Here is a 121,896-nt window from a genome sequence, read left to right on the forward strand (position 1 = left end):
TCTGCCTAAACGGATATGGATATGCCAGTAGATGTTATAAAGATAAAAAAAAATTGTATAATACGGTAATATTATGAGCATTGTGTTAGTAAAACGAACCGATGAAAAAGATAATTGAAAAAAAAAATGAAGATCTCCTACTGTGTCTATCATGACAAGCTCAAATTTTTAGCGACATATTATATAATAGCATAACAGCTAGTCGTACAAATTAAGCTATTGTTAAGGTTAAGGACAGAAGTTAAGAACCCTACGTTAAACTACTAAACCGATTATATTATATACTGTTGTTGTACGACAAAGAAACTAGGAAGAGAAAGACTTCCTCTATTAACACACACACATAATAATAATAATAATAATATACACAACACCTCAGCCGTCGATTACAAACGCTCGTTTTATTGTGTGTAAGAATACATATATTTATTCCTTGTTTTTCCGGCGTACCGAGTAAACTTCAAGGAACAAAATAACTGTATTAACTTGATCGTTGTAAAAAAAAAATGTATGCACTTGTATGGCGCAATTTAAGGACTTAACAGCTAAAAATCATTCTGAAGTCTAACATAAACCTATAATGTGTGTTTAAAAAAAAACTGTAGTCAACATTTTTTTTTGTAATGAAAAACCGAAAAACTGACTCAAACGCTATAAATGTGGATTTGCAAACTTGAAATTTAGATATGTGAAAGCAAAATAAGTTTAACAAATCAAAACAATAATTAAACATTGAAAAAAATTGTTTTGGCCCAACTTTGTTAACTTCTATATTCATCTTTATTGTACTTGGTTTGGACTGTGCTGGTTTAAGCTGTAAGTACTGATTTTTTTTTATGTCAGACTATATTACATAACCGTTAAACGTTAAGAATTTCGTTTTTTGTCTCCCAAATTTCATAGTATCTACAATAAATGGTTGTTGAATAATATATTAGAATATTCTAAAACTCAAAACGTTTCACAATAGTTAATTATTTTTTACTTAAATTACTCCATCCAAGTAACCCTGTAACGGGTTTAAAATATATTTGAATAAGTATATAGAAGCGATGCACACAGTTTATAGTGTAAAACCTGGTCAACGACTAACAAGTTTCGTCAAGGTAATTGTTTTAAATATAAATAATATTATACAGAAGATGCACATGAAAAAAAAACTATTATACAATCAGTAACGTTTATGTATTAATAAATATATTTATTTAATGATTGTACTTAAATAGGTAATAAGGTATGGAATAATACACAAATATTACTATTTATTATAACTATTTACTACAGAAACCCATATTTTTTTAATGAATGTATTCAAATTTAAAACAAATAATTAAAACTCTAGTGAACAACGTGTAAATTACTCAAATTAGATACAACTCGAGGGGGAAGGAAAAATTATTTATAACAAACAAATTTAAATGTAACAGACTGAGATCAAACGATACAAAGAGAAATAGACAAACAAAAGGATAAATACAGGGTTAACAAAAAAAAAACCACAACAAAAACATACTTATATAATATGTCTATACCGAAAGACCTCGGAAGTTCACGGCTCTTGTTTTTAATCCGTAGGCGATGTTTGGAGGGTACATTGTCCCTCGGGTCAAAAACTATATTTTCTTAATCTTATTTTCACTAAACCGCATATTATTAACCGTCTTCGATTGGATGAACGTAGTAGGTGTAGTCATATAGAAAAGTAGAAATTATTTTAAGTTATAGCCAAGAGTTATGAAACTCGTTGTTAAGACATTGGTTTATTTAAAAATGTAAATGTACATTTAAGGCGGATACGATTAGGGTTGATCTTCTGTCTACAATTAATTGTTGATGTTATGTTACTCTAATATTGGCGGGCTTGGATCCAATAAGATTCTATGTGAGTTTTTTTTATAAAATTTAATTTTCATTATTATGTATAAGCTATACATTTTAGTAAGGAGCTCAAATACGTTAAGAATTAAAGAATTATTCAGTGCAAAAAAAGTCTAGATAACTTAAATAACATTATCGCAATCCATAGATAGAACTTTTTTTAACTGATTTACTTTTAGAACTTCAACGGTAACTATCTAAGTCAAAAACTATTTTATTAGACACAAAAAGTTCTATGTGTATTAAAAAAAAAATAATACAATTAGGTGGTGTTATTAAATAAAATAATTTGAGTTTTTTTATGTGGTCAATATTATACATTTTATTGTTTACAGTTAGGTTGGTATTACTACTGCAAAAAAATTCTTACCTCTTTGTGGTACAATATTTTTATATATATATTTTTTTATAATGCAAAAAGGTTCTATTTAATATTTTATTTTTAGTTTTTGTGCCAAAAGGTTCATGTCCAGTTAAATAGTTCTATCTCTAGAACTATTTTATACGAAGTTTAGTTTTAAACAATATCATTAAACTACCAAGTTCTTAACACTTTCGTTCCTGGGATTTTTTTTTTTCGAAAAAAAATCAACAATTTTTTCACGTATTGGACAGATATTGATTATCAATATAGCTATGTCGATTTTTTTATCATTAATCTATACTAGAACTTGTGTTTAAAGACATTTTTGATAATGATAGTAGGTACGTTGTTAATAATTTATTCGATTTTTAAAGTTAAATCCTCGTACGAGGATGTCAGTAACGAAAGGGTTAATTAACAGTTGAGATATAACTTCTGATATAATTTCAAATTTTAATATTCCTTACAAATTTGGAACCCATTCGATTATTTTCTAAAATGTTATGGCGCACCGAAGTTTTAATTTAAAGCAAATGTACTTTTTTAGGATATTTTTCTAGATTTTGAAGGAGAAGGGGTTAACTTATTAAATTTGTCTTGCAAGTACTTTATAGAGCCATAGACTTGCTACTAGAAGAAATCGCTTAAGAGGCTTAGGAAATACCGTTGTTTGAGACATGAAAATAAAAAAAAATACTTTCTTGGCTACGCATCTAAATGTACGGGATTTTTTTATTCAAATGTTTTGCAGAAAAATAAAATAAAAACCTGTTACTTTTGGTAGAAAAAAATGTATGTTTAGTCGTTTACATTAATGGTAAAAAATTAGTTTTTTATGGATAACAATTTAATACGGAGAAATTGTTTTTGTTTCTAAACGCTGTCAGCGAGTCGTTTGTAAAAAAAAAAAATTGAATGCCAACCGACTTGACTTATCCTTATATGCCATTATATAATACAACGTCCTTACAATATTTGCGATGTCCAGGGTCAAACATTTTGTCTGGCTCACGCCCGCACATAATTGTACTAATAACAAATGAGCATTAAGTAGTACATTTGAAATGACATTCCTTTTTTATAATTAAGCTGTTCGGCGGTTTAGAATACAAAAATGCATATTATATTATTAAACATCATTGTAAAAACAATAGCTTCTCAGCTAAAATGGCGAAATTGCCGACAACAAATTACCGTAGACAGTCGTTTAACCACAGATTAAATAAAATCAGATAATGTATTTCTTCATAGTAAAACAATACATTTTCAAATAACGATTTTTGATCGAGTTAAACTTAATACAGTAAGGAGAAATTATAGTACCGGAAACTATCGTACACGTTATTTACATTAATAACTTCGTAAACTGATAAGAAGTACTGATAACTAGTGGTTGATGGTAATAACACATTTACAGATGGTTCATAAAATTTCTTAAATTATTAAAAGTTTATTAAAAGTTTGTTTACATTTTGCGATTTTTTTAAAGTGCACTATTTAGTATTTAGTTTTATTTAATTAGGTTTAACACTTTAACCCCAATCGTAGCCAATACTGTACTAGAAACATAATTTTGATTGTGAAAGCTAGCAGCTAGACTAAAAATTACAAGCCTTAGAATGCATGAAAGGTGAGTATTTGGTACAAATTTAAATTTTATTACTTACACGTTATGTATAATCCAGGTGTAAAATTTGTTTTATGAACAAATTCCAAATTATAAGTGTCAGTCGTTGTGTTTATTTTTTCAAACGGAATTGGTGTACATTAAAAAATTATTATCGTTGGGCGATGGAGAGGGGAAACATAGCCGTATTTCGCCAAGGGTTATTGAGTGGCCATCGGGGGGGCCAAGGTCCGTAAATAGAATACTAAAATTTATCACCGATCACGGTGTGTGGATAATACTGCAATATAGATTGCTTGCATTTATATCATATTATACACACTCGATGTCAGCACAAAAATCTCGTTAATATACTACCATAAGCATTACAGTCTCATCGGACGTGACCTTTTTATTTTTTTTTTATTTGCTCGGTTCTAGGCAATCTGGTCCAGTTTCCATATATATATACATACAACCGACTTAAAATAATATAATATGTATACAGGGTGATCAATTTAACGTACGCATAACACTGATTCTCTTTGAAACTAAAATTTTACACTAACCTTAAAGTATAACCTAATCGCTCTAGAAATAAAACTTACCCGTCTTGCACTTGCAGATCTGAAGTAGAGGTTAAATGTTATTTATGTTTTTTTAATTAGTATTTTCTGTTTTTGCTGTTGAATCTTTTCAATATTGGACATTATTATTATTTTTAAAACTATAATATTGGCAATCTCTCTCTCTTTCTCTATGCCTCGCATTGACCTGTAGAGTGAATCCATTCATAGGGATCCCCTTTTCCAGCCCCCCTCATCTATCCACCGGCCACTTCCCTCTTGTTCTAAAAGCATATGCGGTGAATGTTTGATGTACGTGGCCGGAAGACCTCGTCCTAGTTCCGGATTAACCGACTAAATAAATAAGAGAAAATAAAAACGACAAGTGTTCGCGTTAATAATATCTTATGAATAATAAAATATATTCTTCTGATCAGTCAAGTTGTGCATCATTCGAATAAAACCTTATTTAAATAACCATCTAGACAAGTGACAACATGTCGTTATTCAAGTAAAAGTTATTGGAATAATTTCAAAATGAATAATTCGAATAATTTGTAAACATATTATTTCTTATAAACTATTAATATATGCTTAGTACTACATTTGCAAAATAATATAAGACGGGTACATATATGTAATGGGTATATACAGGGTGGTTTTTTTTAAAGTGATCCAATCAATATATACTAGGGTTTAATTAGTAATTTAGTTTTATCTATCATAGTTTTCATGTAATAAGGTTCTAATTGCCTCAAAGAAGGCGGAAAATGGTTTAATTCAATTATCTCTAATGGCGGCATGTGTGATACATTTGTGATTTAACCAAGGTAATTTTTGATTCTCATAACGTTTTATTTGAATAAGAATTTGCACAACTCTGCTTCTGATGGACTGACTACAACTTATATCAATACCGCTGCCCTTTTGTGTGACGATCGTGTCGGCGAAACCGTCTTATAAAACATGATCGTGGTATACATTCGTCTTGAGTCATGCATAGCTTTTTCCACTGTCATAATTAAGTGTATTATTAAGTCTGAACTGCCGTTGATAGATATACACAATAATAATAATAATAATTGATATTTAAGTCATCTCCGACACGGCTCGAGCCCGTTCACTTTTAATATCTACTGTTTATTCTACAACGCTTAAAAAACACAATGCTGGGTCCCTATTATTTCTTCGAATATTCAAGGTCAATTCATACATCATTATGCAATTGATTGATCGTATGCAGGATACAGAGTGATCGATTTTACACGCTGAACACTCAAAAATTGTCTCTAAAAGATCTAATAAATTGTTGTTACTTGAAACCCTTTCAATGTCATAACTTTCGAAACATTATTTAACATTTATTACCTTTAAAGTGTCAATAGCTTATCAGGAATTCATTACAATTTTAATACTGTTTAATACTATAAAGTAACATTATGACTCGTTTGCAAAAAAATATTTCCATAGAAAGCGAGCTTCCTGAATCGATCACTCTGTACATATCGAAGGAGGATTTAATATAGAGGTTACTTTATCCTAAAATATACTTTTACCGTGTCAACGTTTTTTTGCACACACGCACACACACACACCAACTCTTAAGTCATACTTATGTATTATAATATTTTATTGACACCGCCACATGGAATGACCTCAAGCTCGTTTTAAAAAGCCATACGGCTGTGATACTCACATTCATAGCTTCTGGCAACAATAATAATAATAATATAACAACTATCGGTTGTGTTCATTGTACGAAGTAATAGCTGTATTATTATATTATTCTATAGACCTCCAACAGTTAATGGTTCGATTTTTATAAAAAAAATTTTTTTTCAAAAAAACCCTACAAAAATATTCAAAAGGAAGAAATAAGAAAACGGCGTACTCGTTTATTGTAAATCTTCTAACGCGATTTAATAAAATATTATTGCCCGAAGCTGCACGAGAAGGATAATCATTTTCAGAGTATGATTTAAAAAAAAAACCATAATGGCAATAAGACAAGGACATGGTATACAGTATTATAAGTCAATTCGTCGAATGTATACACATTGACAATAGACGGTTTCTGGCCGGCGGGGTATGTAGTCTATGTAATAATAATAATATATATATGTATATATACTATACAAAAATATCACAGATCAAATAAAACCAAATAGTGCACTTTAAATAACTCGAAAAATGTTAACAATCTTTTAATAATCTCAAGTAAGTGTGACCAAAAATTGAAAAAACAATCCTTCTGTCACACAGTGTGATCAAAGATATTTTATTTACCATCCGTACCTAGTGATATCACCATTAATTACTAGTTATCAATATTTCTTATCAGCTCACGTTATTATTGTAAATAACGTGTACAATATTTTCGACACTATACTTTGACCCTACTGCATTGAGTTTCACCCAATCAAAAATCGTTGTTTGAAAATATGGTTTTATTCAATCTGTGATATTATTTTAGATTTTTAATAGTCCGTTCAACGAGCTACGTTCATACGGGACTTTTTACCGATTAGTTATTTTATTTTATATAATATTATGGTCGTCTACTGAAATACCAAACCGACAATGACGTGTTTTTAGCCATGTTGATCGAATGGAAATATTTAACTGATAAATAATGATTCGCTTTCCGAGTAACCTTAATGGTTTTCTGAACTGAATTTCAAGTTTCAGCCGTCCTACCGTTCGCCTTGGCACGGACGTTACCGCTCACTGCAGTAATAATAATTGAATAAAAATATAATTTTTAACGTTTTTTTAATCGTTTGGAATTTATATAAATAATAATAATAATACATTACCCATAATGTTAAAACTTAAATCGATAGTGAAACAATAACCACATGCAATCGTAGGAGTCTATATATATAGTGGTTACATTTAATAAGTTAATTAATGTCAATGAGTATTCAACTATGAAATTACTTTTAAAAAACTGATGTATCTATGTAATTAGTTATTAAATTTCCCTTTATTCGTGCACAATATTTTAAAATTATCATAACACATTAAGATATTGAAAATCATTGATACGTTGTTTGGATATTGATTTAAATCATAAATTACAATTTTCAAAAAAAATATGTACTTACACCGCTTGCTTTTAAATAAATAAGTATATAAATAAGTATTAAAAAACAATGTGTTTTTGTACTACCAGCATGGAACCGACCACTAGCAAATTAACTTAGCTTTGAACAATCTATACAGTTTGCAATTTTTCAGAGGAAGGGGTAAACGTTTAAAACTGTTTGAGGGAAGATGTCTGATCTATAGACTTTCTGTAGTACCTAAACGAGCCCCTATTTCTTTTAACACCACCAGTGTATACCAATATACCACCAAATAGCGATTCATCTCATTTCCGAGAGTGCCTTGTTGTCCTCGATGTAACGATCGTCTCCAAGGAAAGATACACAGAGACAATAATATTATAATATAATATAATCAATCATTTTGGTGTTCTCATGATTTCGTGTTAATACTATTAAGCACGCGTATATACTAATATATATTATCTTTGGTAGGATACCGTTTATTAGCTGTATATATTATATACAGGGTGATCAATTTAACGTAAAACACCCATGTTCTCAAAAAAAAAAAAAAACAATTTTATAGTTTTCCTTTTAGGTTTAAGGTTAGTTAACAGTATTTAATTAGTTATCTTTCTGGGTAAATCCTTGAGCTCTATCAATTTGTACTTTTAAAAATTAAAAGTATAATAAATGATTTTATTAGGAAACGGGTGAGAACATAAAAATTTGTGGAAAATTGAGATCAAATTATTTGAAAACGCTATGGAAAAAAAAAAATTAATTTTTAACTAAACCCAGTGAGATATTGAGTAGCAGAGTGCTAAAAAAAATCGCCCTGTATATAATAATTAACAAATCAAGTCTTTTTTGGTTACCGAAGGAAAGTGTCGGCGGTATAGGTATATTTTTAGAGGGATATGACCTCGCCAGTGCCAAGGCTTTACACCAGTGTACACTTCTTAAAATAATACAAATACTAAGACAACTCGAGTGGGCAAATCGACATTCCAAACAGGACCGACGAGTGGCGCCGTTTAATTTGGTTGCCATCGAGTAGTTCACGGGCCTTTCTGGCATTTAAATCGACTACTTAAGATGCACTATGGGGCTACTTAACGTTTGTTAAGGTCACACAATATTACAATAGCAATTACCTAATAAAAATCCACTATAGTACCTATCTGTGATGGGACGGTGTACAAGTCAATGTCACGTTTTCCGACTCTCTTAGAAAATACCGTTAAAGTTTTTCTAACTGATTGTTAAATACAAACAAGTATAATAAATTGTACATTTTATAAAAAAAAAAAACATTTTTATTACCTCCCTTCAAACGGCGGTAATCTATTCAAAATATAATAAGAAATCTCTAAAATTTCCGATCCCCAGCTAAACTCCTAAGTACCTCCTCGTGATTTTTTTTTTTTTTGCATTTGATTAACATTGGAAATTTTAGTTTTTAATCTAAACAAATATTCTAAGAGCTAAAATTTGACACTCTTATGTGATTTTATTATTTTAAAACTGAATTTAAAGAGCTGTAACTTGACAAAAAAAAAAAATATCATCATATATTATCAAGAGAGGGATTTTAAAGTGTCAGAATTGAGCTCTAAGATTCAGTTTTTAAGTTGGAATTTTTTAAATTGCCCACGTTGATTAAATGCAAAAAAATAAAACCAGCTTAGGTATCAAAAAATGTAGGAATTTCTTATATTAGTAAGCGATATCATCGACGGGGGGGAGGGGAGGGCAAGATGTAGAAACAACAATAGAAAATTAAAAAAAAAAAACAATCTAATATATTTAATATGTACCTATAAATAGTTCTACCAGTCCACCAAAATTATACATAAGTCATTATCAATGTTCCTTACCTAATTCCTCGGGGGAAGCGATAAGTGCTAGTATAGAGACCATTATGCAATTACTTAAAAAAAACATAATTATACTATAAGGTTTAATTCATTCAAGAAAATGCACTTTAAAAAAAATCGCACTGTCGATTATAGTGAACAAACGACATACAGGGTGATCAATTTAACACAAGACGCTCTAAAAAAAAAATGCAATTGCAATTTTACAATTGTATAAACCTATTAAATATTTACCTTTTTTGTTTTTTCCAAAGCTTAAATTACTTTTTTTTTAATTAAATGATAACGCAGGTTTTGTATTCAACTTTTTACTATGCGAATCATTTGCTAAACATTTTTACCGGCCGATAACCCGTTTTGAGCAATTATTGTTTTTAAAGTTATTTAAGTTCAAAGTTTAGGACGGGAGTTGGTACATTGTTGAGTTATGCGGGCAGTTAAAAACAATACTTCAATTAAGTAATGCATATACGATTAAAATACAAAAATAATTTGTTTCCTTGTAATACATTTATTTGCTGTTTAATTTAAAACAAAATTCAACATAGGATGTTGATTACACGATTATCGCCATTTCACTACGATTGCCAAAATAAGTAGGTGCCTATCCACGTTTATTGTAAAATTATATTAGTTTTGCAGACAAACCCTATGAAGTGTAATCCGTATTAAATTTAATAATTTAAATTTATAATTCCAAGTCCTCCTTGCTCAAAGGGTGTGTGTATCCTATCTGATTTCCCAGCTCCTTTAGCTAAAAATTGTAATTGCCCTTTTGCCACCCTTTCTTCTAGTTCAAAATTTCAGACTTAAATAATTTAGGGCCTTACGTTAAATCGATCACCCTGTATAATATATGTATATATATTGTGTGTGTGTTATAATATTTCCTTTCAACCGCGGTATAGGTAAGGTCACCGGGTTGACGATTGAGTATGTGTATGTGTGTGTATACCTGTTAACGAATTGGGTGGGCGGATGAATCATTTGGTGAAAAGACCTCGACCCACTTAATCCAGTCGACATTAAATCAGCCAGGAAAACCCGTTTATATTGTTTTTTTTTTAATTTTATTTTTTCGCCAACTCCATTACCGCCGTTGTGGACTTCCTTCGGATTACGCGTTCGCCATGTTAAATAGGTAGGTATCATTACGGTTATTATTTATTTCGTTTTTTTTTTGTTTGTCCAAAATCATTATATTATATTATCAATCGAGGATGCGCCGAATTTTGCACGTTTAATATATTATGCACACTAAAACGGCGGGTACTCGATGGCAGGTCAGAAATGTAAAATATCGATGAAAACAAACCTAGTCGTTTTCACCGGTCCACCGAAAAACATATTTGAACCATGGATATGTTATCTCTTATCACTTGTCTCTTATCTCTAACTGAAAGTGAGTGTAACGCAAAATTGGCAACATGAATTTTTTTTTAGTTTCCAGCTCAATAACATATTCAAATAAATTGACCTTTAGTATGCAAAAAATTACTACTTCGAGAAATGTAATACCGTCAAATTGTGTTTTTCTTTTTGGGGGAGGTTTTCTTAACATGATTGCATGCGGTTTTTTTTTTGACGTTTAATAGACCAAAAAGCCTAACAAAAATATCGACATTTTTAATGTAAAAAATATGGGTTTTAATATTGATAAAATTGCAAATTTAATTTATTAAATTTACAAAAAACTGAAATTTTTAAACAAAGCTTTCTCCATAATATATTAAAGTTAGTAGCCAAAGAAGTAAGAACTCGACATTTTGTCTGGCTTTTTGGCCCAAAATAAACCAAATTGGCTTTCACTAGTAGAAAAAATTATTCAAATTAAAAATAATACCTTGAATCTTATACAAGTTTACCGGTAAATTAATTGACATGGTCGAAATTTATTAAACTGTCTTTTTTCTTAAATATTGCCTATACAAAACTCCTTAAAACAGACTGCATGCAATCCCTTATGAGGATGTCAGCGCAGCCCATTTTAAGGAGTAAAGTATAGGCAATTTTTTGCCAAAATTTTAATTAAATGTTTGAACTATAATGTAAACTTATCAATACAGTAATAAGGGTATTTATTGAATGGCATTTTTTTTTATTTTTATAAAGATTATCACAGTCCTTTTTTTTAGGATAAATTACATTTTTTTTTACATTGTGCCACGATCTGATGTCTTGAAAATATCCTGAAAAGTTCAAATGTTTTTTTTAAAACTTAAATCAGAGTAATTTTTAGGTAAGTCCTGTTTGAAGTAGTAACATAATATTTTGAAAGCCGTGTAACCAAGATGTAAAATGTTTCGATGAAAATGTAAAATGCTATTTTTATTATTATTACATTTTTGTCGAAAATATTTTACTTCGGTACACGGCTTTATACGTTATAAGAATATTTAATACACTAGATGAAGTTGATTAAATGGCTAGTGTAAACACAGAGTTTGTTCGAATGAACTCTGCTGTAGAGGAACTGTGATAGTTAAAAATATTCAGTAATAATCCCTATAAATCACACCACTCGACAGGATCTCACACGCCATCTTTGCACCAGCTACAGCCCTCTTCTTATTTCGGTCTTCCTATTTCATATAGGAAATAGGACTTATGATCGGTATTTTTTTTTATTTTTACTGTTTATATGGATTTAATTATCGCGTTATTGTAATTTATTATTATTATTTTTTTTTTATCGAATCCAGCCCAATGTAAATTTGTGTGTTTAAAGTAGTAGGTATAAAATATATTATGTACTATGCTATGATTTAAGGTCATGCGGGTTTTGGAGGTTACTTTCCACATACACAACTATTATAATCATACAGCTGAAACAATTATTGTTTTTATAATTTAATAATGAATAATCTGGTAGAACGTTTCTATAATATATGTTAATAAAAAAGTACACGTTATGTGCATGAAAAAATTCTTCCGGCATACAACAACAATAATATAAACGAGCGGGTTGTCTTCAGAGTTAAAAGTTGGGTTTAGAATTTTCACAAACTACAACTACTAGTATATGTATAAGTAGGTAAAATCATCTTTATGAGCGGTCAAATATTGTGTAGATTATATTTTAAATGCCATCAGTGTCTCGAAACAATTATTTAAAAAAAAAAAACCCTCCAAGGACTTTGAATCTGCTACTGGAATAATATATCATGAAATGACCTTTAGATATTAATTATTATTAACATGTATGTTTTTTTTACTATAGATAATGCTGATAATTACTGTTAAAGCACGTGCTTAAGGGTGCTAAGGATGTTCCTATGTACCTAAATAGCTGAGAAACCAGTTTCGCAAATAACGCCATTTGGTCGATTTGACAGGCGTTCGAATTCATATACCTAGTTAAAGCTTGAAAACTATTTTTAAAAACCGTTATACAACACAGGCGCAGATTGGGGAGGTGAGGGCGCTCAGGTGTACTTAGAGCACTCTTTAAGTTTTTAAAATTAACACCTCCCCCTCCTGTTATTTGTTTGTATAATTTTTTTATTTATTATGGTAAGGACATTGGGAAAATGATGATGTTTTCAGTTTCTTAGACTCAAGAGTATTGACTTCTTTTAAGGATTTTTTATTGGTAATTAACGGCTTCGACGTCTTAGGCCGTACAATTATTATACAATTTTGTAATAATAAAATTAGTTTGCAAAAGATTAATTACGATGAATTTTTTTTTATAGCTTACATCAGTGGGTTAATTAAATTTTGATGTTGATGAGGTAGTCGACAAAAGGTTGGTTTCGAAAGGTTGAATTTTAATCTGAGATTCCTAAAGTTTCTTAATTGGTAAACCAATCCTCCTAATCGTATAGTTTGTAAACTAAACAAAAATGTTACATTAAAAAAAAAACAGTATTACAGATTTTCAAGACAACTTTGGGTTAACAAACTTGAAATTTTTTAATTGGCCAATTATACAAATACTAAATAAGTAGGTAGATATATCAAAGCCCAAATTTAAACAAAAATATCAAAATTCAGTATTTTGGTACTTACTCCAAAGAGTTACATATACAAGCCGTAAAGATATGAAAATTTAACTTTCAACACAACACAATATTTAGCGAAAAAAAAAAAAATAACAGTATTGTTAAAAAAGTTAAAAGCTTTGTTTTGACTTGGTCATTATTGGTGAATTATAAACGGGTTTCTAGCTAAGTATGCATTATAAAAGTCCTAAATTAATAAACCGCGTTAAAACGATATTAACCTAGGTCATTTTTTTATGTAATACACACGGTAATAGAAAGATTTGTAGGACTATTGTTAGTATTGTAAGTTCACTAACATATAAATAGCGTTTTCGCTCTCTAAAAAAACCGTGATAATCTTGACCTTTTAACGAAGACAACAAATCATAGAAATATTAATTTGATATATGCCATTTACAAAAAAAAAAAATTAATTGTTTAGTCTTAGACATACACCTAATAACGGTGTACTGGTGCTTTGTACATTTGCCAGCGCTAAAAAGTTTTATTCCATTTAATTTTATAGCTGTGAACTTTTACAAAAAAGTCCGTCCAAGTCAGACTTTGTGCACACTTTTTGACTTGTATATTTTTCCTCCAATGTACGTTAGGTCTACCGTTCAAAAGTATAAGTAAGAAAAATTGTGCACCCCCATTCGTTAACGTTAAGATAACAGTAAGTGGTAGTTGAACTGAAGTTGACTATTGTTGGCAGCATGACTAAATAAACAGGTATGACATTGGCGGATATCATGAAGAAGGCTTGGGGTTTTAAAAACCTCAAAAAAAAAAAAAATAATAATTTACAACTTAAAATTTATGCTACATTTTTTTTTTATCAATCATGCCAGTTCTATTTATTTAATGTGAGAATAACGTACTAACAATTTTGATTGGTCGACAACCAGTTTTGAACAACTAATCGTTATAATAGTTTAAAAGTTAGAACGGGAGGAGGGGAAGTGTAAGCAGATAGACTTGAAACTTGAATAACTTCAAAAATATCTCTTCTTCACAATTCCACAATTTGAAAATGAATGTGCTCCAATTACATTTATTTTTTATTTATTTTTTACGCTATACAATTTCAGAAAATTCGCTTTCCGCTTAAAAGGAGAGAGGAGGGTAGGGTCTTGAAAAAATAAAATAACAAAATGTCAAAAATAACAACTGCAGTGAAAAATACTTGTTACAATCACTATATTTTTGTTGTTTTTTTTGTCACAAGTTGAATATTTAAATTTGGTACGATAACACGAAGAACACAAAACTTGACAAAACTTGTTTATCTAATTATATAATATAAATGCTAAAACATTACTATCGAAATAATAAATTTATATGTTAATGGTAGTGCCAGAAAGTCAAAAATATAAACTCAATGACGATTATTCTCAAACGTGCAAAATTACAATATATATAAATAATTAAATTTATATACAAAAAGCAAACACAAAAAAAAAAAAAGAATTCAGAAATAATTATAAATTAATAATTTAGAATATTTTTATGTAAATATATACATATATATATATATATATGTATTATACATAATATATGTATATATCAATGTACATTTCAAATATCATCGTTGAAAGAATTTTTATAGGTACAAAGAAAAAATCAGTGTTTTTGTTTTCGGTCACTAAATGAAATTCCATTTAAAATTATAAAAATAAAATAAAAAAGAAATTATAACAATATATTTATGTGGATAGACCAAAACAGAGAAAGAACACGAGATGATAATAAGAATATTATAAAAGAAAAAAACTCACTCTTATTGAATATATAAAAAAAAAAAAGTATTATCCATTATAACTACTAGCATAATACTCGTTATTAATTTTTAGACACACGGATGGTAAGACAAAAGGGATAAAATGAAAAATAAACATCTATATATAAGTATAACTAAAATGTCAGTTGTCTGGGTTTGAACCCGGCCGTTTTGCTGCCGTGGTTTTTGTGCGGAGTCTTCATTTGAAGGCATTGGTACGCCAAAGCAGTCATTTCTTGTTGATCCGTTGTTTTGCCGCACGTTATTTTCCACCTCACGTCGTCCTGTTTGTCGAGACAATGAATAAATTAGATTTAGTTTTTACAAATTATATTGTTAACACGAAAAGAAAGAAATACAAATTTTACACAAAACGTTAGTAAACACATTATATTATGATAATACAACAAAGTAGTGTATAATATTATAACCGACGACCGACATTACCTTGGAAACGAGACCCGACCACTTTTGTCCGTGTGGACTTCCAATGTGAAGACGCTTGAGGACACTGCTGTTGTCTGACGGCTGTGGTAACTGTCGGCGGATAGCTGTAGCTTGCGGTACGCCTGGTGAGGCGGTAGGGCCATTCTGGTCATCACAAAACAACAATACATACAACCACCGTTTACTACACCGTCACCGTAATAATAACGAATAGCAGCAACTACTATTACTTATTATTATTATTATTATTATTATTATTTATCAAACAAACGAAATCCAAAGGAATAGGAAGAATAGATAAGCTTGATTTTGTGAATAATCATTTAAAATTGGTAAAACATACATTTGAGGACTGGACCGATACACCGAAGAAAAAATAAATTTAAACTGATTTTCTTTTTTCACGCTTTCAAAAGGAATGGGAGGAACAATGGACATTTTTCGTTAGCATATAAATGTATATATAAAAAAAAAAAATTTGTTTAACAAAAAGTATTTCTCAATAGTTGTTATACTATTTTAGTATGTGTAAACTTTAGAAGTAAAATATAAGTAATATAAATAATTAAAAATTGAAGAGATATACAAAATGCACTTTAAACAAGTTTTGAGAAATACTTTTTTTTCTTTTAAAACATGCAACAAATTAAAGGTTTTTTAACTTAAACGAGTATAAACAATGTTTTACGAGAAAAACCATTTTTTAATTTACTATTTTAATACGAAAAGTCACCCGTTAAAGGTAAAAATATAAAAATGTTCATTTCTCGTTACAACATTATTTATACACATAGTAGTTATCGACCATTTCTAAAATAAAATCATAAACCAAAATAATACATTCAAACCGTTCTATGTGCACTACTAAACAACTACATTGTGTGTTCTAAATCAAACTACAATACTGTGGAACAAACAAAAAACACAAAACCGGGAGGATCAGAAACCGGTTTCAAAATCCGGTTAAAACTTTTAGGAAATCAGAAAGGTAATATTGACAGTATCGTCTTGTTGTCGTAACCAAAATGGATAAAATTTAGAAACGGCGTGGTAAACCAAAGCCGGAAAGAGTTAAGTAACGGTATTGTAAATAAAAAATATAAATTAATGGTGTTGTGTTAAATCGAAATGTAAATCGGTATTGTAAATTTAAATCACAAAAGCCCTGCGCAAAACACCGGTACATAAAAACAAACATTCAAGTATTATTCGAAGAGACATTGAAGTTTTAAAATGTAAATTTTAAGCAATAATTCAAATTTAACCGATACAAATATGCTTTATAAAAAATATTTTACTATGGTCTATGTCACATGGGCCTTGAATAAATTCATTCCGACTGTTAAATTACAACATCCAAGTGTGTTAAAAATTCACCTATTTAAAAAAAAATAAGACCCACAAGTCTTACACGAACAACTACTGCCCGCCGACAGACAAAATTTTCGATAGACACAGACTACATAGAAACACATAAATTTTACCTCTCTTGTTGGAATTTTCAACGTGTCTTTCATGCATTCGATATATATTGTGTTTTTTTATTGTGTAACTAAAGTGACTCGATTCCAACAGTGCGCAAAACTAAAGTACTTGACGGGCACTCAAATCGCTCTAAACGGTGCATATATAATTTAATAATAATTAAGAATGAATAAGAAAAACTACTTTTTTTTTTTTTTTTTAATGACCTACTCACCCAAATACCTGAAAAATATTAACAAAACAAAAAAAAAAAGGTCTAAGTTACAAGGAACAATAATAATATTAATGTAATAAAAAAAAAAAATATCAAAACTAAACACACACACACACACACAATGAAAAAAATTGGCAGGTTCGGTGTATGATATAAAAAAATATAATATATTACGTATTCACTCTTCAAACCAGATTAGTGTAAAAGAAAAAAAAACATCTATTAAATCTTAACGCTCCGTTTTTTAAATTTTGTGTTTACCTTTGATGCTGAATATTCTTCCGACGTGAACCTCGACTCGTCGATTACGTTGGCTGACGAATAAACTTCTCCGGCGTTTGAATTTCGAATTACTCTCGGCTATAAAAATAATACGGTACAATTGTTCAACAATTTTTTTTATACGTAATTAATAGTGAGGATAACCTAACAACAGTTGTATACTATTAGTTGTCATCAAACGAGGTGACGGTTGAAAATAAAATAATTTTCAAGTGTTTGCTTTTAACAATAATTTATCGTCAAATCAACGATAGCACTCTCGACGGAGTACGATATTATTTAAAACTGTATAATTTTTTAAACGCAACGTACGGATGTGTCTAAAGGTTGATTCCACGAGGCAGTAGGTGAAGCCCACACTGGCGCTAGACATTTTCTGGCCTTTTTTTGTGGTGTAGGCATTAAGGGTTCGGCGTTCTCTTTTCCACACGCGACCGTATCGTTTGTATCCTGTGGACAAATTGGATTTTCGATCAATACACACAAATATGACGCGCAACACACGTTTTGTTTGAAACTTACACAAAACATATTCGAACTGTCGGTTTCATATTGGGAATCTGAAAGTTCACATTCCTTTTTGACTCGATCTTCTTGTTTTATGTAATCAGTTATGTCTTCAATCAACGCCGATGGAGACTGAGACTAAAAAAAAACAAAAAACAATACATAAATATTACACAAATATGTGTACAAAATATGGATTGTTAACGATAATTATTATTGAAACAACAACATACTAAATGTTTTACGCCCATCTTGCGACCAGCTTCGGCCAGTGCTATTTTAAACGGAGTCGGCGTATGAGGTGTGTTCGTTTTACTCATTTCCGGCGTCTTGACGTCATCGTGACTTCTTCCGGCAAACTTGTAAGTGAAATTTGGCGTCACTAAAGTCTCAGATTTCATTCTGTCGTCGACCAATTCTTCGTTTATCGCTCTGGTACTACAACCGGCTAATAGCCGTTTGACTGGTGTCGAAGACGAATTAACAACAAATGACATTGAAGGACTATTTAAGAACTAAACGGAAAAATTATCATTATTATACATTACAAAAGGTTTGAATATTTAATATTATACAATGTACAAAAAAATAGAAATTATTTTTAAATAGGAAACTTTAAACGAAACACCTCTTTGTGGCGTTAACCATCCACAATGTTTAGCATCAACTTACGTACGAAGAACCGTAACCTAAAAGCTTACCCTGGCGCACATCGTATTATATTATCATAATTAATAACAATAATATAATAAGAAAAAATAATAATTTTCTTTTAAAAAAAATACTTCTAAATAAAAGCAGTTAAACAAATAAAATATAATTAATTATTTTATGTTAACCAAAAGCATGCAATGCTAAAAAAAAAGTATACGATGCGTGCAAAATATTGTTTTTTAGTAGTCTACGAAGCAAAAGACAAATTAACACAAATAAGAAGCTTAAAAACCCTTTAGATAAAGTAACAACTAATCATTCGTTTTTAATTTTTTTGAAATTAAAATACAAATAATTGTAAAACGACAACCACAAATACTGGCATTATTATATCATTTACATGCACTATTTCTAGTGATAATAATTATTGATCATAGAAAAACAAACACTACGAAGGCATAACAAAACATATTTACATACTTGTGAGGGACTGAACGGAAGTTGTTTAATTGGAGTCCGTTTCTCAGGCGTTCCAGGTATACTCAAGCCTGACAAAATGGTCTATACCACAAACACACACACACATCTCAGTTTTTTTTTTTAGCAAAAAACAACACAACAAGTGGACCGAGCAAAAAAGGGAGATACATTTTAGGAGGATTACCTTACTCTGATTAGAATAGAATACCACAATAAAAACGAAAACACGCGCTCAGGATAAAAAAAAAAACTGAAAACGTCGCAGAAAAAAAAAAATTGGCACTATGCATACAAATATTAAATTTTCAATACAAGAAAAACCGATCACACAAAATCATTTCCATGCACGATTACGGCCAACCGCGTAATAGTTTTGCGGGTCTCGTATGTTGTGTAACGCTTTTGAATTTCGGAATGGTGTAAAAAATGAGTTGATATTTTTAAATGTTAAAATATAGTACACAACGATAAGCTTAATATCTACTACACGATGAATGTATATAAATAATGTATAGTTCTAATTAATGTTTAAATGTTTGATATAGAAAAAAAAAAAAAAAAATCCACAACCGTAACCAAAAAAAAAAAACCTCTAAACGCACCCTCCAAAATGAATCGCATAATATTTGTAGCGTGGTGGAATTGTGATATAACGAAAAAAATAAATCCGTATAATTATTGATAAAACCTGACAAAAAACTATAAACAAAGAATAGTGTATTGTTTAAATCCTTTTTTTTTAACAGTTTTGTGTCGGGTTTTAAAAACAATTACAATATTTGAACGCATTATAATATGTGCCACGGAAAGACGATAAAGAAACCACAGAATAAATTTACCGCTATAAGATCATAGTAACGTATCGACCAAAAATGTTCTTAACTTGTTTATAACGTTTTAATAAGCAGTTTCCGCGATAACACAATACGATGGAAATATTTATACAAAACTTTAGTATTAAACAATGTATCGGCCATTACGTTTAAATAAAATTCAGTTAGGTAGGACTAGCCATCAAAATACTACAATTTGTGTTAAAATTATAATGTAATAAGTATAATATAATAAACTAAATTTATGGTCAAAGCGGATAAACCGTTTCCCCAAGACAAGAACATTACAATTGTTTTTACACTTGTTACACTAAACACTAACTTGAACAAGGAATTCAATTTTTTCTAATTTAATTTCACCTCTTCTGAAATATACGCATTTGGTCGATTTGGTCACTACGATCCTAAGACGACAAATTATAATACAATTAGAAGCGCCCATAAAATATTTTATTTAAATTAATTAAACCGGTTTTCTTACCTTTGATAAATAAAATATACTGAGCAAAATTAGCGACATTTATTGAAAATTAAACGAAAAGCTTTATTTTTTTGGAAAATGATAATATTGTGATACACTAAATACACCCCATTTGTGGATTTAATAAATCTCCCTGCCCATGAGTACACACCCTTACACCTAGTGTACAGCGTAATCGCGTCGTTCAGGCGAGTATACGTACGGACTGCGTGTATATATTTGTCAAAACGACACGACCGAGACGACTGTAGACAGAGTTCCTAGTAAAATCAGTTTTATATACTTACATTGCACTGTATATTCATGCCGATTTCGGGGTAATCCGAAAAACTCCTTCGTCTTTTATTAAGTTTACTGTTGGGTGAAAATTGACTTTGTTTATTTGGTGTGGCAACGTCGTATTGGTAATCTGGAAAAAAAAAATTTTTATCGTATTTTCATTGAGATCAGATCATTACTTTTTTTCACAGAGACGATACATCGGAATGACCGACATCGAAACATACTGAAGTCGTTAAATACGGGTTAGGGTTTATTAGGGGTTATTTTTATTTATTTAATATAAAATAAAAATTATTTTGTCATAATATTAAATGCCTAGCAATTTCACAATCACTATTTTGAAAATATAAATATGTTACTTTTGTTTGTCCATAACTCTACAGGAAGCTTTGGATTTTTGCTCTCTTTTGCTACCTCTTATGATTTTATTGTTTGATAGTCACTTATAATATCTAACACTTACAAAGCTCGGGGCAGTCTTCTTTTTTTGGTGATTTAGTCGGGGTAACGAGATGTAGTTCGGCGTAACCTTCGTCCGGGGAACTACCGACCACACTGTTATTAGTTTGCTGAGTCTCAACATAACCTCCAGTTTCGAACAATCTAAAATCAATTAGTTAATATGTTTTACGTGCAGTATAATATCTACATCGGTAAAAGTAATATTTATTTTCTGCATACCGATACGGTGAATAGCACGATGGAGAGTTGGTTTGCAACGGAACAGTGGCAGGTCTTGGCGGAGACTCTAGTTTATAATTGACTTTAAAGACGTCTTTAGCTATATCGTCAGCTTTTTTTTGAGGGGTCGACATTAAAGAGTTTAAGACTTCCGCAGCCGCAACTACTTCATCCTTGTCGCGTACGTCTTGTTCGAGGTCTTGTTTTATAGGATTGTCCGGTATATATTTAGGAGGCATCCAACCAATATACTGAAAAATAGAATTTACAAAATTAATAATCATTTAGCCATCGAGATAAACAAAATATAAATAAATGTTAGCCGCCTTAATTTAACATAAATGGTTATCGTAACGCAATACGATTATTTTACTAATATTAATTTAACTTCAATACCTGAGTCGGCATGTCAACCGTAATATACTCGGACCGGTTAATTTGTACTGCGTTTGGACGACCACTCGTCGAATCGTTTTTGTTATCCATGGGAGCCCTAATACTCTTAGATTTTGGTTTCAACATGCTTTTACCGTAAAGTTCGCCTTTTTCGTCAATTTCGTATTTTCGACGCATAGTCGAATTCCAATGATTTTTTATCGCATTGTCAGTCCTGTAAATATGATAGAAGTCTCGGTTTATTTAATGTCTTTTAATTTTCAATAATAAAAATATATTAATCAATGTTAAACATTTTTTTTGTGATGTAAATATAATATAATCAATTTTACCTTCCAGGCAACAGTTTAGCGATTTTGGCCCATTGGTTTCCCCATTGACTGTGTGCCCTAAATATAATTCTATCTTCTTCGTCAGTCCAGGCACTTTTCTTGATATTGGGATTTAAATGATTGTGCCATCGCTCGCGGCATTGTTTACCTATCCGACCTTTCAAATGTCGCGCTATAAGAGTCCATTTTTTGGGACCGTATTTTTCTACCAACTCTAAGACGGTTTCATCTTCCTAAAACAATAAAAGAAAACACACAAAAGTTAAAGTAATGGTAATGTATAACTAATATGACACTATGGTATAAATATGATGGAACGTGATCGTCGCATACTTCTTTCGTCCAAGGTCCTTTGACCAAATCGGGATTTACAACTTTGTGCCATCTCTGCTGGCATTGAATATCAGACCGATCATTGAAATGTTGAGCAATAATATCCCATCTTTCTTGATATTCATCGACCAACTGTTTCAGTCGTATGTCCTGTATGGAGAATTAAAAAATTAAAATTATGCATAATAATATCATGTTAAATTTTTTCTTTTAATAAACTCTATAAGACAAAAAAACAAACCTCGTCTTTGGTCCAGCGACCTTTATTGATGGAGTTGTGCGACGACTTGTATTCGACCAACCGTCGGCCATCATCGCTCGACAACAATGGGACACCGAGCGGCGTCGCATAATCGTCCGAGTCATCTCCATCGTCGGTTTCGCTGTCATACGCTGATCTTGACCTGAAACATATTTTTAAGGGGATTTATTAATATTAAAGTCAACTAATTAGAAATAACACTACTGCAATACTGTCATTGCTCTAGTCATAGTTTTATTATATTCACACCGAAAAACTGAGATTGAATCACTAATCTATAACAATAGACAAACCCTTTAAAATTGTATTTATAAAAACCAAGGACACATTCAAGGAACATTAAGTCTCCTTATTGGTATAGTAAGCACAGAGTGTACAGTTCATTCAAATGAAGCTCCTACACAATGCAAAGCCACAGACCGTGAATCCTGTTTCCTGGACCCTTAATAAATTGTACATTTCTTGCTCGATTATATCTACATATTTTAAATTAGTTTAAGCTGTTGGTATCCAAAATTATGAAAACACAAAGCATACAACTGACGCCGTACACTAGTATTCCATTTTTCAAAGCAAGTAAAACAATTTCAGCAATTTTAATTTTCGAGTTTTTTTTTTATTCTTTGAACGATGTTCTTTTTTTTTTGTCCAAAACAAATCATGCTCTATCGAATTTATTTACTCGGCACGTTTAGTTTCGAAAATTATCATCTACAGTGATACACATAATGCGAATAATACACTAATCGTTTATTGAGCCAATACGTATTATCTACATTTTATCAACACAACCGTGTTCATATAATAATAATATATTATTGTAACAAATTAAAAGTAATTTAATTTACGAAAATACCAAATGATTATCGTTTACCGAATTCAACTACTGCCGTTGTTAACAAGATAATTTCTTTTCTTTTTTTTTTCAGGAATAACCTGATTAAAGTTATTAAAACTAATTGTGTCGAATAATGTTTGTTAAATATTTTTCCATTTGGTTTAAAATGAGGTAAAACGCAGTTGAAAAACTAACTTAAGACAATTATATATAATTTTTTTAAACTAATTATAAAAATAATTCTCGGTTCGCGACTTACTCATCGTTGGAAGGTATCAAAAGCATTCGCTTGTTGCAATGATAGTCTTGGCCGGTGTTGACGACACAGCTAAAAGGTCGTTTAGACATTGACACAATAAGTGGAAACTATATTTTTTTATTTAATAAAACTATTTTGAATTTCGGTAACAGACGTTTTTTTTTTTTTTTTTGAAAACTGATCTAGGACGGACCACGATGTGACAGCAAGCCCGCGTTATACGGGTGGAAAAAAAACCTTGAAAGAATGAAACACTGAACCCACCACCACCATTTACACACGGTCTAATATATAGTGTATATAATATTATTATGGCGGGAGCACACCACTGCGGAGGCCAGGTGGTAGGTATAAGACAGCTGGGATTACTTGGTTAGGGGATCGACTAAACACACAGCAATACGACCCCTCCTCCTCCGGTTGGCCATTATAGACACATACATACATACTTGATAGGAAAAAAAAAGAGGAAGCTGATTTCCTAACATGAGAATAAAAGGGCTGTGACTCGAAATAAAAACTACTACTAAGTGATGCAACAACATATAATATAATATGTATACATATATACATATATAAAATGATATTACAATAAATTGAGAGAACCGGAAAGCACTTGCGTTATAATAGTTACACATATGGCTATATAGAAAAACACCTTTGGCGATGTCGCAATTTTGTTTCAAGTACAAACGAGTTGAAATTATATTATATTATGCTAATATATAATATTGTCATTTAAAATAATATTATATAAAATCAACACGAGAGGAGCGGAGGAAAACTTTTCCAAGTTTATTCGGTTAATTGGGTCAGGTTTGGTTGGAAACAATAGACAATAAGTTAACCTAACCTAATCCTAACCTGTAAAAGAGGTTGTTTTTGGACTGGGATGGTAGATCCAAGGGGTGAAAATTTAACACGGTGTATAATAATATACTTAAATCGCTATAAAAAAACGTGGCGACCATCTTTTCATTTATTACATAATGATAGCATAATTTTGTATATAGACATTATTATAATTATTAGTATCGTATAGCTGGTACAATTTAATACGAATATAATTATAAATGAGAAGATTGCGGCCTCCATCCCAAAAATCATTATTTACACATCAAGTGTCCTGTCTGATTTATTCTACTTTGTGGTAGATGTGGGTTGGGTTTATTAGATTTATTTTTTTAAGGGAATGGTATTAACTATAATATAATATATATTACACTTACAAATTACAACATTTACAATAGCTCATAGTAATGAATGATGATAATAATAAATTATAATTGAAAGGTCTGCGAGGAAAACCACCAAACGAATTTTTAAATTTTCCAACATGCAAATGTATGAAAGGACTATCTAAAAACTTCGCTCAAACTGTATTTATATAATACAAGTCGTTTATTTTATATGCAAGTATGGAAAAAATATGTTTTACATAAAAAAAAAAAATAATAGAAAAATGTCTATAACATAATATACCTATATTCTAATCTATGCTTATTGGCTGTAACTTAGCAGTAAATATTTAAAACGCCTATCCATTAAGTCTTGATCAACAGAATTGCTAAGATATTTGTTATAATTGTTTTTTAATGTAGATTAACTACTTACTTTCGGACTCTCAAAGATGTACCAACAGGCAGCAGTGTCGGAAAAATTTGAAAATATTTGGAAACCGGTCTTTATTGCACTAAACGAGAGCGCCTCCAAGAACACAACCAAGTAACTCAATTTTTCGAAATATGTATGCGATAACAAATTCACTTCTGTTTCAAAAACTACTTGATCATTTTAAAAAGTTACGATAAAAAAATATACATATTTAATACACACATACCTAACCGGTGTGATAAAACCCCACAGGGAGGGTCATAAACCCCAAACACCCCCTTGTATACGCCTTGTACGACACTGGTTTGTAAAAACATCCAATGAAAACACAGAAGTCAGTGCGATAAAAAATGTATCAGTCGTTATCTTTTAATTATCCATCTGACAAGTAATACGTTAAGTTCAAAGGCCTTCATTTGGTCGGACGGATGTAAACTATTTTACCTTGTTATTGATGTACAAATTATTCTTCACTTTGTTACATAAATCAGGTGTCGTATGATACAAAAATAAAACCTAAAATAATAAATGCCTCATTTAAATCATAGCATAATTCTTTAATTGCTTAAAACGTTGGAAATACCTAAAAAAAAAAAGGTTGGTTACCTGTAGGGCAATAAATTTAACCTCTGGACTTGACAATTTGTAATCAATGTATTTTTTTTTTTTAGCATTTTCAGCATTTTATACAATAATGGGATTACACGAGCTTTCTAAGAGTCATTTATTATTTGAGATATTTTTTTTTTATAGCGGTTCAATTTTTAATTTTTTTTACTCAGAAACTTAACCTGCTAAGGTAATTTCAAGGTTCATCGGATATTGTCATCTTTTGGACAAAACTCACCCAAAATGTTCTAAAACCGTGTAATTAATTTATAATTTTTTTAATAAAAAGTCCCAACACGCTATAATGCTACTTTTGATCACAACGATTTTAAACCCATCCTTTGTACGAAATTGTGTGATACAAATTTAATTGCAACACTTTATTTTTTTTTATACGTTGATTCCCAATTGTAAAGCTACAATTTTCCGGTTTAATTCTTAAATAAGGTTATAGCCATTTAAAAAGCCATTTTTTTTCTTATTCCAAGCCATGTCCGTTTTATTTATATATGCACACTTATTTCAATTCCCGAGTATTTAATTTATTACCACGGGCAAGAATAATACAACGATTAGCAATATGACGGCTAAAATGGTGTACTAAAGATAAGAAAACAATAATTTACGATCAATGTCCACTACAGTTGCAGACCGCAATAGGTATATTCGCTAAATCGGTATTATTTTTATTAGCGGGAGTTCTACACTAAAAGCACAACCCTCGTCTACAACAGAGTGGTGCACCACGACTATTATCATTTTTTTTTTGTATATATAAATGGTAACAGTTTAAATCAGTTTTCAAACAAATTTTATACTTATTGAACACTAGACAGCAGGCATTTCTACAAAAATCGAATTCAATTTTATTTTAGATGATTATACAATGCAGTAGTTTTATTGCAATAAAAAACCCTATCTACATATATATTGTATATTTTATCATCTAAATATTCGCATCGAAGAGCTTAATATTTGATTGTGACTGTTATCACTTTCAGAGAACTCCTAAAAACCTGTGACCTCTCCGGCGGCCCCAACTGTGATGGCTTTTGTTTGATATAAGACATAAAAAAACCGTTTTTTTTTTTTCCAATATTATAATATGTTTGTTACACAACTGAAAATGTACACGTTTTATTGGTGTTGTCATTAAAAAATCTTAAGTCGGTGTTCTATTTTCGTAACAAGGAAAAGCGTGAAAAAATAGTATTATGCATGCATGCATTAACATTAAAATAAAATGAGTTATCTCTTAACTGTTAAGATTTCCAGAAAACGAGTATTGCACAATAGAACAAGCAACAAGTACAATACAATATTAATGACATATCCCAACAGAACAAATTTACCGTTAATATGAGTAAAATATTTCCATAAATAAAAACTAAACTAAAGAAATAAGAAAAAACTGTTTAAATTCTATTCAAACAATTTGAAATAATAATATAATATGGGATATATAATTCGCTATTTTTTTTTTTAATTGTTCTAAATAAACAACAATTAATTATTTAATAGTTTTGATTACTAGATTAAAATGTTTTTTTTTTTTAATTTTTAGAGATTAAAATATTGAGAATTTGTTACCTATTATAATATATTATTAGATAAACACGAAAACCGTTATGTTGAGAAAGTGTGGATAACAACGAGAGAATATTGAGATTAGGAAATAGTATATCAATACAAAATTATTAAGACAATAATATGATAGAACATAACTTCAAAAATCATAATATCATCAATTATTAATTTCATGAAACAAACAAAATTGGAAAAAGGCTACTACTGTGTTTATACGTTCCCATCAACTATAAATAGAGTAAAATATACACTTTAAACACGTCTTGTAAATCAACGGTCAATAAATAGATGTTTTTTTTTTTTATAATAGAAAAATAAATAATAGCCCACTAGTCGTCTTATAATGACTATTGTTTATGACAGGTTTAAAAACATATTTTAATAATGTGCTAGTAGAAATAACAATAGAAATCTCTATCGCATAATTTACTTTAACCGGATCATTACCGTCAAATGATTACAACAATATAATAATAATAATACACCAATACATTTTTGTAATGAACGATAACAAATAAACTAGGGGGGACACGTTTTTTTTTTATTTGCAGCAAAACCAATATTATCATGACAAATTAAAGTGTACACAGATGTACTTTTGGGCTGTTTGGACGACTCTTTATCAGCCTTTTATCGGTGGGGGTGGGGGGGCTAGGGGTAATTTATTTCCCTCCTTAATGTTAAAAAATTCCCATCTATTTAAACTTGAGCGACAGAAAAATTCTGGGGAAAAAAATATACTACAGCCCAAATGAATCGACTGTAACTTGCTTGACAATAATCAGTTGAATTAGTTAATAAACACCAGAAAAAAAAATGTCAGGTACAAACAACAAAAAAAAATATATTTATAATAAATGCTGCGGGTATGTGATAATATAATATTATTGTAATGGAAAAAATATTTACTTTACCTAAACCTTTAAGATATATTATGTAATTAACCTCTTTAAAAGGGAAGAGACCTTTGGAAGAACTTTGTCGAAACGATGACCAGTTTACAGAAAACGGAAGAGCACAGACAAGTGACATACAATAAGGTCTACCTGGTAACAACCTAATAAAGGACAGAGCATAATAGCATATTTTAAAGGTAGCTATAGTAGGTAAAAAAGTCACATGGTTACCCAGGGTCCACCATGACAACAATGGTGGATAATTTAGAAATGGATGTCGAAAAAATATAGCCAAAAATCGATATTTGGTGAAAGTGAAGACTGGAAAACAACTTGGCACAAATTACATTTTAACAAATAAAAATTACCATTATTTTAGTATTGAAAAAAATACTAATTTATAAACATAAATTGTTTTTGATAGTAAATGTATAATTTTTAGTATTTTCAGCAAAACATTTTTTTAATAGCTAGTAACGTTTACGCAGTTCAAGATTATTGCGATACAACCAAGAAAACTGCGGTTATGATTTTAGTAATTTAATAACTACAATTAATACACAAACATATCAACCATTACATTTATACAACATTAAATATTATCGACTACAAAATTATATTTTTGTATATCTTTCTTTTTAGTGTTTAAATTATTAAGCGATTTACAGATATGTTTTAAATGTAAAATTACCTTCTGATACTCTTAGAGTTACGACGTTATACTCGTACCACTAAATTCTACAAAAATTAGCTGATATAAGATTAAATGTTTTGGTGGAAACTAGAGCAAATAAATCTCCTTAATAATAAGTACTTAATAAAAGTTCCAAAATTGAGTTCGGTCTTGATTGTTCCGTAATTATATTTACAACAAGACACGAATACAGGAATATGAATGAAAGGTATTTTTAAGTAGTCCATATCAAAACTATTTTTTGAGTTTTTAACTTAACACACAGTTAACGTAGTGTAATGTTTTGTTTTTTTATTTTTATACAAGTGATCTAAATTATTAAACCTAGGAACCAACCAAGTTACTTGGTAGTTTTTAAAAATGTCAACATTTATTAACTTGTATAAATAAGTATAAACATTTTATGTAAAATCTTATTTTATTAAACCCTTAAATAGTGATGTGCAGAATCCAGTACCGTTCTGATAATTTGTAAGTTGATAACGTCGTTATCAGTTGAAATAAAACATTGTAATACAATGTTATAAAATACCACATCATTGCAAAAACTTGTAGGATAATATTAGTCTACAGTATATAGACTACAATTTAACAGTAATTTTTAACATTTCCTCAAAAATAATCATATCTCAACGTCTCCGCAGACAACATATATTTCACATTTAGGCAGGAATCCTCTGGTAACAAGTTTGACGCCTTTAACTACTGTGACATACGCGTTGGTGTTTATAATAAACAAATGTTTGCTATATTTTTTTAAAAGCGCAATTTACACCAATTTCTCAGCCGTTATTAGGACCAAAACATTCTTAAAACAATATCGCTGTAGGAACATAAACAAACACATAGTATTGTTTTTTTTAACTCATATCAAACTATTTTCTGTAGAATGTAATAGTATAACTACATAACTATTGGAGTATCGCAAGGTAATCTTACGTTTAAAATTTATCAGTAATTGCTTTTTTCATAAAAATATGTTAAAAACAAAAAAGATAGAAACGAGTAATATTTTTTAAAGCAATGCCTTTAGGTATAGTAGATATATCTAAACCGATGCTGATAACCAATATTCACTTAACTATAAATATAATTTTAAAAAAATAACAATATTCAAATTATGAATAAACTACATTTAATACCTATAATAAAATAAAAATTAGTTAAAGATAATCTCATTTGTATAGATTACAATGATATTTGTAGATTTAATAAAGCATATTTTTTTTTTTCATTTAAATGTCTTGGCTAATTTTAATTTGATGGGACGTCAACAGTTTTTTACAATTTCAGCTAGCCGAGGGGGGGAGGGCAGAAAATCCTTTAGCATATGTTACGTTGTTTCTAAGAAAATTAATAATAGTAATTTCGTAGTTTTTTATTTTTTTTTATTGTAGTTTTGTTTGGATTTTAACAACGCTGTAAAGTTTTTAAACAATTACCGTTTGAGCGTTATTTACTCAGAAATTTTAATTTAAAAAAAACATATTTGGAAATGTTGTATAATAATATATTCCAGAGGTATTTAAACTGTGCGTCGCAGCTCCCATGGGCGTCGCGTGAGCTGTTGGTTAAAGGAGCCCAGGAGATTTATGGATTTCCGTATGCCATAGGGGGGAATTAATAGTTAAGGAGTCGTCAAAATACTGTCAGGGCACAGAGGAGCCGTGAGATGAAAATGCTTGAATACCACAGATATATTTTGAAGGGTTTGATGTATGAAGATATCGATTTTACTTTCCGATAATGCATCAAAGCTAAAAAATCCATATCGGATATATTTTCCGTCCCTTTCGGGCGTTTGTTCGACGATTCATAAATTGAACGAAAAATAGTTGATAAGAAAAATTCCTACAAATTTGGCACTGATAAGACAAATAAACAAATAAACAGAATTTCATGGAAATTTTTTTTTTTTTTCGGTAGTAGAGGCCAAAGTGACTTGGGTATAGGTAGTTATTTTGCTAAAACTGTGACAAAAAGAGTGACCAGAGTCGATTGCCTAGTTGGCGACCGTAGAATAGGTGTATGTTGTTTTGTACCTAACGGTATTAAAATAATATTATGATTGTCGATCCGTGTGCAATCGGATTGGGGGAAAAAAATTTAAACGCACAACCGACAATAACCGTCGGCCAAGGTCACTGCGATTTTAATTCAAATTAATCAAAACCAACAAAATTATCGTTCCCCTCGGTGGGAGGGAAGGCCGAGCCCACGACGATTGGCGTGTAAACGCCATATTCAAAAACGACCTACCAAATATCGAAAACGGTAATTGGAAAATTATATATACCTACATACAACATACTATTATTGTTAAAATAATAAAAAAACTCACCTATTCATTTATCGGCCGGGACTGATCAAACAACCGTTATGACTACGACGAAACGACCATCAACCGACATTCCATAACAATATCAACGATAATTTTTTTTGAATATCACACACACTCAACCGCGGCTGTGCGCTTCCGGCCGACCGTGTTGTTGTTGTTGTCCGTCCGCTGTCCGCTCGGTGGCCGTCGGCAGCAAACGCATCGTAGGTACGTAGGACAGAGACACCAGACGACGGGACGACGGGCCAACGTACACACCACAATGATCAGAGCTGTGCTGGCTGCTGCTGGCGGTGGCCGCTTTCGACGGGGGGGTTCGGCCTGGGCGAGAGACGAGACACACGGACCGACGGCGGCGTCAACGACCAAAACGACAATACGAAACGGATAAAAACAACATTCGAATTTCAATATTATTGTGATTCTGCGCGTGTGTGTGTGTGCGTGCGTGTGTGCACGTCAGTGTGCGTCCGTGTGAGTGCGGCCAAGGCGCTGCGGAAGATTACGGTTACGTTTGTATTTGCCCGTCGCAGTGCAGCCAACCGTGCCGGCGTTGAATTTCCCGAAATCTACCTCCACAACGCGTAACGGGCGCGCGGTGCACACACGCGCACGTCGTCCGACACGCGACGGAGATAACCGCGTACAAATAATAATTATGATAATAAATAATAATTAATAATACAGAGGTCACGGCCCACGGGTCTAGGGTAAAATTTTCCATTAATTGACCGGTGTTTCCTCGATTTTGGAAAGAAGGGAAGAGGTTGATTTGATTTTAAGCCCAAAAAAACGCCCTTCACGCACGATTTCTCATCTACACGATACATATATATAGTTGCTACACGAAGAAATCTTTTCAGCGGTTTAGAACATATCATGGTCCAGGAACAAAAAAAAGAAATTAATAAGAACACATCCCTGGCTGTAAAAAATATTTTTTAAAAAACCGACTTCAAAAAAATAAGTGGTCTGTCACTAAAAAAAGTATAAAATAATTGTTTTTCATTTCCAATTAACACAATGAACGACACGATATTTGAATATACCTATATATAATTTATATATAAAGGGGGGGGGGATCATTTTGGAGTTTCGGTTGCAAAATTGAATAATAAAGTTCTGATATTCGTGTTAACAGTTATTATTCGACCTAACCTAACCATCTATCTATAATAAAAGTATTTATCATAACATTATGATCTAACGTTACAAAAAAAAAAAAAAAAATATTTATTCGGATTAATTCATTTAATTGTTATTAGGTAACGCATCATCAAATGCAAATTCCACTTCCAAAGCAAAAGATTAAAAATTTCTCTGAAAAACCCAATTGTTTTCCTATTTCAATATTATTGTATTTCTTCGAGTACCTAATTACCTATAGACTTTTAACAACAAACTTATTGTAGCTGAAAAAATGATAGGTTTCATTTATATTTTGTTGAAAATTGATCGTGGATAAAACATACATACAAATTACAAAATAAATAAAAAGCCTAATATGGAGAATTAAAAAAAGGTCCCAATTCGTTTGAAAATTCATTCATAATACATTATTATACTGTTTTATACATAATTTATTTCCAGTAAAACGTAGCTCCAAAAATTGTTCACTGTAGCTTCATGTGACTTTCTTTAGGAAATTCTCATTGTATGGTTTTTTATTTCTATAAATGTGATACACCTAAGTCCTAACTTCTAACCCAACAATAGTTTAGATAGGCTATTTAAGGTAATTTTGAGAGCTGTTCTCAGGTAAAATATTAAGTAAGTACTAGACAGGTATACCATACTATGTAGGTAGATATTACCCACTAGTTATAAGTGGACAGTCCACAGTGGGCTATCTACTCTCTGTAGAACATTAGAGAAATTTAGTTTTTATTAGGTAGATTTTCTATTTAGCTAACCTAACCTAACCTTTGTAGGTAAACCACACTATCCATAACTATGGACTAAAGCAGTGGTTTTCAACCTTTTTAACAACATGGCACAATTAATCTTCTACAAAATTCTTGTAGCACATCAAACCATAGATTTGATTATTTATTTCTTATACCATCTTGATTCTAGAATCTAGAATATTAGGCTTAAGAGTTAATGATTGTAAAATAAATTAATGCAATGATGAATAGAGTTTTATACGATGATCATGTACATCACCCGACCAAGAAAATCCTATACTTAAATAATTTTCATGATACTGACGTCTGATAATATTTTTTGTTGGTTCACTCATGACTCACTTAAGTGTTGTTAGCAGAACGAGGTATAAATTTATCCATAATAATAATTATTATTGAATACAAATAAGTAATTAAATTTAAAAAAACACATATACTGTTACATAAAATAAACTAAATATTATGCGACGTGTAACGATCAGATCATTTGCGACGAGTATAATAATAACATAATATAACTACAGTTGTGTCCCATGCACTATATATTAGCATACAAACACAGACAAAAATAATAAAAAAACTAACTATAAACATTAGAACCACTGAGGTGTAGATAAAAAAGAACTAATCAAAACTAAATAAAACAAACCGGTCCAGACGTCTGGTATACTTCAGAAAAATGGGATTGAAGAAAAAATGATTTTTTAAAATAATATAAAAAAATTGTACATTTTATTTTCGGTTTTTCCATTGTTTTTTTGTAAATACGTATAATACGAGGAAATACTACACACTTATACAACTTTTAAGATTTAACGCGGCACACCTCAAAGACGCTCACGGTGCACCAATGTGCCGCGGCACACCGGTTGAAAACCACTGGACTAAAGGTACTAATAACTAAATATAAATTGATGTGACCTAAAAATTTTAAAAAATCGTACCTACATCTCTCTTTGTGTGAAAAAACGGTATAAACTAGAAATCCTTAGGTCATGTGCTTAAAAACTACCAACAAGTTACATAATAGTATTCGGTGTGCAGCTGTAGGTAATTTAATATAATATTATATTATGATAATATTCTTAAATAAAATACATACGAGTGATTATGTATAACTATCAAATAAAATTAATACTGATATAAGATATTACTATTTAAAAGTTTCGTGATAATACATTGCCTTAAGTTTGTCTTTGATTCCATTATTCATTATTTTCCTGCTAAAAATAAAAATTTTAATGTTGCTTTTTTCCAAAACTTTTATACTCCACAGCATTTGGAGGGTATTTATTTCTTATAACTGATTATTTACAAAAAATATTACCCGTTTTTTTTGGAAAATTGTTAGCAGTTTTTTTCCCTTCTAGAAATTCAAAAAAAAGGGTAGAGTATTCTCTACACTGTAGAGAATCGGAATCAGTTTGATTCCGACTCTTCAAATAAATCGGATAATCAACAACTTAGGTTAGGTACAATATTATTTGTCTGCAACGGAAATTCTCAAGATGTTGTGTTCTTACAAACTTGCATCTTATAGCTGTAGCATTCCTAATGTTGTTTTTTAGTATACACACATGTTTATAACTAAAAAAGTGTTCATATACATTGGAAATGGGTTATTTTTAACAATATTATTATATTATGTGAATAACTAAAGACTATAGTGGATAATTAAAAATTGTAAACACTTCAAATATTATATTGTTGATGTTTTATGAAAGGTGACTATGATGACCTTTACAATATAGGTATGATTTTATTTTTAACTTAACATTTTTTAAAATAACTCAACTATTTTAAAGCTTGTTAATAACTGTTGTGGGCAATGTTATTGATTTTTATTGGTATATTAGCAATCACCAAAAAAGGATTTTTTTTTAATTTAATTTTTATTCAAAACATTTCGTATCATCTTTGTTTGTATACAATGATTTTTGTATTATTCAAAATGTACTAAACATGTCTATACGATAATGGTAGGTACTACAACCGGCATCTACAAAATATTCCTAAGATTACCTTTATGTTCCATATTATATGTTACTAATTTTTTTTTTTATCTATTTATAGAAAAACCTTAATAATAAAAAAAAATAACAAAATTATACAAACCGTTATTTCTCTGCTATATGTTTTTATAATGTAATAAAAATGATGACGATCGGTCTTTGAAACGGAAACTAATTAAGAGCGAAACGGTTTATTTTTATTTTTCACGAAGACTTGTTTACAGTGTACATACTATATAGGTCCCTTTTTAGATTATTTATTTTCATGGACCATTCGACGATGCGAAGCGGGTAACCGACATTCTCGGTCTCGTCCTAAGAAAATCAAAACACTAAGTAGGTAGTAGTATATTACGTCTCTAAGCGACCTTGAATTCCAAATCGATTATTATCTCTCATCGTGTGTTGTAATAAAAATAATAATATATATTATATTATGTTCACCTCTTGGCTCATCCGTAACTCTATTTCATAAGAAAACCACATCCGACATCACTTCGGTTATAATAAGTAGGTATAATACACCTAAAGCCTGCTTGTTCCATGCTGTTTACTTCTGAAATCTTAAAACGCTCAGAGTTCTGAGTTCGTTCACTCTTCGAACAGATGATACAGATAAACAATGCCCAGCGTGTGTACACTGTCTAGAATAAATACACGGACCACGTGCTGCAGTCTTCAATAGCTGGTGTACTATGTACATTTTTTTCAAGTGATAATTTGTTCTGTTATAATTGCACAATTTTTAAAAAAAAGTTGTGGGGGGGGGGGGGTTAGGCACTTAAAATACAGTGTGATTAGGGTTGCCAGATTAAAAAAAAAATGAATTGGTTGTCGATGAGCACGGTGTGTTATATATTTTGTTAGAAGAACGGATCTCATTTAATAGCGATTGATTTCCTATTAAAAAAAAGACATGAAATACTTTCTAATTTCTTCACTACCAACTCAGCTTTTAAAGTTTGGAAAATCACCGTCGTCAAACATATGTTCCGTTTTAAAAAACACATGTCCATAAAGTTTTAAAGGATTGAATTTTTTCACTGTGTGTGTAAACATCCTTCAATAATTGTGAATTTTTGTTATATATACATATATGTTATATGTATATATATATATTCATAATATAATATATATGGTTGAGTTTCTATTAGATCATGTAAAGCCCCCTCAAGTGGTTTTCTTAAATTTTTTTTTGTAATTTACGATTCCGTCAATTCGGTTTTGTATCAATGTTAACGCTATATTTATTTAAAAGGGTTAAAATTAAATATTTTGATTTATATTTTTTTAAAAAAATATTTACCATTTTCTGATACCATAATTAGAAAATCAGAAAATAAACTTATACTTTTCCCTAAGCTAAGTATTGTTCACGTTATTGCCCTACCCACCCCCCCTTTTTTTTGAAACCTAACAAGTAACAAATGATTTCTGAATGTTCTATCGGGTTCGGCTAAAAAGGCAGAAATTTACTCAGGTTGCAAGTCACACATTCTGCAAGAGCGGCCTGGTAGGCGCAATAGGTGTTTTTGATATCGTAATTATTATTGCGACACATGATCGTTTATACTTTTTTTTATTTTAAATGATTTAAAACATAATGTAACAACGACTATTTTTCGTATAATTGTATTATAATGACGTGCTATATGATATTAATAAAATAAGTTAATAATATAGTCAATGTCGAATTAATACTTCAACACAGACGATCTTATACATACATAGTTTAGTTAAAAATAGTTTGATAATGATTATTTTTTAAATTAACTCTACTAATGAGGAAACACATAATATACATTCAATAGTACAATCTGATTGAGAAAAATAAAATATTTTTCAAAAAGGTAGAAATCACGTTTAAAAATATAACCACAAATATGAACCAATTCGATTAAATGTAATAAAAAAAGTAAATTACATTTTACCTTTTTCAATAGTACAAGCAAAAATATATACATCTTCATATTATTATATTATATAATATTATTATCGAATCAAATTAACATTTTTTTTTTAAAGAAATTAATATAAATTAACGAGTTAAAAAAAAAGGAAAATGTATAATCACAGAAACAAAACAAAAATTTATATTAATATAAATTGTGTAATTATCTAAACTAAAATACCTCTTACATAGCGTCAAAATGGAATTTATGAGCTTCCATACGTTTCTCAATGCGATCTTCCTGTCGCTCTTTAAGGTACAAAACACCGATGATGACCAATATTAATAAACATGTTCCGGCCAAGGCGAAAGCGCTTTGCAATATCAGCCGACTCGGCGTAACGAATAGTTTGGCGTTCCATTCACTGGGATTGTTGATAGGCTTCGGGATCACTACCATTTGGGAATTGGGAATGATTTGCGTCCACGAACGTGTTTCGTTTAACACGGACACCGTCAGCTCGTCGACAAAGTTGGGTGTACGACCCAGTCCGAATATGGTGTACGGCAAGTAGAGAGAATAATGGGCCGATTGGGGCAGTTGAGTGGCGGTACCCTGACGTGGGTCGCCGTCTTGAGTGGTTGTCAGGTAACTGACTTTTGGTCCAGGTAAATTTGTACCGAACGTACGCGATTTTTTGCCAAGGCGACTAGGTACCATTTCGTTCTTGCTATTCCTCAAGCCCGTAACGACCATTACCTGAAAACAAAAATGTTTTACTATCAATTAAAAAAAAAAAAAAATTTCAATTATTTCCGCACTCACTTTTAGGAAATTAGCGTCATAGTCTAAGCTGTTCCTGAACGCAGACATGTTGTATTGTGCATTCGAACCGCTCACCAGTAAAACATCGAGTATACCATTTTGGTAGAAATCATAAAAGGCTCCCATTACCGTGTTCTTGTTTATATGCTGAAGACTGTCCCAGCGGACGGCAAAAGTACGGTCGAACCCTTCACATACCCCCGGGCAAGGTATATTTTCCAACAAAAATACTTTGGACTTTTTAGGGTCGCCTCCCAGACACAGTGTGGCCAACAAATCTGGATATCCGTCCATGTTAAAATCTCCGGGTCGTAAGGTTATGGTTTCCAAATACTGCATGTTGGCCTGTGGCGGTACGAAACCCCAAACGCTATTTCCGTTGTGGAAATTTATTCCCAGATTATACCAACGGGTCAAATTGTAAAAATAAATTGTACTGTTGGTACATTTTTTGTCGAAGCACACTGGTACTATGTGATCCATGCGTCCGGTCAGTTGTAAATCCATAAACGCAGTTTGACCGACATTTACTACCGATAAGTTGTCCGGAAATGGAATGGTTAGATTGAAAACAAACGCTCCGCTTTCTGAATCAAACAGCCAAACTTCGTATCCGTCCTCAGTCGTTAAATACAAGTCTGGTGAAATATCTAAAAATAAAATCGTCTGCAGTTAACAAAAGCTAGATTGTCGTGGAATTGAACATTTTGTTTTTACTTACCTCCGCCTATATCAACAAAACCGTGTGATTGCGGCACTCTAATCGTGGAATTCGATTGACTCTTATCCATAAGAATTTCTTTGTAGTTGCCGTCAGTATCAAAAACCCAAAATTTCCTTTGGAGCGTACCGTCATCAGCTTTTTGAACACCAAATAAATCTACTATCATGTTTCTGTCATAGTCGATGACTAAGGGTTGATCGTGAATTGTAAATAGTGGTTTAGTTTCATCTGAACAGTTTAACTGATACAATCCACCCCACAAAATATGTACGTCCAACTCGTCTGAAGGAGATTCTGTGGTGAACCAACCCTTAGAACGTGTGATATTCTTAACGGTAACAAGTATGTCCATGAGAGCATCACCATTAAAATCTCCTGGTACCACTGATGTGATTTGATGGTCCTTGAATTTACACTTGGTTTTAGCGTCACCTGGTTTCAAAAGTGGCTCTAAATTGGATCCGAACCAAATCTCAACTGATTGACCTTGATCTTTAAGAATAAACATGTCGGTGAGTTCATCTGAGTCAAAGTCTCCAAATGCTGCTGGTTGCCCACGAGCATCATAACCAAACACGGGACTTGTGATATCGCTCGCCACACAGAAATGACTAAGAGTCAATAATAACAACTGTAAAAAAAAAAAAATTAAAATATCTCTTAAAGAGTTAGTTAGTACATTATCAATATACTCACAATGTAACAGTGTATCATGTTTGTACGTTAAGTATTTGTCTTTGACATCCGATTCCAAATTTCACATTACTGTCAGTTGTTTTATTTAGGACTGTGAGCAGCTCACATGCTGCAACAGCACGGCTGTAGAAGAAATTACAATTTTTCTACACAAAAAGCTGGCAGCACAATTTAACTGTGTAGGTATATGATATTAAACAAATATTCGAACAAACGACCTATGTGTGTAATACAATATTATTATGACTAAACTTTAACGCATTACGCACAGCAATATCAATAGCAAAAGGTTGTCCACAGATCACAAAACAATAGTCTGACATAAAGATCAATACAGTATCATTTATCAAATAGCGCATCACAGTTTTTTTTTATAATCAGCCGTCGTGTTATCGCACATCGGCGCAACACTGCCAACGTGCCAAAACCAATAGGTACGCCGGCAACTCGAGATAAACTCAACATGGCCGCCGGTTTTGTGTGGGCGGCCGTGCGTTTATTACTCGGCTGCCATCTTGCAAAAATCGATAACGCCAGTTGCCGACATACCTTTGGCTATTTTACCACAGTTGTCGATTAGCTCGAAATAAAAATTCGGTAAAATAAATAAGAATTCTGTAACGAATTTTACAGAACACACTACACATTTTAACTAATGAGTTTGTTGTGAGTTTTTTTAAAGATTTTTAATTGCCCATTAATAAGCTTTCCCTATGGAGTATATTATTATTATTTACCCGTTTAATGTAAGTAGGTCAACACTCAACAGGCGGAAGCTCCGTCCAATAATCATTCAATACTATTTCATGTTAAAATGTGGTAGCCCACTTGGAATAACGATTAACAATATTTAGTAATTTGTTGCCTAATTAAGAGACGCAAAACAGGCATAACTCGTGACGAAATGTATAATGAACTTTATCTAATCTTTTGTGTTTGAACATTTTTTATTGTTATTGTTAATAGGCAATAGCTATCTATTAGTATTAAGTGCATTACACTATGATCTCTTGGTGGCTTGTGTAGGAGATTGCACCATATACATTGAGTAAAAATCAGCTTAGCGTTACACCTTATCTTATAAAATAATAACATATATTGTTTAAAGTAAATACATGGAATCTATAAAACTGTAAAAAAAAAACATTATTATCCATGAAAGGTTTGAACGAGACACTAATAAATGTATTTATATATTGTTTAGACTGAGTGACAAATAACCTGCAGCCGTTTGTTCCAAATAAATTATTTAAAAAAATATCTATATTTAAAATTTCAACATAACTGCATATTACTCAAATGTTAATACATTTAAAATGTTTTTAATTAAAATTAATCATATATTAAATTATTGTAATATTTAAATTAAATCTAATGTAGAAACTTTTAATATTACATTACTTACTGGTGTTAAAACAATTTATTTTAGTTTTCAATGAATAAAACTATTGGCTTATAGCAAGTACTTATTATGGATTATTAAAATCATAAGAAATTGCTTAATTTATTGACGAAAAATTCAGAATACTCCATTCTATTCAATTAATATAGACCCTCTATAAATAAAAACATTAAAATGTGTGACACTAAAAATATAATTTGTTCCTCCTCTGGAAAAAAAAGGCAATGACGGTTTTAGAAGAAACTGAATCGTTGATTTTGCTGGGTCTTACACTACAATCGATTTCAACACTAAATACAAGAATGAAGATAATGTTAATTCCGTTAAGAATAGGTACAAAAATGTTATTTATAACGGTTAATAATTAATTTGAATGTGAACATAATATTTTAAGAGGGTTATAAATAATACACAGAGTATATTTAGCTAATATTTAAACAAATAGTGTTTTTTTTATTTATTATAAAACCATGGCGTGATACATAATATATATATTAAAAGTACAAATAATATTTATATAATAAACAATTCAATAAATAGATACTTATGAAAATATAATATTATTTAAAAAAAAACATGTAATATGTATTGTTATTAATGATGAACAATGATAATAATAAATAATTAAAGATTAATAGTTTACTTACTATGCATTACTTTGCAATTTTTATACACTATACATAGTTTTTTTTTTTTTTCGTCATGTCATAATATTATAATTTATAAGTAATCATCACAGATCATATTTCACATTATTAGAAACGACAAAATAAATTAACGTGCGTTACAATAATTGTTAAAAAAAAAAAAAAGGAAATTATCATTAAGTACACGCTTTAAATTTATGTTAATTTTCATAATATATACAATATAAATACAAACTAAACTTTTACAATAGGCGAATACAATTTTTCTTTTCTTATTTTCTAAAATACTCCTACGGCATTGTATTTATAAAAATAAATTACTTGTTTTATTCGAACAAGATTTTGACAATGAGTGATAGCCATTAATATTAGAGTGATTAAGTTTCCTATGAAAACAATGGAAATTTAATTACTCAAAATACCCCATTTATGAGATTCATTAATTAATTCTAAACGGGATTATACAATCCCCGAAACCACTTCGGCGGTAATAGCCAATGATGAAAAGGAAATAACGTATTCAAACTGGAGTGGTTTTTTCATAAGCTGCGAGTAACAAACGAGAAGAACCGACCGACGTATAGCTCTCGCCGCTGGAACGTTGACTCACAGTACTCATGGGGGTTCCGGGTAACGATACTCGTTCCTGAAATTTTCAAAATATATCTGTTATGCACGTATGAATATTTTATAAACTCAACTACAGCCTAGGCCCTAGACGTTGACATATTATGAATATAAAAAAATGTACACACATTTGTAATATTTACATATTGAATTTATTTTAAACAAAACTAACGCAAACACAATGGGGGGACCCCTTATGACTCATCCCTAAATCTCTTCCTTTTTATGACCCATCCCCTTTTTACAAGTAATTGTAATAGGGATAGAAAGGATAAGTCATAAGGAATGGAAATTTGTGGCTTCTCTCGTTGGGTTTGCGTTAGTTTTATTTAAAATAATTATGATACTAATATTTGTAAAGGACGAGTGCAAATGTATTGTTCTGAGCATACCGTCTTATAAAATACAAATATGATACACAAATTTGATATTTATATATTACATAATTTATCAAATAATGTTTTTATAGGACTTGCGGAGACGTCGCATTGATGGGAATTCGGTAAAATTAGGTGAGGCCTTAAAATAAAATTAATATATGACACCATATATTTTGCATACTTTGATGTTTACTAAATACAAGTCATTAGGCTGCCTTTATTCTATAACTATTGTCGTAGTGGTCCGAAAACTAATTTTAGGTGGACGACATTAACACATTTAAGGGTGTAAAATATATTGAGTGCTCGAACACAACAAATTAAGTGAGATTTTTCCAAATATGAATTTTAACTTGGACTTTAATTCATATTATTAATTGTTTTCCTATTATTTGATCCGGATGGATTAATAATTGAAACATAAAAAAGATTGAAGTCGTATTTTGTAGCAAACCGAAACGAGCCAAGTCCACAAAAATCATAATAATATTACTTAAGATATTGCATTTTTAACCATTATTTTAATTAATATTCCAACTATAATAAAAATAAATTCACTTACTTAAAAAAAATATTTTAAAATGGAGCTACAATGCATTTTTGAACTTTTATTCTTTCTGAAATGTTTATGTGTATTTCGAAGAAATAAAACCAATTCAAGTAGTAGTTTTAGTAGAAGTCATAAAAAGCCAATTTATTTAAATACATATAAATATTTTTAATTTACCTGAGAAACCGTTAATTGAGGTTTTTCTTTTTGATGAGCGACTAACATTCGTGCTGCACATTCTCCGTAGCAGTCAGCGTCGTCTGCACCATGGTTTAGTATTACGTTGATTTCTTTTTCTGTAAAATAAATATTTCTAATTGTTAATAAAACAAGTTACGAATTACACATAACAACAACGTCATACTTTCTGTCGGGGCAGCTGCGTGATGTTGTTCTAAAGTTTTTCCACAATCCAACAGAGGAGACATTTTTTCAGCCTCGCTGTCTTCGTCTTGAGTCTGAAATTAAATTCAATAATGTAATAATCGGTAAATAGAAAAAAAAAAAACCTAATTATACATGAAATGTTTGTACCTCTTCTTCTAGATCTCCTTTTTCGTTGACCACTTTAACTTGGTCTTTACATTTTATAGAAAGTTTGGGTTTGGTTTCTTCTTTGCTTGAACTTTTTGACGATTTATCACTGATTGATGTTCCGCCTATTGCCTAAAATGTCAAGGTGTTTATCGTTTCAGTAAAAATATAAGATTTTATAAATGTATAAACAAAAAAAATGCATTTACAATCACAACTCATCACTTGTCAGTTTAAACATTGAAATACTTACATTAGAACTTATGGAATTGTCGCTCGGGCTTAGCGATTCACCGTGCGAGTCGATACTGCTAGACTTCTTTCTAGACAGACGATCCAAACTCATTCTAAATTATTTTAATTATAATTATTTCCTATATTTATTAATGTAAAACTTAGGACGCAGCGTTGAGAGTAATCAACTTTCTGTGTTTTACTCTGTGTTTATCGCCAGATCTATAGTTACTTTGCTTCGATAAATTGAATAATAAGGTTATGTAATAAAATAATATTTAACAATCTTGGGTCCCAATTAGTATTAATAAATTAAAAATAAATAAATGAATTTAAACGCGACTATAACTTACTTAGACATATTAAGACCTGCACATTGGCTGTCCGGTGAAGATTCCAACAATGGATCGCCGGTCATTTTAGTAGCGTTACTATACCGTCGGAAATTCGGACCATTTAGAGCTTCGATTAGAGGAACTGTTTCGTATCCGTACGGTGTACGCAAATCAATCTAAAATAAAAAGCTAATAGTTATTAATTTAAATTTAAACTTTGTTCAGGGTCAGACAGACCCTGAACTTGTAACACATTTTTGTTATTAACCTAAATCAATGTTGATATCAACTTTTTTGTTTTTGTGTAATTTATGAAGAAATTTAGTTAAAAACAAATAATTGCATTTTCCTAATTACACTAAATTTTCATAAAATAGTACTAAGAGATTAAATAAATTGGTAAATTTTTATTACTCTCTGATTGTTGTCCAATGTTTTTTGCAACGCTTTGATCTGCAAGAGTGCACGGAATGGTGCACGACATATTGGACAATTGTTCGCTTGATATCGTAAAGAATCGGCGCACGATTGGCACAAACATAAATGGCGACAGGGCAAAATCAACGTATCTCGCATGTCGCTCATACAAATCACACACTCAGAACTACCGTCTTCTAGTTCTTCGTCGCCGGCGTCCTTCGATTGTAATTTATGTAATTAAAAACTATGATGCTATTTTTAAGAGTAGAATAACACAAAACAAACTTTTAATTCAGTCGATTTATTTTCGATACCATAAATCTCTTGCAATAAATAACACAGGCCGTCCACGAATAATTTTTGTTTTAATGCTTTCAAAATGTACGAACCGTCTGAATATTGTTCGACTACCGCAATCGTGGTGTGAGATTGTCGAGTTTCTAAAAGAAAGGTTTGAAAAATAAATTCCCAAGAAAACGCGTCAATATAACGCAAATACTACCTTCGGTGGTGTCGTGAGCCACACAATGTATCGCGATAGGTATGATTTCTTTGTTAAAGATATACGTGAGATCTTCAGTATTATACAGACTTGGATCGATCATATGTTGGGGTTGATTGAATAGCTGGTTTGAGCCTCGTTTATAATGATATACTTCAGATGTCATTGACGGATCGCGACAACTGAACCTAAAAGAAAAATTACCAAAATATATCAGTATGAAATGATTTAGTATGTTTTAAAAAAATCTGTAATCTTACGAGACCCCACTCGGGGTGAATTCTTCGGTGCAGAAATAGTAAATAGTAATCGAACAAGGGGCGTCACAATCGAACATGAATTCAATGTTGAAAACCGTTTTCCCTTCTTCGGTGCGCACAAAGCGTAATGATTCCTTTCTGATATTCACTAAACTTTTTAAAGGTTTCGTCGGCTCTCCGGGTTCAGGCGGCGGATACGGAAACTGCATTTTGTAATAAACAGAAAAAATACGTATATTAAATAAGATAAGATTTAGTTTTAAAAATTGCTACTTTTGGCCCAATCTACTGTAATATAATATAGTATTGATTGTAACATAGAAAAAAAAGTTGTTTTAAAACTTATAACAAAACATTAATTGAAGAGTGAAAGTGTCAAACTTTCCAAGTGCCAAAGTATAAAAATTGTACTTTATAATTTGATTTGTATTTTATTCATTACTGGAAACAATTTTTTTAATTTTTCAAGAAAACAATAGTTATTAATAAAAAAAAACAATCATATTTAAAACTCAAAAATATGTTAAAGTGTTTCCGGTAATGAATAAAATACAAATCAAATTATAAAGTTCAATTTTTATACTTTGGCACTTGGAACGTTTGACACTTTCACTCTTCAATTATTCATTTGTGAAAATTATCGTTTTAAATAATGGTGAAAAAATAAAAAATATTATGAGCGGTCAATCATGTTTGGACCATCGGTTCTAGGTAAAAAAAAAATACCATATATTAATTACATTAAGACATTTATACCAAGATTTTTGTGTCTTAAGTTTAGCAACAAAAAAATGTATGTAATTAATTATTCTTCAATTATTTCATAGGAATTATTTGTTTAAAAATGAATGCAAGTTTATTCTTTGCAAAGCTGTAGGTATTAAAATAGAGTAAAATTATTCATTAACTAACCGTGGTGGGACATTTGCTGAAAAAATTTAAATCCATGTTTTCTCCAAATAAATATGCTTCGGGTTGTGGAGTGTCGAATTTTTCACCACCCATAATGAAGTGAGTACTGAAATAATTTCCTGTAACAGACAATTAAAAAATAAAAAATAAATTTTTTTTATTAAAATTATTGCCTGCCTACTTATCTTAATAGAATTATTATCAATGTAAGGGTTCAGTATTTAAAGAATCAGTTGGGAAAGTTGCTTTATAAAAGGAACACGTTCAGTTCCTGGTTGTTATTTCCAAAAATTCAAAACAATTCATTATTTTTTCAAAGAAGGAACTCGTTCCAGATCTAGTCCTCTTAAATAAAGAACTTGTTTCATTTGTTATTATTGAACAAAGCTGTTTAGAAAATTGCAGTTTCATAAATTATAAATTTTTTTGACATATTTAGATATACAATATTATAAATAAACAATATTATTATTAGAAAATAGTTAAGTAAAATATATAAATGAAAATTTACATTTTTTATATCTATTTTATTTTGTTTAAAAAGTATTAATTTTTCAAATAGTAAATCAGTTAATAATCACTTAAGAGTTACACCAACCATGACTTTTATATTTTACCATCGAGCAGTTGAAAAATAAACAAAAATTGTGGTAACGTTTTTATTAAGTACACTTAGACGGATAATCAATATTAGACGGCTAATTTTAGTAATAAAATTTAAAATCATGTTGACTATTATTTATTTATAAAAAGTAGGTAGATACAAAGAAAACAATTTTATTTTTTAAAGGAACTGTTTTTCATTTGAATTCCTCAAACAAAAACAAATTTTTCCACGATCCTTTATTTTAACACAAAGCAATTCCAAGCATCATTCCTATAAAAGCTACTCTCTCCAGGAATCCGTTCATTTTGCAACGAGTTCCTTTTCAACATTATTTGTTAAATAATCCTTTTCACATAATAATTGCTTACAAACTATATTGTTACAGTGCGTTTAAAAAAAAAATCGTTTTCATTTAAAATCAATTTGTTATTGAATGTGAAACTTTTAAATAAATAGTCGACCGAATTTTAAACTTACCAGACTTTGGAGGGTACTTGTACGCATTATTTGAACTATTGTCAACTTCTTCAACTCTAGTATTTTGTCGGCTGGAAAATATTCCCATATTAGCAAATCCAGTGTTGAAGAAATCGTCAGAAAAACATTGACCAGACGACTAAATAATTTATTAGACGTGCCACCAGAATTTCGCTATTATCTGTACAATATGTGTTATCAAATAAGGTCAGATCATAAAATAATGTAAACGTTCACAATGCCATGCTCCAGACTTCATTTGTTTACTTTAATAACTGTAAATTCAAAATCGTATCTAACTTCAAACCTATTATCAGAGATTCTTATCAATCTCGTGTTATCACAAAATACAACAAAATTCAAAAAAACGAACGCCATACAAATTGATTTAGTATTTACGAGATTATTATATTTGATTAAAATTTGGCTCTCTAGTCTTTTGTGTTTATTATTCTTTGTTTTTTGAATTTATTCCTTTACAGTGTGTTCGAAATGCCGAATTTTTATTTGACGTGTCTTATTCGGTTTTAGAAATAAAACTGTCGATACAACGTAATTAGAAAAAACATAAGCAACACTTGTGGTTATATATTATAAAATAATATATAAAATAATATAATATTATTTACAATTTATTATTTGATAAAATCGTTAAATTTTGTCGGTTTTTTTTCCCGGTGTCGTTAATTTGTCTACTTCATAAGTAAATTCATTAAACTACTTGGGGATATAATTACAAATAATTTTATAAATTTTTTGCTTCTACAATTTTTAAAACGACTATTTTAACGCTTTATACCGTGTCTTTTAGGTGATTGAAGTTTATTAATTTTATTTAGAATACGTATTTAAATAATTTTGAATCATTTATAATAGTATTCGAATAAAACATAATATGTTCCTATCTCATATTATGGATAAATATACATTTTGTTTTTATATATCCAGATAGTTTGATTAGAGGATTCGACAATGCACAAAGTTATACCACACATCAAACATTAAATCACAATTTTAAAAAATGTCTATAAATTATCTTATTGTTAATTAAATCGTGGAAATCACGGTCTCGGTGGAAAGTTTCAGTTTTCACTTTTCACTTAAACTATTATCTGTGGTTGGACAACTCACAACAGTTGATAAGCTAATTATCAAACCATAAACATAACCTAAAAAGAAGTAATCAATATTTTTGTTTATCGTTCCCAAAAAGATGTAATGTGGTATGTCGGAAATTTGTGATAAAATCAATATGGCCTCCGCCGTGTATTATTCTTACGGGAGAACGTTAGTAGCCATTTTTGAAAATGGACAACCCAAGTTACTGCTGGCTTACCTGTTTATTTGTTCACGAATTCTTTGCAATATTATAATAAATAACATTATAAAAGCGATACCAAGCTGCGTCTACATGTCTATCTGTAATTACTAATTTGTAATTTTTATGCTTTTTGCGATACATAGTTTTTGAATTTTGCTTAAACGTTGGTTTGCCGGTCTTTAACGGTTTAAAGTATGCACGTTTTGTGAAAACATGGAAAACACAGCTGTTACAGTCAACGATGTAGATACGGACTTTTTGCCTTTAATTCACGATATTATAAAAAGGTATGACGTTCAGATTAATATATTAAAATTATTATATTGATAGGTACCTCTTTCGTAATACCTTATCGGATGTGATTTGAAATGAAATTTTCAGTGGCGAAAGAGAAAATCACGAACCGCAAAAATCGGCCCAAGAGGTAACGCAAAAAATACAAGATCTTCAAAAGAAAATCGATCAAGCTCGAGATCAGGTAAGCTTTGGCGTTGTTATAGTTTGCTAATTGTTCAAAAAAAAAAAATCAATAGAAGACAGATCGGCAGTAAAAAAAAAAAAAAAACGACAATGTTTAAGAAACGTAAGGTTTTACAAAATCAGCGTAGGAGGGCTGCTTCTGAAAGCGAAAGTAGCGAAGACGAATCTGCTGTAATTTCAAACGAGAAGCGGCAAAGGAGACCAAACCCATTAATTCAAAGTACGTCTTGTAAAAAAATCAAAACTAACGACGCTACAAATTATTCTTCTGAAAGTGATCACGACACTGTTGGTGTTTCGTATCGTTCTAAAATGGACTCGGAAATGAGCGGGCCTAAAGATATGGGGGCAACGGCTACTGTTGAAATTGATACGGAACTCGACAAGGATGCACAAGCAATTTACGAACGTTCGTTACAAGTAAACAAAGAACTTAAAGGTAAAGAAGACGATAAAGTGTACAGAGGAATGGCCAACTACACGCAGTATTACGAAAAGAAAGACACGGCTCTTGGTAATGCGTCCAGCGGAATGGTACGTAAAGGGCCGATCCGCGCTCCTGCCAATTTACGATCGACTGTCCGCTGGGATTATCAACCGGATATTTGTAAAGATTACAAAGAGACTGGATTTTGTGGTTTTGGAGACAGTTGTAAATTCTTGCACGATCGATCGGATTACAAATTCGGCTGGCAATTGGAAATGGAAACTACTCAGCAGGGCGACTCTGACGGAGATGACAATCCAACAAAATATGAAATTAAAGACGACGATGATGATTACATACCGTTTAAATGTTTGATTTGTCGTGGGTCTTATGTTGAACCGGTAATGACTAAATGCAAGCATTACTTTTGTGAAAAATGTGCACTGGCGCATTTCAAGAAAAGTACTAAATGTTTTGTATGTCAAAAACAGACCGGAGGCTTTTTTGATCCGGCCAAAGTCATTATAGACAAATTAAACGCCTCAAATTCGGACGAAATACATCAATGCCACTCGGGCGAAGAATCAGATTAATGAACTTAGTTAAAGCTGAACAATTTTGCTACCTATAACTTGATTTTGTTTTTGGCATTAAACCATAATATGTATAAATAAACCAATTAATCGTATAATATATAAACTAATTATTATGTGTATATTATGTATTACTTGACAAAAGTCATATTATAATAATATAATATGAATAAAAAAATTGTATATGTTTTTAATGACTTATATTTTGATATTTCAATATTGTTGTACAATCACTAATGTCTCTTACAATACAAAAAAAGAGTAATTTTGGTATTCTAGATTCGCAAACTACCCGGTGTCCAGTACAATAGTGAACAACAGCTAAAAGCCATGGACGACCTTCGGCAATCTCTACAGATGAAAAGACAACTGTTGTTAAAATACAGACACTTGTATTCGTTTGATGTTCCAAAGTATTAGAACTCATAATGGTTTTTTTTTTTTTTTACATTTGAGGTGAATTTTTTTTCTTTTCTTTTTTATGTTTTGTAATGAGAATAAAATAAGTAATATGAACACCGAGGAGAAAATCATAAAAAAAATATATATATTCTGGTTACGATTAACTATTGTGTTGTAAATTGATTTTTTTTTTAGCAATAAAAAAGTGATATATAATAATGTATGTAAATTTTAGTTTTAATTCAAAATACTTAAGTCCCTATTAAGACCAACTCCATTGTCAACAGTTGCCAAAAATCTATTTTTAAAACATTAAAATTTTTGTGTTGAATGGAAGGGTAGTAGCTCTGATGTAAAAACAAAAAGAAGGAACACCTCTCCAGCTATATAAAAGGCCAAAAAACTTAGCCAGGTAGTTCTTGGTGAAGTGCTAAACCCAGAAGCCAAAAATAATTATATTTTACTCAACTTACTAATAATTTTCATTAAAATCGTTCTAACTATGTCAAAACTAATAATATTTTTTAAGCAAAAAAAAAAAATTCTGAAAGCTGTCACCTTCAAAATGTTTTTACATTTACATTACACTACTGATCTTGTTAATTCTCAATGATAGAAACAATGATTTAAAGATACCAATACATTTTTATTGTTGTACTGAATAATTTTAAGTCATAACGTAATTGTTAATATATTTTTATAATTGTTTTAAGTTTACAGTTCGCCTATATTTTACGCATTAGTTGGCCTTAATGGTTGTTTTATAATTACGTTTATTTTATTGGTATCAAATACTAATATATTATAAAATACTCATAAATTCATTAAAATTTTATTTGTGAACATTCTGTTTTACTTTTTTTATAAATAATTTGTAAATATGTGTTAAAAGATAGTTTTTCTTTACAAAATAATCTGGTAGGAAGCATTTTTTAATTTCTTGGCTTGCGTTTGAAACAAATTATATTAACGTTAAAAAGTATATAAGATAATATTATACAAGTCGATAAAGTCTCAACTTGACCATGCATGATAATCTTTTTATTGCAAGAGTGGATGACACATTGATTTACCGTGTTTGAAACAATTAAAATACTAGTTACTAATTACTATCATAGGCGCAGCAAGACCAACATTTTAGGGTGGTGCTAAAATTACGTGTACACATGATTAAACAAAATTCTTATCTTCAAACCATTAGATATAAAATATTTGAAAACAAAAATATTCTAAAATAAAAAACTTGAATAGAGTATGTACATATTTTCAAATTTTATGTGTAAAAATCAAGGATTAGTGTTTGAATTTTTGGGGGTTCTTTAATTTTCAGTCTGGGGGTGCTAGAGCCCCCCTCCCTTCGCCAGTTGCGCCAGTGGTTATTACAACAAGTACATAAAAATTAAATTTAACGTTTTTTTTTTTTAATTCAAGGTGGATCAATCCACCTTGTTGAAATTGAAACATTTCATAGGGATATCATATTCTTATTATTCCATGAAATACTCACCAAATCGCTCCATCTCTTTTTAACGATATTGACTCTTATAACTCTCTCTCTACAATTGGTCGATATTTTCTTTTTAGGTCTAGTACACTCCCATGCTACCACAACGACGGTCCATACCGTATTGCTAGTATCACGCATGTGCCATGTGGTATCGCTGGAATCAATATAGTAGCATATATTATATTATGTTCATGGCTGGAATCAATAGCAGCTCATTTTTTGTTTACATCTCGAGGAAGCAATATATGTATCCCATGGTAAAATTATACAGTTAATTTTGAATTTTCACAACTCAAAAAATCAAACAAGTAACCGGTTGTGGAGTTTTATTAATTTGTAAGTACCAAGTATTAACTGTGGAGTTAAAAAAAAAATATTCATACATTTTTTCGTTTTGAACAAACTACACAAAGAACAAAGCATTTGAAATATGCTTTGTTTATATTAAATAACAAATTAAATATTACATAGCAAATTTTCGACGGGTAGTGTGGACATAATATTATATACTATTATGTATTTATGGGATATTCAAAGCCAAATCGTACTTCTTTTGATTTTCGCATCCCATATTTTATGTAATTTGGCATAAATTTACTTTACCGGACAACCTTTTCCTCATTTTTTTGTCATTTAGTGTTTTTTACGCTAATTACTAATCAGAATTAGTCGGACTCCTCTAGTTTGCATATTTTCTCGTGTATAATAATAGGTGGCGGTAGGCTCTCAGCAACATACATTTGTGAGGATAGGTTAGGTCCGGTTAAGTGGCTAACGCTTCCAGAGCGGGATTAGGTGAGTTAAGTCTTTTAGGCAAGCTTTTATTCCTCTGGGGTTTCACCGACTTGATATTTGAAAATAGAGAATTTTTTTGTTAATTAGCTATAATAATTTAATTAAAAAAATTTAGTGACTAATATAATATATAATTTAGAATGTCTGATTATGTGTTTAGTTATATTTTTAATTTGGCAATTATAAATTCAGCCAAATCGCTGGTAATAGCAACTAGGGCTGACTAAGAAATAAGTTAACTTTAACGTCAACAAAATTGTACCTATAAGTATAAATTTACATTCTACAGCAATGTATGTACTATATAATCTTATCGATTGGCAAACTCATCTGTTAAGTTATATGACGTGTTTTCCTTATCATAAAATATTGTACTCGCACATTAAACAAATTGGTCGGTGAATGAGGCAAAATTTTATTATGTTTTAATAATCATAAATTTTATAAGTAAAGTGATTAAAAATCTAGTTTTTAAGAAGTGGCATTGCGATTAATTGGTTGCAGGCTTCATCTTACCCAAAATTGGTGGAGATCAGTTCAAAAATTGTATTTTACTGGTGTTTACTGATTATAAAACAAAAAACTGAAGTCTTTAATAGGCTCAGAATTAGATATATCTAATATTATTTGTTATAGAATTTATGTCAATAAAACCAGATAGTTCATATGTCACGTAATTTGTCGAGCAATTGACCCTTATGTATAGAATTAATTTCACCATAGATATGATCCCAATGTAGTGGCGCTCTAAATAAAACTATAAATGCATGCTAGTGTTTCCATTCACATCTATCTCAGTCATTATGTAATACACAACCAAACATGATACTTACCAAATTAACAATTAATATACATTAAAAAATATACACCATAAGAGTTGAGGGTTTCTTTGCCATATAATTTTAACTCGACAGTGGATTTTATAAAAAAAAGATCACTACTGGTAGAGTTAACATGCGCCCGTTCTAAATATTTCAGTTCTTATCATTTGGTGTAGTAATTTAGATATTAATAATTCATATTTTATATTTCCTGTTTTAGTAATTCAAATATATTTATTTCTCAATTATTAAAAAAAAAACCTTTTATTTCACCACGTTTTTTTTTGGAATATTAATTTTATTTGTTAGCTTGAATATTTAGAGAAAACAAGTAAAATAACAACAGTGGAACTGATAACTTATTATGGATCAACACATTATTATTGCCCAGATCAATCGATTCTTTCGGTAAGTCTTAAATGAATTTGTTATTAATTAAGCTCTGTGAAATTATTATTTATCACCAATTTATATATCTAAATGCCTCGGTCCTCGTGGTGTACACACTTTTTTTCTTAACTATACAAATTACACCAATTTATTGTTTAGTAAAGGGTGTCTCGGAATATAACGCCGGATAGCCAGGTACAAAAATTGTCATTGCTTGCTCAGAATTATCTGACAAAGAGTTAGTCTTTCTAGCACAACATTTCTAGAAGTTACGATGGTTACGATTTTTGTTCCTGGCTATCCGGCGTTATTTATGAGGCACTCTTTATTATAAAATCAATATTATAGTAATAATAAATAATGATTACAAGTTTAATACCTCATTAAGTAAAACAAGAGTAATTGTAAATTATTATTTTTGTTGAATATTTTATTTGTATATAATCCATCAACAAGCATTTATCCATTTTTTTTTTTTTTAAACATATTTTGATAAAAGTTTTGTTTTAACAGTTTAAACTTATTAAATAATTATTTATTATTACTGATGCAAGTAAATACTAAAGTAGATTTATTATTCTAGGGAAAAAATGTTTTGCGACATAACTTTGATAAGCAATGAAGGCTTAGAAATTTTAGCACACAAAGTTGTATTAGCTTCAGTGAGCTGTGTATTTCACACAATGTTTACCAGCCAATTCAAAGAAAGTGATGAAAATAAAGTTACTTTACATGATATGGACTCTGAAGTTTTAGAATCGATAGTCAAATTTGCATATACGGATAATGTTTATATTAAAAGTACAAATGTCGAGGTATTACATACGCAATAGTGTATACAATTGATGAGATATATTATAATTACTCTATTGTTAATTATTTATCAATTTTTTTTTTTTATAGAAAATGTGGATGGCTGCAGATATGTATGGTCTAAACTATATAAAAGAAGTGTGTTGCAAGTTTGTTAAAAATAACCTAAATAGTAAAAATTGTATTAGTTTTATGAAGACTTCAGAGTTATTATCGAACAAAGAAATTTACAGTATATGTTGGTCGTATTTTTTAAATAATTTCACGTAAGTTATCAGGTTTTACATATGAGACTCGCAAAAGTTTTTAAAATAATAAAACATAACCTTCTTTTTTTTTGTAGCAAGGTTTTGAAATCCAAATTTGCACTAAAAAAACTGTTTGAATTTTCAATTGATGATGTCCTTAAGTTTATTAAACTAGATGATTTAGTAGTTGACACTGAGGAAAAGGTATAATATTGTATTTTAAGTGTAAATTGGTTGTCAAACAAAGTATTTTTAATGTAACACGATAATGAATTATTCGAATGTTGGTTTTTATTATTGTTACAATTGACTATTGGTAATAAAAGAATTTATTTTAGATATTTGATTTTATAATTGGTTGGATAAGATATAACAAAATTGAACGAAATCACATGTTACTGGATTTAATGAAATGTGTACGTTTGTATTTACTTTCAAAAGAAGGACTTCAACGGATTTGTAGTGAACCGTACGTGACAAATAACAAAGATAGTAAGTATACAACCATTGTATCGGGAACTGTATTTACTCTACATTGTTGCTTTTCATTTGAAAATACAATAGCCTATCAGTCATTTATATATTACTGTTGTGTTAAAAAAAAAACATAAGCAGTTTTATGTATTTTCGTATCAATCTCTATTAACAACTGTTTTTTTTTTATTATTAAAAAAATGATTTATTATTTTCAGCTATGGATCATTTGTTAAAAGAAATTACCAAAATTAACTTTGATAAATTAGCAAGTAATTCTACAGTTGGGACAAGTGTAAGCAAACAAATTTTTTAAACAAGTTTTGAACACAATGTGATTAAAATTTGTATGAATGTATTCTGTTCAGATTATTTTCGGGATTGGTAGCCATTTGAAATACGATGAAAGCCGTGTGTGGTATATGGATTTTAGAAGCAACGATAATTTAAAATGGAAACCGAGCAAACATTTATTTTTTTGTCCTCGTCATAAAGACACAAAGATTGTACTCTGTGGAAATGGAATAATACTTGCAATTGGAGGTTTGAGTGTTGATGGTAAATACATGAATATTGTAGAAGAACTAGATCTGAAATCGAAGTCAAAACATTGGGTTCCGACAGCACCACTAAATCGACCCCGAAGATTTTTCACTGTCTGCACTCACGAGCAATATGTATATGTGGTACGTATTAATTTGATTGTAATTTACATAATGAAAACACTTTTATAACAATAACATTTTTTTTATTTCTATGTTGTAGATCGGGGGTTTAAGTCTTAATATACGGCGTTGTGATTTTGAGAATGTGATAGAATATTACGATACAAATTCAAAAGTATGGACAGAAATTATCAAACCGTTGCCCACTCCTCGTAACTTGTGCAGTGCCACAATTTATAATAATCATTTGTATGTTGTAAGTAAATACTGTTTCACCGTAAAAACCATGTCTGACCACTTAACAAATTGTCTACCTATATTTTGTTAATTTTTATAACAATAATAATTAAAAAATAATTATTAAAGTTGCAATAATGTTTTGTACAAATTTAATTGAAAATTTTTATTGCTTAATGTAGTTTGGTGGAAAAAATACAAACGTTCTTGCAAACGTGGACTACTATGATTTTGAAAAAAAAAACTGGAAACAACTGGATCCAATGCCGATAGCTAATTGGCTTATGGGTATAACAAGAATAAAGAACATCGTTTATCTCGTTGGTGGTCTCGAGGGATGTCAACGAGTTTTTAAATTTGATTTAGAAAATTTAAAGTGGGAAGAAATGCCTAATTTGCACTACGGAACAAATGATGCAAACTCAAGTCTGTATATTATATTTACTTAAGTGTTTTATACATTATTTTAAAATTGTCATTATTTTAAAATGCAGGCGTTTTTGTCAAGAAACACGACTTATTCGTGTGTGTGAATGAATGTGCAGAACTTTGGTGTGAGAGACTCGACACAAAAGCAAGAAAATGGCAAATGGTCGACTGGGTAAAAACAAAATTGAGGTTTAGTTCAATTATTCATTTAAATGAAATTGATTTGAAATCGTATGGTGTTCACTTGAACCGATGATTGCAGAAACGACACGGGTCAATTTTTTTTTAACTTTTGAAAATTGTATAATTTAAACAATTTTGAAATAAATTTTAATTTAATAATGATTACTTATTGAGACCATACCATATACTGAATATTTATAATTTGTGTGTGAAGTGTTTTATTTTAGAAATAGTTCCATAAGATGCTGATTTATTATTATCGTCTTTTCATAATATTTATTCCTTCAACAATTAAAATAAAAAATATCCGAATGTGTTGTAAGTTGAACTTGTTCTTACTGACAGTAGACAGTATTATTTGGTAATATGACGTATCATAAGTGCAAGCATAATTTTTTCTGGCTTTCAGTTCGGTTTTTTGTTGGAACAAAATAGCTTTTGCTATTAATAATGACAATAAAAAACTGTATAAGTCAGAAATGATATCTTTAGGCTTATACAAATTAACCTTAAAATAAACTTACATGGTCGTAATATTTTATTAAAACCACTTTTTTCTTAAATATTGCCTGTATAAAACGGTATTGATATTAGGAATGAAAACCAAAAAGAACAGATTGACTAATGGAATATCGAAATTGATGGTTTTTATCTTAAAAATGAAAAATTTCATTTACCTAGAAATTAATTGGTCATCATTTGGTCTAGTTTGCGCTTTAGGAAAGCGGGTGTAAACTTTGAAAAAGTTCACTTCTTCGCTCTTAAAAATAGACCACCAAAAATAAAAAATTATTGCAAATTTTTGATCTTTTAGTTTTTTTTTATATTTCTTAATAAACTCGAGCAATTTTCTTCCTGATAAAAGCCAACATAACGAATACAGCGTCTTTGAATTCTCACAAGTTATTCTGTCGGACCTACATGAGATGGATTCCAAATTAGACACCCATACTCAAGGACAGGTCTGACAAGAGAACAGTGGAGGGATCTTGAGCATGTTTCATTTGTGAAATCTTTAGTGCTGCGGATAATAAAGCCAAAGGATCTCAATGCTTTAGAACACTTAACGCTATATGAGCATTTAAAGATAAATCTGATTGGAAAATTACTCCTAAATCACGAATATAAGGAAACTTCATTGATTATTTGATCTGAAATTTTATAATAGAAATTTATTTTACTTTTAGACCGATAAAAATATATTTGTTGACATTGACATCAAATCCGAAAGCAATTGATCTTTTTGGTGTTGTGTTTTATTAAAGAACACAATTAAAAATGTCAAAAAATGAATAGCTCAGATGGGATTTGAACTCTGAAATTTAATTTAAAAAAAAATCACTTAAGAAACGGGGATATTCGACAAAGACTGTTATTTTAATTTATTATCCTAATTTGCACATATTTATTAAATAGGTAAATACATTTATGTTAATTATTACAACTTTTACCTATTCGTTATAACTCATAGAATGAGTAGAAATTAATTATTTTATTCTTTTCAATTTAACGGGCATGTTAATTTAATTAAATCAATAACAAAAAATACCATAAATTTCCAATTTTTTATAATTTTTTACTGTTATGTATTATTGGGTACAAATTAATTTTATTTAACAACGCGAAACAAGTATATATTTTATACTAAGCTAAAGATCTCCAATTAAACAAATAGGTCTAAGAATTTAACATTTTTGTAGTTAAGATGGTATCACTGATTTTGAATTAAATAGTATTTATAAACATTGGTAAAAGTATTTATGATAACAATTTTTAATAGATTACATTAAACATTATAATTGTAATGGGTTGGCTGTTGTACGTTGTCATACTTTAAACCTTTAGAATTTATTCGTATTTAATCAACTTTAACGCATCCTTACGGTGCAGGTTCATCCTCTGGCATTTTATAAATATTTAATAGTTATGTAAACTTTCCCATCTTCGCCAATGACATTCTGATCATTACTATTCTCGTTAATATTCTCATAGCCACAGTCCTTATGGTCAACTTTTATGAATTTAAGATCATGTGGTGAACTATGACCCCAATATATATAATTGATCAACTGTAAGAAAAAACAAAGCATTTTTGAAACAGCAAAAAATCAGATTCAATTAATTATTTTTTTTTATTATTCCAACACGATAAATATCGCAATAATACGAAGCAATTGTTATTTTGTATTTACATCGTTTATGATTTCTTTGTCTAACGTCACTGATCTGGACATAATGGTTATATAATGTATGAAGCCAGTCATTTGGCCATCATTCGTCATATGTATGCACATGTATACAAGCGCAAAGGATACATAGTCAGTGTAGAGCACAATAAAAGACGGATCCTCCACATGATCATCTGGAAAGTGTATTATAAAAATTACCAATTAGATATCTGCTATATAATATAAACTGGTTGACGATCGGTAAGTAAATTGAATAAAACACTTGAATCATTAATTTTTAGATAACAAGGAATTGTTGGTAATTGGTATATCTATTGTAACACGATGAACAAATTCACAAAAATATTTATAGAAATCTGTCAAAACAAACTATCAAATCGCACGTACTTGAATAATCATTAAGAAGATCGGTATAAGTCATTTCTGATGGTAATTTTGATGATTTGGCTTTCAATACTCCAAAATAAAAACTGTAATTGGATTTTTCTGCATATTCTATCATATTTTCGATTTTCTGTGTGTAAAAATCATACACTAAACATCGATTTTCTGGAAACGTCGTTTTAACGACGTACCATTTTCCTAAAAACTATAGAAAAGGGACCGATTTTCATATAGGTAACAATTATAAGCTTAAGTTAAAAAAAAGTAACTATATTTACAAATACAGTTAAGCTTTTAGAAGCTCAACCAATGATAATTATGGTTAACGAACATATTATGGTACTCAATTGTTTTATTTTGTTGTTATGTATCCTGTAAAGTATCAAATGCATTATTTGAACTTACCATTTCCATTTCGAAATCTTCCATAGGATCTAAATTAAGACACTGATGCCCCGAAACGACATTCAAAGAACTAACTAGCAACACAGATAAAATACGCAAGCCATTGAACTTCATTGTATGACGGTGTATATAACAACATAAATTGAATACTTTTAAAATCTAAAAAAAAACATTGAAATAATATACAACTTGAGTGATATTATTGCTGGTATCATGTACGGTGAGCTTAACGACGGCCTAAATAATTGTTGATGGATAAAGCGGAGGAGAGTATTTTGTGTGACAGAAGGATGGCTATAAGATTGAAAGGTACATTTTTATAGGACGGTAGTGAGTCCAGAAATGTTATATGAGTCGGAATGTTAGGCAGTAGACAAGAGGAGGGATGATAGAATAAGAAATAAATAAACAAGGGGAGTCTAGGAGTGGCATCAATTGTGGGGAAAATGAAAAAGAATACGTTGAAATGGTTCGGACATGTTATGCGAAGAGATGAAGCAAAAGTATACTTACAAATTTCGAAGTTTGATAGTGCAGCTTACTAAACGATGTACTGAATTTTGACGCAGAGTTCAAACTTATGTGATTTTTAACTATACATCGATCGTCATGGCGTATAATATTTGGCATGCTAGTCTATGTGAATTTTTGTGAATTTGCATAGCTGGTCGAGTACGACAATTTATCGATAAAAATAATCTAAATATAAATTTATACTCGATAGGTGTTTATCATTTTTCTTCGTGGTAGAAATGTAATTTAAATAATAGTTTATACATTTTTTTTTTAAAATGCTCTTTAACTATAGGCGATTTTTTGGCCTCGATGTGATCGAAAGAAGCTATTGATTTTACAATGACAAAAAGTATCTGTGGAAAAAATAACTTTTTCCTGTGGACCGAATTACTCTTGACACACTATCTATACAGATCCGATATCGTATAAAGATTGTACTTTTGTAGTTCTTAAGTAGAAATAGTCAACTCCTTCATCCTAAAATAGGGAAAACCCGAAACAACCGGTTTTTTTAACCATAAACTTTAATTTGCAACATTTTCGCGAAAAACGATTTTTATTAACTGATTAGGCATGCCTATTTATACATAAAGTGGAACTAAGGGGGTGCTGAGGGGACTTTAGGGTCCCTAAAATTGAAACCTAAATCCTTGATGTGCACGCATAAAACTGTAATAATGTAGGTACATACTCTGTTTAATTTTTTTATTTTAGAATAACTTTGTTTTACAATTTTTTTATTTATATTTAATGGTTTGAAGATAAGAATTATAATTAACCAGGTACCTATACATAATTTTATCACCCCATAAAATGTAAGTCTAGTTGCGCCTATGGCCATGAGCCCGTTAAGGGTTAACTACTTTCTAACGTCATTTATTACTTTTAGTTTAACGTAAATTTTTTCTACGTTTTACTATCGGTTGATATTTCAAAGTTCGATGATAAAATAGATCTAAATTCTAGAGTAAGACACAGTTGTGGTATATTGAATAATGTTTATTTTTATCAATATAGTAATTATATATAAATATGAAATGTATTATACAGTTACACCAAGTTATTTAAATTCAAAAATTGTTTTATTAAAATGAGACATAATTTTATACATGGTTGTAGTCAAAAACTAAACCACTAAAATCTTGGCTAGAATACATAAAGTTAGGCCTTTTTACTAACTACGAAATATATTCAAATATTACTAATTTCTAATTTATGAAAAATTTGTTGAATTTTAGCAGAATTTAAAAATAACTTCACAAAGCTAACAATAAGGTAAAGGTAATAATGTAAAGGAACATAAATAATAATCAGGTAATTTCTTTATTAATTCATTTAATGGGGGTTAGCGACAAGGTTAGCTTTACATTGTCGAACTATTAATCTTTTGAATTTATTCGTATTTAATCAACATAAATGCCTCCTTATGGTGTAGGTTCTATCATCCATTCGATAGAAACGTAAGGTCGTCGATCGTCATCGTCGTCAATGGCATTCTGATCATCACCATCTTGTTATTATATGTTGAATTTTAGCAGAATTTAAACATAACTTCACAAAGCTAACAATAAGGTTAATAATGTAAAGAAATATAAATATTATTCAGGTAATTTCTTTATTAATTAATTTATAGATTAATAAATTATTTTAAATATTCCTTAGGGGCACTGACCACTATATACAAATGTGAAGTATGAGCTAGTTTTGTATAATTAAATATCTGATATTTGATTACAATCTTGAGCTGGTTATTATTGTCACATAAAACTTTTCATGTTCTTTTACTCCTCGCAATAACTGCATAACTGCATGACAGCGTTAAAAATTGGTAAAATTGTTATAGACATAAATGAAAAGCTTCTGAGTTCAACATTTAAAGCACCTCACCGGCGAGTTGCTGACATATCTTGGCTCTAAATTAAAACAAAAAACTTCTCAGAAATATCCAATTTTATAATGTTTTTTTATTTTTGAATAATAACTGATATAGTTTAATTTTATTTAACAATGCTTAATAAATACATTTATACTAATTGTAAGCAAAAGATTTTCAATTAAACAAATAGACCTTAGAATTTAAAATGTTTGTAGTTATCGTTGATTTCCAATTAAATATAAATTATAATCAATAGTAAAAGGTTTTATGATAAATGTTTTTATATATTACATTAAAAATTATAATTTGAATGGGGGTTAGCGACAGGGTTAGCTTTACATTGTCGAACTGTTAATCTTTTGAATTTATTCGTATTTAACCAACATAAATGCCTCCTTATGGTGTAGGTTGTATCATCCATTCGATAGAAAAGTAAGGTCGTCGATCGTCATCGTCGTCAATGACATTCTGATCATCACCATCTTCAACAAGAGTCCCATAGTTACAGTTCTTGTGGTCAACGTGAATGAGATTTAGAGGAGCTCGAGCTACCGATAATATATTTACGATCAACTGTAAATTAAAGAACAAACAATTACATTTTTTTAACTGCAAAAATTCAGGTCCAATTAATTTCTTTTTCTTTTTATTCTAAAACGATAAATATCAATAAAACATAACATTTTTTTAATTTGTATTTACTTCATTTAGGAATTCACTGTCTAAGACCACTGATCTGTATAAAATAGTTACAAAATGTAAGAAGCCTTCGTCATCTGGCAATTTTACGCACATGAACACACTCGCATAGGATACATAGTCAGTGTCGAGTACAATAAAATACGGTTTCTGCGCTTTAGGATCTGCAAAGTGCATTTTTAAAACTACCAATTAGGTATCTACATAATATATAAATCGGTTGTCTATCGGTAAGTAAATAAGTCTAATTAAACACTTAAACCAGTAGTGTTCAAATAATAATAAGGAATTTTTGGTGTATCACGATGGACGAATTTAAAAAAAAACATTATATAAATCAGTCTAATCATAAGAAATACCCGGTTTAAATTGCGCATTGGAATGTTTTTGGAGTAGGCGAATATTGAAAATTAAATGTTGAAATTTCACGTACTTGAATAATCCTGTCTAGTATCAACAACATTCATTTCTGATGGTAAACTCTTGACTTCCAATGCTCCATAGTAAAATTGGTAATTGGTATTAAATTTTTTGACTTTCTGTGGGTAAAAATCATACCTTACGCATCGAGTAAATGGTAACATCGTTTTAGTGGCGTACCATCGTCCATAAAACTATAGAAAAAATGACGGATTAGTACGAGTACACAGGACTAAATTAAAACGATATTTTTATTATAGCTGTATTTAAAATTAAAGTTAAGCTCATATCCGATAACTATTATAGTTATGGTCTAGGAATATCACAATTTGGAACTCAATTGTTTTATTTTGTTATTATATATACTGTCAAGTATCAAATGCATTACTTGAACTTACATTTTCCATTTCGAAATCCTCCATAGGCTTAAAATCAAGACATTCATGACCCGAAACGACATTCAATGAAATAACTAGCAACACGGATACAAGACATAAGCCATTGAACTTCATTGTACGACAGTGTATACAGACGCGTAAATTGAATACTATTGAAATCTAAACAAAAAAAACATTGCAATTATATTACTTAAGTCATCATCATGTACGGTAAGTATAACGTCGGCTATTTGAGGTCAAACCCTGCTATCATTAGATGGTTTCTAGAAGGGACGGGTCGTTAAGCTATAGCCAGAGAGGACTCGCCCAGCAAACGAAGCACCTGTGAGCGCTAAACCCACTGCCGTCTTATCGACTTGGCCACACGTCCTCTACGTAGTAATGTGAGGTTGTGAGGTACAGTGCCCAGAGATTGGCATCAAAGCGTTTATTTAAATGTGATTTTATCACTATAACTAATTGAAAATTAGCTAGGCAAGAGTTCTCCTCTACAAAAGTCATTTTTTATCAAACTTTTGCCATAATACGGAGAAAAAATAACATTAAAAGTTAAAAACTAGAAAAACTTAATATTGTCCCATTTTTAAATTAATCCACAAATTTTGCGGCAATGTTGCTGTTCGAAGACCACGACAGTATTGATAATGTTTTGGGTGGGATGCAGAAAATTAGTAGACGTAATGTCGGATGTATTTCAATATATAATTAAAAATCATTATGGTCATTGCATTTTCTTATTCTTCAGTATAAATAAATAGCTATTAAAAAAAAAAAAAAAAATCGTTTTAATCCAACCACATTTAACCTCACTGCCCCTCTTATTAAAATTATTAAATAAGTCAAATTGTTCATTACATTATTCTTAATTTTAAACGTTTAAAAAATATATGTAATCGAAATCACATTGTATAAAACCTAACGAAATAAACTCAAAATTCCACAAGTCTGATTGTAACATTACACATTAAGCAAAATAATGATTAAATATAAAATCTAATACATCATTTTATTCAAAATGTCACCTTTTAGATACAAATGGAAATTATAAATTTCACCATTTCTGATAGATAAAAACATACTCACAACTTTCGAATTTTGATAGTGCAGCTTACTAAACGATGTACTAAATTTTGAAACAAGGTTTTAACTTTAATGCTTTTTAGTTATTGGTTTTACACATCGATCGTCATGGCATATAGTCTAGAAATATTTGTCAGGCTAGTATATGTGCATTTTTGTGAATTTACATAGCAGGTTGAGTATGACAATTTATCGATAAAAATAATATTAATAACAATTTATACTCAATAGGTGTTAACCATTTTTCTTCGTGGTAGAAATGTAATTTAAATAATAGTTTATACATTTGTAATATATACATATATATATATATATATGCTCTTTAACTAAAGGGAATTTTTTAGCCTCGACGCGATAGTGAGAAGCTGTTTGTTTTATATTGATGTATTGTGTGTAGTAATAATAACTTGTTTCTTGTGGACCAACCTACTCGTGTAGCACCTCCATAGATCCGAAATCGTACTCAAATAGTTGTTTGGTAGGTCAAAAGTAAAAAAAGTTAACTTTTTCTTCCTAAAACCCTATAAACCCCGAAAAAAATTACCTGTTTTTCAATCGTAAACTTTGATTTGCTATATATTCGCGAAAAACGTTCGGATCGAGTCAAAATTTCGATAGCTAGGGGGATTTTTGCATCCCCGGACTCAAAATTAGCACCCCAAAAAATGGAAACCCCACTCCTTGTATTTTATTTTATATTTAATGGTTTGAAGATAATAATTATGTTTAATCAGGTATACATAATTTTAGAGCCCCCTAAAAGGTAGGTCTAATGTCGCCTACGGTCATTAGCCCGTAAAGGTTTAATAATTTGTTTAACGTAATTTATTACTTTTAGTTCAACGGCATTGTTTTTATACGTTTTATTAGAGGTTGATATCGAAAAGTTGCTGTAATATAATGAAGCTAATAGCTCTGAACTCCTATACTTGATATCCTTTTACTTTTTTTTTTTTAATAGCCTTTATTAACAAAAAACATTCGGCTCAACAATTAAACAGCAATAACAAGTAAGATGTAAATGTACATTATGGTAATAATATGATTTTAAAGACAAAAGAAAAAGAAAACAAATATAAAGAAAAACAATCAGAAAACTAAATAACATTGATATAAACTTAAAACTTAAATTAAATGATGAGGACAATATGGAGCAGAATTAAGGGATAGATGGAATGCATGTGACGGAAGATTATGACCAAGTCTAAGGCGTGAAAAGGAGGATATTACATTTCTGGGAATATTTAAATTATGGAACCAAGGACGAAAGGTAATGGAAGGGGAAATAGAACGGAACTGAGGTTAACGTTGGACCATTTGTCTATCCACGCTTTGGCTACAGTGTGACGGAAAAGGCGGAGGAAGTCAGAAGAAGGGGTATTGGAGATGGTCGGAATTAAGTGGGATGAAGTGGAATTAGCGAGGAGGTCGGCAACCTCGTTACCCGTAATACCAACGTGACCTGGGACCCAATGGAAAATAACTGATTTATTTTGTGAGAGGATTGAAAAGATTAATGACCTGATGATTAGGATAAAAGGGGAAAGATGAGAATTGAACGGAAAGGATGATATAGCTTGAAGGCATGAAAGAGAATAAGAACAAATTAAATAAGCCGTATTAGGAGCGGAGGAAATGTAAGTAAGGGCATGGATAATGGTAAGACTTTCCGCCGTAAAGGAAGATGAGACTAGATGTAATTTGGAAGAAAAGGATATATTCAAAGCAGGAATAAAAAAGGAACAGCCTGCCGAATTGACTGATACCGAACCGTCCGTGTATATTATGCATGTATTAGGAAACGAAGAAGAGATATAATCGGAAAAGAGATTGTTGACTGTTGAAGGGTGGAGAGAACGAAGGGTTTGAACGTGGAGGCCGAGAAAGCTAGTATTGGAGAGAACGGTGGGTTTAAGAGTGGGGGAATTAAATGGGCAATCATATAAGGGTAGTCTCGAATGCGATTTATATACAAGGGCGGCAATAGGAGAGAGAGAGTGGCAAACCGAGTCTAAAATAGGGAGAGATTTGGGAACGTAACGCCAGGAAGAGGCCCCTTAAGGAGTCTGGCATTTTTTTTTAATATTTGTAGCTCATACGTGTTCATTTATTATTCGTAAGTATGGCAATTTGTTTTCAATATATGTTTGTAGCTCATACGAGTTCATTTATTATTCGTAAGTACGGCAATTTTTTAAAATTCTTTTTAATAAATTTAACTTGGAGCATTTAACACGTGGGACACTTGTGTACGCAATAAATTGATAAACCTCGATATTTGAAATCGAGAAGAAAACCCAATAACTTTACATATTTTTCAACTTGGATGTGTAATAATTCTTATAAACGTGTGATCCCCCTCCCTCCCACTCCAATAAATTAATAAACCGTTAGGCCGAAAATCCAATAGGTTAGGTTAGGTATAAAATAACTTAAGATAATCACAGATTATTGTCTTTTACACATGTTTTACTGTCTGCACACACATATTGCAGCAAAAATTATAGTACATCGTTTAGTAAGCTGCACTATCAAACTTCGAAATTTGTAAGTATACTTTGTTCAGAAATGGTGAAATTTTCAAATATTTTAATTTCAAAAACGCATTTGGGATACAAATTTAAATTTTTTATTTTGTATCTTAAAAATATTTAAGGTTACATTTTGGATAAAATGCTATATTAGATTTTTGTTGGAATCAAAGTTGTGCATCTTTATAATAAAATGTGGAAAAAATATTTGAATGAGAATTTGTAAAATTCTCTAATTGAAGTAGATATACATTTTTTACATTTTTATAATGGCCATAACTTTATTTCTAAAGATTTTATTTTAATTACTTTAAGTACTTTATCTATGCGTAATTAAATGTTTGTTTACATTCAGTGCAAACTGTTTTTAGCGACGGCAAAACTACTGTTTTGTTTACACAGTTCTTGTTGCCACAGCCGCAAATTTTTATTTCATTGCGAATAAAAACACTTTTGTCTCTGCCGCTGCAAAGCTCGACCAGATATTGTTACTAATAAATATTAAGACGTAAAAATATCTTTGGCTTTATTATTACAAAACTCAAATTTTCCAGATTTTTCAGAAACATCTTCTTCGCATCTTCGCATTACACTCCAAATTATATGATGTCGGCCACCCTAGTCCGACACCTCCATTGGATCTTGATCTCTAGTTCGTACTCCTCCGATGATCAACGAGATGTTCAATGACCCCAGCTATTCTAATACCACTCTCTTCAACTCTTTCCCTGTACATTCATATTCACAACAATTTTCACTGCCTCTGCCTGATCTCTTCTCATAACATATCTGAACCATTTCAACATATTCTCTCTCATTTTCCCCACAATTGATGCCACTCCTAGACTCCCCTTGTTTATTCATTTCTTATTCTATCGTCCCTCCTCTTGTCTACTGCCTAACATTCTGACTCATATAACATTTCTGGACTCACTACCGTCCTATAAAAATGTACCTTTCAATCTTATAGCCATCCTTCTGTCACACAAAACACTCTCCTCCGCTTTATCCATCAACAATTATTTAGGCCGTCGTTAAGCTCACCGTACATGATGATACCAGCAATAATATCACTCAAGTTGTATATTATTTCAATGTTTTTTTTTAGATTTTAAAAGTATTCATTTTACGTTGTTATATACAACGTCATACAATGAAGTTCAATGGCTTGCGTATTTTATCTATGTTGCTAGTTAGTTCTTTGAATGTCGTTTCGGGGCATCAGTGTCTTAATTTAGATCCTATGGAAGATTTCGAAATGGAAAAGGTAAGTTCAAATAATGCATTTGATACCTTACATGATACATAACAACAAAATAAAACAATTGAGTACCATAATATGTTCGTTAACCATAATTATCATTGGTTGAGCTTCTAAAAGCTTAACTGTATTTGTAAATATAGTTACCTTTTTTTAACTTAAGCTTATAATTGTTACCTATATGAAAATCGGTCCCTTTTCTATAGTTTTTAGGAAAATGGTACGTCGTTAAAACGACGTTTCCAGAAAATCGATGTTTAGTGTATGATTTTTACACACAGAAAATCGAAAATATGATAGAATATGCAGAAAAATCCAATTACAGCTTTTATTTTGGAGTATTGAAAGCCAAATCATCAAAATTACCATCAGAAATGACTTATACCGATCTTCTTACTGATTATTCAAGTACGTGCGATTTGATAGTTTGTTTTGACAGATTTCTATAAATATTTTTGTGAATTCGTTCATCGTGTTACAATAGATATACCAATTACCAACAATTCCTTGTTATCTAAAAATTAATTCAATTTACTTACCGATCGTCAACCAGTTTATATTATATAGCAGATATCTAATTGGTAATTTTTATAATACACTTTCCAGATGATCATGTGGAGGATCCGTCTTTTATTGTGCTCTACACTGACTATGTATCCTTTGCGCTTGTATACATGTGCATACATTTGACAAATGACAATGCATTCGTACATTATATAACCATTATGTCTAGATCAGTGATGTTAGATAATGAAATCATAAACGATGTAAATACAAAATAACAATTGCTTCGTATTATTGCGATATTTATCGTTTTGGAATAATAAAAAAAATTAATTAATTGAATTTGATTTTTTGCTGTTTCAAAAATGCTTTGTTTTTTCTTACAGTTGATCAATTATATATATTGGGGTCATAGTTCACCACATGATCTTAAATTCTTAAAAGTTGACCATAAGGACTGTGACTATGAGAATATTAACGAGAATAGTAATGATCAGAATGTCATTGGCGAAGATGGGAAAGTTTACATAACCATTAAATATTTATAAAATGCCAGAGGATGAACCTGCACCGTAAGGATGCGTTAAAGTTTATTAAATACGAATAAATTCTAAAGGTTTTAAGTATGACAACGTACAACAGCCAACCCATTACAATTATAATGTTTAATGTAATCTATTAAAAATTGTTATCATAAATACTTTTACCAATGTTTATAAATACTATTTAATTCAAAATCAGTGATACCATCTTAACTACAAAAATGTTAAATTCTTAGACCTATTTGTTTAATTGGAGATCTTTAGCTTAGTATAAAATATATAATTGTTTCACGTTGTTAAATAAAATTTATTTGTACTAAATAATATATAACAGTAAAAAATTATAAAAATTTGGAAATTTATGTTATTTTTGTTATTGATTTAATTAAACTAATATACCCGTTAAATAAAATAAAAAAGTTTACTCATTCTATGAGTTATAACGAATAATAGTTGTAATAATTAACATACATGTATTTACCTATTTAATAAATATGTGTAAATTAGGAAAAATAAATTAAATAATTTTTAGCAGTAACAGTCTTTGTCGAATATCCCCGTTTCTTAAGCGATTTTTTTAAAATTTAATTCCAGGGTTTAAGTCCCACCTAAGCTATTCATTTTTTGACATTTTTAATTTTTTTCTTCTTTGATGTACGCTTAAAACCTAATTATCGGGAAGATAACTTTATAGTACTATTGCTTGACGAAATTATGTACAAAAATTATAAGAGTTTAATAATAATAATATTTACTATGTTCATTGTTTTCGACGGTTTTGAAATAATAAAAATATACCATAATATTGTCATAGTTGTCTGCTTTACAAATCGTCCAGCCAACTGTACAAAAACGCTAAAACTAAAAAAGTTGCTCATTACACAAATTTACACTTAAATTTCTTTGAAATATTATGTAAGAATGTTGCAGTCCTCGGTTGTCTTTATTACTGCTTGTTCATTTTAACAATTTTTCTCTTGTAAACTAGAATGTTTAACAGAAGATACAAATTAGATCAGCCGACGACTGCAAAATTCAATTTCGACAACATTCTACTAGTGATAGAATCCGTATCTTCACAACAAAAAAACTTTATTCAAGCCACTTAAAAATCATGCAAGTAGTAAATATTATTACAATACATATATATATATATATATATATATATATATAGCTGTGTACTTAAGAAATGGAATCTGGAATTCGAAATAAATTTATAGTCAAAGTTAAGCGTTTTTTTTTTAAATCTTCACCAGAACATATTTTTACTTAGGTACTCAGCTTAATATACTGTAATAATCTTAAATAATTTTTACTGGATAAATAGGTTTTTTTTTAAAATCCGGATTTTCGGATTTCCATTATCACTTCAAACATATTATTTAAGTAGTTTAGGTGTATTTACTAATAATTTTTCTAGTTTTTTTTTTTTACAGTCGAGGTCATCTTAATTTAATTAAAATGTTTACTTTACACATTTTCTAAAACAACGTAAAAATACAACCTCATCTAAATCGAACTTGTTTGAAAGTAATGGCAAAGATATTCATCTAAGATTTTAGTGATCTTTGAAGTTTTTTTTTTCTAAACAAACCTAACCGGTCGAAAAATTGTTTAGTAGTTATATTAAAATTAATACATATTTGTTATTATTGGTCTAACACTTCAGAGACAATAAGTTTAATATGAAAAAAAAAGTTACATATTCGTATAAACATATGTTTGAACTATCCTGTTTGGTACTAAACAAATACTAAATAAATAATAATAATAATATAAACATACAATCAAATAGTTAGAAAAATGAAATTTTTCGACAGCAGCCGTTTTCGATAATTCTGTCATCTTAGCAAACATAATCCTTTCGATCACTTTTATTTATTTAAAAATTTACAGTAAACAGAATAAAAAAATTAAATTTTCGTAGAAATAATTGAGTTTCATAAGGAAAAAATTACTCGAGTTCATTAAGAAAAAACAATTGTTTGAGTTGAAGTAAAAGTAATGGTTACAGTTTATTGTCCAGGCGATTCTGATTTTTCGGTTTTTAAGCAACAATCCTTTCGAGTTTCGAACACTGTTAACCGTTTAAAAATTCACGAAACACAAACAACCAACACACATTTCTGAATAAATAATAGAGTTTTATCAGGAATACAATTGCTGGAGTTGATGTAAAAATAAAAAAAAGTAGGTATGATAATATTGTTTAATTATCGACGGCGATTTTGCTTTGGTTCGTTGCTAAGCATAATTATATTAGTCGTGTAAATAGTTGTAATACAGGGTGATCCAACTAATTTTTTTCTAACCTTACCTACCCGTATTTTAACCGGTATTCGTCACTTCGCCGATTTCGGCCGAAAATTATATACATCAACTGTGCCAGCGTTTGTATTTTATACTTTTTATTTTATTTTATTTTTCAACGCTATTCATTTGCATGTATGATTTAAGTTAAAGTTAAATTTAATTTAAAGTAAAGCTTTCACCTCCTTATAGACGGAAGTCGGTGAATTGCGCCCTCCTAAAAAGGTCATCGTCATATACTGTGTAAATTATGTAATTATGTATCGTGAATTTTTTTTTCCTTCATTTTTTGACTTGTTCTAAAATTCAAATTTGACTTAACTTTAAACCTGTGATCTCTTTCTAGACTTTAGCCAGCAAACTTAGGATTTTTTTAGTTTAGCGGAGCAAAGCGACGGCGCCGAGCGAGCTAAGCGATCAAGTGCCAAAACACTCGGAGACCTGCCGTACGATAGTAGATATCAAAATATAAGGTGCGGCCAATTTGATATCACATTTAGAAATTGATCGGCGCAGTTGATGTATACCTTTTTTTAAGATAAGATTTTCTTTTTTACCTGCAATTTTCGGTGCAGTTGATGTATGCCCATTTTGACGGTACGATTAGGAATGACACCACTTTTACCAAAAACCATGTTATTCCATGGTACACTTTTCCTAATCAACATTATTTTCCAGAGACATTTTTTTCTGGTAACCACTAATTGTTCCAAACAGGAAAAATACTAGATTGGACAAAGTGGTTATTGTGTCGTTAGTTTTTACACTTACAACAATATTTCCCAATTTTAAAATATTCTATAGAAAATATATTCTTTGGAAAAAGTAGATGTAAGGCTTATATGTCTTTTAGATATTTTCATACTTTGGAAAATTAGATAATTAGTAATATAACTTTTAGAACAATTTATCTATTGTCGTTTTTTTTCCATTTAAATAATTTACTGTTTTTTTAGATTACTTATCTCATGTTTGATTACATTTTGAAATAATTTTTTGCGAATTCATAGTCATAAACATGGGCGGATGTAAGCTTCTCAGCGTGGGCTTTAAGGCTTAGGTACTCACTAAATCCTAAATTTAACTGCTAATTATTATACAGCCATAGCCGTCCAAAATTCACACTTATTCATTTATTAGTTCATTTTAATCATATTTCATATTGCATATAACAGAAAACAGACTTAAATTTTTTAATATTTAATATTAGGTAATTATTAGCGTCTTGGATGGTTTATTCATACATTATCAGAGCATTTTTCTTAACCCCATCTACCTTTATACGTTGTCCATTAAATGAAAACCGTACATTGCCGTACTATGTAGGTTCATCATTATGGGACTTACTCTTATTGTCATATAATAAGTAAAATGTGCAAACATTTTAGTAATAAGAAAAAAGTAAGCTAAATCCATGGATTACACGACGTGGCTTAATTCAATCAGAACTAAGAGGACAATTTTTAATAAAAAGAAAATGCAACAATTTATTGTAATATGTAATAAAGTAGTTTATAAAATATAGGGATTTATTGAATAAGCTAATGTACATGGCAAAAAAACATATGTTATGGTACTAAAATTATTAATTCACGAAATAATTTTAAAATAGTTTGGAGTCTAATCAAATATTATATTATATTATAGAAAAAATGTTAGTGAAATAATAGATGACACAGGGAGGATTGTTGACCTTTCTCAAACTATTGTCGTGATGCCCTTTTAAATCGCATAATGCGACTAGTAAATAAAAATAATATTGATTTATTTGTTAAAAATTCGTTAGAAGCTTTTGTTAATTATTTAAATAATCCAATTGTGTAAATATTGTTTATCTTTATCTATTATTTTGTGTTGTTGAAATCCATTGTATTTGTCAGCTGTTATGTTAATCTGTATACTTTTATTTTTGTGTAAATTCTATGTTTATGTTCTTATTCTTCTCTTATTTTTAATTGGGTATTCACCCGTTTAAAAATACAATAAATAAATCAATTGCTCAACGATTACATTAAAGGGATTGAATGCAGGAATGCATGTTATAATGGAAGTCGATTGTTGAATAACTGATTCATTTACTTTGAAAAGACAAATTTGAGCAAATAAAATAGGACTTAAACCCAATTTTAAATGAAATATCATTAGTCGATTTCTACATTAACCTAGAAAAGTCGCCGATTTAGTCAAATATTTTTACATAATTGATATCTAATCATCCTGAGTTGACCTAAAATGTCCAACAAACAGACCACTTCAACCCCCTTAAGATGGGTCAAAACATATTCACTGGAATCAAACTTATACATTTTACAACACTTCTTGGCTACGGTAAATTCTGACTTAAGAGCATTTTCTTCAATGTCTAATAAGTAAGCATGCTGTTCCCAATACACGTTTAATCAACATTGTCAATGTATTATTTTCACTTCAAAATATCTATTTGTATCATAACCCATTCTTGTGACATACGAAAACCTTTAAAAAGTAAAACGTTTTTTTTTAAACCAACTTTGAAATTTATAAAAAATATGTTACATTGTTTTATGTAGCCTTTGTGCTACTAGGGAGGGTATTCTAGAGATGGGCTCTCCCTCCTTTAATTACACCTATGGATTTGTATGGGAAAAATCGCCTTCGATGATGTATTTAACCTATGTTTTCAAACAGGATTTTGAATCCAATTTGTATTTGAACTTCACAGTAATAGTTTTCAAAACCGATTACGAGTCGATTGTACAATTTACCAACACGACGTTAATCGCTTTAAAATGTGCATGTATATAAACAGCTATACAATGTATTATACCTACGCTAGGAAATGTGTCAATATTTTTGTAATCTTCAGTATAAAAACTATATGTATGTTCTTTTTCGAGTTCCAGCAAGTATGATAATAATTTCAACCATCAGCCCCTAACCTAACCTAGCCGGTTGTTTTTCAAATTGTTCCCAATTGGCAATGTAAAATATAAACAGATATTTTATCGAGCGTTTCAATTGAAAAATTATTCGTTTGCTGTTAAAACGAAATTGTTATTGTGTTTTTTTGCAGTTGTTGTCGTTGTAACTGTTCTTATTTGTACCAATATTTCACTGAAAAACAACTTAATTTTTTTTTTTGTTCCATACAGGTCGGTACTATTAGTTTTTATAACTTTATGCGAATTGTTGTTTTCAATATTCCACAGTATTTTTTGTCCCTGCATATTATTTTTCTGATCAAATACATATAAAAGCAATTTTTATATATCAAATAGATTTACACAATACAGTATATACCTGTACAGTATGTACAGTATACCTTGGTAACCTCTATTTTAAGTATAATTTTAATTCCTAAAACTACAAATATAGAAAAAAGATTAATTAAACCCAACTATTTTTCAAAACAAATATGCTTTGCTTAAAAGTTAATTTAATATAATATGAGTCAGCGCTTAATTATTAAAAATGTAATCTATAGTACGTGATAATTAAGAAGCGATAATTATATATATATTTTTTACTAATTGAATACAGGGTGATCATATTATCGTGAACTATTGTATATTGTTATTATACAATATGATTTAAATTTTTCACCATTTTGTTTTTTTTTGTTTTTACCAAACTAATTATTTTTATATTAACTTAAATGGTAAAATATATACCTATTACTAACTTTTTAAATGAAGGATATTGTACTAAAAAAGTATTTTTCAGCCGAGTCTGCAACCACGAAAGAGCATTTACATGTCTCGTTGAAGTACCGAGATAAATTTAGAGTAGTAGTGGAATTATAAATAATGATATAGTATAAGCAGTAACAAGCTAGTATCTAAGGTGGCTAGTATATTAAAACATCAAGTTTCTGGAAAATGTAAGTTCAAGTAATCCATTTGATACTTGACAGTATATATAATAACAAAATAAAACAATTGAGTTCCAAATTGTGATATTCCTAGACCATAACTATAATAGTTATCGGATATGAGCTTAACTTTAATTTTAAATATAGCCATAATAAAAAAATCTTTTTTATTTATTCCTGTGTACTCGTACTAATCCGTCATTTTTTCTATAGTTTTTAGGACGATGGTACGTCATTAAAACGACGTTTCCATATACTCGATGCGTAACATATGATTTTTACCCACAGAAAATCAAACAATTTAATACCAGTTACGAATTTTATTATGGAGCATTGGAAGTCAATAAGAGTTTACCATCAGAAATGAATGTTGTTGATACTAGACAGGATTATTCAAGTACGTGAAATTTCAACATTTAATTTTCAATATTCGCCTACTCCAAAAACATTCCAATGCGCTTATTTACTTACCGATAGACAACCAATTTATATATTATGTAGATACTTAATTGGTAGTTTTTAAAATGCACTTTGCAGATCCTAAAGCGCAGAAACCGTATTTTATTGTACTCGACACTGACTATGTATCCTATGCGAGTGTGTTCATGTGCGTAAAATTGCCAAATGACAAGGCTTCTTACATATTGTAACCATTTTATCCAAATCAGTGAGCTTAAATAGTGAATTCCTAAATGAAGTAAATAGAAATTAAAAAAATGTTATGTTTTATTGATATTTATCGTTTTAGAATAAAAAGAAAAAGAAATTAATTGGACCTGAATTTTTGCAGTTAAAAAAATGTAATTGTTTGTTCTTTAATTTACAGTTGATCGTAAATATATTTTCGGTAGCTCGAGCTCCTCTAAATCTCAATCACGTTGACCACAAGAACTGTAACTATGGGACTCTTGTTGAAGATGGTGATGATCAGAATGTCATTGACGACGATGACGATCGACGACCTTACGTTTCTATCGAATGGATGATAGAACCTACACCATAAGGAGGCATTTATGTTGATTAAATACGAATAAATTCAAAAGATTAATAGTTCGACAATGTAAAGCTAACCCTGTCGCTAACCCCCATTCAAATTATAATGTTTAATGTAATATATAAAAACATTTATCATAAAACCTTTTACTATTGATTATAATTTATATTTAATTGGAAATCAACGATAACTACAAACATTTTAAATTCTAAGGTCTATTTGTTTAATTGAAAATTTTTTGCTTACAATTAGTATGAATGTATTTATACTAATAAATGTAATTTATTAATCTATAAATTAATTAATAAAGAAATTACCTGATTAATATTTATGTTCATTTACATTATTACCTTTACCTTATTGTTAGCTTTGTGAAGTTATTTTTAAATTCTGCTAAAATTCAACATATTTTTCATAAATTAGAAATTAGTAATATTTGAATATATTTCGTAGTTAGTAAAAAGGCCTAACTTTATGTATTCTAGCCAAGACTTTAGTGGTTTAGTTTTTGACTATAACTATGTACAAAATTATGTCTTATTAAAACAATTTTTGAATTTAAATAACTTGGTGTAACTGTATAATACATTTCATATTTATATATAATTACTATATTGATAAAAATAAACATTATTCAATATACCACAAACGTGTCTTACTCTAGAATTTAGATCTATTTTACTATCGAACTTTGAAATATCAACCGGTAGAAAAACAATTCCGTTAAACTAAAAGTAATAAATGACGTTAGAAAGTAGTTAACCCTTAACGGGCTCATGGCCATAGGCGCAACTAGACTTACATTTTATGGGTTGATAAAATTATGTATAGGATATGTATAGTATATTTAGGAATTATGTACCTGATTAAACATAATTCTTATCTTCAAACCATTAAATATAAATAAAACAATTTTAAAACAAAGTTATTCTAAAATAAAAAATTTAAACGAGTATGTACCTACATTATTACAGTTTTATGCGTGCACATCAAGGATTTAGGTTTCAATTTTAGGGACCCTAAAGTCCCGCCAGTACCCCCTTAGTTCCACTTTATGTATAAATAGGCATGCCTAATCCGTTAATAAAAATTGTTTTTCGCGAAAATGTTGCAAATTAAAGTTTATGGTTAAAAAACCGGTTGTTTCGGGTTTTCCCTATTTTTAGGATGAAGGAGTTGACTATTTCTACTGTAGACCTACAAAAGTACAATCTTTATACGATTTCGGATCTATACAAGTGTGTCACGAGTAATTCGGTCCACAGAAAAAAAAGTTATTTTTTCTACAGATACTTTTTATCATTATAAAACCAATAGCTTCTTAATATCGTATCGAGGCAAAACAAATTCCATGTGTTAAAGAGCATTTTTTATAAAAAGTGTATAAACTATTATTTAAACTACATTCCTACTACGAAGAAAAATAGTAAACACCTATCAAGTATGAATTTATATTAATATTATTCTTAACGATAAATTGTCATACTCAAGCAGCTATGCAAATTCACAAAAATTCACATAGGCTAACCTGCCATATTTTTCTGCATTATACGTCATAACGATCGAAGTGCAAAGCCAAAAACTAAAAAGCACATAAGTTTAAACTCTGTGTTAAAATTCAGTACATCGTTAAGTAAGCTGCACTATCAAATTTCGAATGTGAGTATGCTTTTCTCTATCAGAAATAGTAAAATGTTAAAATACTTTAATTTCAAAAACGTATTTAAGTACCTTAAATAAATGTCGAATTTCCCTTTGTATCTTAATGGTGACATTTTGAAAAAAATGCTTTATTAGATTTTATATTAAATCATTAGTTTGCTTAATGTGTAGTGTTGGAATCGGAGTTCGAATAAAATGTGGAAAAAATATTCGAATGAGAATTTGCATAACTCTGGTTGGAATATATATATATTTTTTACATTCTTATAATGGCTTTATTTCTAAGGATTTTATTTTAATTGATATGACATTCGTTATAGAAATGTTTTCCTCTTATGGTTATTTAATGAATGAATTTGCTTTAAATCAATAAATACAAGGATTGGTGATACAAATTTTCAAAATATTGAAAAATGTAGAAAAATATGTACCTAAAAAACTAGGACATTAAAAATTCTTAAAACATACGTCTTACGTTAGTTGGATCATCCTACGATTTTTTATGAAAAAGAGAAATTCTTGCGTTTCATTAATTATAGTGATTTTTTAATATAATTGCAACTTTTTTTTTAGATATTGAAATTATTCAGTTTACTTGATTATATACACCGTCATACAATGAAGTTCAATGGATTGCGTCTTTTATCTATGTTGCTAGTTAGTTCTTTGAATGTCGTTTTGGGACATGATTGTATTAATGTAGAACCTATGGAAGATTTCAAAATGGAAAAGGTAATTTAAAATCATGCATTTGATACTTGACAGGATATATTATAACAAAATAAAACAATTGAGTACTAAATTTGGAAATTCCTAAACCATAACTATGATCGTTATCGGATATGAGCTTAACTGTAGATATTAGATATAGCTACCTTTTTTTAACTTAAGCTTATAATTGTTTTATAAAAATATATTAAAAGTATTTCACTTACTACCCACTCCCACCATTAGTAGTTTCTATGTAATCGGGACTACCACCAATCAGCTTAGTTACTATAATTAAAATTAAAATAATGTAAGTTAATAGGCTGGTTCCACCAGATTTTTGAAATGCCAGAAACAATTTCAACTAAACTTGGTACACATATGACTTGCGTTTTAGAAAATATACTTGGTAGAGGTGGCAGGAGGAGGTAGGTGGGGGTGGTAAGTAACTCTTACCAACTTTTTGTAGTCAGGGCAGAAAAGATTAGACATACAAAATGATTGAAAACTAAATCTTTCTTATTTATTTATACATCTAGCTGACATTTCATAAAAAAAAAAACAGAATAAAAATATTTTTTTATTAATTCCTGTGTACACGTACTAATCCGTCATTTTTTCTATAGTTTTTAGGACGATGGTACGTCATTAAAACGACGATGTCAAATACTCGATGCTTACTGTATGATATTTACACACAGAAAATAAAAAATTTAACAGATTATGCAGCTAAATCCAGTTTCAATTTCCTTATATTTGGAGTATTGGATACCAATACACGTTTACCATCAGATATGACTTATTTTAATATTAATTTAGATTATTCAAGTACGTGGTGATTTGACAGATTTCTATAAATATTTGTGTTAATTCGTTCGTCGTGTTTCACTAGATATACCAACCATTCCTTATTATTTAAAAATTAATGATTAAAGTGTTTAGATAAATTTACTCACCGATAATAAACCAATTTACATTATATAGATGCCTAATTGGTAATTTTTATAATATACTTAGCTAATCCTGAAGAGAAAACGTCTTTTATTGTGTTCGACACTAACTATGAATCCTATGCGGGTGTATTCTTATGCTCAAAAACGCCCACTGGCTTTAACCATTATGTGGCCATTATGTCCAGATCTGTGAACTATAACAAAGAACACATAACTCAAGTAAATACAAAATATCTATTGCTTCGATTTATTGATATTTATTGTTTTGTAATAAAAAGAAAAATTAATTAATTAAATCTGATTTTTTTCAATTAAAAAATGCATTGTTTTTTCTTTAATTTACAGTTGCTCCAAACTATATATTATGGTCATATTTCACCAGTTGATTTCAGATTCAATCACGTTGACCACAAGGACTGTAACTATGAGAATAGTAATGAGAATAGTAATGATGAAAATGTAATTAACAAAGATGGGAAAGTTTACGTTACTATCAAATTAGATAACCCAGAACCTATACCGAATCCTTAAGGATGCGTTAAAATTGATTAAATACTAATAAATTCTAAAGTTGCATAGCATGACAACGTACAGCTAACCCATTACATTTATAATGTTCAATGTAATCTATTAAATTTTTTTATCAAGAAACCCTTTAACATTGTTTATAAATACTATTAAATTCAAAATTAGTGACAATAACTTATCTACAAAAATGATAAATTCTTAGGCCAGCTTGTTTAATTGGAGATCTTTAGCTCAATATAAATATATTTGTTATGCGTTGTTAAAAAAAAATAAACTGTACCAGATTATATTAAAGAGTAAAAAAAATTATAAATAATTATAAATTTCTGAGAAGTTTTTGTTATTAATTTAATTAAATACTTAAAAATAGATAATATTGTCCTATGCTCCGCCACCAATTACTACTGTAATCCGACACATTTGGGCTGGTTTTTGTTGTATAGTTATGGTACACTCGAGTATTTATAAAACTATATAATAACGATAATTTTAGTACAATGAGCACATTTTTCTTTGGGATTTCATCAATAGTATTTATGTTTGGATTACATTACATAAAACTACATTATGATTACTAATAGTGGAATCAAACGACTAGGTGCGACATGCGATTTGAAATTTACACTTCATTAGTGTATTTATTTATTTATTTAAATGTACATTGTGTAGACATAAAATATAATAAAATATAATATAAAATATAATTTAACAAAATAATTAATGATACAATCCAACATTAAAATGATTACAGAAAAAAATATAGGGAGATATAAGGTATAGTTATTAGAATGGATTGAAAAACCTTAAGAAATTTAGTCTAAAAAAAATTAATAAGTAATAGAAACTTTGACCTGGATTAATATACTTAGTAGTTAGTGAATAGGTAGTGAATGAGTAAAAAGGATAAAAGTTGGATTGTGACAACACTAACAAACTAAATAGTGTAATCATTTGAGAATACTTGTCAAAGTTATGTAAACTAGAATATTTTAATATTTAATTTGATCACCTAAAAATTAGTGTCGTTAAGTCGACGTAATCGTCATTCCAGCTTACTTTAGTCACTTCGACGATTGCTGACTGACCTCGCTGTATACCTACGATGATTGTAAAATCGGTTACTAATTGTTCTAGTTTATTCTAATTTCTAAATCTTGTTAATTACCTCTGTATTTATTTTACATATCACTATATTTATATTTCACGAATAAAATAATCATCCGTGATACTTTACTCTCGTGTTACTCTTATTTAATTTAACTACCCCAAACCCGTCACCACGACCAGCATCAATTTAACAGTCTTGGTCTAATATCCCCGTTCTTTTTTTAAATTAAAATATATTCTCTGGTTAACGCTTTTGTAAAACAAAAGAAGATTTTTTAAAAAAATGTTTATTTCAACAATTATCTAACTGGCTACTTTTTAAAATAAAACTATGCGTTTTAAAAACCTATAAGTGCGAAATCAATGAAAAGTGATTTTATGAAACGGTTGTCGATTTTTTGTCGTGCGTATACAAAAATACCATTGTTGTTTTAAAAATGGAAAATATGTCCTCTCTTCACATTAAATAAATAATACTACTTTGTATTTATTTTCAAAATTTAAAATATTTGTCCGTGTTATCTTTTTTTTTCGTTTTTACATTCTAGGTGTGAATTATGAAAACATATTTTGTTTTTTTCATGTTAGATTACGCTTAGTTTAGAAGGTACAAGTTTTAAAGTAAAATATTCATTTGTTTTTTTCCCCGATATTTTTTAGGTATTTGCTAATAAGCATCGCAGCGTTAATTTGAAAGAGATTATATCCGAGAGGACTACCGACTAGTACAGAAGAGTATAGGCATAATGCAATCAAAGCAACGAAGGGATAGAGAAGTCTATCACTTTCCGATTTAAAAATTCCTGTAAACCTGTGACCTCCCCGTCTCCACTTATGCCCCGACCCCACTGTACTGGCTTTTTAAATAATGATTATCTCTTTTTTAAAATTTTAAAATGTTATAAAACAAGTTCACCACACCAGGCAATTATATAAAAATGAAACAAATAACAATTTTACGTTTTGCGTAAAATTGTTTGTTAAAATTTACTTACCGATAGTAAACCACTTTACAGTATATAGATACCTAATTGGAAAATTGTATGATATATTTTGCAGATCCTGCAAACAAGAAATCGCCTTTTATTGTGTTCGACACTAACTATAAATCGTATGCAGGTGTATACGTATGCGCAAAAAGTATAAATGGCAATGACTTCGTACATTAACAACCAGTATGTCCAGATTAGTGACGTTAGACAAAGAAATCACAAAACAATTGCTTCGTATTATTGATATTTATAGTTTTGTAATAAAAAGAAAAATTAATTAATTGAATCTGATTTTTTGCAATTTAAAAATACATTATTTTTTCTTAAATTTACAGTTGCTCGTAAGTTTATATGATGGTCATATTTCACCAGCTGATCTCAGAATCAAACACGTTGACCAAACGGACTGTAACTATGAGAATAGTAATGTTTAGAATGTCATTAACAAAGATGGGATAGTGTACCTGCACCTTAAAGGTGCTTTAAAATTTATTAAACATGAATAAATTTTAAAGATTTTTAGTACGACAACGTACAACAGCCAACCCATTACAATTATATTGTTGAACGTAATCTATTAAAAGTGTTATCATAAAACCTTTTACCAATGTTTATAAATACTATTTAATTCAAAATCAGTGCTAACATCTTGATTACAAAAATGTTAAATTCCTAAGCCTATTTGTTTAATTGTAGATTTTTATCTTTGTACAAATATGTATGTTACACGTTGTTAAATAAAATTTAACTGTACTAAATAATACATAACAGTAAAAAATTACGAAAAATTTGAAATTGCGACTGTTGTTAAGCATTATTCGTCAACCAATTTCAATATAGGTATGTTTATACTATTGTTATTTAAATAGTATTTATTATTTAGAAATTAGGATAAATTAGGAATCTATTCAAATGGAATTACACACAACTTTTGTTGTTGGGGACTTTTATTATGTTACTTTTAGTGGCACTCCTACCACTTAAAATAATGTTTCGGACTACACGATTCTTTGATTTTAATATAACTACTAAACATTTTTTCGACCGGTTAGGTTTGTTTAGGAAAAAAAACTTCAAATTATTAAAGATTATTACAGTATATTAAGCTGTGTACCTAAGTAAAATGTTTTGGTGAAAATTAAAAAAAAAAACGCTCAACTTTGACTATATATTTATTTCGAATTCCAGATTCCAAGTACACAGCTATATATATTCTAATAATATTTACTACTTGCATGATTTTTAAGTGGCTTGAATAGGTTTTTTTTTGTTGTGAAAATACGCATTTCCGGATTCCATCAGTAGTTAAAATATTGTCGAAAATGAATTTTGCAGTCGTCGGCTGCTCTAATTTGTATCTTTTGTTAAACATTCTTAAAAGTTACAAGAGAAAAATTGTTAAAATGAACAAGCAGTAATAAAGACAACCGAGGACTGCAACATTCTTACATAATATTTCAAAGAAATTTAAGTGTAAATCTGTGTAATGAGCAACTTTTTTAGTTTTAGCGTTTTTGTAAAGTTGGCTGGACGATTTTTAAAGCAGACAACTATGACAATATTATGGTGTATTTTTATTATTTCAAAACCGTCGAAAACAATGAACATAGTAAATATTATTATTATTAAACTCTTATAATTTTTGTACATAATTTCGTCAAGCAATAATACTATAAAGTTATCTTCTCGATAATTAGGTTTTAAGCGTACATCGAAGAAGAAAAAAATTAAAAATGTCAAAAAATGAATAGCTTAGATGGGACTTAAACCCTGGAATTAAATTTTAAAAAAATCGCTTAAGAAACGGGGATATTCGACAAAGAATGTTACTGCTAAAAATTGTTTAATTTATTTTTCCTAATTTACACATATTTATTAAATAGGTAAATACATTTATGTTAATTATTACAACTATTATTCGTTATAACTCATAGAATGAGTAAACTTTTTTATTTTATTTAACGGGTATATTAGTTTAATTAAATCAATAACAAAAATAACATAAATTTCCAAATTTTTATAATTTTTTACTGTTATGTATTATTGGGTACAAATTAATTTTATTTAACAACGTGAAACAATTATATATTTTATACTAAGCTAAAAATCTCCAATTAAACAAATAGGTCTAAGAATTTAACATTTTTGTAGTTAAGATGGTATCACTGATTTTGAATTAAATAGTATTTATAAATGATAAAAGGTTTTATGATAAAAAATTTTAATAGATTACATTAAACATTATAATTGTAATGGGTTGGCTGTTGTATGTTGTCATACTATAAATCTTTAGAATTTAAACTTTAACGCATCCTTAAGGTGCAGGTTCATCCTTTGGTATCCATTTGATGGTTACGTAAACTTTCCCATCTACGCCAATGACATTCTGATCATTACTATACTCATTAAATTTCTCATAGTCACAGTCCTTGTGGTCAACTTTTATGAATTTAAGATCATGTGGTGTACTTTGACCCAAAAATATATTTGCAATCAACTGTAAATTAAAGAAAAAACAAAGCATTTTTACAACAGCAAAAAATCAGATTCAATTAATACATTTTGTTTTATTATTCCAATACGATAAATATCGCAATAATACGAAGCAATTGATATTTTGTATTTACACCGTTTATGATTTCATTGTCTAAGATCACTGATCAGGACATAATGGCTATATAATGTTTGAAGCCATCGCCATTTGTGATTTGCATGCACAAGTATACAACCGCATAGGATACATAGTCAGTGTCGAGCACAATAAAAGACGGTTTCTTCACATCAGTGTCTGGAAAGTGTATTATAAAAATGATCAATTGGGTATCTATGTAATATAAATTGGTTTACTATCGGTAAGTAAATTTAATTAAACACTTAAATCGTAAATTATTAAATAATAAGGAATTGTTGGTATATCTTAGTGTAACACACGATGAACGAGTTCACAAAAATATTTATAGAAATCTGTTAAAACAAACTGTCAAATCATCGCACGTATTTGAATAAACGAAAAGAAGATCGGTATAAGTCATTACTGATGGTAATTTTGATGATTTGACTTCCAATGCTCCCAAAAAAAAATCTGTAATTGAATTTATTTGCATAATCTATCATATTTTCGATTTTCTGTGTGTAAAAATCATACACTAAACATCGATTTTCTGGAAACGTCGTTTTAACGACGTACCATTTTCCTAAAAACTATAGAAAAGGGACCGATTTTCATATAGGTAACAATTATAAGCTTAAGTTAAAAAAAGGTAACTATATTTACAAATACAGTTAAGCTTTTAGAAGCTCAATCAATGATAATTATGATTAACGTACATACTATGATACTCAATTGTTTTATTCTGTTGTTATGTATCCTGGCAAGTATCAAATGCATTATTTGAACTTACCTTTTCCATTTCGAATTTAGCCTTAGGATCTAAATTAAGACACTGATGTCCCGAAACGACATTCAAAGAACTAACAGCAATATAGATAAAATACGCAAGCCATTGAACTTCATTGTATGAATGTGTATAAAACAACGTAAATTGAATACTTTTAAAATCTAAAAAAAAAACATTGCAATAATATCACTCAAGTTGTCATCGTGTACGGTGAGCTTAACGACGGCCTAAATAATTGTAGATGGATGAAGCGGAGGAGAGGGTCAGGTGTTTTGTGTGACAGAAGGATGGCTATAAGATTGAAAGGTACATTTTTATAGGACGGTAGTGAGGCCAGGAATGTTATATGGGTCGAAATGTTAGGCAGTAGACAAAAAAAATGAATAGAGAATGAGTGTAACACAGATGAGAATGCAGAGATGGATGAATGGAGTAACTAGGGAGGACAGAATAAGAAATGAATAAACAAGGGGAGTCTAAGAGTGGCATCGATTGTGGGGAAAATGAGAGAGAATATGTTGAAATGGTTCGGATATGTTATGAGAAGAGATCAGGCAGAGGCAGTGAAAATTGTTGTGAATATGAATGTATAGGGAAAGAGTTGAAGAGAGTGGTATTAGAATAGCTGGGGTCATTGAACATCTCGTTGATCATCGGAGGAGTACGAACTACGAGATCGATATCAATGTAGGTGTGAGACTAGGGTGGCTGAAATCATGTAGTTGGGATTGTAATGCGAAGATGCGAAGAAGATGTTTCTGAAAAATCTGGAAAATTTGAGCTTTGTAATAATAAAGCCTAAGATATTTTTATGTCTTAATATTTATTAGAAACAATATCTGGTTGAGCTTTGCAGCGGCAGAGACAAAAGTGTTTTTATTCGCAATGAAATAAAAATTTGCGGCTGTGACAACAAGAACTGTGTAAACAAAACAGTGGTTTTGCCATCGCTAAAAACAGTTTGCACCGAATGTAAGCAAACATATTTTAACTACGCATAGATCATAATAATTATTCTTACTATCATAATTGGTTTAAAGTAAAATCATTCATTAAATAATCATAAGGGAAAAATATCTTTATAGAGAATGTCATATCAGTTAAAAAAGAATCCTTAGAAATAAATTTAAGGCTATAATAAGAATGTAAAAAGTATATAAAATAATATACGGTTCGTCGAAACCCGATAATGTCCCTTCCTGTGACGGCATAACAATTATCAAATGAAATATTTATTTTTAATCTTTCTAGCCGCTGCTTTGTGATGGCCAACGGGATAAAAAAATATATAAATAATATATATAGAGTGTTTCGTTTTACCTGAAATATATTTAAGATACAAAATATAAATTTATATCTAAAATACGTTTTTGATATTAAAGTATTTAAAGTAATTAAAATAGAACTTTAGAAATAAAGTTATGGCCATTATAAAAATGTAAAAAAATTATATCTACTTCAATCAGAGAGTTATACAAATTCTCTTCAAATATTTTTTTCACGTTGTATTATAAAGATGCACAACTGATTCCAACAAAAATTTAATTTAGCATTTTATCCAAAATGTCACCTTAAATATTTTTAAGATACAAAATGGAAAATATAAATTTGTATCCTTAAATAACACCATTATAGAATCTATAATTTTATTTTTTTTATAGTGATTTAAGTGTTGTATTGTACTGCGTACACCTTTTTTTTCAGTTTAAATTTTGATTTTGATATGAAAACAATTTAATAGCAGATTATGAAATATTGCACATATTTATTTTTCATGCACACTATCTCAATAAATGTGAAAACAGTCGATTATTACTAAAAATTTCAATTAGTTTTGTACTTATTGTATTCTTTATCTCGATGGTTATATCACAGTTTTATCTACCTAATCTGTGATTTGGTTAAATTTTTAACCGCCATTCGCCGCCTCCAGCCAGCCGGTTTTCTTTATCTCATTAACCTCAAAATGTACTCGGCTTGGTTCACTTATCATTTTTGAATAAATGTTTGAAGCAAGATGAATACAAAAACGAACGGTAGGATGTAAATAATTTTGAAATCAACGGGCAATAATATAGACAGAAAATACCAATCGGTTTCCAAACAAATACAATTTAAGTTAACCGATAGCATTTTTACTATCAGCAGCTCAATTCCAGTTTAATATCGTTACCGGTTGTAATACTTCATTGGCGGTCAAACGGATGTTTCGACGACAAACATAAACATGAGTGCCAAAACGTTTACGTGAGTATTGTTTTGTTGACGTTCAAAAAATATATTAAAGTACAGTTTATTTATAAATTTTACACACTTATTCATCATAGTTGGAAAGGATTGTATTACAAGTTGAACAAACTCAACGTCAGTTACGCAGATGAATCGATCGAGTCGCTTATTAACGATGCTCTGGACGATATGAAAAAAGGCATCTTAAAATTCAAGCCACACTCGTCGACGAGGCTAGTATTTTACAAGGGCGATAAACCAGATACCGATTATTTGTATCCTATTGTCTCGCAATTGCTGGTAATTATAAAACGGAGAAATTAAAAATAATATATAATTATACATTTTATATTTTTTTTACCTAGTTTATTAACGAGACAGACGCTAAAAGCGTGTACGAAAAATACAAAGAAAACGAATGCCAGAACGACAAGTTAAATAAAAATTTAACGGAAAACGAATTACATAATATTTGTGTAAACGTTTGGAACTTTTACAACGAAGAAATATTATTCTTGTTTCGGACGTTGAAATATATTTTGACCGCAGTCGAAAACCACACCGCTCATTATTCCGTAAGGAGACACATTACAATTTTTTCTTTGTTTATATAAATAATAATTCTCAATTATTTTTCAGGCTGTATGCAAAAAAATTGTTCGCAAACAAAATTGGGAAGAATGGTATGCTTCACTACAAAACCAGCTGTCGTATGTTCGGTCAATAACTTTTTTCGATACGATTGTGTACAAACCTCTTCAGAAAGTCGTACATAAGAATTTGTTGGGATTTATTTTAAATCAACAAATTGAACTTTTACAATTAATGGTGCTAACTTCGATAAGAATAGATAGATTAACCAAAGACGATTTTAACACTTGGACGAACAATTTGATTGTAAGTAATCTAAAAGTGTTTCAGTTATTATTTTTTTATTAGCGATAACAAATAGTTGCGAAAGAAGGTTGGATGGTTTTTATTGTCGTCTCAATATTTTTGTCAAATTCAATCGCCGTCTTGTTTCAGGATAATAATTTCGGAAAAAATCAGACACTTGAGTACGACTATAACAATTTACAAACTATGTACGCCGAACTGATGAGCCAGATTTCCAGTTTAGAAACTTTGCATTCGTTACAAATAATCACTTCGTTTTGGGAGTAAATAATTTTGTTTTGTATAATATAAAACTTGTTAAATATTTGTGACTAAATTAAAGTGTTATTTTGATATATTAAGGCCTGAAAATTATATTTGGACTTCCGATCAGGAATTCAACGAAGCGGATAAAAAAATAAGAATGATACAACACAGCAGTGAATATGGAGCTGTACTGATGGCTTGGACCATATTGAATCTAAAAGGAAAATACGGACTTAAGAATTTACAAAAATTAGAAGTTTACACTGACGCCATTAGTAAATTAAAGTTGTGGCCACCCTTATTGGACATGTGTCGGTCGTCGGTTGTAAAAGTAATTAGTTTTGTGTGTGGTAAAATATTTCAACGTTTTATTATTGTTGTCTATTACAATTTTTAATTTCAGGATCATCCAATCACCGACAAATTGGCAAGGGTTTTGTGTGAAAGTCTAATCATAGAAAGTATAGAATTGGATGTATTCGATTTGATCGACTACGAACCCACACTCATCAAACTATTGTTATGTCTATTAAGTAAAAATCCGCAGCTGTCTACTGAAGCGATAAGTGATACAGAAAATGGCATCGGTTTGTTTGTGAAAAAGTTTACAGAAATGTATCCAGTAGATTTGTGCAGCTTATTCGACTTGTTTGTCGGCATTATTAAAGGATCTGCTCAAAATTTAAATAAAGTATAAATAATATATTGTATTGTTACAATATACATTTTTGCGACGTAAAATAATTTTCAATTTTTTAAAAATAGGTGTGGCGCATAATGAACAGTATAAACACTTTCAATGCCGTATCTCCACCCGACGGTCAATATGTTTACGAACAAGAAACGGACACATTTTACCTGACTGAAAAATATCTCGTCAACGATGCGATTTGCAATTTAGAAATTCCGAATAACACTAAATTCATAAGCGATGGTGAAATGGTTCGATTCAGTATCAAAGTGCCGGTTTTTTATTTTTTGAATTCTGCAATAAATAATTTTAGAATGGTAAGTAATATTCTTTTCAAAATAAATATTAACGCCTTTTGTTCAGTATCGGATGTTTTTAGATATAAAAAATTAACTTGGATATGTCATTAGAATAAAAAAAAAAAATTATCTATAGTCATTAAGCAGACCATTTGCTTTATATTAATTTTTTTTTTTTAATTTTTTTTTTTCATCATTTAAAAATTTTAATGATATATATTAATATATACTTATGTATTGATTTATTTTACAGAAATTCTGTTAAAATTATTTATGTTTTTAGTGCCGTGACGAAGATAGAAAGAATGATTCGTATAATGTGACGAAAGAAATGTTGATGAGTTCCATTAAACTAATTCAGACTATAGCAAAAGTAGCCACGTCATTGAACGACGACTTAATGGGAACGTGCGAAAGTCTGTTGACACTTATTCCTAGGTAAAGTCATTTGAATTTTTTTTTTAAAAGATATTATGTGTATTATTTTTATGGTATTTTTTAGCGTATCCTACATTGATTCAAATTACGTCGCTGATCCTGATATCGTATCTCAAGTGTTGAAATTGGCGAGGTGCATTTTGGTGTATTTTCCCGAACAAACGATGTGCTATTTTAACGCAAACAATTTTTTTCCGTCACTTGTTAGTAGCGTCGAAGATTCTGTTGTGAATTTACATCCATTCGCTCAAAATTCTATCGCCTTAATGATATTAAAAAACGGACCCGACGTCTATCCGGTTTTGACTCAATATGTGAAATTCGTGGAAACCGCTTTGAAAGTAAGATACATATTTTCATTGTCAAAGTCATCGTTATTATTTGATCATAGTGGATTATTATTATTATTTTTTACATTGTTTCACAGATTGATCACGTATTGACGTCTCAGTGTGCCACATCCGGTGTTATGTTTGTGTTTAAAAGCGTCATGCCGTTGTTAGCCGTAACAGATTTCTTTATGGGATCGAAAGAAAAAATGGATTTGGGCTGGGCGTGCATGCGGTTAATTTATGTAGTGTCTGTGCTCGAAGCCGACGATAACGCTCTACTCGTACCAGTGAAAAAAGTGTTGGATTTATGTTTGGCTCACAGTCCATCGTCTATTTCGTCGTTGATTATACTCAACATATCTACTATAGGTAAAAATTGCATATTCCGTCAGAGGATCAGTTTAAAAAATATACTTACCGATTTTGAAAATTGTTCTATCGTCCAATGTTGTTCCTCGTTTAGGAGAAAACGATTTCGTCAAGATAATGCACAACTACCATAGCTGGACCAGCGGACTTGGTAAACGAAATGTTCAGTCTCTCATATTTGCGTTATCGTTACTCAATTACATTATTAACACTAAACCATCATCGGTATGTGTACAAACGACATTATAGAATAACATTTTTAATTAATTAATATTTTTTGTATGAAACAATTTAGGCTGTGCTTAAACAAGGAAAAAATGTAGCGTTATTCGATCCGGAGAGAAGATTGTCGAATTTATTATCGTACCGTTTGACCGTGTTTCACAACAAACTCAATATATTGTCGCTCACCATTCTCGGCACGCTCGCAGAAGTATAACATATTTGATTTAAAAAACAGGTCGTTCCATTTACAATCAACAATGCGTCTTACCTTTGTCTTCTTTTTTTTTTCGTTTGTAAAAAATGAATAATAATATTGGAACAAAAAAAAAAAAATGTTTCAGTCGACCTGTTCAAAAGTGACCTTTTTATATTTATTTTCATTTTTATATACTACTACCTCAAAATTATTAATAATAAGAAATCTGAGAGCTCAACTGATTTTGATATACTTAAACCTTGAAATCAAAATGAATCGTTTGTATCGTTCCAAACGGCGTAACTTAAAATTTAAGAATGGTATTGAGGAACTTTTTAAAATGTCATATTTTATTAGAATGTCAAATTTTAGAACAAAAAATGTTTATTTTTTTTGCTTTAAAGTTTTCATTTTAATTTAATTTAAAACCTTCAGAATATTACACTATTATTTTGGCGAACATTTATTTTAGGTATTGAAAATTTGGCTTGGAAACATTTTCAATGAACTTGTTCATTCCTTATTTTTGCTGGCAAGTGTAAAAAACGTTCACTTATTTTATTAAGAAAGATTGTCGCTCTTCACTTATTTACTAGACCTTTTTAAGTTACTTGGAATACAAGTTATGATTGTTTTAAATATTGCTATGCCCATTTATTAACGCCGGGTTTACACGCCTGTTACTTTTGAACCGGTCGACTGTAATAGTTTTTTTTTCTTTCATTCAGACATTTTCATTGGCTGTGTAAAGACTAATGTGAGAAATTTAAAAATCTTGTTGTATAGACATGGAATGACCCAAATGTTTTTTATTGGTTTTCAAATTATTAACAGTGATGTTCTGTTTACAGAAGCGTTTTGTGTCGTTTAGTCTTTCGATGGGATTTGATAACGACAAACGAGCTCGACACGAAATGTTGTCGTACTTGAAGTTGCATCGTTTACATTCCACAAACATTGTGCGTAGTATTATAACTTTGTCAAGTATAGAATTAGAACATCGTTGAAAAAAGTATTTTCTAATTTATTTATTTATTAATTGTGTTGTGCTTAGGTGAAAATGTTAAAGTTCTTGCACAACGCGATCGCTTACCAGTGCAAAATGTTTGAAATTATTTTAAATGTGGAACTTCTCGAGAAGTGCATTAAGGAAAAAAAAAGAATTGAAAATATCGACGACAGTATCTTATGGTTTATCGAATTGGAACTAGAAACAGACGTAAGTCAAACGTACCTGACGTATCCTCAAACCTGAGTTGTATACATTTTTTGTACGCATACATTAAAACGGTTTTAATCAATGTTTCGCTCTATGTGAAATGAGTAATACGCATAAGTTATTGACAATAAATCAAAATGTCTTATAATTATCTTTCCTAAAGGATTTTAAACAAGAAAACGGAAGTCAAGTGTACCTTGAGACATTGGGAATCATTCACACGCTGTGGTATAATAGATTTAATCTGGCGATGAACTATTTGGAACAAAACGGTAGTTTTTGGAAGTTAATATTTAAACCGTTATTTTATAACAAGTAAGTAGTACAAAATATCGAATAATGAGCCCTATTTCTTACGTTTAATAACTTAAGCAAAGCACATTGGTTTTTTCACAAACCAGTGGTTGATCTTTCTTTAGCTTGAATGACACATGTTGTGGTGTTTTGTCATATTTTAGAATGATTCCAGAAATAAACTCTGAAGTGTTTTCAATTTTATCACTTCAAGCTCATTCGTGCCCGATTGATAATAAGAAGGAATTTTCCGAGCAGTTGGACATATTTTTGAAAACCAGACTTAATAGTATGTTAACGGTAAGTGTGAATACTCAGTTCTATGATTTATCTTGTATTTATATTATGTAGTTAGACATATTTTATACGATGAAAAAAATTGTTCTAGAGGCTATTATTAAGCGATTATAATAATATTTTTAAACCCTTAAAATAAACGCTTAAGTATGCTCACACAATAAATCAATCGGTTCAATGGTTGTTATAGATTAGCATCAAAGTGTTTTTTTGAAAGTGATTTTACCACATTCAGTTGTAACTATTGTGACCACCCCATATGCTCCGTCCACATTGATCTGACTGTACTGTTTTTTTTTTTTTTTAATATCAACCATTTGTTCATTATTTTATAAATTGTTGCAGAGTTTTTTACAATACTTTGAAGAAAGCAACGGTGACACCGACGATGTAAAAAGAAAACTGATATATTCGTGGAAGTTTTTCACTCTGCTCGTGTTGAAAAAAAAAAATAACGCCGTAACCGACAAGTGTCAGGTGGTCGAAAAGGTTTTGAAAATGTTTATATTGGAATTAAAAGGTAACGATTTAAGTTCGATAGCCAGTCTGGGAGAGTGTTTGCTGATCATGTTGGAAATGTGGAAACGGTGAGTTGTAAATAAATATTCTTTTAGGTGTACAGTATTATTTTTTTTTTTTCGAATATGTTACAATATTTTTGTTCTCGAATTTGCAGAAATTGTATCCTAAACAACAAAACAACAAACGATCATGTGTTGACCATATTGAAATTGCTCAACGAAAATGAATCTCTGTCTAAGAATCAAATTTCAAAAACGACCGTACTATTCGTAGTCAATGAAATAATAAACTTGTTGTACGCTGATAGCACTGCTCCTGCGAATAACGACGAAGGTTTCTTATGATTAAACAATTATTGTTATTAGACCAGTACAATAATGTAAAAATGGTTAAGTTTTAATGTTCAATGTAACATAACCTTTGTGTTTGTTTTCCAGAACATTTATTCAAAGAAATCTATAAAGGCGTTTGTCAACTCGCCGAACAACAATTGACCTGCATCGACGACCTAAGCCAAAACGATCATCGCACGTTACTAGTAAATCTAAAAGTGGCCAACGCGTTATTCTATAAAATCATTCCAGTAGTTACAAAAGTATCGAATTGGCACAAGACATACTTGTTGACAAACGCTATAAATCAAATGCTCGTTCTGGTTGAGAAACACAACAGAGTGAGTTTTTTTTTTTAAAACTGTTATAAAATTGTTCTAATGTTTATGTTTGACATTAGGAAAATAAAATCAATAGCGTGACCGTCGAAGTCACCGACTTTTTGTTGTATATTTCGTCTTTTAAACAATTTCACTCGCAATTCGGCACTCAGCCGGCAATAATTAAACAATTGTGTGCCGTACTGTCAACAAAGTTTATCGTGTCTAGACCCGTGAGTAAATTTTTCATTTATTAAATTAAAATGTATAAATTAATCGAACGCACGTTAGGCTTGGTCGACCAAAGGGATTGCCGTAAACGTCGTAACCGACGTGTGTTTGGCGTACCCGTATATAATTCCGATTATTCAATGAGTTTTCTTTTTTTTTCTTTACAGAATGGCGTCGAAACCAAGTACGATGAGCCTAAGAGGATGGTTCTGTATAAAAATTATTTCAAAATGCTGACCAACTTTTTAACCAATTGCGACAGCTGTGTAAAAAAAGAAGCGATACAACAGATCACTTCCATTTATACAGATTTGGCTACCATACTAAATTTCGTACGTCACTTAAAAAAACTTCACGGTATTAGAGTTAAAAAAAATGAAAAAGGTTTTTTGATTATTATTTTTAGCCGACAAATATGAAATTATCGAGCGCACACTTAAGTCTAGTCCAAGCGGTCGTTGAGCTAATGGATCTCGTAGTGTCCAAAAGTTATTACTACCATTGGCAGTCGATCGGAGGTGCATGTTATATCGCTTTAGAAAAATGTATTGTAAGTTGTGTTTCAGTTGTAATATTGATAATGTTTTGTTTTCATTTATTTTCACCATTTTTATGTGTGCATACAAATTGTTTATAGATAAGCATTTGGGAGTGTGCTTACGGATCGTACTCGCAGTTGAACGATCCCGACAAACTCATTATGAGCATGTACAAAAATGAAAAAGTACAATTGAATTTGACCGGATGGAAAACCAGAGGAGATATATTTACGGAGCACGATTTACAAGCGGTCAACAAGACCAGAAAAATGTAAGTGATAATATTATCTACAAATTATTTACAACCACTTAAATACGATAAATTTTGATAGAAAATATTAAATGTTTCAGTCTTTTCGAAATGCTCTACTCGTGTAATTCGGTTCTGGCACGCATAATGATTCCGCCTTACGAAATGGTGTCTCTGTTGCAATTGGGCAAAACGGACGTGAGCGTTTTCAGAAATATCGTCGGCAACGAAGTGATAATCGACAAAAAATTCACCACTTTTTGTACCATCGACGGGCTAATCGAAATGGTCGTATTCTTATCGGACAAAATCACAAGGGTATGACCACCGACATTTATAATAAAAAAATATACTTTTTAAATGTACCCAAGTTTAAGATAATTAATTATAATGTTTTATGCGATAACAGCACGGTACTATTTCCACGTCGCTGATATCGGCACTGAACGAGAGATATGCTTTGGACGTCGATCTGACGAGTTTGAACGAGGCGTTGGACTTGTGCGTTTACATATTTACCAGTCAACTTTTGATGAAAGTCTCACAAAACAACGATAACCATCGACATTTAAACGAGATCGCCGACGTCGCAAAAAATATGGTAATAATAAAATTCATATTTTTTACAAATTACGGACACCGAGCCGAACCCAAAAGGTATTGATTTTGTTCTATTGTGTCAAATGATGACTTTTTGATTTCTTCGCGTAACGAGTCCTTAGCTAAGATAAATCGTACCCGCAACATACTTTTTTTTGCAAAGTCTTAACACTAATATTAACTATTAATTCTGTTTTATTTTTTTTATTTAAACATACAAATATATTTTTATAATTTTTTATATTTTAATGTTTGAGAAATTAGTGAAATTTTCAATGTAACAATTTTGGTTTAGTCATTTAAAGTTTCATATCTAGTCATTTTTAACAGGTGTCAATCGTTTTTACATTTTCAGAGCTTGCTCCTTTACAGAACCATTAGTAAAGACGTTGAAGATAGGCGAATAACGTTGGTCGATATTAGATCGCAACAGTCCAACGGCGACGGATCGGATGATTTACTAATCGGTTTTATGAAATTATTAGAATTCATCAAAGACATCCACAGGTATAACATTTACAGGCACTAAACAATTATTTAATTTCAATTTTGGTCGTTGATTAAAAAAATTATTATTATTTTTGTTTTTTAGATCGCCTTTGTCGTTGTTGGACCAAGAATCGAGAACAGTGTATTCGTCGTATTATTAATCGAAATAATAACATAATAATAAGATAACGCAAAAAGACTGGTTAGGTGTTTTATTTTTATTTTTATGATAATTAATTAATTCATAATTTAAAAATATTTCAATTTTTTTTTTTTTTTAATATAAATTTGAAATTAAGCGTTATTCGATTGTACGACGATCATTTAAAAAATAACAAACTGAATAAAGCTATATTTAGCTATAAAGCTATACTTTTGTGTTTTGATAAATTTAAGTGCAACGTCTACGTGTAAAAGTTGAAGCAACGATTCGTTTTTGATCTTTTGTCGAAACAAAAATAATAATCTGTATAGATATTTTTTACACGAATAATAACAACAACTAGGTCGCCTTTGCTTATAAATGATTTATTTAAAACTAGTAAACGAATGTGTGTGTTATTATAAAAAAAACTAATTATTAGCGGTAATGACCACAAAATTACAGATAAGATTAGGATTATAATATTTATGTTTGTACAATCAAATGTGTCTACCGGTAAAAGTTCCGTATTAGTGTGTACAGGATTGTTCGAATTACACTTTACGGTAAGTTGTTCCGTAACATACTTGTTTTAAACGTATTAAATAAAATATTCATTACACACAGTTAATGATCGAAAATCATACTTTTATTTAATACTAGTTAATCTTAGACAACTACGACTCGAATCTACCAATCACACTGTGGAAAGTAAGTTATTTTATTTAATTACTATTTATTATCATATTATATGAACCGCTAATTGCGGAAAGGGCACATGTCCAGATTTCAAAAATAATTTGAACAATTATTTATTTTTTTTAGCCCAAAATAACGTTAATTGTAATGTAATGAAATGCCTTTCGCATTAGCTGTGATTTTATAATTTGATTTATTATAATGTTAATTATTATTTTACTATCTCTAGTGACTTCATTTTAATTTTTCGTCATTATAATAATGCTATATTTGATCTAAAAGTCACATGATGAGAAATTTTTATTTGTTTGTATTTTCTAAAACACCATTTTTTTTTTAGTTAATTAAGTGATATAAATTACTACAATTATTAATAATTTTATTGACAGTATAATATATTTGATTGAGTAATTTGACAATTAAATAAAAAGTACAGAATCATTTGTTTAAATATCTTGTTTTTTTAGGTTAATTGTACAAACCATTGAACATTAGCAATTTAGTAATTTTAACAGTTTTTAAATGCGATTTACAATTTTTGTTAAATTAATTTCTAGGCTAGAATACTCTACTGTATCCTAATCAATGTTTTTTTTCACAATTAGATTTTTTTTTTTAAATATAAAATGTTAAATATTTGTTTGCACTTTAATACTTAATTACAAATAATCAACTAAATAAAATCAGTCAATTGGATAAATATTTCTCAAATCCAAATGTCCAATAAAGAATTTTACCAAAATTTGTATAAAATAAAACATTAAATTAAAATCTTAAATACTTATTTAAACAACAACCAGAGTTGTTGCAACACTATTCGAATAAAAAGTTAGCTGGATAACAAATTATTTAAGTAAAAATTATTTTTTTTTCTTAACTATTTTTAGAAGTAAATTGTTGTTATTTAGTTAGTATATTTGACTCTTGAACAAATATTTTAGGGTACTTTTAAGGGTTAATTTATCAATGTTTTCATACATTTTATTTTCTAAGGACTAAAAAATTAGTTCAATAATAGTTTTATTTGTAAAAAATAAAATACTAGTTTATTCCTCTTTTCATAAATAGGATAATTTGTTATATAAGCAACGTCTATTTAAAATTAATATTTACACCATAAAAAAATTAAAACTAACGAATACGATTTTCTTTTATAAGAAGCTGATGCTCGTAGAATCTAAAAACAATTTTAAATATCTGAAAAAATAAGGAAATATTTTTTTACCCAAAGGAACGCATAATGTCGAGAGAAGAACAGAAAAAAAAATAAAAATAAATTGTTTTAAGTCCAGCCTATTGAATATTAATAAATATTCTTTTTAAATTTATTGTTACCTTAGTTCTAGTCTGCATAAGTTCTGAACTAAGGACTCCTAAATCATCGATGCTAATAGCATCATGAATTATTGGCTAACTATGGACTATTAGGTTTTCCTTGTGAAAATTTGATAAACCAGGTCTTTGGCAACTTTTAACTGGGTCGTGTAGGAAACGGATTTTTGATTGTTATGTAAGCAAAATTGGGCTTTAATATTGAAAAAACTGCAAATTCAATTACAAATAACCGGAATGTGTTAAATGAAAATCGACATAGTAATGTAAAGCCAAACAGAACTGAAATTGGACCACCATCCTAAGTAGCCCTCCCCTGGGTACGCCACTGGGAAGAGATAGAGACGGGTCTTTTTTTCACAGGAATATATCTCTCTGTCTCTTTTTGCCAAGAGGTTATCAGCTATGGTACTTAGCCGTAAGACGTTGTGACCCCTTATTGTTATCTCCGTATTATGTTGGGCCGATTGTAAGCATCTTGATGGTCCATTCATATTTTTCTTTCAATACCTAATAATATCTACACAGCATGGACCGACGCCAATCACCACCACCGCCACCTGTCGAGTGAACAATTTTTTTTCATTCAAACGTCACGTGACGGCCGCTTATCATATTATACCTTTACTGATAACACTCACCGAATGATAAAAATATATGTAAATAATACGTTGACGGTGTAATATTGTTATCAGCATTGTTATCTCTCTTTTTTTTTCTTTCTTCACTATCTGAAAAACAATATTCGTATAAGGAAAATAATAGTAATGATTTATAATAGTATAATATTATGTATTTCATAGGTACCTAATCCGATAAAAAAAAATATATATAAATATAATAATATCTAACGGCGGTTCGATATACAGCAATAATAATAATTACCTTCTGTACATAGTATATTTTATACCTATTACTAGCATGCAACTCGTACCTACCCATTAGGTATTATTACTTTTTTTTTTATTTTAATCTCCAGTCGACGTCAAGGTGAACGACTGCAACAACCGAAACCTACCGCGAAAATGTCGTCGTCCAGAGTCGTTTCGGTGTTCGAAAACAATCAAAAGTTGGGCGAGGAATTGGCAAAAAATCTATCGGAACTCGCCAACGATGTGCTCAACGAAGGAGGCAACGCCGTATTCAAAATTGGTCTTTCGGGTAACGATATGAGCATATTTTATTCAACTAAACAAAACACAATGTTAATCTAGAAAAAACTCAATCGACACTTGGGTGGTTATATATAGTTAAATATTTAAATAAACCCTCGACCACCAAAATAATTCTCTTTAGCATACCTATGCGTATTTCGGCAACAATCTTACCGATCCCCAATGACGGTGTGACATATGCTGTAGAGAATTATTTTTGTGGTTAATATTTTATACATTTTCAATTTCCACATACATCGTCTTCCCTTTGCAGGCGGATCGACAGTGACGCTTTTGGCCGAATGTTTACCAAAAATTGTCACGGACTGGTCGAAATGGAGGTTTTTCTTTTGCGACGAACGCCTAGTTCAGTTCGACGACGCCGAGTCCACTTACGCTCAGTACAGAGATAAATTGATCGGACGACTGCCCATTACCAAAGATCAATTTATCAAAATAAATCCTCAGCTCTCGGGTAACGACTCGATACAATTCTATGTTAATTTTCAACTGTAACGTGTTCACTATAATACAATTTTCTATTTTTTTTGTTTTATTCTCAGTAAACGAGGCAGCAAACGATTACATTAAAAAAATGTCAGTGTATTTCGCTCCGTACGAATTACCTCGTTTTGACGCGTTAATATTGGGCACTGGCCCTGACGGACATACGTGCTCCTTGTTCCCGGGCCACAAACTATGTGAAGAGACTTCCGTGTGGGTCGCACCCATTTCGGATTCTCCCAAACCTCCGCCGAATAGGATCACGTTTACATTCCCTTTATTGAACAACGCTAGGTATTGCGCTTTTGTCGCAACCGGAGCCGCCAAAGCAGATATTTTAAAGGTATTGTAAATATATTATTTTTACGTAAAATTGTATTTATCAAGGTAATCCTTATTTTTTTTGCCCTTCCACTTGTAGCGGATACTCAAGGATAATGAACCCTTACCGGCCAACAGGGTTCAACCGACCAACGGAAGTGTCCAATGGCTGTTGGACGAACCCGCAGCCAAATTGTTACAAGAAGAAACTTCGTTATAATAATTTGTCATGAAATATTTAAATTAAGTAATAGAAATTTATGATGATGATTATGTTTTTAACTACGTAAGGTGTTTGGTTAATTTTAATAGGAACACTTTTAAACAATTTAGTTTTTATTTCTGTTTCGGAACTAAAATTAAAATATATATATATTTATAAAGAACTTGAGTATTTAAAACAACAACCAGTCGATGACTCGATTTATTACACTGTTTTATTCTTTAGAATTTTTATTTGTAAAGAACAAACGAGTTATTGGTTTATTATTTTTTTTTAAATAGTTTATAAATTATTAAAAAATATATTCATTATTGCGATTAAATATTTGTTTATTAAAATATCACATTTTATGTTTAATAATAAATATATGTTTTAAAATCACAATGTAGAATAAAAAACCGCAATATTCAAACAACAGTTACAAGTATAGTAGCGATAAAAGTAATATGATAAAAATCTTATAAAGAGATCAGTTTTACCAAAACAACTATTTATGATTGAAAAAAAATTAATAAATGTGTGATCGATAATGAAAGATTTTAAATCGTCGGCCTAATTAATAATATCGTCCAGACTTGAATTTTGATTTTTCTTCCGTTTTAATAACGCAACAGAAAAATATCCAAACATATCCGATTCTGTTAATTTTTTTTGTTAAAAAAAAAAGAAGTTGATAATACTAATTTTGGAAATTAGGACAACTCTGTAAATTAGACCGACGAAGAATGAATTTAAACAATTAGTTAAATTAATTAATTTAGTTTACGCTATAGTATAATGAGCGACATGTTACAATATAAGTGGTAAAATGTAGTAGCAAGTCAACAATTGGAAAGTTTTGATAAATATAAAAATCGATAGTCGATGTGTGTGTCGTAATCCCTCAGACTTTTTATCGATTTGAGAGAGCAAAAAGTTAGTCGTAAACAAAAATAATTAGATTGAATAAATTAATTGTTTAACAAATAAATAATTTTAGAACAAATTACTTTTTATAACAGCTTGTCAAGTATAAAATATTGTTACATACATAATATTTTCGTAACCTTTTTTTTTCTCCGAATCTTAACCATCGCCTTGTACTAGATCGGTTAATCAAGCTGTCTGGACCTATCCGATCCAGTTTGCGGCTTCTTTAAAAGTATAGTTTTTGAATACATTTTCTGGTTTAAAAAAAATAAAAATAAATACTTACAAAAACAACGAATCGTACACAATTCTTACAGATAACCCAATTAAAATTTAAAAAAAAAAACCGTTTAGCAAATATAAACCCGACAAACCGACTACATTAATCGTATTAAACGATACGTTTATGAAGTCTGGGCCAAAACGTTTCCAAACCAAATTCAATTATGAATATATATCAGTAGAGGTTATTACTTTATAAATACAATACATTTTTAAATGCGGATATTTTAAATTTTTACCAAAAACTGTCGTTTCTATTCTTTTTTAGTTAATTATGTGTTGATAATTATTCAACACAAAATACAGACGGTTTTTATTCATAATTTACAATCTGTGGCTAAACTTATTGATGATTGGATAATACTATATAAAAAAAAAAGAACATTTATCATTAGAGGCTGCCACATAAAAAATCCATTTAAAACATATTATTCCTTTTTTGTATTTGTTTGAGCTATTATGTCATATTCTTTTCTTAAGTCCAGTTTTGCCTTTCGTTACGGGAAAAATATTATTTTATATTGTTCCAAAATAAGTGTCGGAATCAGTACAGCTAATTATAACGGAAAATGTAAATTATGGCTCGGCAAATACCTCTCAACAATCTCAGTTTGAAAATATTGAAAAACTGCAATTTTCGTTTAGTTATTTGAAATTTAATTTGCTTTGATACCAAACTAAAAGAAACACATTTAAAAACGTAAGTAACATTTTGTTGCTAAGAAAATAATTAGTAATTTTATAGTTTTTAAATAATAATGTTTACTAAAATGTCAACCGTTATTGTCCTCCGACGACAGGGCGGCGATGGACAAATCATGTTTACAAAATTGAAAAACATTTATTTCGAACAACGAGAACAAACAAAGGTTTTACGAGTAACAATATTTTACAAAACAAAAATGTCATAACACATGACTAGGAACAAACTTAATCAACAATGTTTTTCAAGAGAGAAATAAGTTATTTAAGTTATAGAAAAAAAAAAAAAAAAAAATTATAAATAAACGAGCCGGTTTTAAGTAAGCCCGTTTTGATAAAAATGAAAATCTTAGTAATTAAATGGGGGAAGGGGAAATGTTAAAGAACACGGTCAAACGGTCATTTCGATTTCGTTAACCATAACACGTTATCGAAGACGCGATTCAATTGCCCAAGTCGATTTCTTTTCTATCCTTATGTGGCCACGGTAACCAATGCGAATGTTAACCTTTCAGATCGTTTATCTATCGACACGAAAACCGAGTTCACTGGCTTCAACATAATATTATAAACATTGTTATAACCTTAAAATGAAAAAAACAGATGTACGACGATCGATCGAAGAAGAATAAGAAGAAGAAAGGGATGGATGTCAAATGAGATAATTAATAAATTAGAGGTTTCCTAAACGACCGTAACGTTACGACATGGTAACTCCGAGGGCTTCGCGACATCGTTCATAAACGACGTAACTTATGCTAACGGCAGGGGCGACTTTCATGAAATTGGGTGTGATACCACGATACAAGCCGGCCACTCCTTCTTTGGTCCAGATCTCTTTGAACACGGACCCCATCGTTCTCGTATCTGGCCCTTCTAGATCTAGAAAAAAACAAAAAAAGGGTCTGAAATGAAATTTGTCATCTTATATATTATGTGAACGCAGTTGATTAAATAATTGTAGTAGACTTGTAGGCACGTACGAGGTGCTTGCAGACGGGTACGGACGAGCGCTAAGGGGTACGAACAGACTTGACCGCAAGTACTGGAAACCGTACCGCACGCCAACAGTAAAGGCATTCCTGGTTTTTGTCCATCGTTGTGAGACGCAATGTATTTGTTTTTTAATGTCTACAGAGTAAAACATTATGACAATTAGAGGAAGCGAAAATTTTATCAAGACCAAACGAAACAACAACAACAGTTTACCTCGTACACCGCAAGATCGATGCCGGCATACGGTAGTATACCCAAAAGGTTGGGTATGTATCCTCGGTAAAAACTACGCATACCTTCTCGGTAATACATTTTTTGCACGCAATCGAATATACCCTTGTACTGATTACTTTTCCTTAAGGCTAGTCTTGTTTTTAAAACCTGAAAGATTCGACGACATTGGATTAACATTAACGAATCGTGAGCACGCAATGGTAATACTTTACTTCTAATGGATAAATTAACGATTGACTAAAACCTCCGGCGAGCGATCCCGCCAAAAACCTTTCGAATATCGTCAAGTCTTTAGCTCTCGAGCCGCGGATGAGACGTTTGGCTTGTTCGTATGCCATGAACTTGAACGCAGACTCCGGGGCTATCTTGAGCACGTTTATGCCGTTTCCTCGCCACATGCCGCGGACACCGCCCTCTTTCAACATATTTTTAAAACATGAAGTTATATCGCTATGTTGATTGCCGTAAACCTGAAAAAATCAATAAAGTTCTTGGTTATATAAGTAATATTATTAAATTTGGTTGGTCGGTTAATATTAAAATAGAACGGTTGGCGTCAATTACAAATGTCATTAGGAAAAACAACAAAACGGATGATAATTCAAATAAATTTTCATTTTAACCTGAAGAAACACTTTGAGTCTATCCAAAGGTGCGGTGAATGTTCTGGAGACGGCTCCGGCAACACCTCCCGATACAAGATGCCGCCACCACATGCCGGTTTTCATTTCTGCTTGAGTAAAATCATCTGGCACGTTCATATCCTCTCCAATGTCTATGTACTATAATATGGAACAAAATGTTTAATCAATAACGAGTAATTTAAAACTATAATACAACACAATACATGCAATAAGTTGAAATAATTATTTTAACCCATTTGTTCTCTTTCTTTATTGTTATAAAAAAAAATGAAACGGTTCTTTTTAATTTAATATGTCACTACCATGTCTATAGGTTATCATAAAATTCGTCTCTAGTTAAATATCAAAACATAAATATCTATATCAACTTTATTAGATATTTTGTTAATTAAAAAGCCTGTTAACTAGACCAGCGTTGTGCCATCATTGGTTTTTCATATTATACAAACCAGAACAGTTAATCTCAGCCATACACATTTTCAATTTAGATAGTTAGTATAACGTGTGGGTCTATAGTTAATACAATCAATTTTTAGAAATACTTTTAAAATACATATTTAAAAAAATCTCCTTACAAAAATATTTACATTTATAAATCAACAATGTAATGTTATTCTCCATATTATTTAATATCTATTTTTGTGAGTATCCAACGTTATTTACTTTTCATTCATTTAAAAAAAAAAAAATGTTCAAATTTCTTGAGCATTGCAAAATAATAAACGGTGATAATATGATTGTACCTCTTCACACTGTACTTTCCGTCAAATTTAATCTAATCGAATAAGACACTTGTAACAACGAAAACGTTGTAATCCTTTTTTTTTTTTTATAATACCGTTTCTTAGGATAATATAATTCTACACGGTGAATAATTAAAATGTAGTCGACCAAAGAGAACAATTTAAAAATCCAGACAAGAGACCAGCAAAGGATTTTGAAACTATTACAATGCCGTCTGATCGCACATAATAATCGTCTTGCACAGCCTCATTGTAGAAACATTTGTGTTCAAAAATTTTAATTAGATACAAATGCGATTCACTAGGGAATTTTTTATGATATTAGGATTGGCAACGCAAAGTCAAATGAATAAACCAATAAATAAGTCAATCAATATGAGTGGGGTTCGGTAATTCGATAAAAAAACTATAGAAAATGTTTGCTAAAACTGAAATACTGTAAACCTGACGATAGTAATTTTTTACATCAGCTAAATTATTGTTTTTAGGAATAGCAGTTATACATTGGAGGTTTTCCAAAAAACGGGATATGAGCCCGATGAAATAAATAAATGTAATAGGCAATCGAACGGGGAAAAGAATATAATTAATGGGCGATTTTATAAATCCTACTAGATATCAACTAATAGGGCCAAGTCACAAAGAATATATTTTTAAATAGAAGATCATAATACATCGTTAGGATGCAGTTTTTAATATTTTACAGAATCTGTTAAATGTTAAAATATATTATGTAACGCTATCAAAATGTTAGCAAATAAATTGCCTATTGCAATATCACAGAGCAGATTAAATCAGAGGGACACTTTATGTAAACAATGATTTTCAGACGAACGCGGCCATCTTGTCATTTATCCCGACATAATATTATACCGATTGATAATTTTGAGAAGATGGCGGCCACGTTTTTTCAATAATAAGTATCCTATGAACCGTGTTAAATTTTGAGTGTCTAACCCCTGATAACATCTTCCAAAAAGTCATACAGTGGCAAAGAGCTTTTGAATTTATAAAAATTCCAAAACAATCAACACCATCAACAGAGTTTTGAACGTATTTTTTTTTTAAAAATAACATTTATCATAATTTCATTTAAACGTAGTTTTCACACCGTTTTATCCCAACAACAATTCCATAATTACAAAACCGGCAACAATGTAAAAATCGATGAGATTAATTCATCGGGCGGATTTGGAATTTCCCCAAATTAACTATCAAGTTCAACCGGTGCTTATGATAATTAAAAAAATGTATTTATAGCGTCCTAACCGAGACTGCGACAACATTGACCTTGGTTGGATACCTGCCAAGTGCGTTACCGCTATTATCTACTGCATATAACATTGGCAAATCAATTTAAGCCCTTTGACTTCTCTCCTTTCGTTTTGTTTAACCCTTTCATCATAGGCGCAATTAGAAGGGGGGGGGGCTAAGGGGTATTGGCACCCCCCCCCCCTTTTAAAACAAATTAGCGCCCTCTAATATCTTTCCAGTTTATGTATGAAAACCTCAGCTTATAAAAATGTTTAATATAAAAAAAAAAAAAAAACCAAAAGATTTTTGCAGAATCAATAACAGTATTTATTATTCAGTATTGTTTATCTATTTCAGGTGGCTATCGCATTTCTGTCTGCTTTAAGAATTATAAAGATTTGGCTTAAGGTTACAACGAGACAGGACAGTCTGACAGATTTGCCAATACTTTTTATATAGAAAAATACATGACAAATGTAATCAACATTAACAAAGTTATTGACACATTTGCAGAACGAGCTAAGCGTATAACTCTTGTATAAAATACCTGCTGTAAATTGTAATATTGCATACATTTTTAGTATAAAATTAGCATGCTAATAAACCAGTGTTAAATGTTAAATTTATACACAACATCCTTGCTAAAAAAAAAAACATTAACCTCATTAATTTTGTATCCCTAAAGTTTACTAAACCCTTAAGTTTTTTTATTGAAACTGCGCCTATGTATTTCGTTATTGTTTGTTTATCGTTTCTAAGGAATTTATTAGAAAAAAAAAATCAAATCTAATAAGATTTAAACTTTATGACCTTGACCGAGGCCAATGAGGACTGAATTAATTATTAACACGGTGTTCATTTAAAACTAAAAAATATATTTCCAGATTATAAGTACATAAGAAGTATATCGGGCTGAATGAACTAATCGACCAAGCTAACAGTTTGAAGTTGTGCAACAATAATAATAATAAAACTGCCATAAAATAAAAAAATAAACCAGGCAAAGTTCTATAATAATATGTTTTATTCGCACACGTTATGATAATAATATAGACCGCTTTTTTCGTCATTGGTCTATTGTGATAGGAAATATCTACTCATATCAGGTTAGCAAACAAGTTTAGGAGTAAAGATTAAAATAATATATAATGATATTTTATGACGGAATGACGAAACGTTACAATAGTATTATTATTATTATATTATTTTATAAGGCATCGATGGTCGATAAACCGCGTTGGAATAATTGTTATAAAAAAACAACTACCGTTATAACAAAAAAAAAAGAGTTTTAGATAATACAAGTAAACGTTTCAGTTTCAAAAAAAAAAATATATACATATATATATATATTATTGCAGATCTAAGTCCCTATGGACAATGCAAACGGCGTATTGTCACTATAATTTTAAAAATAATATACTAATACTATTATGGTAAATCGCTATTGGAAATAAGTGTAATAAACAATTACTAATTTGTTTTTAAACGTACAAAATAAACGTCATTATCTATTAATTACACACACACAACACGTCCAAAATGCTGAGGATTTTTTATAACATAATATTTTAAACGGTATAAGAGAGCAGAAATAAAACATTTAAAAATCTTTAAGTATGTTTAAAAATCCCTTTAATAGTTTGGACTCTCTGAGTAGAATTCCACACTAGCTGGCCAAATGAAAAGAATATATTGTTTACAGATTGTTATTTAGTACAGCATGTACAAAACAGTAATATAATAATTTTTACACTGCTCGACAGCGCTGTGTTTTTTTATTGTTAAAACAAAAAATGTTGGCTTGTTTTTGTTTAATGTTTTTTTTATCACATACTTGTTCGTCCTCGGTCATTTTTTGGTAAAGTTTAACATAATAATCCAAAATATCACAGCACGGAAGACAGTTATTGTTATCATTTTGAATATCACAAGGTGTCACTATTGCTTTGCCGTTACGTTCTGAATAAGAATACTTAAATATTAAATAGTAATTAGTAGCCATGGAGCGGCCACTTTTTTAAAATTAAATTAAACTTGACTATTATTTTTGTCGGATATTCGACTAGTAGTAGTTCGCGGGTAAAAATAATAATTCACTACATGCCATCGCATTTGGCCAGCTCAGACTAAAGCGCTATAGCATCGTTTAAAATAATAATATATAATGTTTGCACGTTATAATTGTACCGAAGGTGTTCTATACACGATTGATTGTCTCGGCTGGCGGGGGCAACCGTATAGTAGCACTTAATAACCAAACACACACATACATACACACATTTAATAATACATTAATTATTGTATAATAGTAAATCATAGCTATTACTATACATATGTAATTATTACAATTGCTTTTTATACTTCGAACTGTCGACGATTATTGGCGAAATTCTCGGATTTTAATATCCATTACTTAATCTTAAAGCGGTTCACTGACCACTACTTTGGTCCAACACTCTTGTCGATGACCAACTTCTTCGAGCATATTATGATCATATAATATGATGCCACAAAAAAAATAAGAAAGACATTTTCCTTCATTAATAACATTTGTATTTTGAAAATGTTCAATATATACTGGTTTAATATATTTTCTATATGTAGTATAATATATTAGATTTAAATGAAATAGTGTTTTGAAATATAATTACTTGAAAAAAGCGCTTGCAAACTATATTTAAAAAATATTTTAAAAAATTATTCGAATAATTGAATTTGAAATTATTCGAATAACCTGTCATTCGAATAAAATATTATTCGAGTAATTAAGTTTGTGTAATATTCTTTATAACTTTCAATTGAGTAATGAGTTATCTAGATGATTATTTAGATAACGTTTTATTCGAATGATGCAAAACTCTGATTGTAGCAGAAATGCAACTTGTTTATTACATAATTTTTTATTGTTAAAAAAATTAGTTTAATTGGCGCCCCATAGAAATTGTCAAATCTACCAGATGTTGTAAACGTTTTTTTTGGATATAATAATTATATACTTTTTTTTAATTATTTTTTTCTAAATTTTTGATAACTTAATCTATACAAAAAACTTAGACATTTGAAGCGTTAGGCAAAACCGATGAGAACGATCATTAGAGGTGACTAATTTTTAAACTATCCTGTTTTATTAATAGCCACGTTTTATTTTTTAATTTATTGGTAGTTTTATCAATAAAACTCATTAAAATATACACAAAATACATATACATATAGACATTTTAAAAGCTGATATATTGAAATCTATCAGCGTCTAAAATATCTATGAAAATATAATTGCAACAAATATTTACAGCGATCTCAACGTAAATTCGTATCACATTACTTAAAAAAAAATTGGAAATAAAAAGCGTACAATTCGAAATATCAATCAATTGAGGAAAACTGAGCTAAGGCAGAAGTTCGATAAACTATTACATTTGTAGAAGTCATCTTCTAGCAAATCGATTGGACGGATTCATACATAGATTTTTTATTTACCCAACTGAGAAAATACTAGTTAGATGTATTATTTTTATTTTTCGATTTTACTCGTATGGGCAAAGAAAGAGTAAACTTTAATACTAAATATAATATAGTAAATCAATGTTCTCTAATCGACCGTGTGTGAAGTTGTGTAATAACAATTGATAAGACCATAAAAAAACAGGTAAGGTTCAATAGTTGGTTGCACATTATTGTATTTACTACGTTAAGGAGTAAAGATTGAATAATTAATAATAATAATATGATCGAACGATCAACACATACATATAATATTATATTACTTTATTAGACGTCGATAAACAGCATTGGAATAGTATTTATCAAATAGCTATATTATTTCGAAGAAAGAATTTTAGATAATATGATGAGAACCTACATAATATTCTAGTTTTTGTAAAATTATTATTGCAGATCAAAGTCGAATACAATCGGCATGGCATAGTCTCATTACATTGTTTGGCAAGTAGCTATTTAACCAAGCAATGTACTAATTTAGCCTATAACTTAACTATTGCCAAGCTACCTGCACTTGATTTTTAAGCTAAACTTGTGTAAACGGCCATTAATTCTTAAACCGTCCCTATTTTAGTAGTCTTATTGATACATATTTAAATCTTGATTGTAATATATTATTTAGAAATTTAAAAAAAACTTAGTGTCTATAATACGAAAACATTATAATTTTAAAATATAAATAAAGAAAAAATGGAAAGAACTAGAGACAAAAGTTAGGTCATATTTAGAATATATATTGATTTAGGAGATATTTTAAATATGCCAACTTCTGACTTTCTGACTTTTTTAGTTACACGACTTTTATAGTCAGGTTAACTTTACTGAGTTACAGTGAAAGTTTGATAACAAATGAAAGTAAAATTTTTTTAACACAACTAAAAAAAAAAAAAATGTTTTGAAATGGGTTTAATTTTTTTAATGCAAATTTGAATATAATTTTGTTCTTTCCGTTTAACTCATGTTCTATCTTCATTTTTAAATGTTACATCGTCAACGTTCCGAAACAATAGGAGAAAATAAAAGTTGTTTTCAGATAATATTATGGTTTTATATTAAATCGACTGGATATTATCGACTAGGGTATTTTTACTGTAGATCCCAAATACAATGTCTATGTTAAATAGTTATTAAATCAAACAGTCAAATCATCCCATAGAGTAATAATACACAATAATTTCTGTATATAGAACTGATGCATCATAATATAATGTCTAATGTCTTGTACTCATCTACGAAGTAATCAAGAAGGCGAATGACAGTATGACCACTTTAAATATTTTCTCATATAAGGTTGGTAAACACTGCACAGTGTCACCCAAATAAATTATATAGATTAATAGATAAATTCAAATAACGTATGTCAATATGTAAACGAGAATAGGTTTTTTTTGTATCACATGGTTGTAACAGTGAAACAATTAAAAAATATGTACTAGAGAAATGTAATTTCGCTGTTCTGGTCACACTGCAACTCACCTTTTCACTTACTTCATAATAATATTGTACTTATCGCGACCCCCTGAATCATCCTATTCGTTTAAGTGACAGAAAGAGTAAAACTTATCAATTTTGGCGACTTTGAATTACTAAGAAAATAACTCGAACTGAATAAAGACACTGGAAATGGGTGTCAATTCTCCAAGTCAGAGTAAATTAACGTTAAAAGTGAAAAAAATCATCCATCTGAATTTTCTAACCACATACGACTTTTTAAGGGGTTACATAAAGACCTTTTTTCATAAAAAAAAATTAATTTTAAGTTAAATAATTTGACAGCTTACTAATTTTGAACTAGGAAAATTTGAAGAAAAAAATTCAATTATAAACATTCAAATTTTTTTATTGAGATTTTAGTATTTTCTTAAGTTAATTTATGCTTTTTGGAACGATATAAGTCTATCGAAATCAGATAAGCTATCAGAATATCATATCATAGTAAAAATGTAAATTTTGGCTCAGAAAAACCCTCTTGGATAATCCCCTATTGAAAATTTAACAATGATATTTCGGTTTAATTGCTTAAAATTTAATTGGCTTCGATGCAAATCTTGAAGAAAACTGTTTAATTGAAAGAACCGTTTCGTTCTATGAAAAAATAAATTGTAATTTTATAGTTTTTGTTTTTGAATATATTTTTGTTTGTTTTTTTTACAATGCTAAACAATGCCAATAAACATTTCTAAACATTTACCATTTTTCGGTGTTTTCTAGAGCACAATCCTCTTTGAAATTTATAGTAAAGAAAACGATAGAAAAGTACATTTAAATTGTTTTATTTTTAGGAGAAGTAAAATAAGTTTTAAACTTAATTAAGTTTTAAGTTTCTAAGAACTTTAATTATTTTAATAATCTCGTTAAAATATTCTGACATAATACAAGTCAGTGGATAGTTCTCAAACTCAACTTACCGTCGAGTGCCGCCAATATTTGATTAGTTCGTGAAGGTCGGTAAATGGACAATACAGTAAAAAGTCTCTCCATTCTTCGAAACTTATTTCCAAACTACCGTCTTTGTCCATTCTAAAATGTATAAATTATTTGTAAATTTAAAATAAGTCTGTATTAAATATACACATATTTAATATTTATTTAATTGGATTAAAAAAAAAACCAACTTACCTCTTAAGAAGTTTAAGGGCTTCAGCGTCGTCCACTTCAATTCCTAATTCTTGAAAAGCTCTTATCAGCTCTTCTCGATCAATTTTTCCTTAAAAAAAAAAAAGTATTAGTAATCAAATTAAAACTATATTTTGTTTTATTAATATAGTATATTATTATTTTAGATAAAATATTTTCATTAACTATGTTTAAACAGTATGAATTTTAAGCGATAGTTAATAATTTTTCTATCTTTTTGTCATTATTTTAGCACAATAGTCATTATTCTCACTTTTTTTTTATAACATGTTGTACAATATTAAACACTTAGGCCCTAAGGCTCTAATAAAAATATATTATCATATCCGCTAACTTTTTTTTTTCATCTTCGATGCATTAGCAGAATGTTATGGTATTTAGACACACGTCATCCTTTAACCGCTAGACCAACTTCTTCAGAAAGCCAACCCATAAAAATTAAAAATTAAATATAAAACATAACATTTTTAAATATATATGTATTTTACTTTAAAAAGGATATTTCTAGAGATTTGCATAGAAGCAAATAAATTTTTAATTAATTAAATGAAATAAAATTTAAAAAAATTCAAATAGAGATTGTGAAGGTTATTGAACCAAAATTTACATTATTTGTTATTACTTCCATGAAATGATTAAAAATATGCTATACTGATTTCGATATGTCCTTTGGAACATTTGAATAGTTTCAAAATGCGTAACTTGTAACTTTAGAATATGGTAAAATCTCAATAATAAAAAAAAAATTACTTTTGAAATTTTTAAATTCAAAATCAGTAAGCTGTTAGGATATTACACGATTTTGAATTTTAATCATTTGTGTTTTAAGTACAACACATTTTGGCTTGGAAATGTTTTCAGCAAACAATGCCAAAGTACATTTATAGCATTTCTAATATACCTACATGTATGCTTTTATTTAAAATATTAAAACTGGCAAATTTACCATTTGTTTTCGCAAAAACAAAATACGATTATTACAAAATAAGTCGAATTAAACTACATGATTAATTGCAATTTTGATAAAAAAAAAGTTAACCTACTTTTTTATCTTTGTAAATCAAATAATTTTTTTTTAAATAGCTACTAGTACTTGCCAAACACGAACTTATGGTCAATACATGGTTTCAGAACCAAATTTTAATAAATAGTTGTAATTCATTTGTTAATGAAACATAGTAAAAGAGTGTGAGGGCCTAAATTGAAATTAAAATATAAAACCAACCGAGAAGATAGTTGTTGAATTAAATTTAGTTGATATGTGTCGTCAAAAATGAAAGATTAATATTGTTAAGTATCTATTAAATAAAACTTTTTTGATGGATTGAGTATGAAACTAAAATTTTTTTTTTTTATAATACGCAGTATATTAAAAATTTTAGTTACCAAACTTAGGAAATTGTATTACGTATATCTGTAGTAATATCAACATTAAAATTTGTTAACACTTACCATCTTTATTTTTATCAATATTTGAAAAACTAAGCCTCAAAGATTTTTCATGTTCTTTTACGTAGTGTATAAATTCTGCTAACGTTATTGAGCCGCATTTTGTAGCATCAGACATTTCCAAAAATTTCTAAACCAAATCGTAAAAAAAAAGATTATTAAAATTGTTATCTTTTTTCTCTTAAATATCTCCAACAATATTTACTTGCGCAAATTCCGTATCGTGCAAGGCAATGGACAGGTCATGGATGTCGATTTTTCCATTCTTATCTAAATCTAAAGTTTCGAATAATTTAGCCAAACGCACTTCATCTTCTTTGGGGAGTTCGTGTAAATAATGAGGCGGCAACACGTTATCTGTACCGCTGGCTCCCGGTATCGCATGATGATGATTTATCGTGTTCACCATAATTGCCAAAAGGCGAAAAAAAAATCAAATCAAACTAAATGAATTTTCACTTTCGAAGCCTACACTCTCACTGGTGTTCTGCTGCCTACGTCAAAGAAGCATTTAAAAAAAAAACCAAATCGTTCGCTAACTGTTATAAAGTGTGTGAGAAGCCAAACTTCGATAAAAAAAAATTAATAATGAAATGTACGCCGAAACACTTAAATTACTAGGTCCTAGTGGCGTTGTGTCTAAACTTCAAAAATTTCTGAGTCATTTAAGAAAAATCATGTCAAATTTTTTTACTTGAATAACTTGAACCGACGTTATCACTGATTTGTGTTATCAGTCCGTTACCACTTCATTTCCACGATAAGTTGTTGATTAAACACGGTACCATGTGTTGCAAATAAAAAAAAAAACCCCGCCTTAATTTAAATTCTCTTGTAGAAATATGATTTTCATAAATAATTATATTTAATAATTGAAATAACTAAATTTAATAAATACTATGATGCAGATATGACATTCAGGTTAGTCGATTAGTCAGTAAACTTAGACGGTCGAGACAGCCAACACTCATTGACTCATACTTAATGATGAATACAATTCCAGGTTTGTCGGGTGGTTTAGTTACAAAAATTAATAATTAAAAATTTTTATTTGTTGGCGCAAATTAGGGAAAGATTAAAAAATCTTGATTTATAAAATACAGTACGAGAATTATGATAAATAGGTATGTATATATAATATGCTATGTAGGTCTGACAAAACAAATTATCGAGGATCATTTATTGGCTAATATAATCGTTGTATAAAGTCAGTAAATCAGTAATCAATTTTGTAAATTGTGTAGGATGCTATTTCATCGATTTAAATATTATTATGAAAACGAATGCAACTTGAGTTGGATAAAAATATTTCTTGTTTCCTACTGTTATCAGTTATATGTCCTGCCTTCTTGTTGGCACCGTGTTATCTCGACCCGGGGGTGTCTTTCGTGTTCTGCTGATTTGGCGGGATAATTTTTGGGGAATCATTCCAACGTTATGGTTTAAACATTATTTTGTTAGTTGGTAGTAAAAATGAATGAAATCAAGATTAGATAAAATTTTTTTAAGAAGTATTAAATTTTTTTAAATACCGTCAGTTACAATATTTTATTATATTATTGACTTAACGTACCACTATTATGTATATTATCAGATTAGGTTAGGTAAGGTTACACCTGAGGTAAAAATATTAGACCGTAGTTATGACCGAATAAATATTTCAAAACATTTCCCCTAATATATATAAAATAATATATTAATACGTTTGACTAAAAGTGTTAATTATAGGGTATAGAGTAGAGGTCTCAGTCAAGTACGTGAAAGCGAACGTTCGTGTATTCGTGTAACGAATACACGAATGTTCTATTCGAACACGTACGAATTTTCGTGAAAACGGGTATTCGACTAACGAATGTTCGGGTATTCGTGAAAACGGGTATTCAAATAACGAATGTACGGGTATTCGTGAAAACGGGTATTCGAATAACGAATGTACGAATATAGTGAATTGTTCACATGGTTACGCCATAGCACACACAAGTCTAGAATATAAGTAAAAAAAATCGGTAAAAATTAATATCTTTCTAATTTTACTTTGAAATACTTCATAGTAAATTAACTTATACATTTTCAGGGTTGCAAAATTCAAATGTAATGCCTATGTTAAAATTTACTTCTCATTTAGAGGGGTTAAGGGTGTTTTTTAAAAGAGTACAGAGTTAATAATTATATTGCCAAAAGGGGCACCTTTCATGTACACTTTTTATCAATAATAATTTTTATTATCAAGATATTATTTAAGACTAGTTATCGATAAAACAAAATTGTAAGTACCTAGGGACCAAACTATTGGAGATGTCTTCAAAAATATATGTTATACTTTTAGGATGATTAAAAAAACCTGTTTTTACAGAAAACATATTCAGGGAGAGATTCGACCCCCAAAATCCCCCCCCCCCCAAAGATAGCTTCATAAAATGTAAAATAAAATATAATGTATTATAAATGTAACCATTAATGTTTAATAATAATAAAGCTTTCATAGTTTTTGTAAATTTGTTTTTATATTCATATTTTCTTGCAATCGTTGAATTTTGCATTTTATAACAATTTATAAATTTGTCTTTATTTTAGGAAAAATGTTTTTTTATTATGTAAATAATTTTTGTCACCCATTATTACATTCAAATATTTCTGTCAGGGAATGCAAATTTGTAATGAATTTGGTTTATTTAGAGGATTAAGACGATAATTGTAGATTCAAATCTTAATTATATTGTAGTAACATAAAGCATATGTCTAAGTTTTAACTATATTTATTAAACTATCATTTTGTAATAACATATTATATATTCAAATTTATACTATATGTGACATTTTTATATAACTATCATGTTATTATTATTCAATATACAACGCGCGTAGTGTGATATAGAACCTCTTTGAATAATTTCAATAAACTTAAAATACTCTAATAGATAGCGTACATACTCATTTTAGGCGTAACATTTACATAACAATAGGTTCATTAAAGAAGGAGTTAAACACACGACTCGACACGAACTTATCCGAGACGAACTTAACCAACACAGAAACGCACTATTTAACCCAGCCCACAGCGCAGCGAAGCGCAGTTGCTCTCTCACATCTCTCATACAACCTTCTTCTCCTTATTGTGTGGACGCCAAAGTCGGGTAGCTGTTATCAGTCCGCCGCGGCCACCAATGTCCTTCCTTTCCTTATTGTGTGGACGCCAAAGTCGGGTAGCTGTTATCAGTCCGCCGCGGCCACCAATATCCTTTCTTTCCTTATTGTGTGGACGCCAAAGTCGGGTAGCTGTTATCAGTCCGCCGCGGCCACCAATATCTTTCCTTTCCTTATTGTGTGGACGCCAAAGTCGGGTAGCTGTTATCAGTCCGCCGCGGCCACCAATAACATAATCCTTCCTTATTATCCTTACACATACATACGCCGAGTCCGTAGCGATATATAAAAATACTATATTCATTACAGTTCAATTACTTAAATACTTTAAACCGTACGAGTTTCTTATCACACACGTGTCATTATTAACCAACAAAAAAACACTGTTGTTCTTTCGTTCATTATATACATATACCTATACCTAATTACTTTCCTCTTAAAGGTATCGTTAAAGGACATTAATTCTAGCGGTCGAACAATCCTATTACACCCATGTGACTATTTTTGGTCAGCAAGGAATGTAGTCGGCTTATAATAACTCAGTAGACGTGGTTATTTCTGACAAGCGCACTGATTATTATAATATCATTGGTAGACCGTGTACTGAATTACACTTTAACGAGAAACAGATGGTCATAAGATAACGTTAAAACGCCAGTGTTTGAAATATTTTATGAATGAAAACATTCGTGTTAAAACAACGTTCACTTCGGCATATCAAGATCACATACTCAAGGAATATCGACAAGGTCATAAAGCTTCGAGTGACTCCACGACAAGGTATGTACTGCATACAATATTATAACACTGTGTAATAATAAGTCTAGAGGCAGGAAGTGAGCCCTTGTAGTAAACATACACATATGCACACCCCGATTAAGAGTCGTTTTCATACTTATTTAAAATATCCATTCACCGCCGCTTCCCCGTCCTTTTCTTTTATTACAAATTGGCGCCCAACCAAAAGCTTATACCTACAAAACACAATTCTTCTAACCATTGTTCAAAAATAATCTTTGTTTTTCCTTTTTCTCTAAAAAAATATTCTTTCTCTCACATTTTCAAAAATATCACACACTTGTTTAGAAACATATTAATGACTCGCACAACAAAAGAACTTTTTATTTTAACTGCCAAACAGATTCTCATCAAATTGATAATCCAATACAACGATAAAATAATAACAAACTATTTTGAAATCATTCAAATAATTACAAATATAATCTGGGACATTTCTACAAAATATGACATTGATGTAAACAACTCCCTTCTGTTCCAAAGATTTTTTACACATCATATCAGCAATCGTCAAACTTTTCCTATCTCGGACATTACTTTAATAAACAAAGTAACCGAAACACTTCAATTTATCGTCAAAAATTCAGTACACAAAATATTTCATTCAATTCCAAATTATACAGATTTTATACAACTAAATGAAAAAGAGACATTAATTTAAAACCTATGAGTTCAGTACACACCGTTGAAGTCACTAATACAATAAAACAATTAATTCAAAAAATCATAAGCACTCATAATTCCCCTGTTGCATTTGAAAACAAAAACAAATTACAAACCTTTTTAGCGAACTTACTCTGGACAGTAACAAACGAAAACAACAACTTCTCTCCAAAAACGTTATATGCGTTTCTACATTTTTTTGAATCCAGACTAATTAGAGGAATCATATATCCAAAAACTAGCAATGAATTAATATTGGAATTAATATTAATTTTTGAAAACATTTTAAACAAATTATCTCCCACGACTATTATTCCCACAAGTGATCATTACACAGACGACCTCACAAATATCTTAAGACAAATTATTCGTGTATTCATATCACAGGCAGATTTTTCAACTGAAATAACCTCCCACAATCAATACAAAAATTTAATAAAACAGATTTATACACAAGCCCTCAGAAATACTAATATCAAAGACAAAGAAGCTATAAAATATTGTCATACGGTCTTATTAACCAGAACAATCAGAAGTTTTATCTTTCCTGCAACGATTCAAGCGTTATTCCTGGAAATATTACAATTATTAGAATCCACATATTACACGCAAACATAAACAACACCCAACAACACGTTTCCATTATCATGTCAAATGGAAAATGACCATTTAAATGATATTTATCAATTGAACAACTTAAGTCAATTAGAAGGCACCCTTGAATACTGTTATGACAGAATTACAGAGACGCCAACCAGGTCATTAAATGATCTAACCGAGATTAACACGGCAATACACGGGTAATTGAGCCCCGACTGATTTTTCTGTAGAACACTTAACAGGGGTGACAAAACTTCTCTTTGTAAACCAGACATAAAACTCTTAAAAATATCGTTAAATTTTTCATTACAAAACTCTCAAAAATGCCTAATTTGCTTACAAACTTAAATATTTAATAAATATATAAACCTACAAAATGTTTTTTTTGTAACATATCCAAATTTTCACAAACATAAACACTTAATAATTTCAGCTTTGTCAATACACTGAGGAAATGTAACTCTTTTAATACACAAATAATTAATTTCGATTTTATTTTTTACATATCTTGGTGAATATCGTACTATAGATCTATATACTATCTTATTATAGATGTAGATAACTTTAACATTATAACCACTGCATCATACCAACATAAATTTTGAATACAAAAATAATATTGTTCTAACATAGTTCATTTTTATAATAATAACAATAATATACATAACACCTATAAAATAAAGGCCACTCATATAATAATACATGCTAAAAATATATATATATATAAAGGGCAATACACATAGGCCTAACATATAATAATAAAAATAATATTAATGCTAATAAATAGAGCATTAATAAATAAATAACGCTTTTATATAAGCCAAATATATAATATTGAAACCGATAAAATTATATAAATATAGCAATGAACTTAACAAGAATAGGTTTTTATTAAACAACATAATAATAATATTCGCCAAGCAAATCGTAAAACATTATGAATCTTTATAACAAATATTATAAAAACAATAATATAACAAAATCAAATTTAGTATAAAAGTATCTCCCTTTTATAATTTTAATAATGCAGTAAACAAACCATTACAATTATTTCACAAAAAATAATGCGTAAAATAACAAATAGTATAATTTCCTAACATTCACAATATTTCTACATATCCCATAAACAATTATCGAATTTTTGCAAACAATCCTTATACACAATATTACTGTATTACACGAAATCAACTACAATTCACACCTCATTTTTTTTTTAAATATCACTTTAATACGCTCAAGCGAGGCTTCAGGCCGAAATAAAAGATCATACTAGTATACTTAATGAACCATAAATATAA

At 29.8% G+C, this 121,896-nt stretch overlaps 10 protein-coding genes across 19 annotated transcripts; 6 read left to right on the forward strand and 4 right to left on the reverse strand.

Annotated features, from left to right (window-relative positions):
• Positions 1–14,911: 14,911 nt before the first annotated feature.
• On the reverse strand, positions 14,912–32,078 carry LOC126845741 (myb protein). 4 transcript variants are annotated; one of them, XM_050584610.1, is made up of 15 exons: positions 23,877–23,980; positions 22,759–22,921; positions 22,518–22,667; positions 22,185–22,417; positions 21,853–22,066; positions 21,457–21,707; positions 21,239–21,378; positions 20,781–20,902; positions 19,180–19,260; positions 18,279–18,560; positions 18,061–18,183; positions 17,851–17,988; positions 17,518–17,616; positions 15,558–15,701; positions 14,912–15,394 (listed from the first exon to the last, which is right to left on the reverse strand). In XM_050584610.1, the coding sequence occupies exons 1-15, from the start codon at positions 23,963–23,965 to the stop codon at positions 15,245–15,247; spliced, it is 2,379 nt and encodes a 792-aa protein (XP_050440567.1). In that variant the 5' UTR covers positions 23,966–23,980; the 3' UTR covers positions 14,912–15,244. The 4 variants fall into 4 exon arrangements, 3 of the variants coding, with proteins under 3 accessions (XP_050440567.1, XP_050440569.1, XP_050440568.1); XM_050584611.1 differs by lacking the exon at positions 23,877–23,980 and adding an exon at positions 31,618–32,078 and having other exon boundaries at positions 14,914–15,394; XR_007686817.1 differs by lacking the exon at positions 14,912–15,394 and adding an exon at positions 17,042–17,171 and having other exon boundaries at positions 15,579–15,701.
• Positions 32,079–37,422: 5,344 nt separating this feature from the next.
• On the reverse strand, positions 37,423–40,018 carry LOC126845839 (T-cell immunomodulatory protein). The gene is made up of 4 exons (XM_050584773.1): positions 39,674–40,018; positions 38,975–39,608; positions 38,254–38,903; positions 37,423–38,187 (listed from the first exon to the last, which is right to left on the reverse strand). The coding sequence occupies exons 1-4, from the start codon at positions 39,689–39,691 to the stop codon at positions 37,672–37,674; spliced, it is 1,818 nt and encodes a 605-aa protein (XP_050440730.1). The 5' UTR covers positions 39,692–40,018; the 3' UTR covers positions 37,423–37,671.
• A 1,855-nt stretch (positions 40,019–41,873) lies between these two features.
• LOC126845704 (E3 ubiquitin ligase Rnf157) lies at positions 41,874–47,859 on the reverse strand. Of its 3 annotated transcripts, XM_050584544.1 has the most exons (13): positions 47,561–47,859; positions 46,477–46,595; positions 45,565–45,767; positions 45,305–45,492; positions 45,088–45,242; positions 44,797–45,018; positions 44,401–44,558; positions 44,067–44,160; positions 43,814–43,945; positions 43,644–43,737; positions 43,457–43,575; positions 43,292–43,346; positions 42,248–42,368 (listed from the first exon to the last, which is right to left on the reverse strand). In XM_050584544.1, exons 1-12 carry the CDS (start codon positions 47,646–47,648, stop codon positions 43,338–43,340), a joined length of 1,581 nt encoding a protein of 526 aa, XP_050440501.1. In that variant the 5' UTR covers positions 47,649–47,859; the 3' UTR covers positions 42,248–42,368; positions 43,292–43,337. The 3 variants fall into 3 exon arrangements, with proteins under 3 accessions (XP_050440500.1, XP_050440499.1, XP_050440501.1); XM_050584543.1 differs by lacking the exon at positions 43,292–43,346 and having other exon boundaries at positions 41,874–42,368; positions 44,067–44,136; positions 47,561–47,856; XM_050584542.1 differs by lacking the exon at positions 43,292–43,346 and having other exon boundaries at positions 41,875–42,368; positions 47,561–47,855.
• Positions 47,860–48,661: 802 nt separating this feature from the next.
• Positions 48,662–51,508, forward strand: LOC126845706 (mediator of RNA polymerase II transcription subunit 9). The gene is made up of 3 exons (XM_050584546.1): positions 48,662–49,168; positions 49,263–49,359; positions 50,661–51,508. Exons 1-3 carry the CDS (start codon positions 49,095–49,097, stop codon positions 50,799–50,801), a joined length of 312 nt encoding a protein of 103 aa, XP_050440503.1. The 5' UTR covers positions 48,662–49,094; the 3' UTR covers positions 50,802–51,508.
• LOC126845705 (E3 ubiquitin-protein ligase RNF113A) lies at positions 49,370–50,570 on the forward strand. Its single transcript, XM_050584545.1, has one exon. It carries the CDS (start codon positions 49,452–49,454, stop codon positions 50,379–50,381), a length of 930 nt encoding a protein of 309 aa, XP_050440502.1. The 5' UTR covers positions 49,370–49,451; the 3' UTR covers positions 50,382–50,570.
• An 894-nt stretch (positions 51,509–52,402) lies between the features above and the next one.
• LOC126845693 (kelch-like protein 28) lies at positions 52,403–57,504 on the forward strand. Of its 2 annotated transcripts, none has more exons than XM_050584517.1 (11): positions 52,403–52,626; positions 54,216–54,314; positions 54,880–55,111; positions 55,200–55,375; positions 55,453–55,561; positions 55,696–55,849; positions 56,050–56,126; positions 56,200–56,517; positions 56,597–56,752; positions 56,916–57,159; positions 57,228–57,504. In XM_050584517.1, exons 2-11 carry the CDS (start codon positions 54,271–54,273, stop codon positions 57,416–57,418), a joined length of 1,701 nt encoding a protein of 566 aa, XP_050440474.1. In that variant the 5' UTR covers positions 52,403–52,626; positions 54,216–54,270; the 3' UTR covers positions 57,419–57,504. The 2 variants fall into 2 exon arrangements, with proteins under 2 accessions (XP_050440474.1, XP_050440473.1); XM_050584516.1 differs by having other exon boundaries at positions 54,229–54,314.
• An 11,492-nt stretch (positions 57,505–68,996) lies between these two features.
• LOC126845879 (apolipoprotein D-like) lies at positions 68,997–77,313 on the forward strand. Its single transcript, XM_050584868.1, has 4 exons — positions 68,997–69,110; positions 69,311–69,512; positions 69,711–69,871; positions 77,137–77,313. The coding sequence occupies exons 1-4, from the start codon at positions 68,997–68,999 to the stop codon at positions 77,311–77,313; spliced, it is 654 nt and encodes a 217-aa protein (XP_050440825.1).
• An 11,338-nt stretch (positions 77,314–88,651) lies between these two features.
• On the forward strand, positions 88,652–97,909 carry LOC126845696 (uncharacterized). Its single transcript, XM_050584523.1, has 28 exons — positions 88,652–88,899; positions 88,980–89,181; positions 89,247–89,456; positions 89,521–89,778; positions 89,908–90,041; positions 90,121–90,355; positions 90,428–90,715; positions 90,790–91,032; positions 91,298–91,452; positions 91,517–91,793; positions 91,880–92,153; positions 92,248–92,378; positions 92,449–92,586; positions 93,426–93,533; positions 93,629–93,793; positions 93,957–94,108; positions 94,252–94,387; positions 94,730–94,971; positions 95,061–95,239; positions 95,344–95,579; positions 95,639–95,791; positions 95,957–96,121; positions 96,196–96,339; positions 96,427–96,599; positions 96,680–96,896; positions 96,988–97,179; positions 97,534–97,685; positions 97,771–97,909. The coding sequence occupies exons 1-28, from the start codon at positions 88,880–88,882 to the stop codon at positions 97,826–97,828; spliced, it is 5,037 nt and encodes a 1,678-aa protein (XP_050440480.1). The 5' UTR covers positions 88,652–88,879; the 3' UTR covers positions 97,829–97,909.
• A 2,613-nt stretch (positions 97,910–100,522) lies between these two features.
• On the forward strand, positions 100,523–102,205 carry LOC126845697 (6-phosphogluconolactonase). 3 transcript variants are annotated; one of them, XM_050584526.1, is made up of 5 exons: positions 100,523–100,604; positions 100,820–101,001; positions 101,269–101,469; positions 101,558–101,841; positions 101,920–102,205. In XM_050584526.1, the coding sequence occupies exons 2-5, from the start codon at positions 100,866–100,868 to the stop codon at positions 102,037–102,039; spliced, it is 741 nt and encodes a 246-aa protein (XP_050440483.1). In that variant the 5' UTR covers positions 100,523–100,604; positions 100,820–100,865; the 3' UTR covers positions 102,040–102,205. The 3 variants fall into 3 exon arrangements, with proteins under 3 accessions (XP_050440483.1, XP_050440482.1, XP_050440481.1); XM_050584525.1 differs by lacking the exon at positions 100,523–100,604 and adding an exon at positions 100,611–100,730; XM_050584524.1 differs by lacking the exon at positions 100,523–100,604 and having other exon boundaries at positions 100,613–101,001.
• A 1,849-nt stretch (positions 102,206–104,054) lies between these two features.
• Positions 104,055–116,100, reverse strand: LOC126845819 (calcium-binding mitochondrial carrier protein SCaMC-1-A-like). Of its 2 annotated transcripts, XM_050584747.1 has the most exons (9): positions 115,599–116,100; positions 115,397–115,523; positions 113,927–114,014; positions 113,716–113,827; positions 105,789–105,947; positions 105,378–105,635; positions 105,145–105,312; positions 104,919–105,066; positions 104,055–104,817 (listed from the first exon to the last, which is right to left on the reverse strand). In XM_050584747.1, the coding sequence occupies exons 1-9, from the start codon at positions 115,800–115,802 to the stop codon at positions 104,636–104,638; spliced, it is 1,446 nt and encodes a 481-aa protein (XP_050440704.1). In that variant the 5' UTR covers positions 115,803–116,100; the 3' UTR covers positions 104,055–104,635. The 2 variants fall into 2 exon arrangements, with proteins under 2 accessions (XP_050440704.1, XP_050440705.1); XM_050584748.1 differs by lacking the exons at positions 113,716–113,827; positions 113,927–114,014; positions 115,397–115,523; positions 115,599–116,100 and adding an exon at positions 109,644–109,950.
• Positions 116,101–121,896: the final 5,796 nt, after the last annotated feature.

Source organism: Adelges cooleyi, unplaced genomic scaffold (genome assembly GCF_023614345.1).
Source record: "Adelges cooleyi isolate 19-005CV unplaced genomic scaffold, UGA_ACOO_1.1 ACOO_flye_CR_arks_rails_tigmint_CR_PRNA_8, whole genome shotgun sequence".
NCBI classification, from domain to species: Eukaryota; Metazoa; Arthropoda; class Insecta; order Hemiptera; family Adelgidae; genus Adelges; species Adelges cooleyi.

What these genes read in the sequence shown, in the direction of transcription:
- LOC126845741 (XM_050584610.1), bottom strand. Translation starts at nt 23,965, where the DNA reads ATGTCTAAACGACCTTTTAGCTGTGTCGTCAACACCGGCCAAGACTAT. An exon ending in AAGGACCTTGGACGAAAGAA is followed by an intron (nt 22,418 to 22,517) that starts GTATGCGACGAT and finishes TTATTGTTTTAG; the next exon opens with GAAGATGAAACCGTCTTAGA. An exon ending in ATCAACCTTTAGACACATCC is followed by an intron (nt 17,617 to 17,850) that starts GTACGTTGCGTT and finishes TTATTTTTATAG; the next exon opens with CCGAGAGTAATTCGAAATTC.
- LOC126845839 (XM_050584773.1), bottom strand. An exon ending in TTTTGTTGATATAGGCGGAG is followed by an intron (nt 38,904 to 38,974) that starts GTAAGTAAAAAC and finishes TTTTATTTTTAG; the next exon opens with ATATTTCACCAGACTTGTAT. An exon ending in ATGACGCTAATTTCCTAAAA is followed by an intron (nt 38,188 to 38,253) that starts GTGAGTGCGGAA and finishes TTTTGTTTTCAG; the next exon opens with GTAATGGTCGTTACGGGCTT.
- LOC126845704 (XM_050584542.1), bottom strand. Translation starts at nt 47,648, where the DNA reads ATGGGAATATTTTCCAGCCGACAAAATACTAGAGTTGAAGAAGTTGAC. An exon ending in CAAGTACCCTCCAAAGTCTG is followed by an intron (nt 46,596 to 47,560) that starts GTAAGTTTAAAA and finishes TGTCTGTTACAG; the next exon opens with GAAATTATTTCAGTACTCAC. An exon ending in TTCACCCCGAGTGGGGTCTC is followed by an intron (nt 45,493 to 45,564) that starts GTAAGATTACAG and finishes TTTTTCTTTTAG; the next exon opens with GTTCAGTTGTCGCGATCCGT.
- LOC126845706 (XM_050584546.1), top strand. Translation starts at nt 49,095, where the DNA reads ATGGAAAACACAGCTGTTACAGTCAACGATGTAGATACGGACTTTTTG. An exon ending in ATTCACGATATTATAAAAAG is followed by an intron (nt 49,169 to 49,262) that starts GTATGACGTTCA and finishes TGAAATTTTCAG; the next exon opens with TGGCGAAAGAGAAAATCACG. An exon ending in TCGATCAAGCTCGAGATCAG is followed by an intron (nt 49,360 to 50,660) that starts GTAAGCTTTGGC and finishes TTGGTATTCTAG; the next exon opens with ATTCGCAAACTACCCGGTGT.
- LOC126845705 (XM_050584545.1), top strand. Translation starts at nt 49,452, where the DNA reads ATGTTTAAGAAACGTAAGGTTTTACAAAATCAGCGTAGGAGGGCTGCT.
- LOC126845693 (XM_050584517.1), top strand. Translation starts at nt 54,271, where the DNA reads ATGGATCAACACATTATTATTGCCCAGATCAATCGATTCTTTCG. An exon ending in CGTGACAAATAACAAAGATA is followed by an intron (nt 55,850 to 56,049) that starts GTAAGTATACAA and finishes TATTATTTTCAG; the next exon opens with CTATGGATCATTTGTTAAAA. An exon ending in AACAAATGATGCAAACTCAA is followed by an intron (nt 57,160 to 57,227) that starts GTCTGTATATTA and finishes TTTAAAATGCAG; the next exon opens with GCGTTTTTGTCAAGAAACAC.
- LOC126845879 (XM_050584868.1), top strand. Translation starts at nt 68,997, where the DNA reads ATGAAGTTCAATGGCTTGCGTATTTTATCTATGTTGCTAGTTAGTTCT. An exon ending in TCTTCTTACTGATTATTCAA is followed by an intron (nt 69,513 to 69,710) that starts GTACGTGCGATT and finishes TACACTTTCCAG; the next exon opens with ATGATCATGTGGAGGATCCG. An exon ending in ATAATGAAATCATAAACGAT is followed by an intron (nt 69,872 to 77,136) that starts GTAAATACAAAA and finishes TTTAATTTACAG; the next exon opens with TTGATCGTAAATATATTTTC.
- LOC126845696 (XM_050584523.1), top strand. Translation starts at nt 88,880, where the DNA reads ATGAGTGCCAAAACGTTTAC. An exon ending in ATGAGTGCCAAAACGTTTAC is followed by an intron (nt 88,900 to 88,979) that starts GTGAGTATTGTT and finishes TATTCATCATAG; the next exon opens with TTGGAAAGGATTGTATTACA. An exon ending in AGTTTATCGTGTCTAGACCC is followed by an intron (nt 95,792 to 95,956) that starts GTGAGTAAATTT and finishes TTTTCTTTACAG; the next exon opens with AATGGCGTCGAAACCAAGTA.
- LOC126845697 (XM_050584526.1), top strand. Translation starts at nt 100,866, where the DNA reads ATGTCGTCGTCCAGAGTCGTTTCGGTGTTCGAAAACAATCAAAAGTTG. An exon ending in ATTCAAAATTGGTCTTTCGG is followed by an intron (nt 101,002 to 101,268) that starts GTAACGATATGA and finishes TTCCCTTTGCAG; the next exon opens with GCGGATCGACAGTGACGCTT. An exon ending in AATAAATCCTCAGCTCTCGG is followed by an intron (nt 101,470 to 101,557) that starts GTAACGACTCGA and finishes TTTTATTCTCAG; the next exon opens with TAAACGAGGCAGCAAACGAT.
- LOC126845819 (XM_050584747.1), bottom strand. Translation starts at nt 115,802, where the DNA reads ATGGTGAACACGATAAATCATCATCATGCGATACCGGGAGCCAGCGGT. An exon ending in GACTCAAAGTGTTTCTTCAG is followed by an intron (nt 105,636 to 105,788) that starts GTTAAAATGAAA and finishes TGATTTTTTCAG; the next exon opens with GTTTACGGCAATCAACATAG. An exon ending in TCGATCTTGCGGTGTACGAG is followed by an intron (nt 105,067 to 105,144) that starts GTAAACTGTTGT and finishes TTTACTCTGTAG; the next exon opens with ACATTAAAAAACAAATACAT.